Here is a 144,179-nt window from a genome sequence, read left to right as displayed (position 1 = left end):
TGCTATTCTTATTTTCGTGATCCATTTAAGCTCTAGCACAATTGTCTTTGTCTTTCAAAACCATAATACTTTTCTTCCATGAAAGGCTTAAGATTTTCACTATCTACTTTTCATTCCTATTCACTCCATGGTTGCTTAAAAACTTAACCCCCCTTCACACCCTACCTACTAATTATGCTATTTCTTGTAAAAGACCACGCCAAAGGTCTCTCTCTTTTTTTGAAACAAAGACTGCTTAACCACCATGTCATACGTGACAGGTTAATTCTACAGACAGGAACTCATGGTAGAAAACTCACCACTAGAAAAAGTTGTCATCTTTTAGCCCACTGATGCCATCATACCACAGAATCAATTAGATTGGAAAAGACCTGCGAGATCATAGAGTCCAACCTTTGACATCTTTTGAAAATTCTTTTGGGGTTGAGATTTCTTTTTCTGGGTTAAGAAGGTTTTGGTGGTTTTATGGGTTTTATTTTCTTTTTTTTTTAATTATTTGTCAACTTCTTTCAGCAAGTAAAGTCAGTGTTTAAAACCCCCATGTTTTATTACCAAAGACACTACTGGCAGCTCTCTTCTCATTGCTGGAGTAGTTCTTCATAAACTTCTATATTTAATTTAGAAATGAACTTGTTTTTATAAAATACTTTCCGCACACCCATTAAAAGTATACTAGACACCAGCATCACGATATGATAAGTGAACTACATGGAAGATATGATAAAATGCTATTTTTTTTTTTTTTTTTTTTTTTATTGACTAGACCTGAACAAGGACAGAGTTTGAGCTCTGTTATACAGGCAGTTCACAGGAGGTCACCTTATCTCTGCAGTGTTATTTTGCTTTGGCTTGGTTGAACTTTCCCAACATCTTTATGATAAACAAAACAATTTTTCCATTACTGAAGGCCATTCACCCACTCACCTGATGGCTCAGGGTCTCAGGACTTGTCTTCACTTGAGCTGATTTTAGCCTAAAAAAAAAAAAAAAATAGTATTTGTGATAGCGATTGCCTGGTGGTCAGCTAAGTACCAACTACGTTTTTTTCAGATTTCCTTTGGTTTACAATGATAACCAGCAGCTATTCATGTTTCTAGAATAAAATGAAGTGCAAAAGGGTGCACCTGTGCAGAACAGTACCAGAGGTGTAGGGGTTCTGACAGAAACTATAGCTGTAATTCAGAGGTCACTATGGGATTTCAGCCTTCCATTGTTCAGGTAAACCCAGCTTGAGAACAAAAAGTGAATGGTTAGGAACTAAGGACAAAAGTGAGCACCTAAGCTGTGTTGAAAAAAACTTCCAAAAATAAAGTCTGTGGAGGACAGGACTATCATCTGTCTTCTCCCAGTAAATGGAAGAAACTCCCTAAGACAAGACTATATGCCTCCCAGTTATGACTTCAGGATGTTGATAGCTCATTCTGAGTCCATCTCTTTCTTTCAGGAAGGCTGAAGCTACCAGTCTTTGAACCCAGAAGGTTTCTAGGAAGGATTTTTTATTTCCCCTAAGAAGCAATATAACTGCATTATGATTTTTTTCCTATCTTAATTTGAATTACTAATACATACTATTGTAACAAATAAATCAGACTATTATACTGTTAAATCATGAACTGGAATAACAATAATTCCCAGCTTCAGCTGTGACTGTGTTCCTCTTTTCCCAAGCAAGATTTTTGTATAATAAACACAAAGCATGATGGCTCTATATGTATGTACAGACACAAAATAAAAAAAAAAACACCACCAAACAGAGCTCACCATGTATGTAAAAGATGCACATCATTCTAATTGACAAAGGATATTAGAAATTTAAGAGATGTGTGAACACCTATGGTTCTTCAATCACAGGTGTATTTACCCTGTCAAAACTTTACAGAAATAGTTTTGCTCATTTCAGCTGTAACTTGGGAGGTTATTTCATCTGTAAACAACAGCAAAAAGAAGACATAAAAAAATAGCAGCATCATAAACTTGCTGTAATCTGTCCTAGAAGGATCAAATGAGTTTTCATCATCAAATCTTTTCGACCAGAAAGTGATTTGTGTTTTGTACAAAGTATTTAACTGAATACAGTGAAACTGTGATGAATTTTCAAAGATATGCAGTAGTCATTTAATAGAAGTGCACTTTAAGAAGTAATTTTGTGGAAATACACATATTCCATCTATGCTTCAGAAAAAGTAAAACTTTGTAAGGACTTTTTCTTTCCTTTTTTGTTGCACTTACTGGGTGTAACAGACAAGGTTTTGGGGTGCACAAGTCTTTGTTTAGGCCTAAAATAAAACCAATAAACTCAAAGCTGAGATTTATTATGATAATAATTTAACCAATTCAAAAGAAAATGGTGGTTAGTACCAGCAAAGCAGAGGGAAACATCAGCCAGCAAAGCAATAATAAGTTCAGAAAGTCTGATGAGACAGAGAAGTCAGGCACAGGTTCTAGCTGGAGAGCCAGTATCTCAATGGTTTTTAATGTCAAGTACAGCTCTGAATGTTAGCTATGAATATACTTTTTTTTGGTAGTTACTCCTTAAGAATCAGGGCTGAAAGATAAGAAATGTAGTCTTCCTTTTCTGAGATATCGTTCTTCCGGAAAGTGTACACATTTTACCTTCATAAATTAATTGTCGAAGGCCATGCTAATGGCTATCTGATTTTTCCCATGGAGTATCCACAGGGGCTTTTGGTACAGTGATGCCTTGTGAAGGCTGACCTAGAACAGAGGCTAGATGGAGTTAAAGAATAAAGTACGTATTTATTAGAAGGCCTCAATGGACACACCTTGAGCAGCACAAGAGACCAGCTGGGGCTACACCCCAGGTGAACCCAAAATGGTCACAAAATGGATGACCGGTCATGGGGTCTCACACTTTTATAGGTTTTGGTCCGTTTGCATATTGGAGTTAATTGTCTAATTATAGCTCTAGCTTATGAAGTGCAATCTTTCTTGTTTTTCTCTCTTCAGTCCATGTTGTTTATGGTTGGACCTGAGATTTGGATCAGTTGTCCTTAGTCCCCAGCTAGAGAAGGAATTGTTTTGTCTATCTACTCTGTGAAGAGAGCTCACCATCCCCTAATATGGACTTCAGCAGTACAGAATCTGAAAAATATAAAAGCTAAAACCTGAGGCATCAACAGATAGGAAAATTAATTTCTGATAGATATGCTCTGAAAGACATGTAATGCTTGGAAAATATGCCCAAAGTTTTGTGTATTCTCAGGTTTTTCAGGCTGGTATCACTTGGTGGACATTCACCTCTGATACACTTCTCTACACAAGGTTAGTAAGCCACTTCAGTACCAGAAGAAAGGCTGGAATCATGCCAAGGATACTTGGTATACTTCAAATAACTTCCTGGTTTTTTTGAGGTAAATATACTGGTCTTATTTAAAGTAGATGGTGTCTTTCTGCCTTATGAGATTCACCAATATCACCGTCGTGAAGACTTTGCAGAGCCAGTTGAAGGTGGTACAGTTGCTAAGTTGATGCTCTTGATTGTTCTAGAATTAAAATCACAAATCTATTTTAGAATATGATGATTTCATTAATGATTTTAAAAGGAAATAGATCAAAAAAAACCCCACACCCCACCCTGCCTTACTCTGGATTAAATATATTCAAAATGAAAAGCATTTTGAATAAGGATACAGTCCATTTGAAAATTGTTTTAAATATTCTATGCCGTTAGTGATTTTATTTTTTAATTCAGACGATTCAAAACTTACATTTTTGTGTCTGCATCAAAAGCTTTATCACAAATTCTCCTAACAACCCTATTAGTAGCACATATGCAATCATCACCACACTGTATTTAATTGGGACAGATAACAAGAGGCATAGATGTTTCCATGAGAGTTTCAAGCTAAATTACATTTTTGATTGACTTACTTGAGTGGCAAATCTCCATTAGTCAATCATATACTACATGCTGTGCTAACACTCTCAGGAAAGCAAAAACTCCATTAAGCATTACTAAAGCTCTCTATCAAACAGGTTTTCTCATATGCATTCATTGCATAATTTCTATTTGAATATTCCCCCATAAAAACCTCAAACCAACCAAACAAAAAACCCACCACAACTGAACAGTCTCTACTATTTAAAGTATTATAGTAAATGTCACTCTTTTTAATAAATAGTTTGCTCAAGTACTTTTCAAGTGTTACACAAATAAATAGTCTTCTTTTAATACTTGCAACTAATCTATGTTAGTTTATAAGTAATAATTCTGGTAAAATGAGAAGAAAGAAGATTGAATTACAAGTCCCTTTCCAAAAGAGCCAAATGTGTATATATGGAAAATCATTAAAAAGATGAACTTTATATTAAAGTAAGCAGTATCAGTACATTTACCATATAAATACACTCCTAAGTCCATTCTTTGGTGAATGGTTACTGAAAAGACTGAAAAAGATCCATATCAAGTTAATGAATTCCACTCTGCTGACTTACGGAAAAGAATATAAAATAGAAAAATCTACATATATTATTCCCAACTGCTTATTAGATAGACTTATCTATAATATATATGTTAGGCACAAATTACATTAAAATAACATTTACAGAATTGCAAAGGAAAAGTTTCACAAGTGAGACAATGGGAGAGGGGAATGAAAAAAATCAAGGTTGGCTGAGTAACCTCAGCTCACCCCTTTTGCTTAGGCAGTATTTTCTGATCTTTATTTAAAGCACATGACATAGCAAACGTTTATTATGACATAGCAAATGTTGGAAGCCAATGCAGAGGAGCAATGGTAGGAAACTAGGAGACATGGAGCAAGGGTAGATCACTGACATTCCCCCTTAAGGCATTACAAGCCCGATGCCACAGTACAGTCCTGAAGCCAGCAGAAAATACTGCTGGCTTCATTAAACACCAGACCTAGAAATCCATCAGAGGAATTTGTGGTTTGTAATTCCCAAAGTACAACATAATCAGGTTCAGTCTAATATGCTTAATGTCATAGGTGATTCACTGCCACTGTCAAGGTTAAATAAACCCCAAAACTCTCAGAATGGTGGTAGTAAATCAGAGCCTAGAAGGTGGGGAGCTTACAAACACAAAGCAGAGGCTTCAAAGCATTGATAAATTTTTCTGAGGACCGTGGTCACCAATTTGCTGAGAGAGAAAACTAATGGGTCGGGGCAAAAGAACTTTAAATTGGCAAGAAAGAATAAAGTCCTCAGTAAGGGGACAGGAAGAAACAGGAAAAAAAAAATCAAACAAGCAGCCAGTACACAAGAAAATCTGTAAGAAAGATGCATCAATCAAAGAAAGAACAGAGGGCACCAAACTGGGATTCAGCAGGTAGGTAATTTAAGAGTGCTTCTAGAAAGTGGCAAGAAAGATAAAAACAAAACTCAGCAAAATGAAATAATGAGAAATAATGAGAAGCAGATGAGGCCACATGATATTCCCGTTCCAGTGAATTAAAATGTTCTGTTTGGGACAATAACAGGAAAACTCAGAAAACCTTACTGTGGGTTAAAACTAAATAGTTGAAATGTTAGCAGAGGAAAGCCCATGAGACAGAGGAGTGACTACTACATATGTACACACAAGAGGCATCCCCTAATCCAAGGTAACCATCAATGTAGGAAGGAAAATAATGTCTTTAAATCTCTGGGTGAAAATAAAAGCAGAGAGACAAAGAAAGCTTTCTCTAAAGATTATCAGCAAAACACATGAGATGAAGTCCAGAAAGTGACAACACATACCGAAATTAGTTGAAGAATCATTAAAAGCAATATTAATTGTAATACAGAAATTATTTTAGTAATAAGATTATACAGAGTAGAATCAATGATTCTCACATTCATTCAGCAGACATGAATGTGACATGCACATTCCTATGCACAGTGCAGGGAACATCAGGATCCTGGAAAAGGAAAACTCAAGGAAAAATGCTTTTAAATGCCCTGCCCCCTGGAGTATCTGTAGGTGAAATTGTAGCTACAATGGCCCACAAATACTTCCTAATGTCATAAATTCTGCTCTTTCTAAGGCAGAAGTCTCTTGAAGGATCAAATATTCATCTTGTTTTGTTGCCAAATCTACACAACATCTTCATACAGCTGGACTTTCTTCCATGTAAAAGCATTTCCCACTAGAAATTAATATTTTTTCCCCAAAAGTTTATACTTATGCTAGGCTATGAAGTTTTCTAAAAACATTGAAGAATTCTTTGGCTGTGTTTGCATTGTGCTAATTTTTCTCTGCAATCAGACATATTCTTAATTTTCAAGTTAATAGCATCAATCAATGGTTTTGCATTAGACCTCATTTTTGTGACAGAATTCTACTTTAAAATGGCCCTGCACAGTGACCTGGCCACAGCCCTCTGTGAATTCAGCAAAGATCATGACCCCTTGCACTTGTCCCTTATTGTGACCTCCTTAATTGCACATGTTAGAAGCAAGTCAATAACCATCAATCTCTTTACTCCATTCAGCTTTTAAGGCCATATTTCAGACTGCACAAAACACCAGATAGTTGATTCTTACTCCTAAATCAATGGCACTTAGGCATATTAAATATCTTCATAAACACAGAGCTTCATAAACAGCACTCTGATACAGAATAAATATTATTTTCTGCTGTGCTTCCTCTTGTATGCAATGTCTGTGTAGAACAACTATATGTATTCTTGCTAGATGATCCTCAGCAAAGTCTTAGAGAAGATCAATGTTATCCCTCTTTAGGAGTCACACTCTGATAACACTTTTGATAAAATAAGTTAAATAGATGAGCTGCAGGTTGCTCCACAGGATTCATGGCTCTGTCTCTACTAGAATTTTGACCAAAACCCAAGCATGGGCAGACAGCATTTCATCTTTTCCTACTCTATCAGATCTCCTTACTGCTGTCTATTTTTTTGCATATTTATTAGGCTAAGTTCTCTCAAGAACAGACTGTTATAGAGCAGAATACTTAATGTACTGGTTTTTTTTTTTTTAATCCCTCTATTGGGGAGAGTCATACACCAGAAGATTTAAAATTGGTGAAAATGACCTTGCACAAATCAGTCTAAGGTGTAGCTAGCTTTTCTGGAGCAATACTGTGTGAAGAAGTGTAGCAACTTACCTGAATAGCTCAAAATAATTTTATTTTGCTTTTTTTTTGAGGGAATGAGCTGCTGCATCTATGGAGAGATTCAATTATTATTTCTCCTTATCAGACCTGAAGTTCTGCTACCTAATACATCATGTTTTCCTGCATCTTTTTCATGGAACTGCAGATCTCATAATGTTTCTTGACTCAGAGGATTTTTCATTTTGCTTTGGTGGCAGTTTTTTACACAGAACTTGCCTCTTTAAATTGGGATGCATTTTCTGGCTTGTGGAGCTCTGGTGTTGTCATGTGGTTTTACAAAAATGGTAATGTCTCAGTTCCTAGATAGCCTTACATAAGTGTTCTAATATATATATATATATATATATAATAACTATATAACTATATATATATAGTTGATGACCCATCACCATTTACTATATGCATAAATATGCAAAGAGCATTTGTAAACATTGAACTCAACAACACTTTCTTGTAATGCATTTCTTTCTCCTTAAGATTTCTACCTAATCTATTGTATTTCCTTAATCTGGACTGAGGACATGACTACCTTCAATGAAGAATGAAGAATATTTTGGTTTGCACTGCATTTTTTAACTAGTAAGATGTATATGGAAGAAGCATTCTAATATTTTTAGCAACTTTTACTTAAAGTTGTGTTTTTCTGCTCCTGTTTGACCACAGCATTAATCCAAAGGCTAAGGATACTCGCCAGTGTAAAGCAGTAAGTCCAAATCACAAATTTATGCTTGATATTTTAAAATGGGTAGCATAAGAATTATTTGATTACTATTACAGATTTTAAGAGACGTTGAAGATTATAAAAATAAGTGTTTGACCTTTAAGTCAATTTGATGCTTAATAGGAAAAAGTCATTTTTGTAGTAGTAAGAAAAGGACATCCTTTCTTCTGGTGCATCACTTTTGTTCATCCTGCTCTTTGTGTCCACAGGTTTCACTTCAAACTGTTCTTCTAGGCAATCAGGAAAAAAAAATAGGATTTTTAATCAGTGATGAACAGAATTTAGCTCAGTATATACAAGGGTTTAGATATATTTTCAGTCTTTTAAGGAAAACCTTGAAACCAGCTAAAGAGGTCATTGAGCTCAATGTTTACACATGCTCTCTGTATATTTATGCATATAAGAAATGGTGCTAGGTTATTAAGAAGAGCTGTTCTTGGAGGCAATTGTTAAGCTAAACTGTCCTGCACTTCACTTTGCTTGGAAAACATCAGCTTTCACCTCTCTTCTCTCTTTCAAATGTGTGTTGGGAGTTGTATGGTATAGTACTCACTAAATTATTTCATGACATAATAATAGCAATTTAAAAGCTTTTAAAAAATAATTGATAAAAATGTGTCTCTTTCTTAAATTCTTACTTTTTTCACAATAATTCTGAAAACCAAATATTTTATTTCAATTTCCTCTGCAGAGAAATTTCATAGGAATTGGGTTCATCTTTTTGGCAGTGATTTTTTTTTTTTTTTTTTGATAGAGTTTGCATATGCATTCAGTCCACTGCAACTTAAATTTTCCTTTGAGTTTATAAATAGGAGATTGGGAATCAAGTGTCTTGATGCAGCAATTTGGAGCAAGTTAAATCTTTATCCCAGAGTGGATAATATATATTATCCTACATGAATTCTCTGTGAAGACAAAAAAAGGAGCAAAGGTCCCGTCACCAGTAAGAAAACACCATATTTTTGTCTAAAGGCAGATTTCAGACATACTTTCTACCTATCAAAAACTAAAACTACTTCTGTTTATATGTGCCCCTGGTCCTGCTTTTGACTCTGGATGAAACACCATGACTGAGAGCTGTTATGCAAAGTTTCAATGAAAAACAAAGTCTCAGAAAGGGGATTGCTTTGCATCATCCCTCTACTATCCCATCATCCTGCTGCTCCAGACACCCCTTGGCTATCCTGCAACCCCTGAAGGAGAAGACTCATGGATCTATAGTGGAGAAAGCTTTATTGTAACTGTCTAATGCGTGCAATGAGGGCCATGGGGTAGATGACTCACTCATCTCTTAACAAAAGATTTATGTCTCAAACACAGCCACAACCACAAGCAATATATTTGAAGTGATTTGCTAGCAGTGTGAAAAATTACAGCAACTAATTAAAATGAGAAGTACAATCCTGAAAGTGTTCCAATGGTTTTTGCGAACATATATCTGGTATACAATCACAGGTAGCCAAAGGGAATACGCAGAGCAAGCACACCAAGACACAGCCACGTGTGGAAAATGGAAAACATTCCTGCCTCCACACAGGCAATCGGAGTCTAACCAAGTTTTTTAAGTTGAGCACAAAATATACCTCTCATCAAGGGATTTAGTACAGGAAACCTCCACATACTAACCTCCTGTTAGTATGTCTTTGCTCAGTTCTCCTCCAAACACAGAGCAAAGTAACATGAGGTGATGATAACCTGTTGTAGAGTTTGGCTTCACTTCATAACAAACCTGTTCATAAGCTGCCTGATTGTACTGTAGTACAAAATGAGGTATTATCTCAGTGATATGACTCAGAGCACTTAAATAGATAATAATTTCTTTGTGACAGAATCTCACCTACACTAATGTAGAGGTTAACTCCACGAGCCATAGCATAAAGAATCCTGTCATTAACCGCAATAATTACAAACCGCAGATCAAGCCAGACCCTGAAAGCAACTGCGAACACCTTCACAGTCAGTTCTCTTACAAAGGACAGAGAAACAGGAACCACCAGATGAAAACTGTTGGAACAGCTATGTCAACCCGTATAACACAAAGTTCAAATCATGCAGAACAATTATTGTGTTATCAGACACAATATTGTGTTATCAGAGTTGTTGAAATGCTTTAAATTCTGTCACCAAAAATTTGTTTCACCACAGGTTTACCTGCATACAGAATGATTTGGTTTAAGATGTTTCTTGAGTTGCATGGACCTGTAACCTACCTTTAAGTATTCAGCATAGCTATATCAATAGAGGGACATAAAGCTCAGGCCAAAAATAGCAATGCTGATAAGAAAAAAATATATGGGTTTTTTTAAAATTATGTTTCCCTTTCCAAACACAGTCTGTAAAGGCACATATTTGTCCTTCATAAATAATTTGGGAGACTGAAACATGAGAAGGAAGAAATACTTCTGAAATCAGAAAAAAATCACCATATGGAAAAAAAAAAAAAAAAGATAATTGCTTGTAAGAGGAATGTCTTTAATTTCTGTAGCAGTGAAGTTCCTCAACAGGATGGAATAATAGTCAGAGGATCTTTGACCTGTTTATAAAAAGGATGGGGTGATATTTCTGAGACCAGAACAGAGAGCTTGATGACACCTAGCAGGTCGGTCCAGCTGATGTTAAAATAAACCAACTTAAAAAAAAATACACACTGCTCTTTTAAAATGACCAGAAAGAAAATAACATACTAAACAAATTGTTCATGAATAAATAAAACATTGTGCAGAGCAGTAATTTAAATTCTGTATAATCCAGGCTGAGCTAGCACTTTCATTTTGAAATGTCTGTGCTCAGCTTTAGAAGGAAAACCTTCAGCACATTTTGGGCCAAACACAAATTTCTTGTTGTTTTTTTTTTTTTTTTTTTTTTTGTAACACTGATCCTTGGTGTTTTAAGGATATGCTGGTACCATATTTTCCACAGTTCATTTTGGTTTATGTTCACATTATCAAATACCTGTCCTTCAGATAAAATCTTGTCACTGGTTATTTTATTCATGACAAAGTCTTTTCATCTGCCCAGAACCACTGAAGTCACACTGATGTGCAGTAAAATTGGTGGATGTGTCTGCTATGTTGACACCTCTCTACACTGACTAAATTATTTCAGTATTCTACATAATAGTTGCAAACATGAGGTCCCTTGAAAACTATCTGAAAGGAATGTTCATTTATTTAGGTGGGTCTTTTCACAGTGCATTAACTTGCAGGGGTTATTGAGGGTGTGATGCTTAAAGATAAGAGTAACTGCATGAAAATATCAACTGTTGACTAATCATTAACACCTTTTCAGCCCAAACTTCATGCCAACAGTAAACTGGGGTCATAATCATGTGCTCAAACACATCTTCATAATATATTACATGTTTCAGCAGAACCTAAGGAAGTAATAAAGTACCTAAAAGTGGTTGCATTCTATTTCATTGGCTCAAAACCACTGCCTAGTATTGAATTTTCTGCTATGCACTTTCTTCTCTTCTTCTCCTTCTCAGTCTCAGGAAAAGAAAAACCAAAAAAAAAAAAAAAAAAAAAAAAAAAAAAAACCCCACACAAAAAAACCCTCACCAATAAAAACAACAAAACCACCAACTGAACAAAAATCCCAAAAACTGTAATTTCTGGACTGAAAATAGCTTTATTTTCCAAACTTCAAGCTTCTCAAATTTGTCCATGAGCCACAAGTGCTCAATTTTATGTTAAATACCAACCTATGTGCTTAAAATAAAATATTGCTTAAGGTCAACAAGGTGTCATTCAGATGTATTCCAATATCTTTCAGTATAGCAGAGGTTCAACCTATTTAAGCTAAAAGTGGATTTGTTTGAATAGCTAAAAATTATCAGCATCACAGCATTACTCACCAGTGCCTGAAAAGTACAATTCTTTTTCCTTCAGAGAGTTCACAGCTTGTTGCTGTCATTGAAGCCTAAGTTTCAGTAAAGAGTGGTCTTAGTTTCCAGGTGTTTTTAAAAATAGTGCTCACAACATTTGCATTCGAAAAGTTCCTACTAAATTGAGTCATCTCATACTTGGGCCCTCTGGCCCCCATTTGGTAATATTTTAAACCAAATATGTGTTGAAGAAAAGGTTCACTAAGTCATTTCCTCGGTAACATAATTTCTAATGATTCATATAATCACGCATATCTTTTTAAATATATTCTGAGCAATAAACCATGATTGAAATTAAGTAAAATACACTCTTAAGGTTGATTTAATTGCTTTTACTAAATAACCATTAAAAATAAAATTCTCTCCCAGGATGCTCAAGTCAAAATGACAAACATGATAATAAACATTTGGTAATAAAAATAAATTAAAAATCAAAGCTTTATGATATATTTTCCTATCAAAATGAAAGTGGCAAATTGAAAACAATAATGATGCTCATCCACAGTTACAGTTCCAACAGAACACTTCAGAGTTTGATTTACAATTAGTAGCAGCTTGAAAATGAGACGTAATTTTACATTTTAAACTGCTACTGCTCAATCCTTCAAGTATTAAAATCTTGATGTTGATTGATGGCATTCTCTCATGCTGTTTCTCTTGATGAAGCTACACAGAAACTGAAGCAGCAATATTCACCATGTTATGAGTTTGCACACATCCTCCATGCCCAGTTCAGTTGCTACCACTGAATTCATATGCACCAAATATATTTTCGGTTGTTTGAGAAATTTTAGTATCTTCACCAGGATACAAGTATAGGACACACACTTCAGTGGCTTTCAAACTGATATTGGTACAGGTTTCCAGCAGCTGGAAGAAGTGGGCTGAATACAATCACTAATCAGTTTTCCAGCTGCCATGCTGCTTCCTAAGAAACTGCAGTGACCAAGAGATACAACTTGTTTTTCTTATGGAAGTTTCACTGCTAAGAAAGGGCTCAGGGACTAAGATACCTTGGAGTTTTTATCCCTGGTGCAAGGTGAAAGGATAAGACCAGCAGAATACTGGCTGGTCCAAGCAATTTCCCTAGTGGCATTTCAGGTTTGCTCCTCCTGCTCAGTTTGTCTCAGGTTTTGAGGTTTCACATCCCATCCAAACTGCTGTTGCAGTGGATTATACAAACCCTGCATGTTTTATTCACACTGACCCACTTGCTCTTAGTATCATATCTTTTAATGGCCACAGGACTGGAAGCGTCTAAACTGCCTTTCCTTCTTTTTTCACTTATTGTTATTAGCTCCCATCTGGGTTTGTAGAGTGGCAAAAAGAAACTAGAAATTAGAAAATATGCATATCCTGAAAATAGTACCTGCAACATCAGTTCAGACTATAAGCAATGCGGTTTCCTTTAATTTGCAGAAAAACAGTGAACCATAAACTGTTTTACTGCTATTTCTCTTAAATGTGGGTATCACTGAGAACATTTGCAGCTTGGATATTCCAAAAAAAACCCCAGGCCAGTTCATAAACTTTTGACCCGTGGGATGACTAGGACTAAAAACTTTCTTCCATGAATACTTTCAGGAATTTTTAATGCATAAGAATAACAAGCACAGACACTCCAAGTTAAATAACAAGAATACAAATTTAAAAAAAAGAAAAGAGAACTTATATCACCATAGTTGTGGGCTATTTCATACCTTCATTCTTTAATCCTAAACAACATCTAGGTGCTAGTCTCTCCTAAAAAAGACACAGTTATTTGAATTGGAAAAAACACATGATTTTTGCCATATGTAATATTATATAAAACCAAACTTCATGTCGAATATTTAATTATAATATTTTATAGTTTTAATAAAATTTTAAAGGCATTTAATGGTAGGCAAAAATTCTATTCCATCTTAAATATTATTTACTCATTTGAAGTGGCATTCCTAGACTATAAAAAATAATTAAATTATAAACCCAAATTAGTAAATATTATACAGGCTATTATACAAGCTGACAAATTGATTTTGTGCATTATATTGTGACTGGATTAATTAGTATAAAATAAACAATGAAACTGTCTGTTAATGGCTCTGGAAAGAAACTGATTTTATTTTATTTTGAGCCAGTTCCAAATGTTCAAGAAATGTGAACATCACCTTCAGTGGATGGATGATAAGATCTTTAGTGCTTTGAAAATGGCTCTTGTAAAAACTTTCAAAGGAATGAGCCAGGTCTTAAAGAGGGAATATGGAATGGCTGTGACTAAACAAGCAAGAAAACACCTTCAGGGCTTAAATTGGCTACACCCTTTTGTTTGAAGTGACAAGGCCTATCATTAAGAAGAAAAATTTTGCTTCTCCAGCACAACAGAGACACCAACAATGCGTTCTCACTTTTTCTTCCCTCCTGTTATTACCTTTTCAAGTATAATTGATTTCACACATTTCTGAGGAGCCTGAGTTGAAAGTCGTTTGTTTCCCCAATAACACGCCCAGCCCTGTGCACCTCTGATGAAAGTATTCCACATCCCCAACTTCTGCTTTATCTCTAGCAAGTTTTTCCTTCAGTATCATGCTTCCTAATATAAAGATTTCTTTATGCTGTCTCAGGGTAGATATCTATCCATAGACATATATTGTTTTCTTCCTTTAATTTATCAATATTTCTTAATCTTCCTCAAAGAAACAAAATGAAAATGGCTGTTAATTGCTGGGAGAAAATCCGATTTGCAGCATGCACACAGAAGTTTCATAGAGTCCTGCAAGGCCCCAGAACTTGCATTATGAGACTTTTCAAAGGCTTTTCAATTGTTCATGTCCTCCAAGCTAGAGGCATGGAAGAAATAATGACAAACTATTCTCAAGAGGTCAAAACAACTATAAGAACTTTAGTGGCAACTGTAGAAAATCAGAAAACTTTGGCAAAAAGTTGCTCTAAAAGAGCAGCATTCAATCTACATAAAATATTTCTCAAAGCATTAACTTGACTCATTCAACTTGGCAAATTCTAAGCCTATTTTATTTTGAGTTACCTCAAAATTCTGAGGAGAAAGAATTAGAAGAAGAAGAAAGAAAGAAGTACAGGAAAGATATAGAAAAGAACAAATATAGCTACCACTCCTGGTTGCAGTGGTGTTCAGCTGATAGAAACTCCAAGAGGAGGTAGGGTCAAGACATCTAATCCTTACTTTCTATTTCTAATATTCCATATATACTGCAAGAATTCCATAAAAAAAAAAAAGGGGGGGGGGTGAGGGGAGAAAGTAGTTTCAAAAATTAGACAAAAATGGAAAGAAAACATACAGAACTAAAAATCCTCCAAGGAGAAAAATATGCAATCAGAGCTGCACATGGGTATGGATGATTGCCTGGAAAACCCTGGTGGCAGTAGAGAGGACACTGTAGCACAAGTCACCCGTGTAAGGAATCAGAATGCTCTTATGAAGTATTAGACGTGGCCTGAAATCAACATGTGAACAGCCTGACAGGATCTAATGCTAAATTTCCCTTTATTTGCAGCATATCTGGATGTACAATTAGGGTTATATCCATCAGCAGGGCAATAATTCATACAGGGAGTAACGCATGCATGTAGTATCATATGCTAAAACCACATGCTGCCTCAAAACACAATAACTAGATGGACTTTGGTGTTCTAAAAATGCCTAAATTTGTGTCTCCACATGCATATAGTGATGCCTTGTGAAGGCTGACCTAGAACAAAGACTAGATGGAGCTAAAGAATAAAGTAGGGATTTATTAGGAGGCTTCAAAAGATCCACCTTGGGCAGCACAACCCAAGATGGCCACCAAAAAATGGACTAGTGGTCACGGGGTCTCAGACTTTTACAAGTTCTGGTCCATTTGCATATTGGAGTTAATTGTCCAGTTATAGCTTTAGCCTGTGAAGTCCCATCCTTCTTGTTTTTCTTTCTTCAGCCCATGATGTTTATGCTCTTGGGCCTGAGATCTGGATCATTTGTCCTTGGTCCCCAGCTAGAGAAGGAATTGTTTTGTCTCCCTACTCTGTGAAGAGAGCTTACCATCCCCTCATAAGAAGCCCAGACCTACACACTTAAGCAGAACAGAATCTGAAAAATATAAAAGCTAAAACCTGAGGCATCAACAGAAACTCTGTACTCTGGGCTGTGTGTTCAAGATGATGCTGTTGAGCTGCAAGTCCCGGGCTAAGACAGCCAGACATCTGCCAGCCATGGAACAAGGGACAAAAGGTGATTCTGACAGGAAGAATGCGGGACCTGCATTCATTCCCTCTCACTATCCACAGAAACAAGAGTGAAACAGCTAGCTAGACCCCGAGGGAGCAGAATGAAGCAAGAAATGTGACAAAACCACAAGACATGAGAAAGAAAAGCCGGGGCTGTCAAGAATATGACAGAGCCTGCAACTGGACTGAGAAAGCTCCAGAGAAATTACAAATCTAAACACTACGCGGCAAACAAAGCAAAGAAGGGCTTGTTCAGTGCTTCCAAAATGCAGATGAGCTCAAGAAATCCCCAAGGAACAGCAGGTGCTTTTACAAAAAGCAGAAGCTTTTCCTAAAAAAAAAAAAAAAAAAAAAAAAAATTCTAAATTAATAATGTCCATGTAACTGATGAGAAAAAAATAGGATTGATATGAAGCATTATGATTTTAAATTTGTGAAATAAGCATTTTATCCCTACCCACAAATTCCTCTGAGACAAAAACTTATTCTTTAAATTATATACTGATGACACTGGGATTGAAAGCCATCCAATCATCCTTGCTCCCCTGTCATGAGAGGAACAACCTCCTATATGACATATACAGCCATATAATCAAGATATCTATCAAGAACTTTAATAAAGTAAAATATTAAATGCTATTTTGTAATCAAAAGATTAGTGTTTCTGCTTGTCTACCCATTTCTCAATGTGCACTTTCATTTACTCTTTTTTTCCTCTCTAGCATCTATTTTCTTTCATTCCTCTTCTTAGCTGCTTCATTTCACTGAATATAAGGATTATTCCTGTTAAAAAAAAAAAAAAAAAAAAAAAAAAAAAAAAAAAAAAACCAAGCAACCATTTTCTGCTCTTTATATTTTGTTAAACCTCATAATCCTTTTCCCTGTGTCAACCACTTTGTCACCAAAATGACTTTGTCTGATATTCTTCCTTTACAAGTAATAGTTCAAATCTGATGATCTTTTGGAAAACATTACCTCTCATAATGGTATGTATGAGTTCATTACCTCATCTCTCCCAGTTATATTATCCTGCCACAAGAAACACAGTGACTTTTGAACTTTGAGACTTTTCCAGCCCTACAGGAGCAGATGATCAAGGGATTTTTGCTTTGTCTTCCTTTGCATTGAATCAGAAAAGATTTAGCATCATCTTGACCTCAGATTGAATTGAACCATTAGCTGAAATTGAATGCTTCTAGAAAATATGTAAAATAGTGTAGTGATATATAATGTAATGCACTCTTTTGAAAGCTCTTCCATATAATTGTGCAGATGTTAAGGAGGTTGTTTACTGTGCTTCAGACTTTCATTCTATTTGTTCTTTATGAAAGCTTCCAGATAAATTCATACAAATTGTAGGGAATTATTTTTTTAAAAAAACAAAATTTGCAATCAGCATTGCCAATTACAGTTCGGCATAGTTAAAAAAATGAAATAGCTCATTTTCTTTCTAAAATCCATTGATTTCCAAGAATTATTTTTTACCTCAATCAATATTGATAAAAGTTTACCTTCTCCCTACATATATTTTTACTTTCATAGACTTCTCAAGCAGTACTTTAAAAAATATTACTAAGAAAAAAGCATAAAGTATGTTTCATTCTGTATAAGATACCATTTTACATGTCTGACCTATGATTAAGCATTTCATTAGTGTCTCACTCCTCACTCATGGGAGGAAGCTTTTTTTTTTCTTTTTTTTTTTTGCTAGTAGTTGTGATCAGGTGAAAATGGTTCTTGTACAAATCATGAACACCATTAAACTAAACTGCCAGTTCCTGGGAAAACGTGTGCAAAGAAAGTTTTTCTTTAAATTTGTTCCATAAAACTGAAACAGGACTGGCCTACCTGTTACTTGTCATAAGGATATATAAGTTGAATTAAAGTCTCTTGCTTTTAGTTACATTATTTTCATCTCTGATTCTTCTCTAATTCAGTTGTGTTTTCTGGCAGGTATAAATAGCTTTTCCCCTCTGAAGTGGTTTATACTTAAGTATAAAAAATGATAGTTCATTTGATTTGAAAATGAGATCATTGTCTCCATGTCCTGATAATAGAATAACTTGTGCAAATAACATTTTTTTGAGCTACAGAAATTAATCAGATGGACTCTTGAAGTACTTCTGGACTATTACAGTTTGAGTCCTGTGTCCTGTTTCCCACCTCCTCCTCTCGGCAAAGAAGAATTTGGTTCTTCCCCTTAGCATAAGTAAGACTCCCCCTTCCACCAGGATCTCTTGTTCCCCCTACATTTCCTGATGTGAAAATGCTGCAAGTACACCAATAGAAACAAAAACAGTTAAAAAAAAACAAAACTCACTAAAAAAATGTTTGTAAAAAAGACTAGTAAATTTGGTATTACAAAGAAAGCCTATTTTACTTACCAGCTGCTAAATAACTGGAAATACCTACAAAGCCACTCTACAGCTTATATTTTTATGTGTCCTGTTGGAAATTGCTGGCATTTTTCCAGAGCTTTCTGACATTTTAACGGCAGACACCTTTTCATATCCATTTGCATGTTCTAAGTCAAACCAAAGGCTGAAGGTGTATTCAAAAGATCTCTTTTCAGCTGTTTGAAATTACTACTCTGAGCTAAAATCAATGTTCTATCAACAACCTGTTTTTTAAAAGTAATTTCAAAATATAATTTAAGCTATTAACTTCAGCCTGTCCTTTTTTCTTTCTCTGTACCCTGTTCTTTCTTTAAATCTGCCACCCATTTTATCTCAAAAGCTGAAAATTAACTGAGAGACTATTGCTTAAAAACAGTAATAATTGTATAGTTTACATTTAGCAGTGATTGCCTATTGCCTTCTCACAGTCAAATCAGACTGGAGTTGGTTTCTTGTCAATGCTTGCTCCTTCCGAAAACCTGCATTTCCAGCTGTGAAATAACAAATAACCAATCTTCACCTTCTCTATCTCCTGAATTTTCCAGGACTTTCAGATGTGAAAATTAAATACTGTGTGTCTGCAGACTCTCATTAAAGGGTTTTTTTTTTTGTTTGTTTTTTTGGTTTTTTTTTTTTAGTGACTAGTTGTGGAGAACTTAATGTCAACAAAGTATGGAGGGGAGAGGAAGGGAGCAGAAAAAGTGTGGAAAGAGATCAGTTCTGAACAACTCTAATATTCAATAATCTTCTAGTTTTGTAGGTAATATTCAAATCTTCAATACCTAGATTAACATGAAAAACCTCTGATTAGCTTGAAAATTACATTGATCTGATTTTTAACACATTCTTACCTTCCCTTACGTATTCATTCAGGGTTGGTGTTGAAAGATGTCTGCTGCAATCACCTGTAAGTGTGTTGTCCCATAGACTGTCCTCATATCCATCGCTCCCAAAAGACACACATCCTCTTACTTTTCATCCCCTTTAAGTTTCTACATATTTTTTTTTTTAAGAAGGTCCAGGTGAGAGTATTTAGCTGTGAAAGCTGCTGCATTTTAACACACAAAAATCAGCCTCTAAGACCAGGCAATGATGTTTCTGTAACTATCTTTATAGAAAGAAGTATTTTAATACCCAGCTTAGAAATGCAACGAGATTTCTGATTCTTTAGCTTTAAAACTTTTTGTTTGGTTGGTTGGTTTTGGTTTATTTTTGTTTCCCCCATCCCCCAGTATTTCCTAACTGTACATATTGTAATAATGTACGGTGTTTCCTAACTGGCAAAATGAAGCTTGATTTAGGAAAGTGCTTTCAGGAGGTGATCCTCAAATAATTAAAATCCTTACGGGCCTTATCCTGTCCCTACATTTATAAAAGAAATATATGTATTTATAAAAAATACATATATTTTTACCTGCTTTTTAGGTACATTTTTTAGCAAATAAAACTTCCTAAAAAGTAAGCAAACTCCCTGTAAATTTTCATCATCACTCATGTTAGCTGTTGCTTAAGGTATCTTAGAAGAATTAATAGGAACTGCTGTCAGTAACAGAAATATTGGTTGTATAAATGAAATTCAATTTTACTTCCAGGAGTTGAAAATGAAAATAAAACCTGTTCCTTTCAAAGAAATTATTTTTTTTACTGTGCTAAGACGTAACCTCCAGAGCCACTGCTGTGAATCTTGTTTTGTCCAAAAAGGAGCTAATCAGATTTACATAGCGAGTGACAGCAAGTGACAGTGTGGTGTGATGATGAAATTCTAACTTTGTCTTACACTGTTCCATCAGAGCACCTGCCCACACAGGTACAGGGGCAGACCAGCTGCATTTCCAAATCCATCACCACATGTTGGTACATAATCACCCTCCAGCCCTTGTAGCTCCAACATAACATTAATTTTGCAACATTAATTACATAATGTGAGAAAAATGCTTGAATGCAATAGTTATTGGCGGATGTTAACTTCTATCTGAAATCAGCACATATTTTCATATTTATAAAAATCAAGATGTAATAATTGAATATATTTTTAATGGTGTTTGGGAGAAAAATGTGTCATTTTTCTTTACCATTTTACTTATTTCACACATAAAGTTAAATATAAAATGAAGCATCAAGAATCATTGACTTAAAAACACTAAGCACCCAAAAAGAATCTTTTACTAAGAAGAAATTTTGAGTTGTGACTTGAGTAGGACTCGAGTGGGAAGAGGTTATTTATTTCAATACCTAGAGAATATCCATAAGGCTCTAAGGAAGTTAATAAGGATTATAACAGTTCTTCACTGTTTCTTCACACCACTTCAAAAATCTGCAAATAAAAATGAGGATAAGATATTTGCTGTTAGGAATCTGGAATTCAAATAGACCAGAAGAGGCATCGATACTATTCCATTAGCATTAATACTTGTACAGCAGCTATGATCTTGGTTTTTTTAAATGGGAGACACCTCCAGGCAGATTTTACAAAGAATTCTGAAACCAGAAGAGCAATTAGCCCAGGGTCAACAGCCTGAATTATGACTCAGTCCAGGGACACCAGATCATTGATCAATATCTCTGATAAAAAGAACAAAAGCAGAATTAAGCAGGTTGCATACAGGCAAAGACATAATGAGTAGCAATATTGTCTTAGCCTGAGTTTGAAGAGGAAAATAAATGAAGAACTATGATATAACAGCCCTGTGCTGATAATATTGCTATATCCTTCTGGGGAAAAAATATTTTAAAAATTAACCTAGGACTGTGGTGTTTAATGCCTAGTAACTGTGAACCTTAGAGATCTAATTCCATGTTCAGAGTCTATATCTACAGACTCACACAGATAACTTTACCCATATGAACAGTCTCAAAGATTTCAACAGGATGAAACATATACCAAACATACAATATTCATCTGAAGGGAATAAGTGCACTGTAGCATGAATAAATAATGCTTAGTGAAAGGTTGGGTTTGAGACAACCTTAATCAAAGAATCATAGAAAGGCTTGGATTGGAAGAGACCTCAAACATCATCTTAGTTTCAATCTCCCCTCCATGGGCAGGGATGTCACCCAGTAGATCAGGTTGCTCAGGGCCCCATCCAACCTGGCTTTGGGATGGGGATGAGGAAACTTTATTTGCTTTTTTAAAAAAGGACTACTGGGTCATTTTAAAGGCAAGTGTGTCCAAATGTGAACACACACAATTTGGTGCAATGATTTCATTCTGCCTCCATCACCTGAGCTACCACCTCTGAAGGAAGGGAAACTGCAGAGCCTTGTCTCCCTAGGACACAGCTCTTGAGTATCAGGTATCACCTGCCAGCCAGACACCACGCTTCTCCCACTCCAAGTCCTCTCCTAGGCTAAGACACCACGGGAGCAGTAGGCATTGCAAAACCAAGAGAATTTCCTTTTTCACTCCACAGAAATATGACAGCCTTCCACATTAAATAAGTGCTGTGGTTACCAATTTCCTTCATTTTTGAACTTGCCTTAAGCTGTTATTAGAGAATTATTTCCTTTGACAATTTGCTGACATCTTGCTAGCATGGGTGAAGTCATCACTAAATTCCCCTCTCAAGACTGACTGTAAACTCGATGGGAAAGTAAACACTTTGCACAATGGGTTTTTTGCTTGTGCATTCCTCTAGTTGCTTTTGCAACACAAGCAGCTTTGCTCAGCAGCAAATCCTATTCAAGTAGTTATTGTGATTGCCTGCACTAACATGAGACACTCATTTAAGAAGATTACAAAATAATGATGAAATTGCAGCATTACTACATTGCAAATCTCATCAGTGAGGATAGAGAGAAGCTCTCAGAAAGTAACAGATTGTTATTTCAAGTTTCTCCATTTCCATTATCTGACTTCTCTGAACATTAGGAAACTAAAGACATTGATATTTTGAACTTAATTAAATATTTCAGAGGTAGTTGTATGTAATGCCTATATTGTAGTTTAGCTTCGCCCCAGAGTTAACAAATGAATAGCAGGTAATTAAAATGCTGTTTATTGTACCAATAACTTATTTCATAAGGGTCTATGTTGGCACTTTAAACCACCTTGTGAAAGCAGGGCAGCATCAGCTTGTGCACTGGGCATTTTTGCACCATGTGAACTATTTAAAGTGCTTAAAGCTCTGATGCACCTATCTGCTGAAAGACTCAGTAAGATATCCACTTTAAAATTATATTGTTAACAAATATTCAGCTAAACAAAGCCAAGAGTTCAGACCAATTACTATAACCAGGCTGGGGAGGCATCAAATCTATAAAATTTAAATGCTGGATTGTTTTTACTGCTTATCTGAGAGGCTCAGTTTCAGGCAAAATTGAAGACTGGAATTATCTAAAACTTCAGTCCCATCTTCAAAACAAACTGGTTGATCTTGTTGTAGGACACATCACTCCCTGCAGATAATCTCAGAAAAATATTTCCCTTTTGTTCCCCCTAATTGCACACCTTGAGGGGTTTGTACCTTTCTGTGCCGTACTGCGGTCACGTGCTCTGCTGTGAAAGTGGGAATGCTGGCTGCCTCCAGGACAGAGCAGTGCATCATTAAAAAATGAGCAGCTGCTCTTCTCAGCTTGGATGTATTGGCACTTTTTACATTTCTGGCATCCTAACAGTGTTGTGAGTTACTGAGAGTAGTCAGTGCTCTCACTTGGCCTGAACACCTTTTTTGAAGCAGTTTATATAATTCATGCCCATATTCACAAGTGGTTCACACAGCCAGGCTCTCACTCAAAGTATTTTAAAGCACATTACCATATGTGTAGGGTTTTATGTACAGATATTCTATATACATTCATACCTAGATTTGTCTTAATTTAACATGCTTTCTAGAAAGGGCAAATATATATCTTATATAGAGAGTCAAGCACAGATATGTTTTAATATAAAACACTTTCTGAAAAGGACAAACCTGAGCAAGTGAAATCTTTCTCCTATTGAAAATAGTAAATAACCTCAAAAGTACATCAAGCTTGGGACAGAACAAGAAAGATAATTTTCACAATTAAACTTAGGTAAGGAGCTTTTGGGGATGACATTTCTGGTGAAGCTAGTGGATAACAAAGGGTAGTTGAACAGCTATAATCCACTACCTTTGGCTCTGCTTTGGCCTTTAAAGCAAAGTAGGTACTCCAAGGACAGAGGTATGCAAGAAAAACTTCATGTCTTACATGCAGAGAGATGAATAAAATGTTAAAAAAAAAAAAAAATCTAGCTCTCACCTATCAAGAATACCCTAGCCACAAATAAAGCTCCACTTGAGCTACCTGTTCAGGTGAGTTATCTTGAAAGGATTTTTATATTATACAGTTACCTGAGAGCTCTGTTGCATCTCTCTTGTGGGTAAGGCAGCTGGCAGGAGCAAATCTTCTTTGTACTCCCACTGCACTGCAGGTATCTCTGCTGCAAGATATTCTGGGCTTGCAAAATACACAAATGTTATTAACAACTATTGATTCCATTTGTTAAATGTTTTAGGAAAGATTCAGTTTGCAGAAGGTGCATTTTCATGCTCCTCACTGCAGCTTGCCCACACAGAAGTTCATCTTATTTCCATCCAGAAAGGAAAGAGTAATTTTGATGTGATCATCAGAGGCAGAAGAGATCTTAAAGACTACCTTGTTCCGACCCTCCCCCTTGCCATGGACAGGGACACCTTCCACCAGACCAGGTTTCTGACGGCCCCATCCAACCCAGCCTTGGACACGTCCGGGAATGGGGCATCCACAGCTTCCCTGGGCAACCTGTGCCAGGGCTTCTCTATCCTCACAGCAAAAAATTCCCAATACCTAATCTAAACATATTCTCTTTCCTCTTAAAGCCATTCCTCCTCTTTCTATTCTATTCCGCCTTGTCCTATCATGGACATAAGATAGTTGCTGGGATCAGCAGAAAACCCTGCTAAGAATTTGCTTTTATTGTCAGGCACAAACACTTCTCAAATTCTTGGTCTGGTGATCCTATTCTAGTCATTCTAGTTTTAAGTAATTTGAGAAATCTCTATTGCTTGAAAATATGCCTTTGTTATAGATTTTATAGCCAAATGTTAAAACATCTGAACTTCTTTGGGAAAAAAAAAAACAACTTAGTGTTATAGTTAGAGTATGCTGTATTTAAAAGGAGCATTTTCCCCTAAATGTAAATGTTTACTTTTGAAAAACAAAATAAAGATAAACATTATTGTTCTTTCAGATTTCAAATGGCTTTTGGCAGATGACATATGTTCCCCAAAAGCATACTTTGGGGACTTGGGCCTTGACAGAACAAAAGTACTAAAAGGATGAGCAGCCAAGTGATATATTCCATCTCTGTTTTCAGTAATGGTATCATTTGTAGCATTTACAACAAAAACAACAACAGAGTACTCACAAAGCAACAGCTGTCCTTCTCTTCAAACTACTCTTAAAGATTATCTCTGTCATGATATTTACAAAACTTGACAATGGTTAGGCAGATGATATTTTCCAATTGCTTATTACTTGTGCCAAAGATAAGAATAATTGCATTCCTAAAAAGAGTCTATTCTATCTCCTTTTTGTATTTGTCTTGATGAATAAGGGTTATATTTTCCTCTATGTTCCAAACATAGGTAATAATGATAGAGATCCTAGATGTCATCAATATCAAAGAAAAATGAAAGAAAATCACATTTATTTTTCTACTGGAGCCCAAGTTCTCAGTTACAGACTATTATGGACAGCAAATTACTCCTGTATTTTTGCTAAGTAATAATTTACTTCAATAAGTTATGAAATTACATCTAATCATTTCTCTTAGGTAACTATATCATTTTAAAAAATCTGATGTGTGAAATCAGATTTAAATGTCAAGCCGAAGAAGTCCACCAAATATATCTCTCAAGGCTAACATTAAACTGCAGGTAGGAGCACAATTAATTAAAAAAAAAAAAACCAAAAAACCGAACTCAAACCAAAAAAGTATATCCAGCATAAACCCAGAGGTAATTTTTGGGATACATCACGAGAGATTTTCAGTCAAATAAAGAACTCTTTAGGAGTACTGCTGAGATTCAAGAATATCAAAACAGGTAGTTTTCATGAGCTGCCTTAAAATTCCTTAGCTATTGCTGTTTCTAGCACAAGTGATATAAAACCACACTTGATATCAAGGCTAGTATGATTGCAGCTCCAGGGGTACAGGCAGCAAGATTCATCTGTCACCTTGCCTCCACCTAGTACAGATCTATGTGATAGGTGATCTCAAAATATCTTATCACACTGGATTTCTCAACACACAAATCGGGAGGAAATGTGGAGTTGAAAAAAGCTGTCCTAAAACTCCAGTGCTTCAAGAACCTTTTGAATACTAAAGAATCAGCTTTTAATTCTGCTGAAACTGTGAATCCCTGTCTCTGGGACAGTGATTTCTAACTCCCAGGAAAACAGCCCAACCCTCAGGCTGTGGGCATTCTCTGAGAAAACTGGATTTCTCCAATTCTGAATGTCTGGGGAGAGGGAATGAGGGAAAAGAAATGGAAATACATTCTCCATTCACCTAAAAACAATCCAATGATCAGATGATTCATATCAGTCAAGTGTTAGAGAGCTATATAGAATATTCTAAAGATAAAAAAATCTCCTCTGAATATGTATATATTGAATGATTTTTTGAGTACTTCAACAACTTCAGCAGTAACCCAAGAAGCACAAGACTGGAATTGTTCAAACAGTAGCTAATATTCAAATAACCCATCAAAACTGTATTTCCAACAGACTGGCATCATGAAAAGAATTTTGGATAAAGGGGAACAGATGAAGAGAAATAGCAAAAAGAACTCAGAGGAGCTGTCAAAGTCCCCCAGGACAGTTTTAGACAGAATTAGGACACCATTTGCAGGGAAAGTTGTTGTTATGGACACTGAAAGCTCAGCCCCAGCTCTGCGTGAAGAAAGCAGTCAGAGAGGAACCTGAATGTTCAGCTCCAATCAGAATTAAATTTACATTTATTTAGTCTCATAACTTGTGGATTCTAAATTTTAAAGTAGCAGTTCAGCCTCAGACTGGACTTTAATATTGGATACATGTCCAGGTGAAAGGGAAAAGACCTGAGGAGCCCTCTCCCTGGGAAATCAGAACAAAATTGGGATATGGAGGCATATTCAGGATTCTGATATATCCTTCAGAGATGCAAGAGTTAAGGAACAACCCTCCAAGTTAAATACTGGCAGGCAGCATTGGGTAGCTGCAAGAACAGGTAGAGAGACGCCATCTGGGAGGTGTTAAGTGATACTTTGGAAAAGTACTTCCCCTCTGCAAAGAGGTGGTGGCACACAGCAGGTTCACAGCCTCAGCATGGCATTTCAGGGCTTATCTCATCATCCCTGGCTGCTGAATCCCAACTATGAATCACAGCACCAACTTGTACCTCACTTTCCCATGTATTTGGTGAATGCTGTAGGCACTTTCTTTTTCTCTCTTCCACAGTCTTCATGGCCCAAAGCTTGGCCTTATTAATCTTTGATTAGAGATTAAAAACAGCTTTAGAAGAAGGCAGATGGTTCCCAGAACAACACAGATTGTGGGGTTTTGGTATTCTGTGAAAGCAAAAAAATTCTAAATTCTGCACCAAATAAGACTGACATTTATAAAAATTCCACTGGGACATTAGGCCACAGATGCAGATGATTCCTTTTGTCACAAAAGAGCAATAATCTGGCATAGAGTCCAAGGGTCACTTTCTTCTTAGGAACCTCCAGTTCATCTGGGCACAGTATTCTGAGAAGTTGGACCCTGTCTTCTCACCCCAGCGTTTCCTAATGGCTAGCTTTAGACATTTCCCCTCCCTGCTGTTGCCTGCTATTGCCCCTGCTGCTGCCTCTGTGTCACACTCTTAGCACTCCCTGTGCACAGTGTGAGGTTACTCAGCAACTTTGAGTTACCTAAATTTCGATAGACAATGCAGTTTCCATGAGTTAGGGGACACAGTAACTACAGTATCCAGAGCTCTTTTCCAGTATTCAGTCACTGATTTATAATGTAGTGATGCAACAAATGTTTTGAACAATTTGCAGAGTAGGTCTTATTGTCTAAGCAGTCAATTTATCAAATTACTGTGTTCCAGACTGTGGAATATACCCTGGCTTTCTGATGGAGTGGAAGTAGGAGGAGGAGAGTAAATATATCCCTTAGTAAATACTAAGAGACTGGAGAGATATATTATAAATACACATTGAAATACGGAACACTAGAAAGTAGCAACCAATTAAAGCCTTTACATCTCTCTTTTTCTTATCTCTATCTCAATTCTTATCTTATAAAACCTTTGAATAGAAAAGACCATTCTGAAGGCAGTAAGTGGAGTCCAAGGTAGATAAGCGATTATAAAGTCTATGAGAGGCACACAGGGTCTTTAGAAGTAAGAATAAAATTTAGAAATTGATACTACCTCTGTATGTTTAGCCACAAGACTCTCCACACTGCTTTAGGTGATCTAGACATAGACAGCAAGAGTCACCTTGGTTGAGAGCTGTGCAAAATTGCCATCTTCCTTCCAGAGAAGGGAGTCTTGCAGTGGCAACATTCCGCAGGGCACAGAGCTGTACAAAGACACTTGGTCTTTCAGAAGCAGCTAACACCTTAGGCCAGTCAGCCAAGAGTACTCACTCAGATTTGACAAAATGAAGTGATGGTGCAAAGCCTACTTTGAACAAAAGAAAGTACTTTAGGCCAGTAATTACTATATTAATTTCTAACAGAGGTTCACTGACTAAGGGCCAGGTAGATACTGCAAGCACATGCACAAAACATAACTGTACCGAAACCCTCTTTTCTTTAAATCCATCTAAATTTACTGTGTAAAACTTGGCACAATGATGAGTTGAACTATAATTATTTCCCTAAAACCAGAGCTGGCAAAATGCTCTACATTACTGGCTTACATAAATACCTCTTCTTCAGGTGGTTAAATGCACCATTCAACAAGTCATCACAGGCTGCTGTAAATTATTTGTGCATATTTCAGGAAGCAGCTGTTAGGAAACCTCACAGGTCTAGATGTAAACCACATGGCTACAGACTTCCTGCGGGAGGTAAGCACAGCTCATGCCAAGATACTTCTTGTATTAAAGAAAGGAAAGGAAATGTTAAAATAATGCTCTAGATTTGGAGCATTTTCTTTCACTGATGAGTTGGAAGTTAAGAGACCAGCTCCAACTAAAGAAACTGACTGGAAATCATGGCGGTCATTTTATTCTTTTTTTAAACATGCAGCCTCAGGATGTGATAAAAATGTTTTATTCAGAACTAATTTTAACTAAAACAAGATAAAGTAGAAGGTAGTGTCATGTATAAATAAAAATGTTAAAGACAGAAATTCACCTGTCTGATCCAAATCCCAATTAGATGGGCTAACTTTGAATTTGAAAGCTGGATTTGGGTTAAAGCACAAAGGTTTTAAACCTCTTTCAAACTCATGCAAAGTAAGTCAGCTCAAGAAACAAGTTTTACCTGTTCTCCAAAGCCTTCTGGCTTTCTGGCTGAAAATCTAAACGGCCACTCTGAAAAAAAAGAAATATGTCATGGAATTGAGCCAAAAAACTTAATGCAAGTTCAGGCATTTAAATATACTAAGGCTGAAAAGCCACGCAATACTGGTCATGAAATTCTAGCAATCTTTCACTATCTGCTTGTTCACAGCAATAAAAAAAATAGTTATGAGTTTCCCAGAATAAATAATTTAAGTATTAAGAAAACTAATGAGCCAGAATACTGTTGAAAAAGAAGAATGTGCATTTCAGAGAATTTGTGTATGCAAAAACTTTTTAACTTGCATTTACAAACTTTAAATAGATTTTAAAAATCTAATTTTTTTATGGAGACCTAAAAAAAAGGTCTCTACTGCCCTATTCCCTTTCTCCCTATCATATTGCCTATGTCTTCTGAGCACACCACCCAGACCTTTTCTCAGTTTAGCTTTAATGAACATTAAAATAAACCAATTCTTCTGTGTAAAGCCAAAATACAGTGTTTTAGATTGAGACTGGAACTCATTGAAACTTGAATTCAGCTGCATACATCCACCTTTAATTAAGATTGCTGCAAATACAGGTATTCCCAAGCTGTCCAAAGCATGACCTGCTGAGGAAATCAAGCAATCAGGGTCAGAGATTCTACCTGGAAATTATTTTGTCCATTAGGAAGACATGAGAGAAGACAAATGGCTCAGAGAGAAAAGCATTACTCAGGCAAACTCTGATAGGACAGTGCTGCAGGGGATTCCCCCTTGGGAAATGTGGGAGAAGAAAGAGCTGCAGCTGTGACCAAGAATCTTCTCTCCTCCTGTGTTCAAGCAGACACCTTTCTGTATGTGTCTGAGAATGAATAAGAGAGCACCAAAGGTTAATCTGGTATCACAACATGGTACACAGTGCCTTGGCTGCTGCTCACCTCTGCAGGCTGGGTGGGTTGACAAGGAAGAGCCTGTCAAAAGCCTGGGCACTTCCAGTTATTCACATCCCCTTTTCTTGAGTACATACATACTGAAGAAAAGGCAAGTATGTTTTTAGTCATCTTCACACTGCATGCACATACATATATAAAAATACACACACAGACACACACACACAGTGTCTCTTTGGAAGCCATAAAAACAGATAAGCCATTCTTAGCACAGCTCCAGAGCTTTCTGGAATTACACTGCTCCTAACACAGGCACTCAGACAGGACCTCTCATCACTGTGGGGACCAGTCCACTTTGCAGCACACCACTAGCCAAGCAAGGTACAAGCAGGAAACAAAACTGGCTCCTTGCTTCAGAAAGCCTATAACCAAAATACAGGATGGTGTCGAGTTGTGCCAAGGGAGGTTTTGATTGGACATTATGAAAAGCTTCTTCATGGAAAGGGTTGTCGAGCACTGCCAAAGGCTGCCCAGGGAAGGGGTGGATTCACCATTCTTAAAAATGTTCAAAAAATGCTTGGATATGGCACTTGAGGACTCTGTTTAGTGGTTAACATAGTGGTGGTGCTGGGTTGATGGTTGGACTTGATGATCTTAAAGGTCTTTTCTAATCTTAACGATTCTGTGATTCTCAGGACTAATGGAAAAATAAAGCCATGCAGGTGCTGAAAAAAAATATAAACAGGTGTCCTGTTTCAAAACTTCTGCTTTAATCTAAAATATGGAAACTTTTGATGGACATCAGGTTGTGTGTCCCTGAAATGAAATATGGACCTCTAGCTTTTATGAAAGTAAAGTATTTCAAAGAAGGCATAGAGGAGAAAAGACATCTCATATAATGCCTTTCTTCAGGAAAGAATCTTTCTCAGAATCAGTTCATGACACTGCAGACTTTGATGCTGCTTTGACAAATATTTTCTCTGAGGTGAACTTTAAGTTCCTTTAGTTTAGTTTTACTATTTTATTTTTTCCACTTTTAGTTTATGTAGGAATTGCATTGAAATGATAACCTCTATTCCCTCCAAACAGACAGACTGGAGAATAAAGACCATTTATTTCTATTAAACTGTACCACTTCTTATTAAGGTTATCCAGGCCACTAACTCATGACAAAATATCTTGTTCAACATAATTTCAATTTTGATCTACAAGAAAAAGCAGAAGATACACTTGAAAGAGCAGAGCAAGGTTTATTTTTTTTAATTTCCTTAAAGAAAAAGGAAAAATATGATAAAAATGTTATTTGTAACTCTGAAAAACTAATAAAAAATTACACTGATATTTTTCTTTTTTTCTTCCAATTTTGAAATGGCCTGCAATTTTCAAGATGTTGTTTTAAAATTTTTTCTCATGTTCTTGCCTTAAATTTTTTTGTGAAAGGCAAGTTATCTCCTCATTCCACATTGCTTTGCAATCTCAAAATAGTCGTCTAACATGAGAACACAGTCAGAGCTGTAACAAGCAGAGCTGCCAAGATAACAGCAAGAAATTCCATCCTTTGCTTTCACCTTAGTCTAAAATGTAAAGTAGAGCATTTTAAAATGTTTCATTTTGAACTGTTATTTGAAGTCTAGATTGAAAAAAAGGTAAAACGGGCTATGCCATGTGAAAAAGCTTCAGTTGAGTTTCAATGCAGATTTTCTTTTTCTCTTTTAATGCATGAGCTTAGAGAAGAAATTATTTCCCTGTTAACTCAGTTACTCCATTTTCCCTTGCACAATTTTTATGGACTGCCATCTCTGGCTCTTCCAATTTTTTCCTTCCATTCATCTGCTGTCATTTCTTGAAGCATAATGTAATGGCATCTTACACAGTGGCACAAGATAATGGTTTATTTCTTTGCTCTTGCTGTGTTTAACAAGGAATACTTTTCTATGCATATGTTGAGCCTTTTCTGTAAAAGGACTGCAACTTTTCAAGTCTCCATTTGAGCTTTGAAATTTTCTTCAAAAAGCCCCCTAAAATCTTTTAAGTGTAATTGTACCTTCCACTATTTTAACATTTTCCAAGAATCAAAAGCACATGTTTTCAGTTTTGCTGGAAAACTTTTTCCTTTATAATATAAGACTATGGTTTCTGGTCCCTGTATTTCAGGAATTTACAGTCATGAAGTTATACCTACATGAAAAGTTGTCAGCAGTCAAGGCTGAAAGTTACTTATTTACACCTCAAACAGCAGCTGATGCATAGGAAGGAAAGATCTCTCCGTTGTGGACTCAAAATGCTTTGAGCATTCTTAAAGCACTAGTGTAGAGCAGAAACAGAATGAAACAGTTCCAGTAAAAAAAATGAAAAAAAAAAAAAGAAAAACACCTTTGAGACATTTCTCCAAGCTAGTCTATTAAATGTGACCTAGTGGAAGGTGTCCCTGCCTAAGGCAGAGGGGTTGGAACTGGATGATCCTTAGGGTCCCTTCCAACTCAAACCATCCCATGATTCTATGATATGCTCTGATTTGTCATAAGTGGCGGTTTGTATCTTCTTCTCTAAATTCACAAGGAAAGGCAGAAGAATACAAACACAGCTAAGAAAAGCAAAAAAGTCAAAAAGTAAAAGCAAACTACTCTTTCCAGCACCATATAAGGAAGTCCTGATTCAGAATAGCATTATTTCACAAAAACAGTGTTTGCAGGTTAATTTCTTTGCCAAACTCCTGTTTGGCACAGGACCATGGAGAAGCATTTCAGCTCCAGCCTTGCCTCCTCAGAGGCAATTGTGTATTCAATTTGAGAGCCAAGAATTTGGTATCCACCAAATTCTCCAAAGAAAGCAAGAATAGAAATAAAACATCTAAAGCAAGGTCTACCTTTGTACTCCTCATGCAGCGTCACTTTGTATCAAAGCAGGAGGCATTAATGAGGCAGTAGCTGATGGTAATCTGTGTTGTGATGTTTGAACACTAAGAACCAAACCAAAGTAGAAAGCCATATACTTAAGGCTGCTGAGGACAAAACTGATATCCCAGACCACTTGCAGAGTAGTTATCACAGTAATATGGCTCAAAATAAATGAACAAACTTTAGTATTCAGTTTTGGTTTTGTTACAGAAGTTAGATGAAGCTTGACACTAATTTTCTTAAACATGATTAATTTTTTTTAAACTGGTTTGTTTGTTGAAAGGGCACATTTGATGCGATTATGTTCAAACTGTCTTCTTGGCATGTAAAGCTTACCAGTTGTTTCACTTGAGGAAGGAAACAGATGTAGGGATAAAGAGTGGTTGGTAAACCTTGAACTTATTCCTTATGAAAAAAACATCCCAAAATGAAAATAATAAATGGAATACAATGCTACTGTCAGGATAACTGGGAAAGGGAGGACAAAATAAGCTTAAAAGCTAAAAGAACACTTGAATATTTTCAAAATAATCCACAAAACCCTGTATTTCAAGTAAAAAAAAAAAAAAAGAAAAAAAGAAAAAAGAAGATTTCTTAGCTAATATTAAGATAATCAAAATTAAAGATTGTAAGAAAAAATATTTCTGTTTCCTACATGGGAATATATTTGATTCGGGGTTTCAGATCAGGGTGGATCTTTTCTTACTCCTTCTTCCCAAACTCAGGGAAAACACTGTGCTAGGAAATGAATTATTATCTTTTATGGGTCCATCTAAGTGAACAGTATTGTGTTCATATAATGAACAGCACAGAGGAAACGAGAGCCAAATCTTTTATTGGCTCAGCAGTTCAGCTGGGAGATGGATTTCCTAGCAGAACTTGTTTAGACTGCCTATCTCCACAAGATTAGATAGGAGGCTGCGGGTGGCAAATTGAAACATTCAAATGTCTATTGAAAGGAAGGGGGGGCCGGAAGGAGAGGGGCAGCATCCACCAGACAATGGCAGATGATGGGGAAATAAATGATGCTGTAATTTCAACACCTGGACATCCCCAGGGATCCCAGATAGTTACCATACAGCACAGACAGTAACTCCAGTCTTATCCCTTCATTGTAAACTCCTCTGATCCAGTTCCCTGCCCTTCGGCCACATCCCAGTAAGTAGCACTGGCTGGCATGCCATAGATTTCCCTTTCTATTGCCTTGGAAAAGCTGTGCTTTTGGACTATGCTCAGTTTGAGCCAGCAAGGAACTGTGCACTATACACTGTGCTTCACTACAAAAGCAAGAGCTAAGATTTAAGCCTATGATGTTTTGGCTTCTACATCAGCCACATGAAAATAGAAACACCTTATAAATATATATATATATATATAACTGAAGTTAATAATGCTCTCATTTTTGAATCTCACTCTTACTCACTCCTTCTTGAATTTTTAAATGCCTTTTGAGTGACTCCTGACCTCAAGTTAATAATCAGTGCTCCTCCTAAATCACAAGTCTTAAGTACTATAGTCCTCAAACCTTGTCCTTTCTCCTCTGAGAAATATTTTATCATTGGGTTGTTTTAAATGAAAATTTGTAACATTTATGAAACAGGAAGGAAATTGAAAAAGACACCAAAACAGAAAGATATTTTAATTAAATAATACAGCTACTTTTAAAATTTCAACTAATGGCTGTATGATTTCTTTATATTTTGCTTAAAAGTAATTTTATTTGGAACAGAGAAGCATTCAGATCATCAAAACATAGAATGAAAGATTAATTCACAGTCCTAAAGTAGTCTATCACATGTAGTTATGAACTTTTATGCACATCTTGGATCTGCGGTCAAACTAGGTCCAAATAATTATCCTAAGCCAACCAAGGGAGACTGAATGGTAGGTTCAGTTACATCAAAAACATGCCAGACCTTCCTTACACTGATTCACTTTTTTTTTACAAGCAGGATTTTAAAGGCAGAACCCTAAATCTGCTCTAAAATAATTTGAACAATATTAATGCAATTATGAAATAACTGGCAATCAAAATGTATTCAATAATGCTGACCAAGCATTTTTTTTTCATTCTAATAGACAGCTAGAGAAATTTTCTTTAAAATACTCAAAGCTTTAGACAACAGCAAAATAAATTTTCACCTCAAGACTATTAGTTAGTGATACATCAAACCTTATTATGCTGTGAAGGACAAAGGTAACTATTGCCAAAGAACAACCTCTGTTATTCATTGGTATAAAAAATGGTGGCCTGAAACATTTAAAAACTCAAATTATCAGCTTATCCATAAGAAACTCACCACAGGGACAGGAGAAATATAAAAATACAGATCTCTTCACAATCATTATGACTAATTCTGATGAAGGATTATCTTCTGCTTACATTTCTGGAAGTCTGTGATATGCAGATTTTCACCCCCAAAAAAACCTAAACTGTAAATATTGCATTTACAGCTGATCCTGTTAGATGTCTAGTTATAAATTTATTTAGGAATGGGAGCATGATAGATACACCCACTTCCATGGATATAAACAATGATACATAATGACTAACACCAGCTTAATTTGTTCTTTGAAGAACTCATTGAACCTTTACACATCAGTTTCCCCATTTTCAAATGCATGTTTTTACAGTTATTGGCACTCAGAAAAGCCTGTTACTCTTTCAAGTCCATCATTTCTTCAAGAATCGGAGTACGCAAGATACAGTCATTGAGGAAAGGATGGGTAGAAGAGAAGGAAAAGGAGGATTATGATAGTACTTCTCTCTAAGGACTTCTGCAGTTTAAATATTTTGTTATGCATTTTTAATGTTAATCTAACTTTTCAGCAATTTTATTTTAAATTAAATCAAATTACATTTAATAAAATTTCACTAATGTATCATTTTAATTTTAAATTACATTTATTTTTGATAAAAAGGGCAAAACAGTGAAGAGGGGCACTTAGAAACATCAATATGCAGCATCCTCTCTCCCTAGATTCAAGATCATAATAAGCTACATTTTCATGACAGGAAGGATATATTCAGAGCTACCCAAGAAAACTCTGGAAATAAAGAGTTGTTTACGTGCCTTCTGTCATCATACAATTCAAATCACTGCCACGTCCTCCTCCTTTCTCTCATGGACAAATGGCCTCTGGGCAACTGCCAGGGAAGAACAAAGGATATGCCCATGTCACTGTCTGAAGCATTTGATAGTAATTCCACATCACTGCACTGGTATCTACTGGTGACAGCAGAGGAGCCCAATAGCTGCTGGCTCTGATGCTGAAGCAGACCCAGCACTGCAGACAAACAGCCAGCACTGGCAAGACCTGAGATGAGTATATAAAGCTCGTGTGCTAGCCCAGCTTCTGGAGATGCTCTTGCTCAGTCTGCATAAAAACTGGCCCAGGAAGAGTAGATCACCTGTGAAAAGTTTCTTGCTGCATGAACTTTGAGTGCATTGAGCAATTAAAAAAATCCCATTTTAAAGGTTGCAGTGACCCTTTGATTTTAAAATTTCCTTGCATACAAATGGGAAATCTTCCCACCTTCCTCCACCAGCTGTCTTACCCCATCCCTTCCTCTAATGAAATTTCCTCTTTTTCTATCTCTTCTCAGTTCTGTGGCAGTTGACACCATAAAAGATAGATGTAGAACCCTGCAGAACACTACACTAACCTTTCATGCTGATAGAGGAGACCTTTAAAGGGTTTGGCTGCAGCCTGTAGACTCTAGCAATAGTGATTTGTGCTGTCACCTTTACAGATGCATAATGAATTTCAATTATCTGAACATCTATACTGGACATATCTTGTTTGGTTGTCAAAAGAGACACCAGGGACCTCCTTTGACTCCCATTTTACAGATCCTCCACCTGAGGAATTCACAAGGATCTGCAGAAACCATATCGAATTACAAGAACCGGAAAGCTTGGGCATTTTTCTTCTTAAATTATTTCAACAGTGTCAGATGCAAACTGAAAGTTCTTTAAAACACTTCTGACACACCAAGTAGCTTCAACAAAATCATGTTTCTGACTTCATTTAATGCATTTTACACTACTTCACCACCTTAGTGTCATGCACTCGGGTAATTGAAGTACTTCTGATTTCTTTCCTGTTCTACTTCATTTTGCAGCATCTCCTCATCTGTGCAGGCTTTGGTGGCACGCAGCTGAAACACATATCTTGAGCTGGTTAGGAGTCTCCTATGACAAAATCAGAGGCAAGGTTCATTATTTTTATGCTACTGTATGCAAGCACATTTCCACATCACAAGCTATTGAAGTGAATTTCCATGTTGATCCAAGCAACATCATACCAAAGTTAATATATCTTATGGAAGTAGAAAAAATCTGTTTGAGAGGACTACAGGTCTCAGAGTGAAACTGGTGAGAAAGTCATGCAGCATCACAACTTGCAATGCAGCTGCTGTGTTTAAGTTTCACTTTTCGGTAGAAAAAGGAGTTAATGCCAGCTGAGAAGTTCCAAGGATTGGCTCTGCAGACAGGAACTACTGAAGAGTTTATCATCATTGCTTTTCTAATATTACATTCACACAGGAGAAGAGACAGGATTTCTTTGTAAAAAATTAGTATACAGCAACACACATAGAGTTTGAGGATAGAATTTTTTAGAGATTAGATCAAAGACACTGATCTATATCTTTTTATGACAGCATTAAAATAAAATCCATTTAAGATCCTACCAGTACATACTACCAAATTAAGTTTCCTGTAGTAATCAGTATATTCATCTGATATTAAGCATTTCAGTATCAATACTATAATTCTGCATTTGCAGTGTTTTAGTTGTATAAAAGACACAAGCTTATCAAATGTCTTTCAAGGGGAAAAAAGCAGTTCTATAACATAACAGCCTGGGTAGGTTTTCTAATAGTGTCTTTTCTTGTTATCTCTTCATTTGGTACAATAATTTAATAGTTTCTCCCCATCTTTCCCTAATAACAAAAATGTCCTTGCTATAATTACAGGTTTATTGTGTCCTTAAACCATGGAAAAAAAAAAAAAAAAAAACAAAGCTGAATTAGACATTGCATAGTGATTTCCAGCCTAACCATTTCAAACTAAGCCCAAGCAGACAGCAAATCCAATGTTTATGAAATCTGGGATGCATCAGAGAAATACGTGCCATTAAAAAAGAGTTCTCTGCAGCACTTTATCTCGGTATTGCTTAGAAATATCACACGTGAAGCACAAAGTTGAGCTCCATCCCTCTGCTGCCAATTCCCCCTGACTGGAATGGGGAAAAAATGGAAGTAGCAACATCTACAAGAGTGTGCTCCTGCCACTTTTATCTCTGAATCACCACTTTCTTCCTTCGGTTCAACTACCCAATTATAGCAGAATAATTTTGTACACTTTGTGCAATACTGAAAAGATTTTCTGTCTCTCATTTGCATGTCTTTTGGCCACTTTTTTAAGCTCATAAAGTTAGAACAGTATCATAGTTTTGAGCTTCTCAGCAGTAAGGAAAAAGAGCATAATATGGTCTCTGTTGGGAGAGCAAGGATGTAGAGGGAATAGAAGCAGCAAAATGTACAATAATTGCTTTAGGGCTTTATCTTTCTGGCTTTGCTGTGAAAAGACCTCATACAAACAAAGTGATTAGCTCATGTTACAGATCATTTTTAAAAAAAAACCCAGAACTTCTCCAGCAGCAGCTCACTTGAGATAGGGCTGCTTTTGGAGACATTTATTGTTCATGCATCACAAGTCCTCCACAAGTAGCAAAAGCAAAAAAAGAAAGAACATGCAAGCACTTCTTGTCCTTTCACAGAAATACTGAACTGATGGTTTGCACTGAGCTCTACATAAGCCAGCTACAGGACATCCACAGCTGCAGCAACAACAGAAAGATATGTTGCAAGCTGGTAACAGCTGTGGGAAAATCCATCTAGCAGAGGCTGAAATTTCATTCTTGCACAGCAAATGAAGGCAAAGGAAAAGCTCCAGTCAACTGTCACTTCTAAGCCAATACAGAGGCAACTGTTCTTACCAGATGCATATTTAGAGCAGATGTTGAAGACAAAGCTCATATATCAGCATGGATAACAGGTCAATTTTATCTTCAATTTTAAAGCATCTTGATTTTGATTTTATGTATTAGTGACAAGAGTACCATGAGCTGTAGAGCAGAAAAGGCTGAAATGTTTCTCATAAAAATGTCAAACAAATAGAAATTGTTCAAGTGGCATTTGGTTTACATTTTACTGGGTCTATAAAAACACAGGTTACTTGCAGGATTAATCACCATGAGAAAAAATTTGGGTTTTTTATTGCTGGCTGGTATATTTCTCTACCCTATTTCTACATACCTATGTAGTTACATCCTGAAATTCAAATTTATATGTTCCTTAAATCAAGATTTTGTTGCTCAGATTTTTTAAAGCAGGAATATATTGCTTTTTAATATAGTGTGGGGCAATGTGTTCTGCTAAGTCTTTTCCAGGACTGTGCCCAGTGCATTTTCTGAAGAGATTGATCTGCTAAGAGTGTTCTCAGGTGTTGGATCAGCGTAGCCTTATGAACCTTAGGAGTACAACTTACATCCAAGAGAAGTGAACACATCACCTCCACAACCCCTATAGTCCATTCTGTGCAGTAAAAAGCCCTGAAGAAATAGTTAGGACAGCAATTGGTTATGCTGCAAAATTTCATTTTGTCTAATTTAAATACAGCTAGAGAAATTAAATACTTCCAAAGCTGGTTCATCACAAGTTTCTTCTTTATTTGGTGGTTTAGGAGCTCTGAGGCATAAAAGTACCCTCTGTGAATCCATGAGAAACAACTTTCCACTGCCACCTCCTCAAAACAAAACAGCAGAAGCCAGAAAGACTCGGTAACACCCAGAGGAAATCCTTACTTGGAACCACTTCCTTTTCAAACAGTATTTGTTGTGGATTACTGGCCATTTTCTAGACCTTCATAACAGAACATGAGGTGTTTGGTAAATAAATCTTGCTTACTTTGAAGTACACTCCCTTTATTGTGACTAGTACTTTGAAACCACATTGTAATTAAATATTTTAAAGGATATGTTGCAAAATTTTAAAATGTATTTTAATACAGTGTACTTATAAGCATTAGCAATTACAAAAGAAATGTAAACTATTCTGCATATGTTACAATGATGGAGAAATTATTTTGCTCACTAAAAAAGAAACGAAGAAAAAACACTTTTGCCTTTTTCCTTTTAAACTTTTTTCTCTGCTAGAACAAGCAGTATCACAACAGAAGCATTTAATGGCATTATTAACTCAACCACCTAAAACCAGAACATATATTAATTACTTTCATTATGCTTAATTGAACATAATCATCTAACTTAACAATTCCTTGTACACTAATTAATAAAACAGCATGTCTCCTGGATCAGAAATGCATTAATTGATATCTTTCGAAAGTAAGATATTTAGGGAACGAGATTCATAACTTCCACCATTATTATGTTTGGACAGACTTAACTTTTGTAATCACAGTGACTCTTAAGGGCAATGGATCTCATTGGTGGAATTGAAATTTCATGCACATTTTCATAGGGGATTTTCTGTCTCCTTGGCGACATTTGAAGAGAAAGATATGACTCAGCAAGGTCATTTCCATAAAATACTACAAGAAGTTGTATTATAAGTAACCTTCTATAATGATACATTTTAATGTAATGGTGTTCAAGTATATAATGTCATCTCCTTAAGGAGGTAAAGAGAAAAGCATTTATTTGATAAGCCTGATCAGATGAAACATTCCCAAAAAAAAGCCATAAATTGTTTTTTCTTGCAACAGGAAGCTCATGTTTTCTCATTAATTGCTCTGAGCTCTCATCTCTTCCTCTGCTAAGCATAAGCCTAATTTCTCCACCTTGCTCTTGAGAAACCTGATTATTGTCAACAGATACTTTGCCCACTGTTTCCTTTTGTGAAGGACACAGCTGAACAAAAGCAAGAAACCCTTTCATCCTGATATTGTACAGTCAGGATTATCTTCTGCTAGAGGAAACCAGTATAAAGATGACCCTCAGCCTAGGAAGTCATCCTAAAAACTAAACAATGGACATCTCTAAGGCTGAATTATTGCCTAACCCTATTATTAAAACCATTATAATGTCTAATAACTAAAGAAGCAATAGGCCAGAGGGAGAAAGCTCTAACCACTTTGTCATTTGGTAGCTATGTAGGTTTGCATCCTAAAGCATGCATTTCATTTCATATTGAATAAATAATTTCAGTCATATTAATAAGTAATCCTTGAAGAACAAAATTAAGGAAACAGACTAATACTTCATAATCAAGACACTTCCCTGGGAAGGGAGAGCAATGTGTGTTTGGCCCAATTAATCTTTGATGTTGCTCTGCTGCTCATAACAAAATTAAATTAAAGAGCTAGGAAATACCACAGACTAACTCAGCAAAATAGTTTAGAATGAAAAAAATTAAAAACAAACAAACAAACAATGGCAAATTCCCTTTCTGAAGAAACTAGCATCTTGATTTCACGTCCTGCAAAAGCATACTAACCAGTGAGCTGCATTTGGTGAATTGAGCAGGTGAAAGGTGGAAAAGAGGAAGGGGGGAGCACACGCTTGCATTCCTAAATCTCTCAATCTACTAAAGACACAAAACAAAGTGAGAAAAAAACAGACTATACATCAATATCCAGAAAATAACTCTGTTTTTTCAGTCACAAGATGAAAGTGCATCCCTCAGAGGAATGAAGAAAGGGATCTAAATTTTAGCATTACAGGAGTTTAAAGGCCCATTCCCACAGTTAGCATTTCCCTCTGGTTCAGCAACAGCTGGTCAGCATGACATGAATTGACCCAGCACTGCAAGCAGAGATGTCCAATTCCCCACCTACATCATACTGGAAGTTTAGATACAATTCCAGATCTCCCACTGGAAACTGACTGCCTAAACCAGCAGCTATTCACCATGGATTGGAGCAACCTTTCCACAGCTACTATCATCCCTTGAAATTATTATTGTCCCTTGAAATTTTTCAGTAGCTTTGTGAACAGGATTTGGTGTTAAGGGTCTGGTTTGAGGGATACTTTTCTGCACATAATAATTGAACACCCTTTTGTTTCAGTACATTCACTGTATGATACACATTCTTTCCCTGGAAAGTTAGACAAGCTACACATTTGAAAGGACAAATAAATCTAACTGGTTTCATAGAAACATATTAGTAGAAAATGGTAGAGGTATGGCAGAGGCAGAGTGGTTGTTCTTCCCAGCTCTCAATTAATTTAACCAAATTACACATCCTTTGAGGACTTTCTTTTTAACTTCCTTCCTTAATAAAAGGGACTGAGAAAAAGTTGCATTTTATTCACATCCAGATAAAAACTTTTGGTATTGGAATATTTTTTTAAAAACTCATCTGTTCCAACATCATTTGAGTTCCAACAACACATTTTAATTGAACATACTTCTGAGTTGCTACAGTAATATGCTACATCCTACTTGAGGAAGAAAAAAAAAAGTTTTTCTCATTAATCTCCCTTCATTCTCCTTCTCCTTTTCTCCCTAAACCGGTTTCATTAAAAAATATTTCAGGTCTCTCTCTTTGCAACCTTTGCCTCTTTGAACAAGTAAGTTGTGTGGATCATCTTCTCAAACTTCACCTAGGCTGTCCACAAGAATCCTTGAACTGTGTACTAAACACCTGCTCTTAAACACAGTAGAAACAGATAAAATACAACACAACTTTCATTCCCTCACCTGAATTCACAGAGAGCATACTCATGTGAACAGCCATGCTCACCTCTTGTGAATTCATCTGCATAAAATTGATTTCAGACCAGCTACACATGACCTTCCTTCCCCTCCTCCCACCCCTCAACACACGGTGTTTGCGAGTTTCTCACCAAGACACAACTTGAATTCCCTACTCTTTGAGCTAAAAGACTTACAGAGACAGCATATCAATTTTCAGGCTATACCAGATCCAAATTAACTATTCTAAACTCTGATCCCTATTTTGGATTCTAATCCCATTTTCTTAGTCTCTAATTAGCAATATTACTTTAGTGCCTTATAAAGAACTAATGCCACAACCTAAATTATCATCATTTCAATAAAACAATCTTTGAAATCCAATAACACAAACAGTGTAAAACATTTCCTAGCTGCAGACAGGTATGCCATAGGATGCAATTTTCAATTTCATAGGCATAAACAGATCAAGTTTCACTACCCTATTATTAAGTCAGCGATTATAGTAATTAATGAATTAAGCAATATTAAAAAAAAAAATAGTTTATAAGTAGTATACATGAATCACTGGTTCCAGAGCTCCCAGCCTTTCCCAGGGAGCATGCTGCAAGTCACACCCAGACCCAGGTCTGTTCTGTCTTGCTTTTGCATCTCAAGCCCTCGGGGCTGTTATCATTTGACACTCGTAACTGCACAACATTGCACGATCTGCAGCATTACACACCATGAATAGAACAAATTTTTTCTGCAAGGGATTTCAATGTAATTTTGGTTTCGTTAAAAGCATAAAATCCTGTTAACAAGCCTCACCTGATGCACTGAGTCTCAATGGTGCAACAGGATTTCTTTATAAGGACTTTTAGGAGGAATCCAAGGCTGGAGAAACATTCCTGTCCCAAAAATATTGAACATCTTTGCAATTCCAGCAGGTCTATGTCTATGGGAATTACTTATTTTCAAGCAAAGCATTATCTTCCTTCAAAAGAAGTTAGAACAGAAAAAAAAACCCCAGACTTTTAAATTTCAATTTATTTAGAAATGTCTGTGGAAATCAAAGCTACCAGACAGATTTGAGAATAGCGTGGGTTGCATTTGTGGTGGCGATGAACAGAATTGGGATATGTTGAAACTAGCTTAGTTGGTTCCAAGTGTAAACACAAGATATGCTTATTGTATGCACTCTGAAACTAAAGAAAAGTTTCACCTAGTGCTGAGAAGCTGAGGTTGGAAAAACTACTTTCCTAGAATTGTTCCTTAGAAATCCAGAGGAAAATTTTTAAATATAACCCAAATCAGAGTTGATTCCTGCCCCCACATTCCCCCTTCCCCAAACAAATCAATCTCAAGGCATGACTTGTCTTATTTAACAGCCCTATTTAGAAGACAATTGCTGTAAGAGTTTGGCATCATTAATTTTTCCAGAGCAGTCTGTCAGCATGTGAGCCAGTACAAATGTGCAACTCATGCATGTGTGTTACACGATACAGAGCTTGCCTTTAGCAGTTCTCCATTTCTGACAAGCAGGAAAATAATTATCAAACCACTTGATGCACCAGCCTGAGGCTATAGCAACTAGCTACCCAATTTAAATTTTGCTGGTTTTGCCAATATGTAATTGGTTAGTATTTTTATTTTTAAATTGCCAGTTTTTTTCTGTTCTATCAGACTTCCCTTTATGTAACAAAACATCCTCAAAGGAACAAAAAATAATCATTGAGAGTTCCAGATTTTTTTCTCTCTAGAAAAAAAATAAAAATTATAGAATCATGGAATAGTTTGGGTTGAAAGGGACCTTAAAGATCCTCTAGTTCCAACCCTGCCATCATAGACAGGTACACATTCCACTAGACCAGGTTGCTCAAAGTCCTGTCCAACTAGCCCTTGAATATTTACAGGGATAAGACTTTTCTGGGTCACCTGTGCCAGTGCCTTACTATCTTCATAGTAAGGAATTTCTTCATTATGTGAAAAAATATTATTCTTTAATGAACTTCAATTAAAGGAAAAAGATGCCTGTGGATTCAAAAATATAGCCTGAACCCATATGTAATTTTTGTCTACCATCTCTCTCCAACTGTGAAACTGTTTTTCCACATTTAGTTGTTTCTTAAACAGAAATTAGATCATAGCTTTACATTTCATTGCTGTCCCTCTCTGAACCTATTGCTGATGTACTATATCCTTTTCAAATCAGCAGGAACCAGTGCTACATATGGTATCCAATGAAATGCAGACAAATCTGGGATTAATACATTGGGTTTTTTTTCTTGTTTTGGTTTTTTTTGGTTTTTTTTTTTTGTTTGTTTGGTTTTTTTGTTTGTTTGTTTGTTTGTTTGTTGTTTGTTTCCCAACAACCCCTAAAATTCTGCTTTCTTTTTTGTTTTTTGCCGGCCTGAGGTTTCCACAAAATTATTTATCATAAACTCTGAGATTCACTCCTTAGTGATAATGAGGCTTCAACCTTACCAACAGAATAAACATCAGAGCAAGGACAGCAGAAGGGCAGCAGGAGAGAAATCTTTAAAGATACTTTGAGAGCTGTATCCCAGGACTGGCTTTTTAGTTTAGGAAAGCTTACATTAAGAATTCAGAATTTATTTTCATTTTCCATGAATGAAAGCATCTTTAAACAACTGGCAGTGAAAAAATACAAGAGTAATGAAGCAAGTTAACAAAGATAAAAAAGAAAACATCAAGAATGACTAGTGAAGGGTAGAATGGTTCAGAAACCACTGAAAGCTACTGGTTCCTGTGTTTCCCACGTCCCAAGCAAGTGTTGCTTCTCACCTCTGCAAATAGCACCTGATCCTGAGGAGCTACTGCTGAACCAGAGCTACTTCCAAAAAGCCCCTGCAACAGCTCTCTTATACAAGAAAACCTGAAACCATGCCTCTAATACACTCCCTCTGTCCATGCTCTGGGCTGCAATGCAAGCCAGCAAGATTCCCAAATTCTGGATAGTGCTAGCGAGTGAATTGCTTCACCTGAGCTTTGAAGGCTCCTCTCAGCAGGATTTATGATCTCAGCACACCACCATGCCAAAAGCAATGACATATCTGCCTACACAGCTCCCCAGAGGGCAAGAAATGTGCTGAAGTCTGGTACGAGAAGACCATAAAGACTGACCAGGAGGACATGTACATCTTTTTTTTAAATGGAGACTGCTTGTTAGTGGACTGAACGACTCCAGATGCTAGGCCTTGCTTGCCTTTTGCCTTTGGGCAAATAAGCAAACATCTTTCCTGGATTAAGTTAAATTATCTATAAACACAGGGATGAGATAAAGAGTGACTCGTCTCCTCTCCTTCAATGGTGGCTTAGCTACCAAAGAACTGTCTAACATGGGAGAAGCAGCAAACATACCAGAACAAGCTGTTTGTTATAAGATGCTGTTAACACTCCAGAAAGTCTTACTTGGTGATAAACCACTTATAAGAGTGCAGGGAAATTGGCAATCTAACTGTTACTGTTTGAAAAAGATTACATACATCCACAGGAGGAGGCATCTTGCAGTCAGTGTTGAACAGCCAAATAATATCACCAAGAAAAAAACACACATTTGATACTTGTAAAGCTTTCTTCTGTGAAAGGCAGATAATCTTCTTCCAGTCTTTTCCAGGGGCACAGAGTAACAGGAGTACTGTTGAAGAAATTACATAGCTAAAAGCATTAAGAGACTACACTTGCTCTTTTGGTGGCACACAATGCAAGACTGTTCATGGGTCAGAGTCTATTCTGGTGCAGCATCATTCATCTTTACAGTAGATACTGTTGAGTCAGGAGGATGAGGTATGAAGAGAGATCTCATAAATCCACTGAGCAACAAACAGAACCAATAAGGCTTTTGGGAGAATGCTCCAATGGAAGACTATATTTTTTTTCCTATAAACAAAAGACAGGCTGTACTTCCCATCAGATCAACTACCTGCATCAAAATCTGAATGATCAAAATTGACAACAGTGACTAAATACTCTGTTCAAGTGTTATCTGTGCAAGAGTTGGCTTGATTTGTCACTTTATTAAGTCTGGAAAGCATTGAAGCCAGTTGATAAATGGTTGCCAACCAATAAAGATCATCACTTGATTTCTAGGCTTGCCCCAGTAAATGCCAACTTTTTCTTAATCTCTGATGCACTTTATCAAAATGCAAAGTATGCTAATGAATTCAGGACTTTGAAAATTACCATTTTATCTTAATTCACTATATAAGACACTTGTCAGGTGTTTGGAAGAAAAATTGACACAAACAAATCTTGAGAGGTGGAAGAGTGGGCAGCATAAGCAGGACAAGAAGACCTGAAAACTATCTTACCAATGAACCCTCAGCTGAATATTGCCAGAAAATGGCATGGGTGTATCCAAAATTTGACACAAAACAATCATGTAAGACATGAGCTTTATCTGATGTGTTCATTTCTCTTGGACTTTCGAGAGAAGATGACAGACAAGATTATCCTCCTTTCAGGTCATTGACAGATTCTAGGATAAACAATACAGGAAGCTGCAAATCCTTATCTGAAAAGAAACGAGTATTATTATTAATAAAGAAGAACTTAAAGCAGCATGCAAGTCTTGATATTGTATTTCACGATCATTTAGCCAGGTGGAAATCCATGCTCAATTAATGGAACTACAAATCCTTTTGTGCTAAGGAAGCATAAAACATGAGGCAGTTTCATGTTTTCTGGAGCATGGGGTAATTTAGCTCACATACTTTGCTATTGCTTTGTCACCGAACCAGTACAAAAACTGGTTATTTCCACTGTGACAAACGATCAAGCACAGATACTGACTCAGTCCCACATCACACTTGGTAAGGCTGACAGCTTCAGAAGGGGGAAAATCTGTAACTGCTTATTTGGCCAGATTGTCATGAAATGATGTGGGCATTTGCTGCACAGCGGGGGATGGCTTTTACTAGACAGGAGCTCAGTAGACAGGAAAGCTGTGTTTTGAAACTTGCAGACCTTGAGTTTCAATCCTGTTTTCTAGTGCAGGTCATATTGAGACAGACCTCTCTTTGTAACTTGTTCCACACTGTTGGAACTGCTACTGCAAGTCTATTTGCTCACATACATTATTAATATCAGCTTCTTGTGTCATCGCCCTTCTAACCTTCAGTCCAGCTATTTGAATTTCATTAGGCTATAACTAGAGCCAGTTGAAATTTGGGGCTGAAAACAGACATATTGCAAAAATTCTCTTACCTCATTATTAAAGATTTATATTACAGCAGAAAAGATAAAGTTTACAAACTTCGTGATTTTAAATGGGGAAGAAAATGTTCTTCTGTGGTGAGGATAAAATGAAGCAGTACTAAAATACCATTTTCTTCTTAATATTATTTTGGAAGACTGCAAAACTCAGTCCATTCCCTGAGAAGGTTACAGTTGCAAAGAAATGTAGTTTTCCCAATGCAAAAGCATTTCTTTTGGGTCCCCTTCCAAAAGCAAGAATCCACAGTAACATAAGGATTTTTAAGAAATACATGAGAGGAAGTGTATATGGATTTCCGATCTTGGCAACTATTCCTCATACTCTTCTTCTTCTAAGAAGCCTGAGAAATGAGAGATCAGAGATACTCTACCATGGGCAGTAGCAGAATATACAGCATTTCCTCCAAAGAAGAAAAGCAATGACTATTGTTTTGTGAGGGTTTTCTTTACATTTTAAAACAGTGCCTCAGCCATTGGCCAAAAAAATAATAAAAAAAAAACTTAATTAACTAGGCTTACCTTAAGGTTAGCATTTGAGAACTTTTCTGTCACATTAAATAGTTTTGCACACAGGTTGGGTGGTTCCATACCCACATCCACACAAGCAACCAAGGTTCACGAATGATTTTTTCTTTTTCCATACTTTCACCATCTGAAAGGTCCTTGTTTTGGACAGTAGAGAATTGCAACATATAAGTTTTTTGACAAACATCTCTGAATATTGCAAAACCAAGAGCTGTTGGTCTTTCTATTAATCCTAAATTCTCTTTATATACAGTTATAATGATTACTACAGTAATTCTCCTGTAGTTTTCTTAGTTGGCTTTTCCTTTTCTTCCATTCCCATTCATATACTCTCTGGTGCACTAGCTGTCCTTGACATTTCCTTATTAGGTTTAAAAATAATCATTAATTTGTTTTGTGTTCTGCCTCCTCTTTCAGTGATGTATAGGCATGTCACTACGTTTCTAAAGTGTATTCATTATTTTTCTTCAAAAACAGCTCACACAGGGTTCAAGGCAATTTGCATTGGTGTGTACTGATCATTGCACCTTCACTGAAGTGTGTGCTATCTATTCTTTAGCTTTCATAATTAATGAACTTGTGATCTGAAGTCTTTTTCACAGTTTGATTTTTCTTTCCCTTGGCCTGTTTGAAAGGCATAGTCCTGTAGGCAACAGAATACTAAACTGTGACTCAGGCTTGTTTGCTACTCCTCATTTTGTCCCAGGCCTTTTGATTGCACCTTCTCCATGGTCCTCCCACCACCGAGGAAGCAAGGCATACATAAAATATGGGTTGGTGCAAGGTGGGGCTTTTTGGTGTGGGGGATGTGAGTTAGTTTTCACCAGACTTGAGACTCTTGTGTGCCAGGAAGCTAGCCTGGGAAGGCTTGCTTAAAGTCTCAGCAATCTACTGTGGCTGACTTGATTGACATTTACTGGCAAATAATCTGAATTTGAAGACCTCAAAGAAAATAATTAATCTTTTTGTTACACTTTTTTTTTCCCCTAGCAGTTTTGGCCACCTATTTTATATAGTACTGTTTTTCCTACAGTTTTAAACTTGGTGAAAGTATACTTTTAATTTAAAAGTTAAAACCACACCATACCAGTTCAAAGTTTCACTCACATTTCTGATATTTAGATGCTATATTTTCAAAGTTAACAGAATTTTAATAGAAGAGATAGCTATGTTTTCTTTAAGGTATCTATAATGAAGAGAAACTGAGAGACAAAGATAGAAGGCAGTTCACCCTCTCAGTGATTTTAAAACATTTAAAACAGCAGAAGTCAGATGACCTCAAGAAAGGCATGTTAAAAAGAAAACAATTAGAGCAAGATTAATCTGATTTATAGTGGAGAACCAGTATGAATCCAGATCTCGTATGTCCTGACTTAAAAAAAAACTGTAACAAAAATCAGTTGTCATGTGGATTACATTTTTTCCTCATGCACACTAAACTAATATGGAAAAAGCGATGTGCTTTGTTATGTTATAAACTAAGTCAGACTTCATATTCAACCAAAGAAGTTACCTGCCATACACTCCTAGCTGCGCATTTACCTGATCCATGCTGAGTACCTTATTTCTCTTTATACTACTTTTCAAAACAGTATCCTTTATTTTGCTCTGGACCTTATGTCAACAGCTGCATATGTGCAAACCAAGTGTAAAACATAATCGTGTCATCAGTGATGGTATTTCCCACCCACTCTGTGAAAGGAATTATGCTGTGTTTAAGGCTGTTGGGCAATCTGCTCCAGAGTGTCTTGTAGCAGCCTTTTCCAACACAATCCAATTAAATTGAGCCCTGTGCTGTTCTCCATGTGGTGGTCTGAAACTATAATGTCAAAATTAGGCACCTTAGAGTTGAATGAGATTTATTTTTATGTGTGTTTCAATTGTTAACATAGTTGAGATGAATTAACTGCTATCTTAATTTCTTCCCAAGTGCTGAAAAATGTTAGTTATTGCAGTTTCTTGGAAGTAATATCTTGCAGTGACAGATTCCTTTTTCTGTATACTGTATTTTTACAAATAACAACAAGATCATGCAGCAGCATGTAGGATCTTCTCAGCATTTTACTAAATATATTTGCAATATGTTTGTCAGCATTTTCCTAACAGGTGTCTGTATTTAGGAGCCCATAACTCTACTGAAATTTCATTCTCAACTGTTACTTCACAAACAGATCCTCGACTCAACAAATCTTTCTCAAGTGAGCATCAAAAAAAAAAAGGCCATCAGATGGGAATGCGTATGCATACCTTATTACAGAAATGGCACTACAACTGAAAAGAAATAATACTTATTTTATTAGTTCATCCACCAATGGGAATTCTATAAGCTATAGAATTGGATATTGTTTCTCAAGAAAAAATAAAAACTACAAAGAAGGAATATTTCACCCTTCCTGAAAGAGGAAATTATTAGTGTAAGCTTTAAGAGAAGAATAGAACACTTTTTTGAAAGGTAAATTATCACATATCCATTCCTTTCTTTGAGTTAGCTGGCTCATAATTATCTGTACCTATGCTAATAGTGGGAATGTTTGAAATAAATTACATGCAAGTAAGATATAATCAAGAATTATGTAGGTATATTCAAAGAAAATTTGAACTAAAGTTTAAAAGTCAGACTCAACCCACAAAAGATTCATAATCAGAAAAAAATAGGTTTCTCTATAGATGCAAGAAAGTGATTTACAAATACAAAATACAGTAGTGCCATGCAGTAACAGAATTTAAACCTGTTGTTCATTAGGAGTAACACAAAAAAGGAAATAGCAGTCAACATATAACAAGTTTCAGCTGCTTTAATGCAGTAAAACTCGAGTGTCACAATGCAGTCAGTGTCAAAAACCAAATGACTGAGCTGCCCCACAGCATTTCCATGGAATCAAAGTCTATTAAATGCCTGCACATCAAAATTCCTTTTCAATGACCACTTTAAATCTCAAGGCTAGAGACACACTCTCAAATGAAGTACATCATCAAGTACCAAATAATTTAAAAGGTCATGAAGAAAGTTATGCTTGAGTAGTGTTGTAACAAATAAGCAAACCAAACAAGCAATAGCTCAACCCCTTCCAGTTTCTGCCTCACTTAGCACCATTCCTCCTTTCTTCACACTGCAGTTTGAAACCTCAGATAATAAAAGCTGTCATGTGTTTATTAAGGTCATGAACATACAACACCTGAATGATCTTAATATCCTTGCTACAACTCCTGAACCACATAAACCAGCCATATCTGGCATTTTAAGAGCATCAATAGTGCATATTTTATAACACATGTATAACTTTGACAGTGGCAATATTTGCACCCTTCCTAAATGTTTTAGAGTGGGGAAAAAAGTGGACTTCAAACCTCTTCCATATTAATTTACTTGCATCAGATCTCACTGAAGATGACCTCAAAGATTATACATGTATCAGAATTCTCTAAGCATAACCTATAGCAGCATTAAGAATCTAATTCAGACAGGCTTTCATGCATGACTAACATTAATCAACTTATAAATCTTGATGTAGAACTTTAGCTTAAGAAAAATACAGTAATTTAATCAGTGTTGTACACCATAGTTCTATTTTGCTCATCACTACTCATAATACTGTATCATTAAGCTCATTTAATTCCATATAAAGCAGCCAAGCAGTGAACGCTAAAGCCTTCCTCAGACATCATTTAACCCAGCAAGCCTCAGGCACCACTGGAAAAAGCCTGCAATTCAAGAACAGGGATAAATCAAATCATAACATGAGTTTGGAAATATTTTATGTCTCAATGACCAAATGTAACAAGACTGTATTAGTAACAAAATCCTGACACTGATAATACTAATTATTCATAGCAAGACATACTCCAAAAGAGGACTGTGATGTTCTGAGGTATATATTAGTGTGTTAAATACATAAATCCAAGATAAATACAGGCTAATTTACTACTCCATTACCCTCTTTAAGTTCCAGAGCAAAATGTGGATGCAAGACTTGAAAACTCCACCCCAACATGGGGAAGCCTCTCTCAATCACTCTTTTCTTCTGAAGTGATCAAAGAGGAATCTCTCAGTCTCAGTAGGTTGTATAAACAATGTTTACTGCTCTGTCCCTCACAAGTCCATCTTCTGTCCCCAGTCAAAAACAGTGCAATAGGGAGATTAAAAAAAAAAAAAAAAAAAAAACAAAAACCCTGTTACGGAACTACAATGAAAGTGAAATGAAAACTGTGCAGTATCCCCACTTTGTAGTCAGAAAACTGACCAGGAAATCCTTATTTTCCTTTTATGCTAAGAATTACAGATGACCATTCTCCCACAGCAACAGAATCCCACTAAAACCAAACCCTCCATTGTCTGGCAGTGACACAGGAGAGTGTAATTCTCCTCTGAAAGCAGAATATCAATTGTCACTGAGCAGTGACAGTGGATAAAATGCTGTCCTGTGGAGACCTGAGTCATCGGCCTGAATTTCTACAACATTCTTGCATTAGGCATTTGCCTGCTGAGCAGTTATTTGCCAACACAGCAAGAGATAAACATGTTAGCCATGAGAACAGAAGGGGAGGGGGGAATCAACAAAAAAGCTAAAAAAATGTGAGGAAACCATATAAAATTTTGTAAATATCTGAAACAAGAAGTAGAAATAATCCTCGCCTCAGTACTCATAAAACACAAAGAGTTTTGTAACATGCTCCTTCTAGGGACTTATCTGAGAACTGAGAAGTACTTGCTCACATACTTCAGAATTTATACCTCTATTTCCACATGCTTTTTTGAGCCAGCAAATTTCTGTTTGTTGTTTTCTTACATCTCCAAGTACTAGGCTATGAAACCCTGAATGAGCTGTTCAGACCACCAACTAAACTGAACAATTTCATATCAACTGAACTCAATTATTCTGTTTTAATTAACCACAAAAAGATCTAATCCCTTAGAAATTAACAGTTCTTTCATCTTCCAAGCAAGTAGCAGAGTACAAACATCAATAAATTCTAAAATGCCAGTTAAAACTGAAACTTCCCAGATGTTTTATTATTTCAATATATGTAGATGCCTGTTGGAATAATCAGCATTCAAGAACTGCCCCCCCCCAGCCACACCACTTCATTAATAGCAAAGCCATGGATGCAGCAAACAAAATGGGCCACAATGGCACAAAAAAGCCCACTTCCAAAACCCTGTGGATCAAGTGATATCAAAGAATAAGTGTCACAGAGAAAGGCAAAAGACCACATGGGAAGAAATTATTTGGGATAAAAATATGTGGATTATTTTGAATTTCAGAAAATTTTAAGAAGGAAAGGTACTACAAAAGCCTATACACTGGTTTGTCAAACCCTTTTTTCTATTTTTTCCCGTTTGTAGTAATTTTCTACAGTGCTGTCTCAGGTGTGACTGTTTAGACCATGTAGCCTGACCAAGCCAGCAGAGGCTGTGGGCATGTTAGCATTATATGACAGACTTCAGATTTTACACTAAATTATATATACAGTTATGCAATGGCCTGTTTAAGTCATGGAATGTAAAATATACCAAGGGAAATATAAGTTGGATATTAGGAAAAAGTTTTTTACGGAAAGAGTGATAAAGTTCTGGAATGGTCTGCCCGGGAGGTGGTGGAGTCACCATCCCTGGATGTGTTTAAAAAAAGATTGGATGTGGCATTCAGTGACATGGTTTAGTTGAGGTGTTGGGGCTGGGTTGGACTCGATGATCTTGAAGGTCTCTTCCAACCTTGTGATTCTCTGATATAGTTCCATGGAGAACCTACCATCAAGAAGTATAATCCAATTTTTCTTTTGTGAGAGAAATGTAATTATATGTTCAAATCTCCAAACATTTGAACTGCAATTTAAAAGAAAAATAGGTGAATTGAAAGCAAAGATAATAAAAATTAAACAGTTGTGAGTGCCTGTAATATGTCTAAGCAATGTCTGTTTTATTCAAATCATACACATTTTAAAAAATCTCTCTTCACAGATTAACGTTTTCCTTGCTCAACAAGAAGGAATGATCTAGTTCACTATGGCAATATCTAAAAGGGAGCTTAAAAAATATTATATCAACCTCCAACTTAATTGAAACTTGTATAATCATTGAAAGGTAGAGAGAGGAGATAGACACAATACTGAGGATGTCATTTTATTCAGTTTAATGCAATCAATGTGAGCCATCATTCAAAATGCATAAAGAGTCTTCATGGACTCAAAAGACAAATATTGAACCTGTGGGGAGATTAATACCATTCACAAAACTATACTCTTATCAGATAATAGAAGTGTCTTCAAATTCATTCTCCTCTAAAAAAAGCCCCAATTGCTATTTGCCATTGATGAAAAAAGAGCCGAAATTCATTCTTACTCTTAGAATAAATTCACCTCTACTTAGTGACTATATTTATTTGAAGTAGAGATGAACAAACACACCTATGGAAAACCACTGAAAAATGTAGATTTAAAGTCTAAATCCACTGTCAAAATTATAAACCTTCCAACTAAAAATGTCCTACACTGTGGTCTTTGCAGATATCTGCACTTTGTTTTCACGGCGTCTGTGTCAACCTCAGCTTTCATAAACTCTGCAAATTAATTCTGAATTGTTGTTGAAACAGCTCCACCACAATTTAGAACTTAGCAAGTCTCTTAAACAGCTTTCAAATATGCATAACTAATCTATAATTTTATATTCTGAATCTGTGATCTTGTTATGAGGACACACAACTGCATTGCAGAGAAATCATGATTCAGTTGACCACAACTCCTCCCACCTCTCTCCCATTATGTGAAGGATAAAAAACTATTTCATCTGCAAACCTTTCTTGAAATGTGAGGGTTTCTTTTTTTTTCTATTTTTTTTTTTTTATTTTTAAAAACTCAAAACTCAGTCTTTTAAGGCATGTTATCTGAAAAAAATGTTTCTGTGAAATTTCAAATGAGTTTCTAGTCTACTTTGTATGGGAATATACTTGATGATATCAGACATAAATTAAAAAGAAAAATACAGATGTTATATTTTTAAAAGTTGTACTTTAAAGCTTCTTCCCCTCTTTACTACTTTTCATAGAGCAGTTTCATCTCATTACATGCCTAATAAGGAAGGACTAATGTGATGCCTTTCAGTAATTCCTGCTCTTCTTTTTATTTTTTCAAGAGCATTTGACAGCACATGTTCCTTCCTTGTGTGACTTAATGACAGACTAGCCTAATGAAGTGGGAATGAAGATCCTGTCCTTTTTGCCAAGACCAAACTCGAGGCCTTGAGTGAAGAAACCTGTTCATACAATGATTCCTGATGAGCAAGTAGGGACTGAAGGATTTTAGGCTTTCAGAGAAAATACTCTTTGCAGATTAATTCTGATTCCCTAACAGCTTAAAAGGACTGAAATACAAGCAAAATAGTTTGAATTTTACTCCTGAAAAAATACATTTGCTACTTTTATGTCATATGACAACACAGTAATTAACACATCTAATTTAGGGACATAACTGGTCATCATCCAGTCATGAAATGGGTTTTCAGAATTAAGAACTGTTTAAAAGGATAACTTTTTTTGTTGAAAAATGCTAACAAGTTGATTGCACTAAAGGCATTATTAAGAATGCCACTGACTTTGAGAGAATGAATGCAGAAGTGCAGGCACCTCTAGAAGAAAAATAATATAATGTGCTGATGAATCACATATGCAGTACCTAAGTCTTAGTGTCATTCTAGGTCAGTTTTCCTCATTAGAAATTGCATCTCTACTCTTTCTAAACTTCGTACAAAAATCCCCAAAACAAGATAACCTAATGAAGACTTGATTAGTAACTTGCTGATCTTTCAAGTGTAGGGAATTTCAGTCATAGCCAGTGGGAAAAAAAAACAAACAAAAAACAAAGACAAACAAACAAACAAACAACAAAAAACCAAACAAAAACAAAAACAACAAAAAAAAACCAAAAAAAACCAGAACAAAATAAAAATTATGACATGACTTGAAAAAACCTTAAAACCCAAAGCTAAAGCCCAAAAACTCCAACATACTTATATTAACCTTAAGCAATCAATTAGTGGAAGACACAAACAAAATCTACTACAAATATACCCCCAGCAAGATTACTGGACCAGAAAGCTAAAACATAAGGTGCATAGCAGTAACTCAACAACAGAAATGTGTTTGATGCTGGTAGTGAGTGCCTTCACCATATCAAACTGAGCACATAAGACAGGTTGTATATTGGGATTATGGAGAAAACACAGCTGTGAAACTCCTTAAACTAAAATCCATGATTTCTACTTCTCAAAAATTTGATATCAAATTGAACATAGTAAGCATCTTCTCCCTTTAGTAAGGCTTCATAAAACATTTTCAATATCTAGGTTCTTGAATAATCACATCAGGGTACACAAAGAACATTATGAACTGTGCTGCATCATTCAAACTATTTTCATGTAACATAAAATGTGTGAGTGAGAGAGGTACTCAAAGAGTTAAGTCAAACAAATTTAAAATGTATAAGTTGAGCTTCAAAGCACTCACATCAGAAAAAAATGGGTTTAACAAGATTGAAACACATCAGGTTTAGGGTCTGTGCAGCAGAGTGTTTTTAAGTTGCAGTTATTTCCAAGTCAAAATCACCTCCATCTACATTTATTTCAGAAAAAGGAAAATATGTTTTGATTACTTGTTTTTACTCCAGCTGTAACCCTAAGCAACACATTTTCTGACTTCTTGAGAGGGCAGCCATTTACAGGAAAGCAAGAGATTTTGCTTCTTTAATTCATGTTTTCAGTTTGTGTACATTTATGAATTGCTTTTTATGCCCATTTGAAACACTACAAACTGCTTCAAAAGTTTTACAGATTCATGTATGAAACAAGCATTAATGCAAGATGATTTCTCCAAAGAGAACTCTGTAAAAACAGGCCATTCACTTAAAACCAAAATGTGTAAATTGTATATCTGTCTACTCCTTTCTGGTGGAGTTCATAATAGAGCATGGATACAGGAAAAAGCATATGCACAGTTTAATATACAAACAAATGTATTTTTTCTTAATGATAAATTTTAGTAGCTCCTCATTTCAGCCACATGTACATTCCACTTGCTCATCTGATCCTGTAGTGATTATTTTCTGGGATTTTACATTTTGTCTTTGAACAAGCTGAAAAATTTCAAAACCTGGGAGGCAACAATATCACACAACTTGCCACAAACTTTAAAGTTTGTGAGCAAATGAGTTCTACATCTGCAGTAGTACTATATAATGGATTACATAAGAAGGGTTCATTAGATCTCTATCATGTGAAGACCTAATATTGAATCAGTAAGCACCTAGCTGGGAAGCAAAAGCTATACAGTAATTAATGTACTATAGTATGCATGCATTGATTTTTACATGGACTATATTTTAGCAGTAATAATGTCTGGCACCAGACTACAAATCAATAGGAGCCACTATTGTGCTGTTGGTTAAAAAAAAAAAAAAAAAAAAAAAAAAAAAAGGATAGCAACCTTTTGTTTAACTGGTTTAATCAGAGTTCCACACCTCAATTTTGCTATTATAGTACCTGACATTATTTTAAATAAGATTTTCATCCCAAATTTATTTGAAATACATATAAATACACAGTCTTTGTACTCATTCTGATCTTTTCATAAGCAACACAATGTCAAATTAAGAAAAAAAGCAAAATATAAACATCAAATGGAAAAGAGACTAAGTATCCTTCACGTGAATCTTCATAGAGATTTGTGTTTGCCATCACAATTCAAACACCATGTTATGCTTGGCTTCCCTTCACTGTTTTCTCTTAGAATTGTTAAGCAAGTTTCAGACTAATATGTGAACACAAGGTGGGAAAGTAACTGCATGTATTTTCTGAAAAGGTGATATTAAGAGTATATTAAGAATCAAAGAAAAAGAAAAATTAACTCTGAAATTTCAGTATCTTGTTTCACTCTTGGAAGATCTCAAGGGAACAGGGTGTGTAGCATCAGAGCCCAAATTCCATCTTCACTAGCTGTTTGGTGTAGACCCATAACATTGCACAAACGATTTACCAATTCGCCCACAATATGGAGGATTAAGTTAAGGACCAGCTCCTAAAAAAGCTTTACTAGAGAAAGTGGCAGGCAAGTGATTCAGGATGGAGGCTACAAGGACCAAACATGAAAGGCCTGTGTGTCTGGACCTCTGCAGTCATTTCATGAGCTTTCTTTCACAGACTTAAAAAAGAAAAAAATCAGTTTGTAAATTGTAACTTGACAGAACCCCATGAAAATGACAGATGGAAAGAAAATCTTACTCTAGTGAGAGTTTTAAGGTGTATAGAAATCCAAGGACAATTATGGTACATGTGAAGGTTATCTTGCCCTCCATAAGAAGTTCTTTTACTTAGGACTTGAAGTCAGAACAACCTTCAGAACAGTATAGCCAATATTACAGCATGCTAAAAATTATCATGGCAGACAAAAGAATACTCAATTAAGATTCACATTACAGATAACACAGCTCATTTTTAAAAGGAAAGCCTAATAAAAGAAAAATAATATTAATTTAAGGGAAAAAAAAAAAGTCTATGCAATGTTTCTTTCTCCCTAGCACCTACAGTTCTTTTACTTCCAAGGCAATACCAATCCTGCTTCAACTGCCTTTTTCTATTAGCAGTTTCCAGCCAAGAAAAGTTGGCATGGTTAACTTGAAATTCATTGTCATTAGCACACAAAATGAAGCTGATGGAAGCAATGTATTTTCCACTTTTTATACTGTGGTTAGCATTTCAGTATTTTTTAAATAAACAAAATAAATGGGATTATTATGTGTGTTTATAGTATGACGAAAATAATGTAAAAATTAAATTAGCATAATAACCTTGACGAGAAAGTATGCGTGCAACCTCTATAAAGGTTGTTGCTAATCCACAGGAGAAAAAGCATTATTTATTCTAGAATGTCTTTAGATTAGCCAGGTGGTTCTCTTACATACCAAAAGGTTGGAGTTTAAAGGCTATTACAGACCTAGAGATCCTGTTTTGCTCAGCAGGTGTTACAAAAACACAGTTCTGGGGGACAGAAAAAACCAGAAAGAACAGCACCTGTGATCTTAGCTTATAATTCTTTTCTAAAATACACTGCTAATTTCAGAAATATTCAGCTGGTATTTCCAGAGGCTTGTAATTTAATTATTTTATCATATAACAAAAGACTTAAGCCCAGAAAGTAGTAGATTGTTAAATCTAAATTAGGAAAAACTCCTAATTTGCAATTTTACCTTAGAGTGAAGATTGAAAGCATTCAGCAACTCCCAGCATTTTATTTGCTATTTTTAGCCATGAAAGTGTGTGATCAAGTGCAGCACCATTTGCTTTTTTAAATTGATTGTGCTGTCTTTTCGCTGGAAATAAATATACTATCCTAACACCATTTACATAAAAAATCTGGAACCCACACAGTGTCAAGCTGAAATGCAGAACAGCAAATCTGTGTTTGAGTGACCTTTATGTATAGTGTGCCCACAAAAACCTACTAAAAAAATAAAGCTTTTTCGGGACTGTCAGGTTTCACCAACACAAGGTTGGAAAGGATAAATCAAGATACAGCAGAAAGAGTAGTATATGGTGAGGAAAATAAAACAAAACAGCACTCTTCAGAAGACAGGTTACTTAAAGAGAATCCAGCATTACACTCATTTGATCTGCAGGGTTTAGTATTCAGGTGGTTGAGACACTGATGATTTACATTTCAAAGAAAAGAAAGAAGCTGCTGATGATCTTCCACAGAGTGTGGGTGAGACTGCCTAATTCCTCATGACCCATATCTATGGAGGCAATGCAAGCACCTTCAGAGCCCACCCTTCCCAGCGCTGTTCATGAAACTTGTCTCTCCCACCCCAAACACCCACATTTATCCATACATAACTTGACTCAAGCATAAAGGTAAACTGTTACAAGATGACAAGGTTTCTAGTATACCCCTTTGTGAGAGTATCAATAAATCTAAGGCAACTGCATCTAGGAATAACAGCACGTTGTTCACCTGCAGATGAATAAACAAAGAAATGAAGTGCTTCAACTAGCATCCATTTTGATTTCATTGATTTTTTTTTTCTTCTAGTGCTATTAATACAATGAAATCAACAGTCTCGTTGATTTCTGTCCATGTTCTTTTGAATTTGAATATATCTACAACACCAGATGTCAACATATCCCTTAACACTGTGTATCACTAAATTTCTCAGAGGAAAATTTTAGTGCCTAACTGCCAAATTTCACTATCTTGAACTCTTTTTAGGGACACCCACTGCCCCCCCCCCCCAGATAAGCTTAAGACTTTTCTAATGGGCTCAAATAGTTGTTGCTTAAAGAAGTGATATACACAAGAACAGCATTTGGCCATTCTCTTGTTAAATTTGAACTTCATTGCAAAGTTGAGAAAGAAATTTGCTTTGGTTGAGTTTTCCTGGCACATTTCTCCCTTGTTCACTCATAAAAAGCAGATTACAAGAAATTAGGTTCAAAAGGGATTTTTAGGAGAATAAACATATGTGAGATATTCTCTATAGAACCATGGTTACTATCTGAACCATGGTCAGATATCATTGAACAGTTTGGGTTGGAAGGGACCTTAAAGATCATCTTGTCCCAAAACCCCTGATATGGGCAGGCACACCTCATACACCTATATGGGGAAAAAGGATGGCATTAATTTATTTTCTCTCTCTGCAAGGCATCAATTTATAATCAACAATTCTTATCTGAAAAATAAGTAAACCAAAAGGACAACCAAGTTTTATTTCCTCCTTGGAAACTTAATACTTTCCAAAGAACATTTTTGATATTTTTTCCTGCCACGGACAGCAAAAGACCAGACTTCTACAACTTCACAGTCCTATTAAAGTAAATTGGGCACAACAGTTATATCTGTTTTCTCCACTGCAATTTTAAGTTCTAGTCCTAAAACAGAGTACAAGTGGGGTGTCTTATCTTCTTCAATTCAAGAAGTTCCTCACAGTCAAAAATAGCCTTAGTGAACTTCATATCAACTTGATAGATAAAACAAGAGCATTTACATTCATCCTGCCTCTTTCTCGAAACTCAGCTAAAAAAAACTGCAGCTAAAAAAACCCCACTTGTGTCTGTCTGGGGGATTGCTTGAACACTGTGTTTGGTCATTATAGGTTAAAAAATAAAATTAAAAGTTAATTTCTAAATGTTTTGATTCTTTGCGAGGACAACAGAAACAATGTTCACTTCCCCACACACACATCTCTCCTCTTTTCTTTCACAAGAATATCCTATTTGCTTCTACAGTCTAAAAATGACCTTTCATTTCAACAGCTCTGTGGACTCCACTATTTGCCGAAACAAATAATTTCTTCCTGGCACAATAGCAAGTATTTTAATATTCTCTTCAGACTTTCTCTTCATTGCAATCCTAATAAATGCATTCAGGTTTACAATGAAGAGAGATCCTACCAGACAAATGGCAGCAAGGTTACAAGCACAAGCTGATGACCTTCTGAAAGCTTGTTTTCCAGAGCTGCCTGATGGGGTGAACATTCCAGTGATGTTATTCATTGAAATAGGAACTCCAAATATTCCCCTTTTCTGAGCAAAGTCATTTTACCTTGACAATCAGTGGCTCTCTTCTGTACATCTTCTAGGACAAGAAAGAAAGGTGAACAATTTATCAATCATGGATCCATGATTTTAATGCAGATATTAACTGAAATTCAATTTTTATTGAACACATATTTTGAATATTATATACACATACATAATACACTAGCATTAAGGCACAAAGGCTAAATGTATCTGTCATCTGATCTGAACTAGGATAGAGATATAGTATTTTTTAACTACAGTATAAAACACTGGGGACTTGTACTTCACAAATTCCTGATTTCTCTAAAACCTTTAAGACATTTAACCATTAGAAAGCAAACAGCTTAACAGGATTTCCAGTTTTATAATTAATTTGACTTCAGCTTGCAAGAGTAAAAAAAGTGTTAGGTCACCCAGTTTCAGTTATTCTGATTACCAAACCTGTAATGATTTCTCTGCTTTCTTTCCAGGAAGAGCATTTTTAAGTTGGATTACGCCCCACAGAGCTGTACACAAAAGTGTGTTTCCATGTCCTAATCTCCTTCTTTTAGCAGAGAGATTTCATCTCTAAGATGTTCCCTGTGTGACAGAGAGGGGCCCACCACTGTTATGTCCCACACTGAGAAATCTGAGGCCATCTCTTCAGGTGAATATGGGGTTTTCATTTGGGTAATGCTGCAACTCAAAAGCTACCTCATGAAACTTATTGTCTTTCTCTTTTCTGCCTGAAAAGCAGACAGGGTCAGTCCTTACCTTACATCCTGAAAGGGCACTTTCAATTTGCTGGGAAAGAGTCAGAAATTCAGCTTGCTTCAGCAGAGAGAATTACAGGGTACAATCCCAAGCAAATTAATAACACACCAGGGCTACGGAAATAAGGTCACAGTGTCTTTGGCAGGTTTTTGAATAGGACACTCACAGTCGGTCTAGATTCTTGTGCTAATACCCTCTTTGAAGGTACACTTTTTTCCACTGCAGTTAGTTAAAGTGGGTAAGAGCGGTGTGGAGAGCAAGCCTCATGTTTCTTTACCCATTTTAAGCTAGAGGAGTTTGGTTTTATAGTGTTCTTTTGATACGGTTCCTTCCAGATCCTTGAAGGAAGCTCAGCCTTGAGTGGAGTCAGAGTTTGGTCCCTTGCTGAGGTGAACTGCTCTGGGACAGGGCTGTCCCACAGTAGGGCAGGGATGGGGGCACACAGGGGCTTCACTGAGCAGGGGGAACACCAATTCCAGACCAGCCCACCCAGAGTGGCTGAAGCAGTGGGGAAATGTGCACCATGTACCCTTCCTGTGGTCAATGCCTGCACCCAGAGAGAGCTGTAGAGAAGAAAGGCTACAGAGCAGACCTCACTGAGACCCTTTTCCTGGGGCAGGGAGAGGCAGCAAACCTGACTGCAAAGTTGGGCCCAGGTGGAGAACCTGTAGGTGGCTGAGATGCATAGGGCAGTGAGAAGGCAGTGGAACCTCAGGGAGACTGAGAAAGAATTAGATGGTTCAAAGCACAGTCTGCAGCTGGACCTACAGCCAAACGGGCATAAACTCCTCCCAAGCACATACATCAGGGAATGGGAGACAATAATGCAGAATGGAAGTTTGCAACAGCAAGATGCTCACAAGGCCAGAGCACCTCTCCAATGAAGTCAGAGAGTTGTGAGTTTTCAGCCTGGAGAAGAGAAGGCTCTGGGGAGATCTTAGAGCACCTTCCAGTACCTAAAGAGGCTAAGAGAGCTGGAGGGACTTTTTGCAAGGGTGTGCAGTGGCAGGACAAGGGGGAATGGCTTTAAACTGGAAAAGGGTAGGTTAAGATTAATTATTAGGAAGAAATTCGTCGCTTGTGAGGTTGGTGAGGCTCTTAACATGTTGTCCAGAAAAGATGTGGGTGTCCCATCTCTAGAAGTGTTCAAGGACATGTTGGATAGGGCTCTGAGAAATCTGGTCTAGTGCAAGGTGTCCCTGCCCATGGCAGGGGGTTGGAACTACAAGATACTTAAGACCCTTCCCAACACAAACCATTCTACCATATGATTCTGTGATTACAGAAGCAGTATCTCCATCTATAGAGATGTGCATGGTTTTCTATAGCTCTTCACTAAGTACATCAGCTATCACCCAAACGAGCTGCCAAGCTTATCCTGCAATGTAGGGGACTATAAAATAACAGAAAAACAGGACACTGACCTACTTTGTCTTTCTCAAGATCATCCCAAAGGTTTTACAGACCCATTCCATATTCAGGTCTATACTTGTGTATCTCCTGTTACATTCTGGTAAGTAACTGTACACATTCTAAATGGTGCCTTACAATACCAGGCATTCATGTTATTCGTATTTTTCTCAAAAAGAAGTTTTTGTCCCCCTGCAGTGTTAAAATAATCTTTTGTTGCCATCTTTTAAACTAACCAGCTGCTTCCTGCCAAGATCTACAGTTCAGCTGTTACCACTATAAAGGTGTTTCTTCAAAACATTAAAATTTATTGTAGCTTTATTTGTTGACCCAGCTGTAATCTTAAAACTACTTTTGTCAGTGTGCATTGCTCTACCAATGTGCTGTTCTCACTGCATCAGTTCTAAACAATGCAGCACCTTTGCCTGCAGTTACACTTTGTATAAAGGAGCCTGTAACTGGGAAATGGGAATAAATTATATCCCGTCAATTCCAACAATGCTGAGAAACTCCTGAGATTGAAAATGTCAGAAAGTTCAGTGTCAGTTTTTCAGAGGGTAAAGCAGAACAGGAAGTTAGCAAAAAAAGATCCTGCAAAGTAAGCACTAGGGCATACATGCACAGATATTTGTCAAGCAAACAGGATTAGGTGAGGTGCCTTAGAGCTGAACTCTTTCCATCCAGATATATTCTCCAAATCACAATCACTAAAAGATGCTTGGACTTTTAAGTCCACTAATATTTTTAAAAGGTAGTTTTCTTCCTCTATTAAAGATAAGAGGATTTAGTTGTCCAAAACATCACCACTTAAGACACTTATCTGCATATGACTAAGGATCACCCTTTATAAAACAAACCTTTAACTTCAAAATTAAGCTAGAGGTATGTAGTTTAGTTCCAAGCAAGCAACTCTTGCCAAGTGGGTGTCAGATCAGAATGCTGTGCAGTGTATTTGACAGAAAAGCTACTGCAGTAACAAGAAACAAGCCCAAGATTTAGTAGTGGAAGAATTCAAACACTGCCAAAAGAATCACACAATAAGTGCTGTCTGTAACAGCTTTTGGGATTCTTACTAATGCATACCTATACTCTTGCATTTAGGACCAGGCATCTGATTGTTTCAGGGCTCCTCAAATTTAGACTTAAGAGATATTCTTAGGCTACTCTTAATAAAAAAAAAAAAAAAAGAAAAAAAAAGAAAAAAAAACACACCCCAAAAAAAAAAAAAAAAAAAAAAAAAAACCAAAAGACAAACAAAGATGTATTTTAAAGGAGTGGAGAAATAACTAAAGATATGAGAAAAAAACCCATCACCCTCAAATGCTTGGTACAAGAGGGCTGTAATCATACAGCACAACTACTCTAATCTGCATGATTTGAACATTTTTACAGATCCAAGTACTATTTCCATTTATAACTCGAGGGCTATCTACATCATATTTAATGACCTTTTTCACTTGGCCTCTACCCACCAAACTTCTGAACTAAAATATAGGCACACCTTACTGGTGTGAACCCATTTAAGTTACCAGGATTAGTCATCCTGATGCATATTGCCTTTTGCAGTGCATCTGTATTAGGCAAATGCCTTTATATTGATGCAAATGTCTTAGTTGAGACACACTACAAACTGAAAGGAAGACATAAACATTGCAACGAGTAGAATAACAAAACATCTAAAAGTGGGGCATTAAAAATAAAAGGACTGAGCCAGAAGTCAAATTAGGTCAAGGGCTTAACTACACCCCTTGATGAAGTGGTACTACTACCCCACAATGCAGTGGTAGTCATTGTAAGAAATACAAAGCAGACTCTGACAAGTCTAATTAACAAATAATCAAATAGAATTCCAGTACAATTCTTTTACAATAGACCTTCAAACCATTCCTACTCATCAGGCTCAAAATTGTTTCACTGGGGCTCTCAGGGGCTATTGAGGTTAAATAGCAGCTGTTTTGTTCAGTTCATCTCACATCATATCAGACTCCCTGGAAGCTTTGCACTGTATGCTAGCATACCCCTCACCCCACCCCACCAAAATGTAAACCGGGTCATAATATCCAAGTGAAAAAATCTGGAAACAGTTCACATTGCTGTTTAACAAACCTTTGAACCTAATAAAACAGGTTTCAGGTTTTACCTTTCCTTCCTTATCTTGCCCAGGCACACCTCAGGGAAGCGCAACCTTTGCAGTCACAAATTCCCATATCTGTAACTCCCAAAACAGAGGTCTGTAAGGTAGGCGGTTTCATTTTTAGGTTTCCATGCACCTATCAAATATTTTCTGAGCCCTGTAAAGAGTGCTAAAGTAAGACAGGTCATCTAAAGTTTATTAAAGCATCTGTGCCTTGCAGCATGGAGTTCACATATTGTGAATGCAACATTACTCAGCCAATTTAACAAGATTAGCCAGTCTGTTTTTTCCACTTTCTGTCATTTCTTCATCCATAACAAGCCAGCTTGTAGCTAAGGGCAGCCAAGCTCTTTTAAAGCTTTATTCTTTCACAGCTAGAAAAGTACAGCATTTACAATTGGGAGCTATCATGACAGAAGCACAGTAGCAGTAGCTTCTCACAGGTCATTCAAAGTGTGCTACACAAACCAAAACCAGGAAAATAGAAAGGAGACTAGAAAGAAAGCAGACTAATTAACAGTTCTAAATTTTAGTTAAACTCTGCTCAACCTTCTGCCTCTCAGATCCAGCTAGACAGCTAATAAGCCTTATGGAATCCTGGCTCTTAATTAACACACAATTATTTCCCCAGAAGGATTAGAAGTTTCACCAGTTGTTCAAGAAGTCAGTTTTTACAGCTCCGGTTAGATTACTGTCTATGTTTAGGAGCAAGGGTTACTGCTCCATATTCTATTGGTAATGAACTACTTTTTTTTTTCTAATGCAATCACCTCTTGAAAGAATGCCTGCCTTTTAACTGTACAAGGCTTCTGTTTAGGTGAGCACGTAACATTCTCAGGCAATAATTCAGTCACTTGACATGAAAAGCCGACAGCTAATAATGTAAGCATGCTAATTGTACATTAGCTGTTTGAAAGCAGAATAATATATGAACATGCACCTTTCTGAAAGGCCAGTCCAACATTTTATTGGCCAAGGTCTGAGACTCTGTGCTCCCTAGCAAGGAGCTGATCATCAGAAGCAAAATGCTAATCAAAGCAAAACCAGTTTCACCAGCAACTTGCTACACTAAATTCCACCAAAGTGAGAGTTGTACCTTCCCAAGGCATTCTAAAGGCTATTAGTCCTTCTTGGACTTTTGGCTAAACACACAGCTCACTTTAAAGCCCTGCCTCAGTTTTGTGAGAGCAGGTATCAATTTTAAACCACAATGCTGAAGTATTTGCCCTTAATTCGACAGTCAATTATCAGACCTTTATCTTACTTTAAATCATCCACAGCATCTTCAAGCAAAAGCTGGCTAAGATATGGTCCTACAGATTTCTTTTTCAAGATACAAGAGTGAAAATAACTCTAAATACACTAGCTTTCTTCTGCTCCTTCTGGCTGCTCCTCTGTGCTGAAAATTAACACATATCACATATACACAATACATATCAACATATCACTTGAGGAATTTGGGTTCACTATGCTAAAAAGGTTTAGAAAACTGACAAATCTGGCCATCTTTACACTTTAAAACTCTACAAAGCATACTTACTGATAGCAGCAGGCAAATGGCCAGCCCTTACACCTCGTCCATCATTTTAGCTGAACACAAACCTGTTAATCTTTCACACCACTATTGTAAATCAGCTGTGACTGGCACACAAGACCACATAGCTGATGGAGGTTCATGAATGGGATCTGGTCTGACTGAAGTCTCCTTCCTCAGCTAGAAAAGGTGGGTCTGAGGAGCTGCTGTTGCTAGTACTCTTTTACAGGTCTTCTTCCCGCCCTGGTGGCTTGCACACCCAAAGGACAGGGAAGAGCAGGGAAGGGCAGGAAGCCACCTCCCTCCAGTGTCAGTGCATCCTTCCCGGGGGCCAAGCCTCCTCTGCAAGGCAGGGCAGATTTAGGAAAATGCTCCCACCTCCCCAGTCCCACTGCTTTGCTTCTGAGCTTGTTTGCTGAAGCAGTTCACCTCTGCCCAATACCTCCTGCTCCCCTCAGACTCTCAACAAAAATGGTGCCCCAGGTAATTAAAAAAAAAAAAAAAAAAAGATGAAAAATGACACACATAACCAATTAATCACCTATGTTTGCAATCAAAATGCAATGTGACTTCAAACACCTAAGCCTGCCCTCACAACCCTGTGTCACCTCTCTCCCTGTCAAGCCAGCTGCTAATGCCACCGGAGACTGCTGGCTACAGACCAGCTACTGTGGATATGCTGCCAGACAGTAGCAGAGTCAGGGAATTATGTTTTGGGAGGCCTGGGAACCTGGAGAGGAAGCCAAAAAGGTTTTCTGTCTGCTCTGTGCCTGGATAAGTCCTGTAATAAAGTCCGCAGAGTGAAGATCTACCTCCAAAACTGCCAGCCTGGCTCCTGCTCCCAAGAGACCTGCAAATGTGCTGAGGCTGCACTTAATCTCACTAGCTATGGCATTAAGGAAGATGATATTCAGCAGTAGCAGTCCCAGTGGAGACCCCAGGGTCTGACAGGGTCTGGCATAGTTGTATATGCTGCTGCTAGTGCTCTTTTACCTTTCCAGGTTGCAGCTTCCTTCTTCATTCCTTGCCAAAAAAAAAGGAGTTTCCCACTTTCAAAAGTTTCTGTCTTCCTGAAAATAATAAGCTTTCTCCTAAGAAGGCCACTGTATGGTTCCTGAGGGTCAGCCATGGACTACACAAAGGAGTGTCTTCACTGAAGCATATTTCTCTGTGCACGTGTAGCTCTTCAAGTAGCATCAAGCCCACTGTTTGCTTTTGCCAGATCAAACTTGCCCTGGCAGTCCCATGACCAGCCACAAGCCTCTGCAGCCCCCATGCTCTTTACCCTGGAAAGGACACCACTTTTCCAGTCCCACGGCCTGTCATGACTGCTTGGCAGGGCCAGGTACCTCCAGCTCATTTGCTCTTTGACCACGGGTCTGCAGAGGGCTCTCCCAGCCCCTTGGCTGCAAAGAAAGGCAATGAAGGCATCAGCACGGTCACTCCAGTGTAGCTCAGGTGCCAGCAACCTTTATTTGGCAAACGCTCCTTAGCTAAGGCAGCTCTTGCCCCTGCCACCCATTCCTGGCAGCTCTCCTGTTGGAAAAGATGAATGCTGCGACAACAGCCTCTGCAGGGCTGCTTGCAGCTTCTTGGCAGGGCTGGCAGTCGCTGGTCCTTCTCCTCAGCGTTCCAACAGACCCGTCTGCACACCCTTGCTGAAGGAAACAGAAGAAAGTCCCTCAGCTCTGTGGCTGGGCAGAAGGGCTCCCAGTGCCCCTAAGCCTGGCTCAGGCTGGTAGTCGCTGGCGGTGCTGCCGAGGCCATCCCGCTGCTCTAGAGGGCCTGTTGTGGGCCCTCGCTCCACCTCACTTACTCTTCCAGTACTTTCCTGGAGAGCTGAGACTCTGCCTGCCCCTCCAAGGTGCTCTGCCCCATCTCCTTCAGCTTCTCGGCGTAGGCCTTTCTCAAGAGGTGGGAAGGGCGATAGGGATCCTCAAACACATAGGGGCAGGAGGTCTGCAAAGGAAGATGAGGCTCCCCTAAAGCACTGCCACCAATAGCTGGGGCTCCTCTCAAAGCTTCAGCCAAAGTGCATGCCTTGCAAGGCCTGGCTCAGGGCTCACGAGGCAGAGAGGGCACAAAGCAAACAGCCCGTGCCACAGCCGGCTGCACGCTCCAGTGTGGAGCCTCAGGGCCAATTCGTCCCGCAGGGTAGCAGGCAGGCAGAAGACCCCTGTCCGGCCCCCAGCCACGGCACCACTGCTGTGCTAGGACACTTTCCCTGCTCCCCTGCCACCGAGCAGAAAGGCAAAATGTCTTTTTCCTGAGGGCTGTGCAGGGCATGCCATACCTGTCCTCGCTCAGCGATCGCTCGGTTGCCAAAGTATTTGCGATACACTTCTGCTTCCACCTCATGGCGCTTGGATGCCAGCAGCAGCTGGAGCTCTCTTTCTTCCTTCTCAGTGTAGAGGGGGTGCATCCTCTGAAGGCCATGCCACACATGCAGCGTTAGCCACCTTGAGCTTGGCCAGGGCAGGAGGGCTGGGACCATGTGCAGCTCTTGCTGCCTCTCCTGCCCTGGCCCAGAGCCCAAACCGTGACACAGGACCGGCAAAACCCTAGGATATACCTACCGCTTTTGAGGGTCGGGAAGTACTTGCAGAGACCTTCAACCCCTCCTGAACTGGAGATGTGGGGTGCTTCAGCATTGTCTGGGTCTTCTCCTGGATTACGGGCAGGTACCTATAAAGGACAGCCAGCAGTCTGAGCTTGTGGGAGCCAAGTGTGAGCTTGTATCTGTGGGATTGCAGCCTGTCCTCTGGCACCACTCAGCAGTTCAGTAGAAGGACCATGTGTCCAGCAGGACAGTGTCTCCAGGGTTGTTTGGCATCAGCACATGCACTCCAGACAAAGGAATCATCACCCATCATCACAAGTGATAACTAGGATGTGCCCTCAGCCACACCACTCCTCTACAAGGCTCACCCATCGTGGCCAACTTCCTTGTCTCTAGCGTGATCCATGTCCATTGACTGCTGACTGGCCTGAGAAACCCTCCGCCGAGCCAGGAACACTGGATCCAGCACACTTACTGCAAACAGGAGGCAAGAGAAGAGCACACAATCTTTGAGATCATGTGGGACAGCATGCATGGCAGAGCTGCATAGTCACACTATACAAGGCTTGCTGACAATCCTTGCCACTCCTAGGAGGCACAGTTCCAGGCAGGCCCTGTTCTTTTGTCCACACTGTATTTGCTCCAGAGCTGAATTCCCACCAAGCCACCCACTGCCCCTGGGCATGGTTTTTCTCATCTCCCTCTTATACCTTGCCAGCAGAAGGGACCCACAAGTGGGAAGACCTGGGAGGTACTGCGGAATCCCAGGGGCCTGCTGGGGAAATTGGGTTGTAGGGGCTCCTCACAGCTCAAAGCCTCTTCCAGAAAAGGTTCCCCCACAGTGACCTCAGACCACACACGGTCCCTGCCAGCACTCAGCTGGGACATACCTCTGCGACAACCCCCACCCCAAGGCGCCGACTCTCTTCTGGGCTTCAGGGAAACCAGCGGGGCCAATGGCTGGTGCGGGGTCTCGGCTACAAAACTGGAAACAAGAAGGCACCAGCTGGGCAAAGCTAGGGCAGCAGGCTTTCTTGGAGGCTGACACACATTTTGTGGGGCACTGCCTAGTCCTTGGAGGACAGATTGCACATTATGTCCTTGCTACCTGCACAGACCCTCTTGCCTCTCTTGGGGCACACTGAAAGCAGAATGGCCACTTCATCTGCAACCTCCAAAGCCAGGGAGGAGTGAGCAGTGGAGAGGGAAGCTCTCCTGTGAAATGGCTGCCCTTGCCCAAGTTTGGCTGGAAAGGAGCCTCGGCAGGAGGGTACCCCCAAAATAGTGTCTGAGCAGGGGCTTGATGAGCTGAGGGTTGTAGCAGCCATCCTGCTCACCTTGGCAGCATGACAACCTCATCTTGACTGACCCGACTAAAATTGTTTTGGCCCGGAAAGGCAACAATGGTCATCATGTTGGGGTCCTGGAAGGGAACAGCAGTACATCAGCAGAAATCCAGAACATGTACTGGTTGCTCAGAATGGCAGCAAACAACCTGGGTGCTCAAAGACACAAAAGCTGCTTCTCAGAAAACCTCACACGCTTTCTCCCTTGATGTCATTGGCCCCTCCCTCAAAAGGGCTGAGGCACTCCTGAGACTTGGACTAGCTCATTGGGAGTGTGCCTAGGCTGGGTGGCAAGGCAGGTGACAGCAGCCCAGACAAGGCAGCTGGAACGTTTTGACAGTGCATTGCCACAAAGCCGTGAGGAGGAATCCCACAGAAATGACAAGCTCACCTCGAGAAGGGCTTTCAGCATGTTTCCTGTTGTATCCATCTCCAGCAGGCAGCTATCGAAGAAGGTCATGCTGACCACTTTTGTTCGCACAGCAAGGATACCGATGCCCCTGAATGTGAATTCCACCTCTTTGTTGTCTCGGAGGGCCCCAGCAAAGCAAAGCAGGGTCTCCTGTACACACTGCTCCACAATTTCCTGGCGAAAGTGAGTGTTTGCAGCGATCTCTTCAAAGTCTGGCTGAACAACAGGTGTCTCATCTAGCGAACAAGCACAAAGTAACGGCATCTCTCTCACCACCAGTTCAGCCAACTGAGAAACTAGAGGTCATCAGCACCCAGCTCTCAGGCAACACTGCCAGACAGTGCCCCCCCTTTCAGCATCATCCGCATCTCCAGAATGGACACAGTGGACAGGAGGAAAGGCCAAGCAAAGCTCTGCCTCCTGCTGTGAACAACCAGATGGAGCACGCAGGAGCTGAGCAGATGAGGCTGGCTCCTCAGGGAGGAGCAGGGTGCTGGGCTATCACATCTGTGCCCACACTCAGTACTTTGCAGGTTGGAAGAGTCTTTGTTTGCTATGTTAGAGGTGTTGGCACTGAGCCAAAATGCAAGGTCTGTGTAAGGAAAGGATCCCATCTTCTCACCAGGAATTTTGGTCTCATCACTCTCAAGGTTGTAAAACATCTTCAGAGTCTTGCTCAGAATGAACATAGGTCTCTCAACAGGCAAAACTTTGCCCTCTGCCACACTGGCGTGTGATGGGACAACAGCAAAACTCCCAACTCCAATCTCCACTGCCTGAAAACACAAGCAAGAGCAAGTGTTGGCAGGGCTGCCCAAAGGTAAGGAGGCTGCCAGATGACTTGCATGGCCCTGAGGATGGCACTTTGAGCCTTGCTCCGGAGCCCCAGAGGGGCAGGATGAGGCACATGCAGGAGGCAAGACTCACCTTCTTCTTCAAGAGCTGTCTGTAGATGTGCCGAGACATTCCAGACCAGACTTTGCAGATTTCTGGAAAGCAAATGAAAGCCATACCATGCTCTGAAGTCAGCATAGGCCACCATCCCCCATGCTCCTACCCATGCAGGTGACAGTGGAGTGCTCTCAAGCTCTCCCTTGCTGTGAATAAGCATTCTCACTGACTGGAGCTGCCCAGCTGTGTTCTTGACTGCCCCCAGGCTCAAAGCCTGCCCTATGTCCAAAACAGGCCTGGAGAGGAAAGGGAGGCTGAATTTGCAAAGGTGATTTCCACTTTTAGACACTGCCCGTGCCTGGAGGTCTGGACTAGTGTAGATGGATATAATGTGTATGTCTAAATACATACATATTATGTACTTATATAATACATATTATTTATTTACATAATAAATAAATAAATAGCCGGATGGCTGTGGAGCTAACCAAGGTTTGTTGGTATCAACACTGTGCGAAAGGACAAAAAGGGGGCTGGAGGAAGGGGGCCATGTGGAAGCAGAGCATCACTTTTCTGGGACAAACATCCTTGTTCTAGATCCTGGAGATAAGCACAACACAGTACAGCACAAGAACAGGAAAGAGGTCAAGAAATGGGCATGGATTATAGGGGGAATAAAGACCACCAAGATCACCCAAAGTCCTCTGACCCATTTCCCAAAAAGTGTGAAAGAACAGACTGCAAATGTTCTTTCAACTAATTTGTGTAGAAAGCAAGAAACCTATCTATAAAAAGATACCCCTACCAAGCCTGGTCAGAGCCTCCAGGACCCTGGACTTATATCCATGTGCTTATATAGCAGTAAGTCAGGGACTAACATAGAGATTTCCATGCCAACTGTGTAATTTTTTAAATACAACTTGGTGAGCTTTTGTGGATCCTCTGATTTTTGTTGTTCCCTGCTGTTGTCTGATATTATAAGAGAAAAACCTATGCAACACTGTTAAAATAGCTAAATAAAAAGCAGGCCTTTATTTGGAGGCTTCCAGGTGTCCCAGTGGTCACAGACACATCTGGCATCAGATTTCTACCATTTTATAAGTTTAGCAAATCATCATATCTAACAAACTTTGTCCAATTAGAAGAGCAGTTGGTTATCTAATTTTTCCTTGGACACTGCCTCATCGGAGTTGGTCCAGGGCTTCTTTGCTCCACTCCTTGTTGTGTCTTCTCGGATTCTGATTGGAAAACAAAATGTACTTCTAGGTTCTCTTCTTGAAAATAAGACTAAACAGCATTTCAGGAATCTGTTATGTGGTTAATTTATTACTCTAAAATCTAAGAGAAAGGGAGCTATATAGCTGTGTAATAGTAATCTATAGACCTACCTATATATGAAAAATATATAAAAGGCAAGTGATCTTTAGACGTCACTTCTACTACACACATCTATGAATCTTAGGTGTTGCCTTCTCCTTAAGGGTGGGACATCACAGCTACCAAAGGCACCTTTGAGCTCCAAGGCACAACAAAGCAGGGCTCTCCTTGCAGCAGTCTGCATCCTCCAGAAGAGTCCCACCTATGGCCCCAGCCTCAGGCTTTCCACAGCTTGTCTCCATGTGATGCTGGCACTGACAGTGCTCCTGCAAGTGACCCCTGGGGCCTTACCTATGGTGCTGAGCTCCTTGAGAATTGGGAGCTCCTCTGGCTCCACAGCGTTATAGAGCAGGTACTTCTGCATCTTTGCCCTGCTGCACTGCAACAGTTGGGGAAGAGCTGCTTTTCCTTCAACAAAACCCCTCTGCTCCTCTTCTTCTCCTCAACACTTCTCAAGCAGTGTCTCCTATGCTCTGCTACAGCCTCCTTTCACCTCCTGGCAGCAAGACAGCACCTGCACGGCAGAATGCTGGTGACAGCAGTCCTGGTGTCACCCAGGCTTCTCCAGAGATAGTGCTCCAGGGACTCTGTATGGAGCAGGAGCTGTCGCTGTGGGTGTGCCGCTGTGACATCATGCCATGGGACACAGGCCTGCATGGAACCTGCCACCACACAGCCTCACCCACATTTAGCTTCAGCATTAGCAGGGCAGCCCCACTGGGCACCCTGGGCTGCTGCACTGATGGTCCTGCCTGTACATCTCAACTCATCCTCCCTGGCTGGCTACACAGAAGGTGCTGAAATTAGTGCTGAAAGGCTTTGAGCATGCAGAATAGGGTTGGAGAGGTCCACCACAGGTCACAAGAGAAATTAACCCTGCTCAAAGGACAACATTCATCCCCTCCTATTCTCTAGGGCCACTGGAAGGTACCTCTTTCACTACACCAGGATCCACAAAGGACTGCAACTGCACATAGGCTGTGGCAAAGATACTGTGGGCCTTGCTGCTGCATCCTCCAATGCACAGTCACTCTCCTGAAGACTCCCTTGGCCATGACTATTGGCTTCCCAAGCTTCCCACTGAATTTGCAGAGTTTCTTTGCACCTGGCTACATGCACCCCAATTAACCATTGCAGACAGGGAATGATAACCATCTACAGGTGGTGTAAGAAATCACCTTCTCTGAGACAGGAATTTTGTTTGGCCATCAGATTGTCATTTTCTGCTACTCACTCTAGTGACATTATCCCAATTCACTGTTCAGGTAAACAAGGCACAAGTGAAACCCTGGTGGGTAATTTTCACCTAGCCATAAGGCAGGCCCAAGAACATTTGTCCCCACATTGCTTCCCATGTGAAAGCTGAGTGCCAGGCTTCTTCATGGCTCAAGTGATTGCCCACCCACTGATTCTGCTCCAACACTGGCCAGACACAAAAATAAATGAAAACCCATGTATGGGCATGTATAACTCAGCCACTGAGTATGGTGTACCAGGTCTGAAGGAACATGGAGATTGTGGCTGTTTTTATCAGGTAGAATGTAAATAACTACCATGAGCTGATGGCCGCTCCAGAATTATTCCTTTTAATATAGGCAAACCAACCTTAACTTCTGGTTCTTTATTTTTAAACTTTGACCAGCTCCTTTATTTAATGATACATGATTTTAAAATACTGTTCATGAAAACTTCTCAAGTTTCCATAATACCTTGAGGGTGCCTTCTCAATAACATTTCTTAAACTTGGCATAAAGGTGTGATTTATGGCTTTATTTCACAACTACTCATTGGACAGATTTTGAATTTACCTAGACAATCTCTGTGAGTAAATGTTATTCATGTACATTAGTGGTTTCCAAGTCAGGCAATTAACTTACAAATATTTGCAGGCTCCTTCATTTTTTTTCACAACATCATCAGGCACAGTATTAATATACAGTACTGATATAGTATACGCTAATAAAATTTCCATTGCCTTCTGGGGTTAATAATGAACACAGCAGGGACAAAATCAGTATCACTGTATTAACTATCATTAAATAAGGTATCTAAGCATCAGCATCATAGCAAGTAAAAAATTTGGTGTATATAAAAAAATTTGTATTTGTCTATTTAGGTCATTCAAATTCTAACTTTAACATTAAGCCTTGGATTTTGAAATTAGCAACGTGCAAACACATTGTGCATGATCAATTAAACTGAACTCCACTATTTCACATAACTGCAGGAACTATGAAACCCAGAACTAAACCTCATTTCAGTCAGTTTCAAATAGGTATTTTAGATTTTTTTGCCTTAATGAAAATAGTTGTCTGGATCAATTGACTTTAAATATGAAATTCTCTTAAGAATTTGATCCCACAGCATATATCTATATATCAAAATACTTAGAGTCATCAAACCTGAGGCATGTATTATGTCTGGTCTAGCACCTGGAAGTCTGTGGTAGAGGATTCAAGGCCTATTCCCCACTGGCTAACCTAGGGCACTTGATTTAAGCATTTTTGTGGACAAGTGGGTTCCATATAACCTGTCAAGCCAGCAAAGAGAGGAGGACACAAACCACGTAAGTCTGAAGTCACCTCTGGACACAATAAAATGATGGCACAAACACATTTGGAAAGCTGGAAGGAAAAAGAAAATGCCTTAGAAGGACATCAGTAAAACAGAAGGGGAGAAACAAGGGATGGCAGATCCCCACATACTCAGAGCAGGGAACTCACCTGAGCACACCCATAATCCCATCTAAATTATGCTGGGGAAAAGGAAAAAGGGCATTATTAATGCTTCTTGCAGTCTTCTCCCACTATGGACTCTGGATATAAATAGAAGCATGAGTCCATAGGTTGGACAGGGTAAACACAGCCAAAACTTAGATGATGCCTATGCATGGTTTTTCCTGCATCCTTTTCTGTTAGAAGATTGATGATGGGAGGAGAGGCTCCATGTGAGCACTGATTAACCTCAAAATGCACAAGTCTGCATGGTTCTTGTCTGAGAAATTTTATTTATAGATGACCTCTACTTGGGAAGACCCACTACCTGCTCATACTGCTGCAACAGACTACATCCACTCTGGTTCTAAGAGTAATCCTGCTGTTCCCAATGTGAACCACACACCAACACCATCATTAATATTAGTTGGCTTTATTAGCAGTTTGAGCTAATAAGTCTATGGGCTTAGAAAGCATGGCCTCCTAAGGCAGGCCTCTTCAGTAAAAACAGAGGTGAGACAGCAGAGAAATACAGTGAGACTTTGTTAGCAGCTTCATCATATGTGTGTTATATAGATTGGAAGTACAGGTGAAATACACAGAGCAATAAAATAAAACTTCCAAGGACTAAATCTAACCATCCTGTATGCTTAACATATTTTAACATACATAATTAAAATGAAATAGTTTCATAAGCATCACAATTTATCTTCTCACACAAATGAGAACAAAATTAGTTTTAAATGTGTCAGAAGCAAATTTTTTCCTCCTTCAGACTGAAAGAGGGCTGGGGACTTTTGAACAAAGGCACTTACAGTGAATACCTGCAAGCATCTGTAAGCACTTGCATTTCTCATTTCCATCTTTATTTTTCTCCTTCTTCCTCAAAGCAATTAAAATAATCCTTTTGCTGGAAGGCCTGTGGGGAATAGTCAGAGGGAGTTCTGAGAGACGACGAGGTCCAGAGGTGAACTAGTTTCCCCTGGGTCCTTGGTCAGCATCTTCATGGTACTCCTGGTGGTGCTGTGCTTCTGGTAAAACTTTTTTGGTTTCAGCAAGTACTGCTGGCACATAGTAATGCTGTTTCCATTGCTCAGCAATGGAAGCAAGTGACAGAGCGAGAGGACACAGTCTTAAGCTGCGCCAAGGGAAATATAAGTTGGATATTAGGAAAAAGTTTTTTACAGAAAGAGTGATAAAGTACTGGAATGGTCTGCCCGGGGATGTGGTGGAGTCACCATCCCTGGATGTGTTTAAAAAGAGACTGGATGTGGCACTCAGTGCCGTGGTTTAGTTGTGGTGGTTTTAGGGCATGGGTTAGACTCGATGATCTTGAAGCTCTCTTCCAACCTTGTGATTCTGTGATTCTGTGTGTGAATCCAGGTTTGTGCCTCTGTCCAAGGGCTGACTCACTCCGCTCACTTTCACCTTGACTGACCTAGCCCCATTTCGTCTGGAAGAGTCAAGCTGCACTTTAGGTAAGTGCAGCTAAATTGGGGAGAGGATAACTCTATTTCTGCATGTTCACTCAATTAATCTGTTCCTGGACTGTCAGTGATAATAATTCTCCAAGAATTACCGATTAAGTCATACACTTAAAATTATTTTCTAAAGCCTCCTATTGTCATCTGAGAACTTTGATGTTGACTTTTGCTATTACAGATCATTACTGTTCAGCATCATCACATCCAAAATATGGATTTTGGTTTTGCTTGTTCATTCACAGGACTATAAATGTAGCAAAGGAATTACTACTTCATATTCTACTTCTTATTTGCTAGAACTTCCTTTACCTAATTTTCCCTCTGAAACTTTTGCAAACTTCTGTTTCTTTATTCTTTCATGGTATTTTCTGCAATTTTTTCCCATCTTCATCATTACTACTGAAACTATTAATTGTCTTTCCCTTTCCATTTTGTAAAAAACCTGAAATTCCCTCTCCCCATCTCCCAAACTGTTTAAGGGCTTTCACTTCTGGTTTGTATCAGATGGGCTAAAGCTCTAATGTTTTGTTTTGCTAAATCCTAATTAAATTTCTGGCCCACATACAAATGATGCATATTACCTCTGTGGCAGCTTTTTCTTTTGAGTAATCTAGACATACTCATTTTCCTATATATTTTGTACTAAAGGAAATTGTCTTTAGAGATGAGAAACTTTGCTCTTCAAACAATTAATCAGTGAATATCACGCAGAGATGTAATCTGCTTTCATACAGCCCTCCCAGCATCAATCCCAGATGAGGAATTTTCTGATGTGTACCAATCAGAAGACTATTTAAGACCATTTGACCAAGATAGGACATAAATATTCAGATTAAAAAATAAATAAATGAATAGACAAAATAAAACAAAACAAAATAAAACAAACAAAAACCAAAACAAGAAACAAAAACAAAAACAAAAAACCAAGGGGAAAACTAATGCTGATGTAAAGCCAGCTAGTTAAACTGTATTCTTGCTATACAGCCACCATAGGCCAATCCCTGCAGTTTCCAGATGTTTATTACAGGATATGCCTGGACAAATCTTCTTTCATAAAAGCTCTTTGACACAAAGACATTAAACTTTAAGTACCTTAACACAATAGTGAACCTTTAAAAAGGGATTTACTTTAACTTTTTATATACAAAAACAGCTGGAAAGGGAACAGAATGACAATGAAGTAAAACAGTACTTACAGACAACCACTTAGTAAATCTCCACCTTCTTCTCCTTTAGGCACAAAAGAGAATTCCATCAGCACCATTTATACAATAGTCCTGTTAAGCTTAACATTTTCTAAAAGATTAAGGGCCTGATCAAAAGAACACTGAAATCACTGGAAATCTTGCTATTTTACTTGAACAGCTTTGGATCTGGTCCATACTGACTCCATAAGAGTAACTGCTTATAAGAACTCAGATTAAATCTGGAGGAAAATAACTCTGGCTATAACCTCCATAAAAATACAATAAAAAGTAACACATGCTTGCTTTCTATTTACTTTATTTCCCATATATTTTAAAAAAGGACATTTTCAGCATTTTGCTCCACAATACAATCAAATTAATTTGGTCTGAGGAAGTGAAATGAAGATAAAACAAGGCATAGAAGTTGTTTCCAATTCTGAGATTTATAATTATTCACAGTGAAAATAACTATTATTTTATCCCTCAGTTTCACACTGAAACAAAAATTATTTGCCAAAAATTGGGGTGAGAATGGGACACACTTTTTCTTTCCAGAAAATGCTCTCTGTGTTGCCAGTTCCAGAGTCCTGGTTCTGCATTTTGTCCATGTTCCAGTTACCTACAGGCTTTTCATCATCATTTCACATGTTCACAAAATGCAAGATCAGACTTCTGTAACTGAGAGTTTTACTCCCACTTGTACACGTGTGTGTGTGTGTGTTCATGTACCTATACTGTAGAAGAAGGCTAAAAAATGAATATAGCATCAAACATTAAAGCCAAGAAACATGATTCCAGAACATTTTAACTACAATGGATACTGTTTAGATACTGATCATTCCTAATTTCAGGCAAGGCTTCTATTGTTTCGCTGTGAGTGACAGAGAAAATACATTTTTTGTCCCTGTTTTTCATTTTTTCATGAGAAAAATGAAAAACAAAACCCAAAAAGTCATGATCAAAGAACGGTTGTCAACTGGCTGACAAACACACACAGATTTGTAGGACAAATGAAGCCATGGCTACAAGCAGGAGCTCATCATCCCCCCCCCAAAAAAAACAACAACAAAACAAAAAAAAACTATGTCAAAAACTCCAGTGATTTAAGTGAGACTAGAACCGATGCCAAAGTCTCAATGCTTTTATAGCCAAAAAGGTTAAACCACTTCGTAAATTTTTTTTACCACCCTCACAGACTGAAAGTTATTATTGCTTAATGCCACACTTGGCAACCAAATGGTACAAAGAAAACCTCTATTCTAACTTCACAAGTATTTCAATAAATTTATGCTAGGCTTTTTAGATGGCTAAGATATAATTAGCATCTTCTATACATGGATAGATAGATCATAGACATGCTATCTCAGCACCCAGCAATAACAAACTGGACAAGCTGCATCAGGTTCCAGATTATCAGACAGTCACAGTCTTAGCAGATTAGACAAATTAAGCAATATGGAACATCTACTGACTTCTTCCACCTCAAGACAGATGGCAGCTACAATCCAGTATACAGGGAATGAGCAGTGCAACTGCCACTACAAAAATGATTTCTCTTTGTATTCTGAAGATATTTGAAGAAGCCAAATGTGTTTATATCAGGTTGCATTTTGGCATGGCCACAAAATTTTTGATGCAGCACTGGAAGCTCTAACACTGCATTTTTCATGCTGCCAAACCACACCAAGTTACTGCAAAAATCTCCCAAACTTCTGCTGTTAGGATGCCCAAAGCACACATTTCTGCTTCTATCCCATTTCAGTAGGGAGGCTTAAAGAGAAACCTTCTCAGAGTAGGCTCATGTGCAATAATAAAGTCCAATTCCTGTATGGAATATTTTTTCTTATGGACTTAATTCATTTTTTTTTTTCATAGGGGAGAAATATTATGCCCATTTTACACATATAATGACCGAGGCAGTTCTTCTAAGTCACCACCACTAGCAAAGCAAGAGCACAATCCTGTCTTTTAGCACTGGTACTACATCAAATGACAATTTCTGTCATTCCCTAAAAGCACATAAGCTCTGGAAGCCATTTTATTATATCAAACACCTCTAGAAATTTGCAGTATCACTTTATTACCCAGAAAGCTCATTTTGGCAGGAAAAAAAAATACAGTTATATGCATTTTTTTCCTAGCCACATTTTTTGTGATTTCTCAGATTAGAGTGCCAATCAAATATTATTCTCCTTCTTCCTGGCAAGACCACAAAACAAGGTGGTTATTTATTACCTGCTGAAAATTCTAAAAAGGGGCACTAAAAATTACAGTTTTATACATTGCAGTTCTGTAGATAAAATACTTCTGATGATGCTATAATTTTCTGAATTCTCGTCAAGGATTTTCATTTAATATTCTTCAATACTATCCTGTAAACCCATATAGCTACATTGTTAAATCAATGTATACAATTATTATTTGGATTTTCTATCTTGACTTGCAATAAGAACTGCATTTTCAAAGCTATTTATCAGCACCTTGGTCATGCCATAAAGGCTATTTCTTCCTTCCTAATTGTGCTTTTGTTCTTTTCTGTGCTAAGCAAAATACAGCAAAGGGTCAAATGTCTATATGCTTTCTTTCCAGCAAATTGAATGCTATAACCTCATTTCCTGCTCAGCTCCAGGTTCTTGGAAACTACACAGTGATGGAAAGTGGGGGACACAAGTGCTCCCCAGATCCCTACTGCCCAGCATTACAGCAGCAAGGGAGAGCTGCAGACAACTTCCTAATACATCCTTCCAGGAGAAGCTTTTCCAATTAAAGCCAGCAGTATAGCCCAACCAGTAAAAGCAGTGATTTCTTCCAAAATATTCCCACTCTGCTCTTGGCACTGCCTTTTACAGGAAGCAATGATCCTCTTTCACCAAGTTTCCCCCAATTACAGGGGAAAGCTAGCAAACTCTCAAATGCTTTTCAGAGCTAAGAAAATCTAAGCCTTCCGACAACGTTTCTGACATCTTCCCACTCTACCCTAAATCACATCTACATGGCTCATTCTTCTATTTAACACTTCCCACAACTTGAGTCCTTCCTGTCTTCACTTCCTTTTCCCTCCCTTTCCTGCAAATCTCATTACTTTCGTGCTTAGCTCACACAGTTTTCACAGCGCCCATGTGATATTTTTTCCCAACTGATCACTTCTTTAAGTCCGCTCTCAGCCTTCTGGAGACAGACACTCCCCTCCTGACTGCACAGCAGCGCAGATTACTTCACGACAGCACGCTGCAACTCTACTTTGAAGTGTAATAAGGAAAGCTCCTTTTTTGAGTGGACATTACACGGCTTGTTTGCAATCCAGCTGCTGCCACCCACAGCTGCTGGATTTGCCGGACCATTCCTTCTTAAGCAGCAGCTGCTGCAGCTCGCAGCTTTCCGTGAGCGCAAAAGGCTGCTCTTGGGGAAATGATGCTCTCTCTGCCCACGGCAGCCGTGCCTTGCACCGCTCCCTGGCAGCCGGGAGGAGCAGCCACGATCCAGCTCTGTGCTGAGCAGGGTGACCCTGCCAGTCATGGGGGTAACATTTTGCTGTCTCGAGTGGCTGAGTTGATCAGCCTCTCCCGACAGCTCAGAAGCGCATTGAAAATACTTTCGCTAGAGGGAGGATCGGGTTTGTGCTGGCCATTGCTCCCGCTGAACTTCGTTGCAGCTACATTCCCCTCTCTCCCCGCTTGCACATCTTGCAGAACTATCATTCCTCTCCAAGCTCGACATCAAGGTTTATGTAATTACATGTAAGCATATGCATATGATTGTATATGCTTGTGTTATTTCAAAAAGATTTGCATAGTAAAGCCTGCAAAATGAGAAAACGCCAGTATTAAAGGAAGCAGGTGTGATTCAGCAGCTTGTTGTGGGCATGTGAGGAGACAGTCACATGTGGCTGCAGACTTCTTCAGAGCATATTGTGCCAACCCTCTACTTCCTTTAAAATCATAATCACCTCCAGAGCTCTTCTCACCATGCCCAAGTTCTTCCCAAGTATTCCTTCGCTCATGACAAAATACATTTGACAACAGTGTTACAATTTTCTTAAAACCAAGGAGGGAGGCATGTGTTACACACGGGAACACACATGTTAAGCACAGGGCATTCAACATCCTTAGCTGCAGGATCTTTCCTTTCCCTCCTTCTGCACTGGATACTGTACCACAGGCCAAAGTGCTGCAGGTATGAACCAGCTCTGATTCAGCACCACTGATCGTGGTGTGCACTGATCAAACTACAGAAGATTTCTTGGGAAAGATCTTGTCCCAGAATACAGTGTCCCATGGGTACCTTTTGAGTGCCTCATTCCAATGCACAAAGTACAGGACTGACAGGCATCAAAGAAGGATCTTTTAGTAACAGATCACTGTGATTTACAGACTCACTAGAAGCAACAACATCAGGAACTTTGAAATCCAACATTTCCCAAGTCTGCTTATGCAACTTGCATACTTTGCTAATCATGTTTCTAAAGTTTTGCTGAGTGAGGTGTATTGTCCCTGTGCCCTGTAGCTGTGAGATCCTGCTGATCAGAGCAACCTTGCAGCTCCTTGAGGCAGCAGCAACCAGGCTGGCTCAGCCTCTGGAGATCCTACTGCTGCACAGACTTCTGGTGAGGGAGACAATCTTCTGGTTTGATTTCTAATTGAAAAACTGTAATTGTAGCAACACCAGGCCCCAACTTGCATAATGAATAGAGTGTGGACCACTGAAATCTATAGCACAGACTACTCCTACTTCACCTAATTAAGTAACAGCTCACAGTTAGGAGCTTTTCCATATGCATATGTAAAGCCTGATAATAAAAAGGGAAAGGAAACTAACTTTTGTTGTTGTTAGGCTGCAAGAACTTAGGAAGCTGCTGAAAAGTCTGGTAGGGTATTTAGCTTTGTGGTTATAGACTGGTTGTTTTTGCTTTTAAGTCTAAATGTGGGTGTTTTTTTTGTTTTTTTTTTTTTTTTTTTTTTTTTGTTTGTTTGGGTTTTGTTTGTTTTTGTTTTATTTTTAAATTTTTCTCTCTTACCATTTGTTTTGCTGCAGTTATATTTTTATAGCTATTTCCCTAACCTTTAGTAATTGTGATCACCTTTTTCTGCTATTCTACGTTGTTCTATAAAGATGCTTTTCCTTTTCCACTTTCTCCTGCTTCCTTAACACCATTGAGAGTAGCAAATGTATGGATAAGTGTTCACATGCTTCAGATCTACATCCAGCTCTGCAGAACCCTGGAAATAATTATTCTGAGAAAAACTCTGTTCATCCTCCACAGGAATTGTGTGGAACATATGAACTTGCCCAGTTTCTGGCACACAGTCCAGCCACTAAGCAGTTATGAGAGGAGGTGTCTAGCACAGATTTTTCAAAGACCAACTTATAAATTTCTGAGAGTGTGGAAGTGTTTCAAGGAACAGCTTCTGGGGAAGAAGTTTTGAGGCCTTACCCCTTTGGTGTCTCTTCCTGAGAATGGCAACAAATACTCCTGAGACCTCTATCTGCTAAAGTCACTATTCCAAAATGTGGAGGTGGTAAGATTTTGAATTGAGTATTGCATTTTTTTTAGCATAGACAAAAAAAAAAAAAAAAAAAAAAAAAAAAAAAAAAAAAAAAAGTGATCATTGCCTCATAAGTGACTAACCTGCTTTTGAAGTGGAACTTCCTCAATACTGAAATTGAGGTGGACAAGACCTACGGAAAAGTTTTCCCTAGACAGATGCAATTTTAGGAGAAAAAGCAAGCACCTGAGCATATGATCTTACCAAGGGAAGACTCAAAAAATACAGTCTTGAATATTGGTAGTGTAAGTAGCTCCACCTAGAATAGGTACAAAAATACAGATGTGCATACTCTTCCTAAGTGACTACATAATTATAACATCACTTTTGTCATCTTGTTCCTTTTCCTTTCTAGTTGGTGCTATTGTTATCTGCTGCAGAGTTGGCAAGATGACTCAGATGATAGAATTATGCTGGAAATTATATATACATGGAACACTGAGGCCCAAGAATGCAAATTCTTCTGGGCAAACAATCTAGAGTTTAGGGCTTTTTTGTATTTATTCTGTCAAGCACTAGAGTGTTATGTCTAAGAATAGAAGTTTTGTATTTGAACTACTGCTTTTGAGCTGAACCTCAAAACAAATTGTGCTTTAGTTCAAGGTTTGAACTTGCTGCTGAAAAGAAAATCAACAGTGCAATTTTCTTTATCATGAACAACTACATCTACCTATGCCTTTGAGTGTATTATAAGAAGCTTAACAGAGTCTCAAACAACTGGAGTTTTCCACTGTAGTTTTTGTCCTCATTTGTTCTGGTAATCATTCAAGCTTAGCAACATTGGTTGAATTCAGATACAGGTCAACTGTATTTTGATGAAGTTCAAGGAAATGGGTGCAGCTGATTGAGCAATACCATAAAAAAAGAAATTTATAGAGAGAAAAAAATATGATGCCTCTCCTGATCAATGTGATCATATTTTGCTTTTCATCTGATTCAGTACCACATTTCTATATATGGATTAAACTATCTTTCTGAAAATTCTAGCTAGATGGTAAGTAATTTGCCTTATTGGAGAGTCTTTTGTTAAGAAATATCTTCTGTGATGTTAGATACATGTCACGTCTCTTCTGCAGGTAAACAGATAAAATTCAGTATTTTTGACTGATCACCTCATATAAAGTCATTTTCATTTGTTTATAATGTATCTGCAGTACGACAATAAAAGTGGAGTTTAAAATTGCCAAATTTGTGACTATTACATTAATAGTAACAGGACATGAGACAAGCTTATAGGAATCAGGCCAAATGTTAGTGTAAAGCCATGCATACAGAAACAACTGTTTTGAAGTGACCAAGACCTTGGCTGCTCTATCTGGACACTGAAAAAGGCCTGACTGATAGAAAACATTCAGAGCTTAACTGTGGAAAAAATAGTTTTATTTATTTCAATGCAGACTTGAATCAGCTAAAATCACAAGTCATTGAAACAGGCTGGGATATTTTTTTCTCTTTGTGATAAACATTATGATAGACTCTGAAAGCTAGAGAAGGCAGGATAATAGCAGCAGACTGTACCAATCTACTGTTTTGCACTGAACAGCTTCTTGCTGCTTGAGTAGTCTCCCTGAAATGTGTACTGAATGTTTGGGGGCAGGCAAAGAAAAGGAGGCAGAAGCTGGCCTTAAGAAACTCCTGTAGGATGCATCCCCTCTCATTCTGTTCTAGACTCCTGGCACCTCCGGGACAGGCTCCATCATATCTGATGACTGGTGAAGTACAGAGCATGTAATGAAGTCATACTTCATCATCGCTTATTAAAACATATGTCTGAGGTCATAAATACAACGAGCTGTTTTCATCACCAGGAGCACTCCCAGAAGTGTGAAGGTGATGATTAACATTGTATCTCTAGTTCTGCTTACATCTTCAACCTCGTGGCAGGTGCTTGTCTCTGGGGTTGTTTAAAAACCATCAGAAAATGTCTTAATCACTGGTGACCCCTGCAAGAACTTTGGTGGCTTCTACATCGATCTGACATACGGAGTGCTCCTGAGGCAAACATGAAGACAGGCTTCTTTTATTGATTAGCCAGATTGTCTAGCCTTCCTGTTTTGTCTCCTCATTGGCAATTAAGAGAGAAATCCATTGAGGGAGTGATGGCAGTGAACCTTCCCCTCTGATACTTTAACCAGGCCTCTTAGTTAATTTGAGAAATTGTTCTGTATCGACCTTGCTTTGAAGCAGGATTTCATCCTAAGGCCCCATCAGTAATACATATACATTTTCCTCTTAGGAAGCAAGCTTTTTCTAACCATAGCATCTTTTGTTTCTTGTTTACAATCCTAATCCTATCATTGATTCCAGTAATCTTTCCTGCACCATGAGCTGTCATTTCCTTGAGGGAAAACCTGGGTGGTTTTTTTGTTGTTGTTGTTTTTTTTTTTTTTTTTTTTTTTGAGGGGGGGTTTTGTTTTTTTGTTTTGTGGGTTTTTTTTTGTTTTGTTTTGTTTTGTTTTTTTTAACCAAGATAATTCGTATTAAAACAAGGAATAACAATCTAGGACCTTTGATGGACAAGAGAGGCCAATTTTTGATGTGTTTTTAACATCCAGATAGTAAAGATGCCACAGTGTTCCCCTTCCTGAAACTAAGATTGAACCTAAAATAGAGCCTGAACATCATTTTAGTGACTCAACTAAACTATGGGGATTAGCTTTCTACAACCTAAAACATGATCGTGCAGGTTAGGATAGTGATTGCTTATTCCAGAACACAGCATTTGGATGTTTCCTTACACATGTGACTCCTTTTGTGTCTAAGCAATGGAAAAGCTGTACTTGGCTAATGAGAAATGAAGCATTTCCTCACCTCTTCCCCAGTAATCACTTATCTAAGAGCCTACCCCAAATGAATGCATTAATCCTTTACCTCCATCTTCCCCGTCTCTGTTTTTTTTTTGCCTCATGGAAGGACAGGACTTGTTTGTCCTTCTTAATGCAAAAGTGATATTTTAGACTTGGAACCATTTAGGATAAATAACTGGGATTGTTCATAGCTTATGTCACCATGACTTCACTGCAACTCTGTGATTAAAAGAACTTGGCTAGGGCAGAGGGGATGCCCTGGCCTTGGGGCACCAGCACAGGCTGGACCTGGGGCTGAGCACCCTCCAGATCTGGCAGCTCTTCCCCCTCTTATGCACATGCATTCAGTTTGGTGTGTGGATGATTCACCTTCCTACTGTGTGTGAGTTAAAAGCAAAAAAATTGTCTTTAAAATAATCCTTGAGATTTGGTAAATGGAGGTGCCAGGGAAGCTCTGTGTGAGCAGAAGTATGATTTAGCATCTGTTCTCCTTGTTAGAAAGTGCCCCGTTGTACTCGGGGTGTCAAGGAGGATTTTGGCAGGGGGAAAAGGTTTGACTCACCCATGTGCCATTCCCATCAGCACGGAGGATTTACAAACCTGGCATCCTCTCCTTCCATCTCCAAATCACAGCACAGAGTGAAATGCAGTGATACGAAAGATTATTCTTCATTCGGCAAAGTAATTGCCAAATTAAATGATACCAGATGGAAAAACTAAAGGCCACAGTGTCAGGGGTCTGTCCACAGCCTCGGGCTTTAGGAAGAGGCAAATACACAGATCTCAGCTGGTGCTGCAGGAGGTACGTGTCCGGCGGAAAGCCGGCGCTCGGACTGTGCCGAATCGATACCTGCTATCGAAGGGAGCAGCGCACAGCGTTAGGGCCAACCCAGTGTTATTAGAAAATGATATATTGCACATTAGGATGGATAATTCATGTCGCCTTCATCGGCTCAGACCGTCGTGAAAATCCATAAATCATTTTCTCGTTCATGTATCGCCTAAGTGCGATTTGTCACTCGGCATTAGCGGGAGGGCGGCCGCGGATCCCTGCCGCTTCCCAGGCAATGCTCGGAGACCCAAAATGGAGACCCGGCTGCGCTTGGAATCGCGGGGGCAGATCGGATCCCCGGGCTGCGGGCCCCCGGGAAGGGCGGGAGGCGGCTCCCCCCGCGCCTGTACACGTGTATGGATATAAATATGTGTATGTTCCCGCATGGCTGCTGCCCCCCGGATCACGCCGTCTCTGCAGGAGCCTCGCGTGGGTGTCGCGCCTCGAGCGCGCGTGGGGAGCGCCCCGAGCCCGGGGATGTGTCGTCCCCCCCCCCCCCCCACGCTACCTCCGGGACTCCCTCCGTCCCGCAGAGGCGGGCACGGACACGGGCACGGACACGGACACGGGCGGACTCGGTCTCCCGAGTTTCGCCCGCTGCGCCCGGGCCGTCTGCTTTTCTTGAAGGCAGGAGAGGTGGCTGCTCCGGGGGCTCCGGCGGCGGGGAGAGAAGGGCTAGAGCCGGGCTGCCCCGGGTCGCGTTCAGTGCCGGGCAGCGGCCGCTTCCCTGTGGGCATCCACCGGTCCCCCAGGCAGGAGAGGCACGATCTCCGCTGTCCGCGCCTGGAGCTGGCGGCAGCGGACGGGCAGGTGAGCGGCGGCGCTTCTGCATGGGAAGGGAAGGCAGCGAGGTCCCCGTCCGCATCCCCCCGCCGTCTGCCCGTTGGCAGCGGGAGCAGCCGGGGCATTCTGACGAAATTTTTCAATTTTTCTAGAAAACACCCACCGGAATAGTCCCGCCGACTGTGGGTAGGGAGCCCAGGGGCGGGTAGGGAGCCACCCTGTAGGGGAGAACAGAATGCAATTTGGGAGAGAGTGGGCATCTCCCTGCCCGCCGCGCCGGCTGCCGCTTCCCTGTGCCCCCCTCCCGCGGCGAGACAGCGCCGCTTGCCGCAGCCGCACAGCCGGCCGCGGGAGCGCAGGGCTCTGCGGAGAGGGGCGGCAGGCCCGGGGGCCGGGCGCGGGTCCCGGCGCGGAGCGGAGCGGAGCGGAGCGGAGCGCGCTGTGTCCCCCGCGGGGCGGAGGCGGCGGCGCTGCCGGGCGCAGTGCGGCGCTGGGGGCGCTGGGGGGCGCCCGCCGCCCGCGACAGCGGCCGGGCCGGGGGAGGGGCGGGGCGGGGGCGCGCCCGCGGCTCCGGGCGCTGGAGCTCGCGGGGGGGCCCGGCCTTGGACATCGCAGAATGGCTGGGATTGCAAGGGAGCCTGAAGGCCGTCGGGTTCCAGCCCCTCCTGCCATGGGCAGGGACGTCTTCCACTAGACCGGGTTGCTGCAAGCCCCGTGCAGGCTGGCCCTGAACACTTGCAAGGATGGGGCATTTACAGCTTCTCGGGGAAACCTGTGCCGGGGCCTCGCATCCTAATATGGATTTCTGCGTTTCCGCAGGAAGAACGCACCTGTAGTTCATTGAGATGTATGGACGGAGCCGCTGCTGAGTGATGGATTAGTGATAGGGTTAGAGCAGGAGCTGCACGTCCCTTGCTTCGTGCTGCTCTTCAAAAACAATAAAACTGGGGGGGGGGGGGAAACCCCCCCACAAGAATTATAAGTATTTTATTCTTTTACTCTTACTTTATTCATTCGGTAGCCTTACCGACATGGATCTCTCAGCCAGCACCGGCAGCCGGTACCGGAGCGTCTCCCTTGGATTCCTCCGGTTGTCCCTGAGAGACCCCCACTCCAGGGATATCCGCCCCACCACCCTGAATACCCAATGACAGGCAATATTCCTCGTTTTCCCTCTTCCACCGTGCCTGACGGTCTCCTGTTGCACTAGCGGAAATTCCAAAATGGAAATAGGAAAATACTGGCGCAGGCTCGTGGTACTTTAAATTGGCCGGAGCTGCAAACACTGCACGGATAAATGACGGAAAGTTGCGCTTCCTCCACTGTGGAACACACCAAGGGGCGGGGAAGGGGAAAGCAACAACAATAACAACCCCAAGTTTCCCTTTGTTTACGCTTTTATTCCAAAAGCTCCACTGGAAAGGAAAGTTGGCGGCGGCTGGGTGGAAACTCCCTCTCCAAGGAGCCGGGGCTTGTTGACGTTTACCCGAGTGCGTGTGCGTGTGTGTGTGCTGTGCGCGCCAGGGACAAGCGGCGATCTCCCCATCCAGCGGCCGCGGCGGGAGAGCCATCGCCCGGGGAGGGGAGCGAGGAGGCAGGGACTGAGGGAAGGAGGCAGGGATCGAGGCAGGGATCGAGGCAGGGATCCCCGGGCGCTCCACGGGAAGGGAGCGCTGAGGCGCCCGGTGCGCGCGCTGCCCGCCTTGCCCGCCCAGCCCGCGCGCGGCTCGGCTCGGCCGTGACGCAGCGCACTCGACGCGCGACGCGGCCAATAGGACGCCGCCCCTGGGGGCGGTGCTGGGCGCCGATTGGTTGGCAGGAGCCGGGCGCTGCGCAAAAACAGCGCAGCCGAGCGCTGCCCGCTCAGAAACTGCTGGCAGAGATCTGAGGAGCCGGGCTGGGAGCGGAGCCGGGACGGCAGCACAGCACAGCAGCAGCGGCGGCACGCACAGACACAGGGGCTAGACGAGAAAGCAGCAAGAGAGGGAAAAAAAACCCCACCGCGATCGGCACCGCCGTAAAAGCAGAGTGATGATGATGATGAACGTACTCATAGCAATTAGAGAAGAAAAGGAAAGACCTTTGACAGACGAGAGAAAAATTTAAAACCTTTAAATTAAAAAAGAAAAAAAAGGAAATACCAGGGACATCGGGGAATGAAAGTTTTGGGTAGCTAAGCTGTTCTCTCTGCTTTTTTTTTTTTTTTTTTTTAATATGAAATATTTCTGCGGGTAATTTTTTTTTTTTTTTTTTTTAATTTCGCGGTTTTCTGCCTTTTCCTTGCATCCAAAGAGGGCATGCCCACCGGCTCTTCCAGCAGCATCTACCCTCCAACTCCCACCAGGAAGACAAACCGAGGACAATCTTGAAATACAAAAATTTCCTCCTTGGAATTTGCTGCTGCTGCTGTCTCAGCCGCCACTGCTGCTGCCGCGGTGCAGTGCCAAGACTCTCGGAATAAATAAAAGAGGGCTACAGTGTGTCTCTAGCTACAGCCGGCTAATAGCTATTTTAGTTTGCCGTATATTTCGAAGATCACAGATGAAGTGGGGACGCCTGTCTTTTTCATTTGGTCAGCGTGTGAAACAATAATACCCGTAACAAAAAGGAGGGAGATGGGGGAGAAAAAGAATCCTAACATGAATGAGAAGAAATAGTATCTAGCACCCCCCCCCAGCCCCCCAAACCAACCTCTCCCCCCCTTCCCCCGATCCCTCTCTCTCTCTCTCCACACGCTTGCAGGCGCGGACACGCGCGCGCGCACACAGACACACACAGACGCGCACACACACGCACTCACACTCACACACACACTGTACTGTGTATTTTCGGAGGAGGAGGTGGCTTTTGGAAGAGGAGGCAGCGGTGGTGTCGGGGAGGGGGGAATCTCTTTCCCCGTCTGGAGATGGTTGTGCTATTCCTCTTTGCCTTGCTCTGGATGGTGGAGGGGGCTTTTTGCCAGCTCCATTATACGGTGCAAGAAGAGCAGGAGCATGGCACGTTCGTGGGGAATATCGCCGAGGACCTGGGCTTGGACATTACAAAACTTTCGGCTCGGCGCTTCCAGACGGCGCCCAACTCCCGCAGCCCTTACCTGGAGCTTAACCTAGAAACCGGGGTACTCTACGTGAACGAGAAGATCGACCGGGAGCAGATCTGTAAGCAGAGCCCCTCCTGCCTGCTGCACCTGGAGGTCTTCCTGGAGAACCCCCTCGAGCTGTTCCGGGTGGAGATCGAGGTGCTGGACATCAACGACAACCCGCCCTCCTTCCCGGAGCCCGACCTCACCGTGGAGATCTCGGAGAGCGCCACGCCGGGCACCCGCTTCCCGCTGGAGAGCGCCTTCGACCCCGACGTGGGCACCAACTCCCTGCGCACCTACGAGATCACCCCCAACAGCTACTTCTCCCTCGACGTGCAGACGCAGGGGGACGGGAACCGCTTCGCCGAGCTGGTGCTGGACCAGCCGCTGGACCGGGAGCAGCAGGCGGTGCACCGCTACGTGCTGACGGCGGTGGACGGCGGGCAGCCCCAGCAGCGCACCGGCACCGCCCTGCTCACCGTCAGGGTGCTGGACTCCAACGACAACGTCCCCGCCTTCGAGCAGCCCGTCTACACCGTGTCGCTGCCGGAGAACTCGCCGCCGGGCACCCTGGTGCTGCAGCTCAACGCCACGGACCCCGACGAGGGCCAGAACGGCGAGATCATCTACTCCTTCAGCAGCCACATCTCGGCCCGCGCCCGGGAGCTCTTCGGCATCGCGCCGCGCACCGGGCGCTTGGAGGTGAGCGGCGAGCTGGACTACGAGGAGAGCAGCGTGTACCAGGTGTACGTCCAAGCCAAGGACCTGGGGCCCAACGCCGTGCCCGCCCACTGCAAAGTGCTGGTGCGGGTGCTGGACGCCAACGACAACGCGCCCGAGATCAGCTTCTCCACTGTCAAGGAGGCGGTGAGCGAGGCGGCGGCGCCGGGCACCGTGGTGGCTCTTTTCAGCGTCTCGGACCGCGACTCGGAGGAGAACGGGCAGGTGCAGTGCGAGCTGCTGCAGGGCGACGCGCCCTTCCGCCTCAAGAGCTCCTTCAAGAACTACTACACCATCGTCACCGAGGGGCCGCTGGACCGCGAGCAGCCGGGCGGCGACGCCTACACGCTCACCGTGGTGGCCCGGGACCACGGCGAGCCGCCGCTCAGCACCAGCAAGTCCATCCAGGTGCGGGTGAGCGACGTGAACGACAACGCGCCGCGCTTCAGCCAGCCCGTGTACCAGGTGTATGTGAGCGAGAACAACGTGCCCGGCGCCTACATCTACGCCGTCAGCGCCACCGACCGCGACCAGGGCGCCAACGCCCGCCTCGCCTACTCCATCCTGGAGAGCCAGATCCAGGGCATGTCCGTCTTCACCTACGTCTCCATCAACTCCGAGAACGGGTTTCTCTACGCTCTCCGCTCCTTCGACTACGAGCAGCTCAAAGAGTTCAGCTTTCAGGTAGAGGCCCGCGACGCGGGCGAGGAGCCGCAGCCGCTGGCCGGCAACGCCACCGTCCACATCATCGTGGTGGACCAGAACGACAACGCCCCCGCCATCGTCAGCCCCTTGCCCGGCCGCAACGGCACCCCGGCGCGGGAGGCGCTGCCCCGCGGCGCCGAGCCGGGATACCTGGTGAGCCGGGTGGCGGCGGTGGACGCCGACGACGGGGAGAACGCCCGCCTCACCTACAGCATCGCGCGGGGCAACGAGGCCGGGCTGTTCCGCATGGACTGGCGCTCCGGGGAGCTGCGGACGGCCCGCAGGGTGCCGGCCAAGCGCGACCCGCAGCGCCCCTACGAGCTGGTCATCGAGGTGCGCGACCACGGGCAGCCGCCGCTCTCCTCCACCGCCGCCGTGCAGGTGGTGCTGGTGGACGGCGCGGGCGAGCGGTCCGGCGGCGGCGGCGGCCCGGCCGCGGGCACCGGGGCGGGGGGCGGCGGCGGCGGCTCCGGCGAGCATCGCCCCAGCCGCTCCGGGGGGGATAACTCGCTTGACCTCACCCTCATCCTCATCATCGCCCTGGGCTCCGTCTCCTTCATCTTTCTGCTGGCCATGATCGTCCTGGCAGTGCGCTGCCAGAAGGAGAAGAAACTCAATATCTACACCTGCCTGGCCAGCGACTGCTGCCTGGGCTGCTGCTGCTGCTGCCCTTGCTGCAGCCGGCAGGCGCGGGCGCGCAAGAAGAAGCTCAGCAAGTCGGACATCATGCTGGTGCAGAGCTCCAACGTGCCGAGCAACCCCGCGCAGGTGCCGGTGGAGGAGTCGGGCAGCTTCGGCTCCCACCACCACAACCAGAACTACTGCTACCAAGTCTGCCTCACCCCCGAGTCCGCCAAGACCGACCTGATGTTCCTCAAGCCCTGTAGCCCCTCTCGCAGCACCGACGCCGAGCACAACCCCTGCGGGGCCATCGTCACCGGCTACGCCGACCAGCAGCCCGACATCATCTCCAACGGCAGCATTTTGTCCAGCGAGGTAAGGACCGGCACTCCCCGGCATCCCACAGCCCCCCAGCCCCCGCAGACTTCATCTCCAAGTCATCCCCAAGCATCCTTCCCGAAGCTCCCGCTCCTCCTCCTCTCCTGTCGAGAAAGGCGTTTTGCATTCCCAATCCTGCTTCTTTCCCCTCTAATCCATCCTCTTTGCCCTCGCCGCTTTGGGAGGCTTTAGCGACAGGCGAGGGTCTCAGAGGCGCACACACACACAGGCACGCACACCGCTGGCTTCCTCCCACTCGGGCTGAGCAGCTGTTGCAGCCAAGCGTGTTCCCCCGAGTCCCCCTCCCATCCCCGCCCCTGGTGCCTCTGAAGGAATCTGGCCCCGGCTGGGCAGCATCGGGGCGCAGAGATCTCCCCGAGGCAGCGGTAGCTGCGAGTGGATTGCCTGTGGGTTGAGAGAATGGGGGGAGGGGGGTTACAGCTCTTTGCAGAATCTCTCCACTTGACAAGGCTGAAGTGACGTGGGGTGTAATCACAGGGTGTTTTGAAGCAACATTTTAAACCTGTGTCTTTTTCCGTCCTGGAATCTTTGCATGTGCAAGTAAGGCTTTGGGGGAAACCCCCTTTGGGACTGTGACAATCACTGTAGTTAGCAGGAGCTTTAATTAATCTGTGAATTAGGGTTTAACAATTGACTTTTCTTTGTTCTGTGCGCACAGCTCTTTATAACCCCAAAGTTTGCAAAGGAGCAGCAAGAAAAAGTTTCTGTAAAATTGTGTGCTGACTTAATGTCCCCTGCAATCTTGCCTATGTTGTGTTACCTGGTGTGTAGAGAATTTTTACTAAACCATTTACCATGCCATATTACTCCCTCATTAAACATTTTGTGCTGGATTAGCTCATATATGTTGTCAGCACCACTCTGCTTGTGCACTAGTGAAAACCTCACATTCTCTCTTACCCTACCGAAACATGAATGTTGTCCAGTCTGACAAAGGTAGTTTGAATGGTATGTTCTAAGGCATTAAGTTTTGCAGTGACATTTCTAATATTGATTTGTAGTACTGGCATTGCCTCAAAATGTCTACAAAACTTTTGGCTTCTGCTGCCTTTTTAAGGACTTGAGGGTATCTCAATATATTTTTTTTTCCTTGTGGTGCAAGACCAGTACCATCTAAGTAGTCCACAACTCTAGAAATAGTTGTGCTAATTTTTTGTGGGAGTCCTTGTGATGCTCAACAATGTGCACAGTGAGAAAACATCAGAGTCTTGTCTCATTCCTTGTGCCTTCCCATCTGTGTGATTAAGAGCTAATTTCCCCCCCCCCTTACATTCTAGAAACAGATTTTGCAGGCCTACTTGCAGCTAAGCATTGCCATTTATAGTGAATATGGTGAGCTGCTCCCTTGTATATTTTCTGCTGCTCGTTATAGAAATATCAAGAGTTTATATATCTCCCAATAATTTCTTTTCTCCTAGACAAAGCATCAGCGTGCTGAGCTCAGTTATCTAGTTGACAGACCCCGACGAGTAAACAGGTAGGAGCTCCATAGCCTTGGTTTCCTCATGTATGCTTTAGCAAATCTGAGGTGGTGTGCAGAAATGTATTTACTACAGGTGTGACAGGGTAGTAAAGCAGTGGGAAGCCAAACATATGTAGATGCACTAAATAAGTTTGAATTATGGCTTTTCTAAACTGGTTTCAAAACTGACTGAAAAAAGAACAAAATTTCAGTTTATATTAGTCTAAAACGTGCTTCAAATACTTAATAATATGCTCCTGTAGGGTCTCCCAGAAAACATTGTATCACTGAGTTCAAGTTCAGATAACCAGCTTAAGGAAATGCTATCAAATTACTTTACCGACTACATGAAAGCCAGGAGTAATAACCCTTGCTGTCCCTTGCAAGGTCTGAAAACTCCTCCTCGTTTTGTTCGTGGTGGGCAGGGCACCTCGGTGGAATCCGTGCAGCAGGCAGGAGTGGGGTGGGGGGGGGGGGGAATGCAGCACCGTGTTTGGCCATGTGATGGCGGAAGAATGTTTTCCGAGTTCCTCTTTCATGTTTATTCTAATGTAAAGATGTTTCTGTGTCTAGTTCTGCATTCCAGGAAGCAGACATAGTAAGCTCTAAGGACAGTGGTCATGGAGACAGTGAGCAAGGAGACAGTGATCATGATGCCACTAATCGAGGTCAATCCTCTGGTAAGTCTGATAAGAGAATGGAAATATTGGATCTTTAAGTTGGGAGACTAGAAGGAACAGTTACTTATAGGAATATAATACAAGAGAGACATAAATAAGGTGAGCATATTTATTTTTTGGGAGGCTGGGTTTACATTAGCTTGCTGCCACAGTTGCCTGGACAAGGAGGCAATTTTGAACCTCTTTTGGTCACAGGGCAGAATTTATTTTATTCATTTGTTTGGGGATGGGAATTGGTGTATTATACCGCATCATTCACTGTAGCAAAACTTCCTTCACATTAAAACAAAGTTATTGGTACATTTCTTTTATAGTGCATTTTCTCCTGTGGCAGATTTAGAGAATTTCAAAGCATTAAGCAATTCTGTTTAGTAGGCACTTCAGCTGGCACAGCAATGAGAAGTGAAGGAGGAGTTCCCAAGGGAAAGAATGAATCCAATGACTGAATGACAGCCAGACTGTGAGGGTTTTTTTTTTTGCCGGGGATCAGTGGAGACACATTGGGTGCTCTGAATGTGTAATACCTTAGAATTTTCTGAGGATTGTCTGTTAATTCAAATTGAGGCACTATATAGTGCAAGTGGTCTCCATGTTAATAAGGTATTATTAAATACATTTTCTTGACAGAGGAAAGAAAGGCTTTAAAAGACTATGAATCACTTAGGAAATACACACATTGCAGTGTTATGCCCATATGTAGGACTTGCTGTCTTGGTTCTCATACTGTCAGTTTGCTTCTGAAAGGAACATTTGTTCATAGCCTGTGCATTAGAATTCATGCTCACCCTCACACTGCATTTTAGCTACAAATGCTGTGCTTTCTTTCCTATCACAGCCTCCACAGGTCTGGTACATCTTTGTGCAACACAGTGCTGTCTTTCCTCTTGTTTCCTTTGTGCTCTGTCACGTATAAAGATTTGCTACAATCATGTCATACAAAATACTGTCAGTTCTCTTTTTCTTTTTCCCCTGACCCCCACCTTAGGAGACACCAAGGCAGGGGACCCAGTGCTGTCACAGCAGTGCTGCCTCACCTGCCTGCTCTGTTAATGTCCCCTATTTTCTTGCTGCTGTAGTCACTGTGCCCTTAACGATGGGAAACCCAGGCACCAGGGGAAGAGGAGGCTGCCACAGGGCCTCTTTCTATTGCTGCAAGTCATTAATATGCAGACCTAATGAGACTTGAGAAGAGCCAAGAGTCTCTGGAGCTCCCTGCTTCTTGCAGGGCTTCATGCTAAGTGAACAGAGTGTCTATTTTGTGTCTGGGAACCTGACAACAAACCAGGTCTTGCCAGAAGTTTACATCTGAACACAGAGCCTCTTTTATTTTTGGCCTATATATGGCGTATGATTTATTATTGTTCAAAAAAGCCATGTATTTAGCCTCCCCCACCCTTTTTTTGCACTGTTTCTGATGCAGCAGTCAGGGCTACTGAGTTATAAAAAGCTCTCTCTCCTCCTGCCCTCCCTGCATTCATGTTTTTTTTTTTTTCTTTTTTACGCATTTTACTGCAGCAGTCATCTCCATGAACATTTCAATCAGCTTAGTCCCTCAACATAATGCACCATAATAACCAAACAGGAGAGAAAGGAATAAACATCTGCAGAAGGGGCTGGATTTGACTGATGGTGGGAATATAATCATATAGTTGTACATCAACTGAAAGCTGTTTTCTTTTAGATGCATTCTGTGCTGTTATTGTTGTGCCTCTGTTCTTTATGCTTTCCCTCCATTTTAGAAGTAGACTATGAATACTTGTCATATTTGGCCTTGATCCTTAGTAGGGCAAATTCTTCTTCATTTCTAATTTATCAAATAGTGGAGAAAAAATATTCTGTGCTTTTAAATTATTTCAAGTGATTTAAGAATCTGATGTGATTTGTGAACTTTTCTATCTTCAGTGGTGATCACACTGTCAGTAATGAAAGCTGACAATTAAGCTTGGTCTACTCACAATTAATAGTTTGAAATGAAAACTCAGAATTCTCACAATTTCACAAATCACACCAGATTCTTAAATGATTTGAAATTATTTAAAAATGATACGATTTGTGAACTTCTTTATCTTCAGTGGTGATCACGTAATAAGTAATGAAAGCTGACAATTAGGCTTAGTCTACTCACAATTAGTAGTTTAAACTGAAAACTCAGAATACACCAATTTCATGTATTGGTACAGAGATTTGAGAATAATTTGCATGCATCATTTTTTTTTTTAATGCTAGTCCCAAATAAATAATTCAATACAAATCTCTGTAGAAACTGCTTTAATCTTCTTCATACATATTATCTATTTTTCCTGTAAGTTTTGGGCTGAATCATGCTGTCTTAATGCAAAGAATGTGCCCTTTTACCTCAGCGATGACAAGATATTTTGACATAAATCTTCACTCTTGCTATGAGCTTTTGGGGATGAATTTTATGGGAAAAAATCTTGTTTGCTGTCAAATGGCTAGAGGAACTATAGAGGGAATGCTTTCTCAATTGCTTTGGTCATTCTGATGCTCTATAATCAATTATTTCTAAATTACTGAAGGAAAACACACTGATTGATAACACATCAGCTGTTTGGGCTGGTTTATATTCCAAGATGTTACCTGTTACTATGCAGCATCATATTTGTTTTCAAAAGCATCTGAAAATATTTTGTAGGTAATTCACATTGGCAGACAAAACTCTTCCCACCGATTTTAGTCAGCAGCATGTTCTGCTGGTAAAACATCCTTTTGCTGTTCAGCACGGGACCTCTGTCTCTAGTTAACAGTCCTGTGGCACACAAGTAGCTATTCTGTAGTAGTCCATTGCTATCCAAACTGTGATGTCATGGTCAGTTATCAGTTGGGAAGGAAAACATGTAGGATGAATATCCATCACATTGCCACAGCTTTATCTTGTACAGTAATTTAGTGAAAAATCTGAACTATGCTGCTCTACATGTCATAAAATGTTTTCTTGGGTTTTGAATTTAGATCATAGTTCACCTTTTCACAAAATATTTTTTCTTAAAAGTGATTTAATCATGTTTTAAATGTGTTGAAATGCATGTAAGGGATTCATATTTTTCCTGTTAAAGTAACACCTAAATATCTCAAGGTTATCCACATTCTTACCTGCCTTAACACTGATGAAGTACTAAAGTACTGTCATCTGCTTTTGGCAGGGAATGGCAAGGAGTGAGATACTAAGATCCTAATTTTTTGTGGATTGAATACTTATTTCATTGACTGGGTTAGTAATTCGAGCTTTTTGAAAAAATTACTTTATGAGTTGAAGGAGTGCAGGAGGCTTTTGGCAAACAGAGGAGGGGATTCTCAAACCCTGGGATCTAATGACCTGAGCTCTTCTTTGAAAGTGTTTGAGGGAAAAGCTGCTACTGGTAGAACAAACACAACTCACACAACACTTCTGCCTCTTACTAACTCGCTGTATTTCAGCCGTGTTCTGTAGGAGTAATTCTCAAGCATGAAGTTAGTTTATTTCCCATGGTTGATTAATTTCTTGGCCTCCCTTGCGAAACTGCCAGCTTGGGTGCCAATTAATACTCTGCATGTGTGTACATTTAAATTGTATGATTAGACACCTGTCCTCTAAGATTTGGACTTGTGCCATCAATTTATTTCGTATGGTTGCTCACTAGCTACTTGGCTTTCCCAAGTAGAGTCCTTCACAGTATTACCCTTTTCTTCATGGAATTGGCACAATATCTCAGGGGCACTTCAGGGAGGAATGCCCAAGATGAGGAGCCAAGTAGATGCACTGCCTCAAATATCCTGTAAAATGCATCAGCTTTTTTGATCTGTTTTTAGACAGTTTACATTGGTGACCCGCTGAAACCTGACATTAGGCTTTTCTTTTTGGATTTTATAAAGGGAACTGGTAAGGGTTTAATGCAAAGGCACAGGGTGAAACATTGGCTCACACCTCTTCGGTACAGATTAGCTGAATGCCAAGGGGGTTCATTATGGCAGAAGAGCTGCAATATTTCAGTGTCCATAAGGAGAAGAATAAGAGAAGTCAGAAGAATTTCAGTGATAAAGGGACAGAGAAAAAACAGTGTTTCCTCTGAGCCTATGCAGACTGACAGCTAAATCCTGTTTTGAAGATCACTTGGGCAAAAGGTCTATCTCAGATAAAGTGAGAGTGAACATGAAAATGGCTTAGAAAAGTGCTTTGACTGAAGCAAAGTGCTACTTCTATTTTTTTTTTTTTTTTTTTTTTTTTTTGTTGTTGTTGTTGGTTGTTTCTTTTTTCCCCTCTTCTTCCTTGGCCTGCATGCTTAATAATGTTCACATCTCGGTGGTCCAGATAGGCCTTTGAAGCTAAGATTTTGAGCAGCTGAATATTCAAGATATTTGAGTCCTTATCTGTATTCTGATGCAGATGAAGTCAGTTTTATCCAAGGCAGCACACCTTTTACTTAGCAAGAGTGATAATAACTCTTTTATAAAGTCCAATTCTTCAGTAGATAATACCAAGTGGGTTAACATCATTATCCTTATTTAACAATACTAAACATGAATCATGGGAAATGAGTAACTTGCTCATTGATAATCTAACCAAATGGATAGTTTTTCTGGGAATGGGAGCTCTGATGCCCTACATCACACCTATCTCGCATCTAACTACCACAGGAGAAACAGAAATGTCATTTATTTCCAAGTAAAAGGCAAGGTTCTGAAAAAAAAGTTGTACACATTGGGGAAAAACCCCTCTCAATAATGGTATTGCAAAAATACTTCATCAGCATTTAATTTGTATTTTTATTACATCTTTTACTGAATAATGAACGTGTTCACTTGTTGCTCTTGGTGTATAATTCTTCTCCCTTAATTAATTTGAGAAAGGACACATTATTTAAAATGGATTTAGGCCTAATTTTTTGCCTTGACAAAACAGTCTTTCAAACCAATTAAAACTCACAGAGAAATTTTGATTTTCTCCTTTTGAAATATGAAAAGGAAGCAAATTTGGAACATGCTTCCAAAATGCAGTGCTGCCAAGTACGTGATTCAAAGCACCTGAGTTAAGGTACTTCAGACATCAAACTTAATTAACACCTTTCCCAGTTCTTGGCAGCTTTTGAGGGACGGGCAGGGGTTTGTTTTCCTTTAAAATCTGCAAAGTTAAGGTTGTGGGAGGGCTCATATTACCCACTGGCCCCCCGGTAATAAAACAGGAGTAAGTTAGTGGTCTTTGCCATGTATGCTGCATTTGGAATAGTGCAATGCTGATCACTGTCAAAACTTCAGTGCACTCTACTGTCTGTGTGGATCCACAAAGGGCTTTTGGAATTCCTAATTTAGAGTCACCTTTAAAATTTCAATTTTTCTGTATGTGCAAGGTCTAACAGCATAACTAAGGGAAAAATAAAAATACAAAGCATTTTTCTCTAATGTGGACTTGTAATTATGATGGATAGTTTAGTTCAGAAGGATTATTTATATATATACATATAAAACTCAACTTACGAGGGAGATGAGATGGAAGTGAACATTTTGTTCTAACTACTGAACATTTTGTTATATGAACAAAATGATTCTTGGGGTATGAAGGAGTTCTGTGCTGAGTGTCTTACTTCTTTACCATGATACGTCCTTCCTTCTTGGAGAACAGCAAATAGCCCTTACTTTTAACCGTGTGTTAAATGTTTTTCAATTAGAGGCAGAAAAGTCTACACTATGACCCACAGGAAAAAGGTGGGGAAGAATAGCCGGCATTCACACCACAGGCAGTGTAAATTGCACGGCTGCCCAGGGATTTTGAAAATAAGCTGCTAATTTGAATTTCTTTTCTGTCAAAATACTAAACCCGAGGGTTTGGTTCTGCACCTGTTAAACTCTTAGAGACAGTTGTGACTGCTTCAAGCTGGAACAATTCCTAACCCTTGGCTCTCTGAACATTTTGTTCCCATTCTAAACAAGCATTTGCATTTAGCCATGTGTTCCAGCAGGGTATATTTAAATTCCGATGTATATACATTTTTTTTTTCTTTTTACAAGTTTTCAGAGAAGAAGTTAGCAGTACAAGCTTACATTTTATATCCCCTACATTCATTACTTTGTTTATTCAAAATCCTGATTTATAGTGGCTATAGCATCTCTTTTATAATAAGCTGTTATATAATACTGTTCAGAGCACTGCAGTAGACAAGCAGTATTCAAAAGGGAACAAAAAAATATTTGGATAGAGACATTTTGCAGTTTAGCAGCTGATGTGAGAACAAAATAGTAAAAATGGAGGGTAATTTTCTAGGTGAAATAAAGGCCTATGAAGGGAAGAAAAGGGTATATATTTGAATGCATATACTTAAAACAATATTTTTCTAATCTTTCCCTCCCCATAGACTAAAGAATAGAATTTAATATTTCCCCCTAAGTTTTTCCTTCTCCTTCTGTCTTTCAGGAAAGGCTGAATGAATATGGTCACTGATACATTATCAGCAAAATGGAACTGTGATAATTTTTTTTAATAAATGTAGGGCTATTTGTTTTTTACATATAGCTTTGCCAAGAAGTCTGCAAATTGAAATAACTATTTTGTGTTTATTGTCCCTTAAAGCTTTGGAAAGGCAAAAAATATTTTTCTTCAGCTACTTCAATACATTAAATGCACACACACACATATGGTTTTATAAACATTGTTAGATACTAATTTCTTTCTGGAAAGCCTGCATCTAAATATTTCTTTTCAGTCTTTGATAACTACTACCACTACAGAATTTATATTTGCACTATTTTTCTCCTTGCCTGATGATCTTCATCTGATTCCTTAAGCATATCTGCAGTTTCACATTTGCATTCTTCAACAGTTCACTGATCAGAAATAAATTTTCAGGCTTCTGCATGCCAATTATCCAGGCAAGCTTCTAATCGAAACTGGACCTGGCATTGTATATTGCTTAATTTAAAATTAAAAAGTCATTATAAAGTGAGATTAATCTGAGACAAAAGCTTTTATTTCTCATTTCCTCATGATTTCTTTTCTGTTGAAATGATTGCCTTTTGTACTCAAGAACTTGTTGATAGCTCATAATCTTTGCTCCTTTCTGAAGAGATTGTTTTTTTGTAGTATGAGAAATTACATAAATATTATTAATATAATTCAAATTATAGTTCAAAACTGTGGTAGAATTCTTACTACTAATCCTCACATTGAAGATTGAGCTAATCCAGTTCTTTACAATGTTGCCTGGTAAATGAGCTACATTACATGACTCTTATTACAGAATCACAGAATCAACTAGGTTGAAAAAGACCTTTGAAATCATTGAGTCCAACCTGTGCCCTAACACCACCTTGTGAACCAGACCATGGCACTGAGTGCCACATCCTTAAACTTCAAGGCACATCCTTGAGTCTTTCCTTAAACACCTCTGAGGGACAGTGGCTGCACCACCTCCCTGTTCTGACGCCCGGTCACCCTTTCTGTGAGGAAATTCCTCCTAATGTCCCACCCAAGCCTCCCCTGGCACAGCTTAAGACTGTGTTCTCTTCTCCTGTATTACAGCTCTTCATAATTCTTTTCGTGTTTCTGTTATGAATGGTGTTATTTTTTTGTAATTCTAATGAAGTGCTTGTAAATGCAGTGTTTATAACAGATTTAGTTCAGTTTTGACACACACCTAAGATGCTCAATTCTCTTTATAAATGCAAGTAAAGGAGGTTGGTTTTTTTTACTGTTCTACTTTTTAGTATGGTATTGAAGATTGTATTGTTTTAACCCAAGCAGCAGCTAAGCACGACACAGTTGCTTGCTCATTCTCCTAGGCCTAGTGGGATAGGAAGGAGAATCAGAAAAAATTAAAACTTGTGGGCTGAGATAAGAATAGTTTAATAATGGAAATAAATATTATAATAGCAATAATAACAAAATGGAGAAAGAGTGAGGAATTGAAATTGAAAAAAAAGACATTATGCACACTACACTTGCTCACCAGGCACTGATTGCTGCTCAGCCCAGCCCTGAGCAGTGATTGGCCCCTCCATGTCACCTCCCAGTTTATATACTGGGCATGATGCTCTCTGGTATGGAATAGCCCTTTGGCTAGCTCACATCAGCTGTCCTGGCCAAGCTCCCTCTCAGCTTCTTGTGCATTTCCTCACTGGTAGAGTATGGGACACTGAAATGTCCCTGATTTAGTGTAAGCACTACTGAGCAACTACCCAAACATTAATGTGTTACCAACATTGTTGTCATATTAAATCCAAAACATAGCACTGTCCCAGCTGTAAGGAAGAAAATTAACTTTATCCCACCCAAAAGCAGGACAAACCAACTTGGAGATGCTGGTGTTTATTTTACTCTGTCCCTGTGATTTCCTACACCATTCCTCTCAAGTATAATCCAATGATTTAGAGACTCTTAGCCAGGAAATACTCCTTTGGAAGGCTGATCTGAAAGTAGTCAAAAGCAGCATTGCTTGTCATTTGAGATCTTAATAGCATTAAAGGATTTGTAAGCAAACAGTTTTGTGTTGGCATGGATAATTGTTTGCTTATATAGGGGAAGCATTAACAAATTTTTCTATAGTATCCACAGCCACATCGCACTGGACTACAGTTGCCTTTGTACTGCTAATTGCAGTATTTTATTATAGGGTTCTGTCCTATTTCTTGGATGACTTGATAATAGCAAGGACTGCTGCAGCAGCAATGAGAACTGTCTCTGAAAGAGTGATGTAATGATTGAATAAGCTCTCATGGTCGCTTGAAAGCTCAGTTCCTACTTTGTAACATCTGCTTTTAATATCAATAGGCTCCATCTCTATACCAATGTATGCACAGATAGTTCTTTTATAGGACTCATTAATGTTTCATCTGTGTTAATTAATGTTTCAATCTGTGATTTCTAAATCCAGGCTTTTAATTTCTTTGGTCAGAGACACATTTATGTAGAAACAATTCCTTCATGTTCTCAAGCAGGTATTTTCATCCAGTGAACCACAGACATCAAACTACAAGCAGATTGAATCTTGTATGAATGGGTTCTAAACAGTGAGATCTGCAAGTGATTTTATGAGACAGAACCTCCGATGCTCTTCTTGTATTTTTCTCTGTGTGTGACATTCTGGAATTTAGTTAGGCGTGTTACAGGGTGTCTTTGACTTCTGAAGGCTGGACAGCCACATTTTTTTTTCATGTTGTTGTTGAGGAAATGAAACTAGTGGAAGAAGTTCTTACTGCATTTCTCTTTCCGCTTCTTTTCCTTGGCATAATCTTTCTTATCTGTCAACAGCTGTTCATGATACTGAAGCTTATATCTGTAGTTTCTTTTTCTTTCATGCTTGCAGGCATGGATCTCTTCTCCAACTGCACAGAGGAATGTAAAGCACTGGGCCACTCAGATCGGTGCTGGATGCCTTCCTTTGTTCCATCCGATGGACGCCAAGCTGCAGATTACCGCAGCAATCTGCACGTACCTGGCATGGACTCCGTTCCAGACACTGAAGTGTTTGAAACACCAGAAGCCCAGCCCGGGGCAGAAAGGTCCTTCTCCACCTTCGGCAAAGAGAAGGCCCTTCACAACAGTCTGGAAAGGAAGGAGTTCGATGGACTGCTGTCTAATACACGAGCGCCTTACAAACCACCATATTTGAGTAAGTACTGTTCAAATGGAAATGTTCCCTTTGTGGGAGCAAAAATTAGCTCTTTCTGCTTTTCATGCTAGGAATAACACAGGCACAATCTTAAGAATGGGGGGGAAATGGCTTCTCTTGGATTCAGGCACCAGTGAAGAAGGCATTGTTCAGTGCTTTTTTAAAAAAGACAAAATCTTGCTTGTTTTTAGTGTGACATCATTGTCAGCAACAAAAGTGTCAGCTAATGTTAGTGGGGGAGTTGCTCAGTTTTGTTTTCTGATGCTGGATTATTTTCAAAATTTTCTTCGGTAGATGGTTTAAACGTTGATGTTGCCAGGCTAGTGTTTTCTAAATCTAGAGTTAAATTGAGAGAGCAGATCTAGGAGCTTCTTTCCATAATTGAGAAGTATCTTGTGAATAAACAGCATGTATATTATTTTGAAGTAGCTGTTTGCATAGTTTGGAAGGAAGAAGCCTTTGGTCTGATCATCTTTCAGCCTACACAGTATTGACTCTTGTCAGGCTCCTCTGTGCCTCTGTCTCATTCCAAAATCTTGCCTCTTTCTTTAGACACCTTTTGACTATGGTTATGTGGCATGAAAGAGTGTGATAGATCTCAAAAAGACCTTCATAATTCTTTTTGGAGTCGAGCCAGCTGCAGAACCCTTGAATAGCACTTTGATGTAATATGTCTTTTTATTCTATTTGATGCATTCTGTATTTTATTAGAGACTGTAATTTCCTTGACTTCAAGAATTTATGATGTTTGTCTCATCCAAATAAGCCAGAGACATTAACACTGTAATATTGACCTTTTTTTAAAGCAACAGAGATCTTTTAGGACAGCAGATTGAGGGTAAAAGAGAAAATAATCTCTCTGAATGGTATTAATTTATTTTTTTTCCTAAAGCATTTAGTTGTTCTGAGGGGTGGTGTGCTGGCTGTCCTGATATGTGAATATCTTTGTTACAGATCATTATCAGCACAGACAGCTCAGTTCTTCCTTCTTATTTGGCTGTCCTGGCATTTTCATTCATTTAGGAGAGGTCTTTTTACCACTTTACTCTTTAGATTCACTTTACTGACAACTTTAAACTTGACTACCAGTTCTGATCTTTGAAAGCCCTTCCTAAAAACCTATCCTGAGGCAATCAGCTGATTTTTTTTGTGGGCTAAAATGTCATGTGCCAATCATCCAGTCATATTCTAAAGACTGGTGTGAAATTTCAGTATGGCCTAACAACTTTCAGTCTTTCCTGAACTGATCTTCCATCATTTATTTCTATAAAACATTCTTCAGCACTAAGGCACAATCTGGTAGTATTGATTTCATCACTGTCACCTCAGTTAAAAAATTAACTTTAATTTAACAAGTCTGGTAGCATCTTTAGATGGTCTCGCCCACAGCCAGGGTCTGGTGCAGTATGGATGTTGCAATGATGATTGTTATCAGGTGACACCACAATGGTAGTTCTGTTCTGATTTGTTCTAGGCCTGGGAGTTTAATTTCAAATAGCAATGACATACTTATTTTATTGATAGTTTAGGGATTTAAAATTTTGTAGCATTAACATACATAGTTTTGTTGAACAATATCTTTACATAGAGACATTGATCTACATTTTGCACTTTCCTGGTACAAGGGCATAAACAATTGGAAGTCAAATAGCAGAAGTAGCCAGTATAAAGTGAGTGTTATTACATAAACCACACTTGAGAATTCAGATTTAGTTTTGCTTTTTTTTCCTTGAACCTCAAAACTAAAATTTCTACAAAACAAGAGTAATGTGTCTCTGGTTTATTTTCCCTTATTTGGTGTGGTTTTTTTTTTTTTTTTTTTTTTTTTTTTTTTTTTTTTTTTAATTTTAGATAATAATTGTATAGCAAAGAACAGGAACAACAAAAAGTGAGCACTAGTTGTAGAAATGAGTAATTTATTATTAATAATGATTAAATGAATAAGGTAAGAAAAGTATATAAGAGGAAGTTGATTTAGGAAGGAACCTTAGTTGATTCACTGGGTAATTGCAATTAAAAATAAAATTAAATTCAACTTCTTAACACAGAAGGCCATGTCAAAATCAGTTTGTCAGCAGAATGACTTTTTAAAAGAAATGTGAAAAAGTTCTGTGAAACAGAACCCTCATATTAAGCAAGAACACTGTATAAAAAGTTGAAGCATGTTTGAAAATGGCCACATGAAAAATGAGTAGCAAAGAATAAAAAGTGTATTGCAGAATGCAAAAACGATTTGAATTTTAAAGGTGTCTTTAAAAAAAAAAAGATTCTAAACCAAATTATCAGAAAAGAGCAGAAATTCTAGATAGTGACTTTGAGGATAGTAATTAGTAAACATAAGAGGGATACCTTAGAGCAAATAACCAAAGGCATGCAAACAATATAGACAACTTCAAGATACCAGGTATAGTAAGGTAGGAGAGAATTGGTGAGTCTCTTGAGCTGCAGTTAGTGAGGACAAGGATGTGGTAGAGATTCTAAACTGCTTTTTTGCATTTGTATTTACCTGAGGAGGGACAGAGATAGGTAGGCATATATTGGAAGGCACCCTTCCCAGTTAACCATTTTAAATAAATGTGTGAAAAATGGAAGAAGATGTTTTTGAAAAAATTGACTAAAAGAAATAGAAAGGAATAAGTGAATTATGTGTTTCTTTAATTTTTGGCTTATACCAAGAGCTAGTGACCAAAGAATGTCAGGAGTTGTGTTTGTCACTTAAAAATGTACTAGAAAACATTGCAGATTAGAGACCAATGAGAAGCCTCAGCATAGGACATATATTTGTAATTTAGATGTTTTAGGAACTAGGTAGCTGGCATCTGGCCAGGAAAGTAATACAGCAAGATTGTCAATCTATTAGAATTTTGATAAAGTGAGAATTAATCAATAGAGTGTATTTGAACTATCAAAAAAACCCTTTAGCACAGCTTCTGTGTAGTAGAAGAAGCTCCTAAAATAATCAAGTGTTGTCATAGGGCAAAGCATTACCAGACTCTGTGCCTAAGAGGCAAAAATCATAAGGATAAATGGAACATTTCAGCAGAAATGGAGTCCCCCAAGTGTTTATGCAGAAATCCATGCAGTTTAAAAAAAAAATAATTATCTATTAATTAACAGCAATCAGGAAAAGGGGGGCAGTGTCTGCAGATGTCATGAAGGGGTTTGGGTGCACATACCCCTGATGCACAGTGAAGTGTGGGCAAACCTCGTCTGCTTCCCAGGTACCTGGCTCTGGAATGGAAAGCTGCAGAGCCCTATCAGCACACTGGGAATGCTGAGGAACTCATTCCCTGGAGCTGTGCCCTTAGGCAATGGCTCTAGAGGTTAGCTGGTAGCTCTAGGTGGAGCTTTCATCTGCTCTGGGATTCCTCCAGTGTGTGCATTCAGTGCAGAACCCTAAAAAAGATCAAGAAGGTGATGCATATTAGCATGAGAAGTTTGAATTAATCCTGAGAAAAAAAGACCGTGGAATAACTCCCTGAGAAGTTTCCCACAATGCACAAAGCCAGCAAGAGGGAAATAAAATACCAGTTTGTAAAAAGGAATTGAATTGAAAATACACTAAAAAAAGTGCTACAAAACCCCTACACAGATCGTGTCACTGTGTTCCTCTAGACAGTCTATTCATTCCATAGAAACACATGGAATAGCAGCAACAATACTGAAAATAACTCTGTGAAAAGTCATATCAAAAGCTTAGTACTAATTAATGTAGGCAAGCTGTGATAGGAAGTGAAGGAGGCTGCATGAGAACTGAGGAAGTAAACTGCATGCTTTTGTGTGCTGGGCTCAACAGCAAGAGAGCAGCAAGGCAGAGAAACAACTGCAGGGCAACAGGGTCATGAACTGATCATACACATTTATTTGATCATACACCATACACATTTGATGAAATACACATAGATCATACACATTTGATAAAATGATACCAATTTGACATAAATTGCAGTAACCTGTTGAACTTGTGCAGCATCATTGAAAATGAAGGTATAATGTAGCGGGAATTTGGGTATTTGGTTCTTTGTGTTTGGAGGTTTAGGTCATTGCTTGGTTAAGTGAAAACAGCAGCTGTATTACAAATTATTATGTAGAAAAGTATACAAAATCTCATACCTGACAGAGTTTTTTTTTCATCATCAAATTTTCACCTTGCTGGTCCAAGCCATTGGACTTACTCATACACCAATTTCCACATAAACATACATATTCTATGTATTATTCTGAACGAAATAAATGTAAGTAGATTTTTATGTACTTAAATAATGTATTTTGGAGAATATATTTATTTATGTAAGTTTTATGTAATTAATATGAGTAAAAATTATGAAGTTATGATGGGATCAGTAAATTGTAGGATTTTTGAAAATAGTTTTCTCATAGAGTGACTCCAGGATTCTCCTAACTTATATATTCTTCTTACTGTGCAACTAACACTTACTACTTATTCCTCATCCACATGGTTTGAGCACTGCATTTCTGCAGACAGTTTCATAATGACTTGAATATTCATAAAACTTGAAAGAAGTTCTGAACTTGACTGGAGAAAATAAGTGAAATAACACTGGTGAGGAAAATAAAATGTCGCTGTTAAAGAATTCCTATGTTTTCAATTCTAACCATTTCTAGCTAATTTTTCTTTCAATGGTGGTAATATTAGCCATTATTTTTATAAATAATATTACTCTAGTTACTGCAACCCCTTATCCAAGATCCAAACTCTGTGGGACCATATTCTGTAGGATATATAACAGAGACTGTCACCACAATGAATACCTGATCAGTCTGATTCTACTCTATTTCTAATGCTTTGAACAACGTCCTGAGATGGTAGCAGTGGAAACAGCACCATTAAATCTACCTCAGGAGTATTTTGGTCTATAATTAATAAGAAATAGCTTTCATTTTTTAAAATGTAATTTTTGGTTCACTCTAGATGGGCAATAATTTTATAATGCTTTAAAGCTTTCCTGAAGTTTCATACAGACATTAGTGACAGAAAATATTTTCTTCCTATTAAAAGGTTAGGATTTTTTCAATATACAAAACCAGTCAAAAATTGCCATAACACCTGAACTTTCTATGTAGAAGTGCTTATTTTGCTCTAAAGAAATTACTTCAGTAATGCTTAATCTCCTTTGAAAGTAGGTTAAAATAAACTACATAAGGGCACAATTTCCTGCATGAAATAACAGTGTTTATACAGGGAGACATTCTGGAATAATAATTGTGTTCTAAAGTAGCCCCCTCGTTAGCTCTGCAACATTTTCTTCATACACTCAGGCATTTTCATCTCATTGATGAAAAGGTGTCATTATCATAGAAAGTATTGCCACCACCATCAACATATTTTATGTATGAATCAGGATTTTATCATGTTAGATAGGACATAGAGGATAAAAAAGCTGGCCTCTTACCCAAAAGGCTGGTGTCTAAGCAAGGTGAATTGTAAAGGGGAAAAGAATCCCTTTCTTTGGACATTTTGATTTTTATGGCATGGTTTCCAAACAGCAGCACTCCCTTTGATAGGTGCACATAGTTCTGGACTTGCAGAGTCAGAGGATTTGGATGAAACTTCTTAGTGTCATCCAAAGAAATTAAAAATAACTTTGGCCTCATTCCATGCCTGTGCCACTGTCTCCCTCTGCAGCAGAGATGCCAGGAAGGTCTGAACACGATTTGGTCCCAGCACAAGTCCCTGTGTTTCTGTAAAAGTACACGTGAAATCTGATGGTTTCATTCTACAAAATTTTTTTCACCTGCTCAACTTGATCTATCCAACTTGAGTTAGTTTACAAATGAAATTTAAAAGTTTTCAAAAGCCTTTTAACAGTTGAATGTTTATGAATTGGACCATTAATTTATTTAAAATAATCTACCACAGAGCTGACACAAATCACAGTTTAACTTATAGTTATCCACATCCCTGAATTATATTAGAATAAATGACCTAGAGGAGAAAAATGTTCGTGTATTTATACCAGGATAAGAAGTGCCTCATAATCCTTTGATTATTTTTCAAAGGAATAAAAAAGTGCATGTAAATATTTATTGTGTATTTTGATCTAGTTGGGATCATAAAGGCCTGATTCTGTATGCCAGGATTTGTAGCACAACGTTTTCTGCTGATGTTTAACATAAATATTTGAAGAGATGTTTTAAGCAAGAAGTCTTCACTGTCTTGAAACAACTTTCAAAAAAAAAAAAAAAAATTGCAGTTTGGTACAGTCAATACAATGGAAGAAGAATTTTCTTTCATTATTTATTTGTTTAGTTACATCTCATTTCTGGAAATCCTGTGAGTAGTTTTATCACAGCTCTGATGGACATAATAGTATTCCATTTACATAAACATCAATAACAGCTTTTTTGAATGGGACACTTGATTAATTTTAAAAAATGAGGCCTGCCTGCATTTTTGCTTTTAAAATTATCCTACATGATTTCTAATACAGATCAGCTATAAATTTGTGACCTCTCTGATCCCTTCATTAATAGATTTTAATTCAGTTTGTGATTTTCGAACCCACTTGAAGTAAAAAGGCACAGAAGTAAAACCAAAGAAATTAGCTCAAGCAAATTGCATGTGCAAATTGCAGTTCTTGGTCTAAGAAGAAAACATCATAATGCTGGATTAAAAAAAAGGTATACTGAAACAAAATTTTTATTGGCATGAATAAACAAGTTATACGTGCACAGTCAAAAAGTTGTTCCTTTGTGAATAGTACAGTTTTGTGGTCAAAAAGAGAGTTGAAACTATGTGGATATCCTGCATATCCTGCCACAGTGAAGATCCTGACTTATATTCTGGGGTTTATCCCTGGGACAGGCCACAGCTCTGATTTCTGCACAGATGAGAATGGCTTTGCACGTGCAAAATTGCTCAGCAGAAACAGAGGATGAGTTGAAAGGCCACCATGTAATAATGCTAAGAAACCTAATGGGAAATTTGTTATTTTCTAAAAAGTCTAGTAGAGCATCCCCATATTTGCTGTATTTGAAATGCTGAGATTTATTTCCTCATATCTCAAGTTTGCCACTTCAGATACCTCATCACTGTTAGGTAAATAAATCTTACGAGAAACCTCCTACACCTGAGATAAAACTTAAATATGTATGCTAATTAATATATAATTGAAGGAGAGCAAGACTCTGATGTACTTTTACTCATTATAGTAGGTTCTTTATGATCTTGAGTAAACCACCTCTGATGATTCAACTGTTCACTGTTTATTGCATAACTTCTGAAAGGTATTTTTATCTTACATTCACGACTGGTTTACATTCTTCTTCGGAATGTATTCCTCTTGCAGCTCCTGCTCAAGGGGAAGAACACTTACAGAGCATTATTGCAGCAATAGAAAGGAAATGGATAGTTCAGAATGCCAGATTAGAAAGGAATATATAAATAAGCAAAGGTAACTTGGCTGGTAGCCCAATAAAGCCTATAAATTACATTATTTTAATCAATTTTTGTGGAAATAATGAATATAAGAAAGTGAAATATGTGTTCTTATTTTAAAGCACAGGTGATAGTTATTAAATAATATTTGCTCAATCTGTTTGTGTTAACTGTGGTCTTGGAAAAAACAGTACCCAGCTCTGTACAAAATACTGATTAAAAATTGTGCCCGTCTTTGAATTTACATAATATCTTTTATCTTAGAGAACTCTAGAGCTCTTTCCAGCTACCGTGCAGGAAAATAATTGAAAAAGTTAAAAAAAAAAATAGTGAGTTTTATTTGAAAGAAAATTATACTTTTAATTAGTCTTAAAAATACAGAATTTCAACTGCTATTTTTCCTCTAATGGCTGTAAAATCTGTATCTGCCAGTTCTGACTGGAATGCATAGAAGTCTCGTGTATCTTAGCTATCTCAGACTGCTGCTATATTTATTCATTTAGGTCAATTTTGGCAGTGCTTATGTGTGCTGTGCATATACCATCTGTGGAGATTTTTCTTTTTAAATTATGAGACACCATTTTCTGTGTTCTTACCAGGAGAGTATGAAGAAGACTGAAACACCTAGCAGAAAGATTGCTTGAAACTTTAGAGTAATTTTTAAGATTAGTATGCTATGCTGGTTTAAAATTCCAAAATGCCTCTTGTCCCATCAACTTAAATCCTCTGACAAAAGTCATTTAGCCACTTATGGATATGAGTCCCTCTGGGAAGCATGGAGGTGTTTGCAGTTAAAATTTCCAAAGGCACTGAAGTTATTTTTGATAGGCAAAATTCTATTCATTATAAATAAATGCTGTTTCTCAATGTACAAAACCTCCTTGGTGTGACAGTCAGGAGCTGGAGGATTGAATGTGTGCCTGATCCTGGGTCCATGTGCAGCAAATCTTTTCCTCTCTGCATGACTCTGCCCAAGGAACTCCTTGGCCTGCAGAGCAGAGGCAATTATACTTGCTTTGGGTCTTTTGCTGTACACAATAACTGTGATTTTCCATGGTCATTTCCACTGCTTTAATTTTTAGAGGGTTTCCTTTCCTTTTTCTTATATTTTCTTACCTTGACCTAAGTGGGAAAAATAGGGAAAACCATTTAAAAATGCAACAAATAAGCAGTGAGATAGAGAAGTGCATCTGTTTATCACGTTTGGACAAGCACGCTGTAGGGATCGGTGTTGCTGTTTGTCTGGCAAAGCCTGTAAACAGCTTTATTTGTGCATTAACCACTGAGAATCCACATTTCCATGCTAGTAGTCTGATGACTGCTGCTGGGAAGTAGCTGTGAATATATTTGTTTTAGAAACGTAGTATGCTGAGGTCAGAAAAGTGAAAAATTAGGTATTGGGTACCTTTTTGGAGAGGAAGTAGGAGATACAATAAGAATATTATTTTTAACTTTAATACCTAATACCTACCTTCAATACCTGTTGGAAGAACTAAATATGATGTGGATTCACTGAAAATCCAAACTCTTCTGAGGTAATTTGATTTCTTTCTTTGTTAAGATAATGGTCTTTATTGGTTGAAGAAGATACAGTGGACATGGAGAAGCAAATTTTCAGAACTTGGTTCCATTCCTAGATTCTGCCTGAAAATCACATGCTTGTATGAGTTGCAAGAGTAAATCTGCATTTTTTGCATACACATGAACCTATTTCATATGTGTAAAGGCTGTTATTCTACATGACATTTTCAAAGGTCATCAGAACTAGCGTGGCTTAGAAAGGAAAAATAAAGGATGCAGAGTAGATCCTCCCAAAGAAGTACAGGGATGACAGACTCTTGGTTTTGCAAGTGAGCTGAGTCTTCTGACTTTATCTTTTTCACCTTCAGCATCACAGCTGCATTCAGCCCTGGAAAAAGATCCATTATGAAACTGCTTGAACACAACCTTTCTTTATTCATAAGGAATTTTATAGATGCTGATAGTGTGAATTCATCTTTTGTCAGAGTAAAATTCTGTCACTTTGTGACTTTTTTAGTTGACTGTTTGGGTTTTAATTTAACATCCATCTCTGCTCAATTGGAGTTTAGATGACAATTGAATAGAGCTGCACACAGCTGTGCGTATTGATAGGAACTCAGATCTAAAGAAGTTCTACCTCACAAATGAGATGCAGCAATAACTTTTTTTCTGCTCCACTTGAGATAAAGGACTGAGTGCTTTGTACTTCCACGCTCCTTTATGGCTACTCCGATGAATTAAACAGGATCCTTTCCACCACTGGAATGTCATGGTCTGTACTCTCACACTCTCTGGCCTGCCTTTAGCCTGTGTCAAGTAGCTTTTTTCCCTAAAAAGTCTGGGACACGGTGCCAGGCACCATTCCTGAAAGCAGATTGAATATGTTCATATGCTGTGGCCCACATAGATTGCTTGCTATGGCTGAGGAATTTTAATAATGTAGGTATAAATCATTCCATTCTGGTAGTCTTAAGTGACAAAGAATGGTGATGGGCACACTTCATTTATGGATAGAAACAAGCCAACATGTGATTTTGAAAAAGAGAAGTTTTGAAAGGCTTGTGAGAAGCCTTTGATACCCTTAAGTGTGTTATCTTGGTAAACTGGGAAAGTCTCCCTGAAATCAGAGTGTGTGCTGCTCATGACAAGCAGTGCGCTTTAGAAACAGAGAATAAAACATTCAGAAAAAGAATGGGAACATACTTGTCAGGTCATAATGCCAGCTAATCCCTGCTAGGAGAGAGGAGCATTGGAAAAAACATCATGGCAAAGATAAATTGGATAAGAATTCATAGTGTGATGCTGATGTAATGCTGTAATGCATGTTACCTCATGTTAGAACAAGTAAATTTAATTATTTCAGGCCAAACCCTGCATGAATAATTTAGACACATCTGAAGGCCACCAAATGGTGATCTACATGTCTGCTTTTCCCTGGAATCTATAGGGAACTGAGGCACTTATGAGCAATTTAGGAGAAATGGTTCATATCCCTCCTCTTCTCCCCCGGGCTCTGAAAATTTTAAGTCACATTGTAGCTGGCTTTTAGTGTGTTCTGCATTGGTTTACCTTCAAACTGAAATGTTCATTTTCAGGCTTGTCAGCTGAAAGAAATGTGTACTGCAGATTTTGTAAGAATGCAATAAAAGTGGCGAATTTTGAAAAACAAAGAATAAAAGCAAATCAAGAAAAAAGGAAAGATTGAGGAGAGTAAATTACTGTTGCATACAAACACATAAACAATTTTTATTTAAAAAATTAACAAAAGGAATCAAATAGGAGTTTTACTAAGCATGATACCAGAATTATTAGCTTATATTGAGTTGCAAAGAACATGGATTGGTACTACAACATGTATGCAATTAAAATAAATTGTTGACAAAGAATTTGGAAATATTCTTAGGGAATATGCTCTGTGCTGTAAGTTTGACATACATCAGGAGTAATTTGGGAGTTATTTAATAGGCCTTAACACAGTACATATTTATAAGAACTCTTGCAAATTTAAATATTCTGTGGTTCTCTGACTTTAATGGTGATGTCATGTATTATCTTTAGTCTTTTCAGGTAGATAATGTGGTTATAATAGTACAGAAAGACAAAGAAGCTTTATTCTCACTTGTATCTTGTGGAAAAAATGGTCTTTTTTGTTTTTATAGTACATTATAGAATACAGCTTAGTACTTTTCTCTGCTGAGTTGTAGTAACTAAAAAGCATTGTTTCAGTAGTAAATAATCAGAACCAGAGATAAATCAAATCTGACATCTACTATGCCACTGGCTTTTGCTGGGGGTGGAAAAGAAAAATTCTCTGCATTTAGAACAGAAAATCAAATGCACATGAAAGTATCTTGTGTGCAACAGAACATTGATGACAAAATCCAGGGCTTGATTCAAAAGTCAATCCTTCTTAGTCACGTGCTTGATGTAAAGCACATGTTGATTAAGGTCACTGCTTAAATGAACTGGGAATTGAGTAATTGTTCTTAAGAACAGAAAAGCTTTTTTTTTTTCTTTTTTTTTCCTTCTTTTTTTTTTTTTTTTCTTTTCCAGAGGATTAGCGAAGTCCAGGTAGCAAATAAATCTCAGAGCGCCCAGTAGCACCAGAGAAACATTATTTCAGTGGCTGTCATGTGTGTCAGCATTTGTATCAGTCATCTCACTTGCCATATCAAAATAGTTGCATGTTTCAAGCATTGAAAATATCTAAATACCCTCTAAGTATGTACTTTCCAATCTCAAAGCTATCAAAGCTAAAATAAGTGACAATATGTGTAAATCAGCAATTTGGTCAAAAATGTTTTTCTAAAAATAATGATAATCTGTTCTTGGTCTAGAACATGATGTTCAAATTTGAAAAGTGGCAGTTCTGTGCTTAAGTGCAAAGGATAAACCTTCCACCCCCTTTTCCTGGCGTAGGTAGCAGTACTTGTCAGGTTTAATGCATTGTGGTCAGTGCAGTATCCAGCACTGTCAAATTTTGGCATGGTTGAGAATCCTTTCTTGAACTGATTTAAATGAATATAGACATGGAAGTGTATGCACTCAATGAAAGGAGAAAGAAAAGCACAATATGCATGGTTACATAGTTTTCTTTAAACAAAGAAACAGGGTTTTTTTACATAATCATATTTGTTCCTGAAGTAAATATATACTCTCAAATGAAGGAAAGGTTTTAATGGCCTGTGGAGATTTTTTATTTAGCTAAAATCAAGTTTCCAGAAAACTTTCTGTGCAGGAATAAAAACTTTTGCATTTTGGCCTACTCTAATTTATTCACAGCCTGAAGACCCAGTGCTCACAATTGGTTTTCTTGTTTCACATGAAATCTGGGTAATTGTACCCATCACTCCAAATGCTGTCGGTTTATTTTAGAAACAATATTTATATCTTGGATTTTGCAGATGCCAGAAGGAACATTTCAGCCATACTGAGTGCCATATTCTTATTAGGGGAAAATTCTACGCTGGGGCAACTGACAGGTTCACGTGCAGGAGCTTCTCCTGCCTTGCCTGTCTTGTCACATTCCAGCATCCGACAGGCAGAACGTGGTTTCATTGTCACCTAACACCTTTAGTGTCCTTCAGGACCCTTCTGACACACTCCTAAAGCACACAGGGATCACCAAAGCCAGCAGACTCACTGGCATTAGGGAGATTTGATCTTATTTCATTATTTAACTATATTTTCAAGTGCAAAAGTATGTTCCATCTTCCTTGCCCCCCCCCCCAAACTATTTGATATAATGCAGAGTTAAAAAACCCCATTAATTGTGTAAAATTAAACATGGGCATCTGGAATGCAAGGTGTTTTATCCAAGAGTTCTCTACAGAATATATAGATTTGAAGAATAAAGCACTAAACCTTGAAAGAAAAGGAAAAGAGTTCCCCTTAAACTAATTCATGAGGAAAAGATATATGAATAAAATGCTATTTTTATATTTGTGTATCAAAGTTTATTGGCCTAGATAAGACACTCTCTTTTTATAATGCCATTAATGGAATAGTAATAAAAGATTATTAGCAATGCTTTAGCAAACTTCTTTAAGTAATAGATCACTTTTAAATGGAAAAACAAAAAGACTTTATGGATTGCAAAATATACTGAATTGACACTTGCAGTGACTGGAATGCTTTTTTATCCACAGAACATGGGTGGCAGCAGAGTAATCCCCATCCTACATCCCCCAGCCCCAGCCCCAGCCGTGTGTCTCACCCTTTACCTGGATGCACCACTACGAAGGGTGAGGGAGCTATGGTAGTTTACTCTGCATTCCCATTCACTTGTTGACCTCTTTCCAGAAAACATAGTCTTGATATCTGAGCTGCAGAACTCTGAGCTGACTGGAACAGCCAGGTTATTTCTGACAGAATACATTCTACCACTTCTTAGGTCTTGTTCTCTATTTGCTTGGGCAGAGTTAGAGCAGAAGTGCTGAACTTGCAGACTGGTTGGTTGGTTGGTCACCAGAATTATAATTTTCTGGCTCTGGTTAAGCTGATGGGACTTAGTGAAAGAGCCATGTTTCATATGCTACAGTTAACATGTAGACTGTAAGGCAAACCATCAAAATATAAAGGACAGTTAAAATTAACAATGCAGATTTAAAACCAACCTTGCCGTAATGCATATGAAATAATTCACTCCTTTTTAAGTTATTGCTCACTGCAAGTGAAGCTAGAATAGCTGGGCTGTTTCTGAATGAAATGCAGGAAGTTACAGCATCCTGTGTTCCTTCATCATTTGCTGTGCTCTGTGGGGAAGGCTTGATCTGGGTGGCGTGGTGAGGCACGCAGTTTGTATAGGGGACCCACAAGAGAAGACAGTGAGTTGAGTGCTTGCACAGAAGCCCGTATGTGAAAGCCTGTGTGAGGGCAAATATTGCTTGGATATTGTCTGAACTTATGGAATGTAGATCTGACACAAGATAAGAGTTTACACAGTGGCTTTACCCCTGTTCTACTGTTGCAGGGGTTTTTTTTTTTTGTGTTTTTTTTTGGGTTTGTTTTTTTTTTGTTGTTTTTTTTTTTTTTTTGTTTTATTTAAAAGAAAGGGGTTTAGGTCATCTTTCTCCTAAGTGAAGGGGGATCAGGAGTATATCTGTAACAGCAACAGCATGCCTGGTATTTTATATTCTTTGGAAATTTTATCATCTAGCAGTTCCTTTGGATCTTCAGGCTGTTGGCACTTCTAGGGGGACTCAGCAGTTGTTCTGTTAAGAGGAGAAGTAATGCTACAGGAGCTTATGGAGCTCTTAAATATAGTCCAGAGGGAAAGTGACAATGGTTATAAAAGGTATAGGATGGGTTTATAGTATGGGTTTTCTTTTGCTGCTTGGGTTGCCAGCTGTGGAGAGAAGCTCTGAGCCCTTTCTCTGTCTGCTTTAGATTAGCTACCACTGCTAAGCAGGAGCAAAATTTGATTCAGAGAGTTTGAAGGTGTTTCAAGCACAGACAATCCCTTCTAGGTTTTTCCATAAGAGGAAATGCTCCTGCCTGTACTCACAGTTATAAAGTAAAAATCCAGCATCAAGTTTGGATGCAATAGGATGATTTGCAACTGTGTGAAAGGAAGATTTATTAAAGAGACAAGGGCTTTACAGTATTTTCTGTTCATTTCTGATCCATGAATTCTTTCCTGTTTATTGTGTTAGTGCTTTTAATTTCTTTTTCTGTTCAACTACCACTGGTGTCTTTACATGTCTTCTCTTATCAGTCTACACAGAATTAGCTCACTGTGGATGGGAGGCTTATTAGGGTGTATTGAGCAACAAATGAATCTTAATATATTTTTGCCAGTTCTTATTTTATTACTTCATTTTGTTTTATTTTATTTTATTTATTTATTTTATTCCATATAAATTGTATGCATTATATACTCTTACTGTAACACTCAAAATCTTTGTTGTTCCGGGAAGGATCAATACAGCACAAATCTTGTACCCTAAGAATTTTAATTGTAATGCTTGTGAATCTTTAATCATCTTATTCATGTCAGATAATATTAGAATATATGTACAATTAGTATAGTTACATTATCAGAATTATAGAACTGCTTGTGATTAAAGCTTTTTTTCTGACTACTCATATTCACACAGACTTGAAGGTTCCCTGTGTACTAGTTTGAGAGTTTGGAACAGATGATAAAATAGGGATGAAAGAGAGAGCTGTTATCTCAGAGGAGATATTAGGCACCAGAAATTATGGTGTTCTTGTTCCAGCTCTTACACTGACTGTGATACTTCCATTTCTATAGCACTTGCCATCTCTGGATCTCAAAGTGGATTATAAAGAATAGTGATTTAAACCTTCCTGCACCTCTAGGAGATAGGTAAGCAATATTATTCCCATTTTACAGATGGAGAAATTGTGATACAGAGAGGCTTAGTGTTTGTTATTTAAAAGTTTATTTATGAACACACATGCATGCACACACAGAGAACTGGAAACAGATGTCCGAACTTTCATTGCTCTCTTTTTTAAGTTGAGTCCATCCTCCTTTCCATTTAACCTCTCTGATTTATATTCCCCATCTGTAAAAAGACGGAAACTGGTATAGACATGGAGAGATCTGCTTGCACATAAATTTCTGTGCAGAACCAGAAAAAAAGCTAAACAAACACAGAGCACAAAAGTTGCTTTTAAAATCCAATGCTTTTTATGTGTTGGCAGAGGATATTTTAAGATTTGGTACAACAATTTTTGTAGGTGGGGAGAGTTGCAGTAGTTCTGCAACTTTAATGCATAATATTTAGTTATTGCTATAAAAGGGCTTGATTGTTTTGTAATATAAACATGTTAACTGGAGATTAAAAATTTCAAAATCCATCAATTTGCATGGCAAAAGGCCAGACACAGCCAGTAACTCAGTGTCTGCATTATCTGGAAGATGACGCCACATCAGTACCACCAAGGCACTGTGTCAGACAGGAGTGGGACAGTGGTGCTGCGTAAAACAGTGATTGCCCCAGCTGCATCCCTTTTTATCTTTCTCCCAGCAAAGTCCTACTGTGTCTGTAGTGCAGCATGAGTTCCTCAGTGGCAGACACCAATCTAGACAACTATGCCTAAATATTTACAAGAGAACTGAAATTATGACTGAACTTCGGGAAAAAAAATTAAAGATCAAATAAAAGTCTTGTTATTTTTACTACTATTATTGGAATGATTTTTTTTTCGTAATGTTAAAAAATATACTTTAAAAGATATCTAGATACTGGATTAATCTGATCATGCACTGCATCAAAACATCATGTAGGTTCTGATCTCATTATTTTTAAAAACATTGTTTAATAAACATCTTGCAGAAGATTTTAAAAATTCTTTCTAATTCTGCTACTAATTTGCTGCAGAACTGAAACATTGAAAGCCTCATCTATTAGATGTTTTATTTTTAACAACACATCTGGCAATTTTCTCTATATTGAACAGATAGCTTATACAGAAATGTTTTTCACATTTTTCTGTGTGCACCCTGTAGCATAGACAGGCTAGATTAGACAAACATCCAACACCCACAGTAACATTTTCCTGTAAGTAATCTAACTTCCTTGTGACACAGTACCCAGATTTCATACCTTTACTAGTGAATATATATCTAGGAAATAAGTATGGCTAATGTATATATTTATGTTAAATGGAATGGAGACTGGATGTGTTTATGTGTCACCACGCAAGCATCAACCTGTACATGATTCAAAGATTCATTCAGAAGTTAAGATTCTTTTTTTTGTTTCACTTGTAAAACTCCGTGCAGAGAAGCAGACTGAATTGCAGGTAGGGATTAAGTTGATTTGGATATAAGGTAACACCTGATTATATCATGATAAGTTTTACCAGATAAGAATGGTGCTGATGCTAATTATAATACTTGAGCAAGTAAGTTCCTTGTTATATGTGTGATTGAGATCAGAATTTAACCTGGGGTCTTCCTGAATGCTGGTACAAATAATTTGTTACTTTTGCTCCCAATTACAGTTAAATTAGCCAGAGTCTTGAGGTAATACAGCTACTGCAGCTGGTGGATTAGGATATGGCTTTGCTAACGCATTGACCTTCTTCATCTGTGTAACATGAGTTAATTTTCAGCCTGACAGTAAATGCTGAAATTTGAATTGTAGCACTAATGCACCGTTTTTTTTTTTTTTTTTCATCTGTCAAACCAGACTGAAGGGTCATTTAGTGATGAGGATAATGGTTCACTTTGAAAGAGAAGGAAAATCAGCTTCTGAATTTTAGGGGGAATTCTAGATCTTGCTTCAAAAAACAAGCTGAACTAGGAAAAAATTAGCCCGTGAAATTTCAGTAATATTTCACCAGTAAGTCTGAATATTTGCCTTAGCCTTATACTGGTTCTGTACAGGCGCATTGGAATATTTACCATGACATGTTAGACAGAATATTAAAACAGCCTATGAAATTTGGTATTCAGGCTATCAAGCCTCAAAAAGAGGCTTTCTCTGGAAAGTGAATCAACATTAAACTGTTTGCTATAATAAGAATTTCCAGCATCAGTTTGTGACAAGTTTTGATTGTGTCTCTACACCCTAAGAAATCCTAAACCTAAGAACTGTTGGAGACTGATTTTTTTTATTTTTGTTCCTCTCAGAAGTGTCTTTCTTTCTTTCCTGCAGCACGGAAAAGGATATGCTAGTCACTTCTACAGGACTTACCTGAAGCAGCATGATTTGCACAAAAGAAAGTCGACCAACAAAAAGCATCAGCTTTCAACTTCATTATCTTGGCCATCCAGTTCTGTGTAACTGAAGGATTTGTGTGCTGTTGGAGACATCCTGGCCAACAATAGGACCTAATTGCTCTCAGCAGGCCTGAGAAATGAGTTGAAATGTGTAGAACTGTAGAAACTTCAGAGGCAACTGATCTTGCCTCTCTGATCAGTGTGTGCCTGTTTACAGCACTATATATCTTTCTCTCTCCAAAATGTCACTGAGCCCTTTAGATGTTTATATTCACCACAAAAAGCCAATCGTACAGATAAAAGAGATGTGCATTATAAATGCAATATCACTGTTTTAAACTTGACTGTTTTATATTATTTTTGTGTGATCAAGTGTTCCCCAAACTATTCCAACTTTACAAGAGAGATTGTGATCATGTTCTTTTCACCTGTGGGTCGTAAAAATGTTGTTAATCTGAAGACCCACAAAATTATCAAAGACATTTCTGTAGTTTATACACCGTGTTGCAAAGTGTTTACTGTACTATTTCAAAGCTTCTAAATAAATATAAAATATATATATATTATATTATATATAATTTTCCGAAAAACGTGGTACAACTTAGTTGATTTTTAAATGGATTCATACAGTCTACACCATACACTAAAGCGAGAAGATAATTCAGGGTTCCTAAACTATCCTTGCTAAAAACAAAAATAAAATAAACCTTTAATAGTACTTCCCCAAAATTGGTATTTTGGTCAATCCTGTTTTTCTTGTTTAAAAAAAAAAAAGCTGTAAGCAACAACATTTTGTCTAAAAAGTTGTAAGGAATTTTCAATGCCAAAGATGCAGCTGTCAATATGACCCGAATGAGCGCTATGTACTATCAGAGGTATAAACCACTCTCCATTATTTTGATTATGTTTCTATGGTTTTTAATTTGGAATCACAAAATCTTTTATAAGGCTCTATAAATTCACCTGTATATGTTGTTAAAAAGAACACTGGGTGTCTGTACATTTTGCAATGTAAGATATAATGTAAGTGAAGTTAAGTATTTTAAGAAAATCATCCCAAGCTCATAAATATGTATACATACATACATAAATACATACACACACACACAAACACCCACACATCTCTCTTTAACATAGTTTTGTGAAACTATACAAATATATTGCCTAAAAATATTTCTCTTGTGGCTAGGAATAGTTGTTGATAGAATTCAAATTACAAAGGCAAAGTATATGCCAGACTCTTTTATTACAAAGGAGATTTCCAATTAGGAACATGGCACATTCTCAGCTGACCCCTGTCCCATTGGAGTTAAAATGGTGTTGGCCACCATCTTTGTTGGGAAAAGGATTAAGCCCTTGCATATAATCTTTATGTTCTGTAATAATTCTGTGGTCTGAAACAGTATCTTAGAGCGTTTCTTTTCTATGAAATATTGAAAAAAGTAAAATTTCAAAGGTAAAGTTTAAAACTACTTTCATGTCCATGGAGTTTAAGTACCATTTACTAAATGTAAAAATCTAGTAAAATTTTTTCTTTTTTTTTTTTTGTGTTGTGATTTTTTTCCCCCCACTGTACCTTAATACATCAAATAATGAAAGCAAATGAGAGTACACCTTGTTGTCAGCCAATGCCTAGCTAAATTCAGACCAGTTCCTACTGATGATTCAATATTAAGTAAAACAAGAGAAAAAGTTCAGTTGATTGCAGTGGGATTTGGATCATGCCATTATATAGGAATTCTGTGGTCCCCACCAATGCTGTCGTGGGATGAATGTGTGAGAGGTCACTGCTATGTCATAGTAGAATTTGGGTTTCTTATTTTTGTTTGTTGGTTCTGGGTTTTTTTGTTCTCTGTAATGGCAGTTTCTGTTAGATAGGAGTATATAAATCATCTGTATGAAAACCATCTTGCTGCGGATTCAAATGTACACAGGGAATCCAGCATTCCTGATCAAATTCCACAAGTTCTTTGTAGAACTAGTGGACAGGGCCCTGCTGTTGTTAATTTAATATTCCAAACAAAATTATATGCTCATTAAACACTTTAATGTGCACATCCAGCACATTTGTATAACGACAAATTGTTTCATGAGGTCCTTTTAAAAATGTGTGATATACAAAACCTAATTCAAAAATCCCCCAAACAACTTCAATAGCTATTGATTTAAGCAAATACAACAGTGAAATGTTCCTCCTGCTCTAGGTAGCAGACCGTTTTGTTGCCTACAGGCTTCATTTATTTTATGAAGAAAAGAAATGGAATTTGTGACAAATATTTCATTTAAAGGAGATTGTTAGATTCTTGTTTCTGCTTTTAAAGCAAGAAAGTCCTTGCCATTCTGAAACCTGTTTCTAAGTAAGTTTTTAATACAGACATATATTGTAATTTATGGTAGTTTTTTTTTGTATTTGGGAGGAAAAGGAAATGGTTTTACTTTCTATTTCATGGGCAGCCAAAGTGTTTCTATTTAATGGAACTCTTGTCACATTTTGCATGCCATTTTTTTTTCTGAAAAAATTATTAACCATATCATGTCCTGTCATTAATTTCCAAAACTGAACTCTTCCCATCAAGTATGATATACATACAGATTTATTAATCTTTTTTTATTTTTATTAAATGTTACATATCATTGGCATTGGTCTGTATATACACAAAAATCCTTCTGAGTTCTCTGGAGAGTCCTAGAGGGAGTTATGATAGGATGCAGAAGCGACAAGGAAAAGGAAGAACTGAAGTACTACAGCCTGAGCTCTCAAGATGATGCTGTAGCTTTTGCTGATTTCCCTTGCTCAGTGTGAGTTTTGGTGCCCTAACATTTGCTGGCACAAGCCTTGGGACACATTAAAACCCAGCACATAGCTGCTCTCCCAAGAGCAGGGCAAACTGGGCAGTGCCAAGGCTCAATTTGTCCCGTTTCTTTTGTTTTAGTGGGCAGCTGGCCACCTCCCTTTGAAATTGCCTTGTTCAGCATCTCCCATGTATTCCGTCGTGCTGCTGGTTGCAGGGACAGGTCTGTAAATGCCTTCAGACCTCAGCTTGTGTGTGTGCCTCTTCCTCTGAGCAGAGGTGATGCAAATATTGAAGGACTCTCATCTGCCTGTTGGACCCAACAGTGAACTGAAAGTAATCAGGAAATGTTTAGGTTGGATATTAAGGGGAAAGATTGATGCCCATAAAACTGAGATGAGGAAGGTTTTGGAATCTCCTTCATTGTAGGTTTTCAAGGACAGTGCAAAAAAATACCTGTAAGGGATTATATAAGTGTACTTAAACTTGCCTCAGAGAAAAAGCACAGAGAAGGCTCTCAGTCCTGTTGTTCTGTAATGTTCCTACTGGGGCATGCTGAGCTTTGGAGGAGTTAATCCGTGCACAGCTGTAGGGATAAGAATGTTCTATCCTTCAATTAGTTATTTGAAGCAATATTTAATGTTTCAATTTACCATTTATGAGCATAATAGAACAAGCTGCCTGTGAGAGTAACTGTCTTTGGAGTAAATGAGAGTTCAAGCAGAGAAGACAGGGTCTTATAAAAGATAACAGTATGAAATCAGTTCTGTGAATCTTTTTCTTTTTTTTGTTTTACATTTCTGATTTAGATATGTAGCAATAGTTTTCTAAGCAGCTTGCCTATTAAAATTCTTAAAAATCAGACTTTAGTTTCTTCCAAAACTTAGAAATACTAAAACATTTGAACATATTCTTAAATTACTGGAACAAGGTGTAGTAATTAGTGTTGTTGCAAAATTAAGTGAAATGAAAATACACAGATAAATGCATTTGTAAAGATTCCTGCATTATAGCCTCTATATAGCTGTGGGGGAGATATGTGTGTGTGTGTGTAACTATAGTTCAAATTCTGGGAAGTTGCCATGGGATTTTTTCTTACAGCTCTTACCAATAAATGTAAACAAAAGGGTAGAAACACATGTTAGGGTAATACAAAACTAGACTTGTTCCTTAGTGTAGAATGGAGTTTTGCATTCAAGAATTAAATTCAGCCCCTTCTTCATGTTTACACCCACAATCAAGCACGCAACTCTTTTTTTTTTTTTTTTTCCAAAATGTTACCTGCTTATAGAAGGGTTTTCTTTTTCATTTTCATTCTTTTTTAAAGTACTATCATTCCTCAGGGTAAAGGGTGGATAAATAGATAGTCTTCCTAGGCTGATAAATTGCAATTGCAATTTTGGAAAGCTGTTAAATATTTGTATGTCTTACCTGGAGAAAGCTGATCATATCCTGCCACTGTTTCATGTTCTAGTCTTGAGTTTTATGGCATTTGGACTTGTGAATTAAAACCTATACAAAGGTGTAGGGGCCAAAATAAGCATCTTTGATATACATTTAATTATTGCAATTTGATTGCAAAAAATCGGCATCATATGTCTATAAAGGGTAGAAAGTTGTTTATTCTATTCTGTTTGCAGTAACGTAAAAGACAGCCAGTAGGACTTTATTATAATACTGTGCTATGACAAATTCTGAAACTGTGAGTCAAATCCTTTGCACTGATCCCTACAATCATAGATCAAATTCTTCTTAAAGACTTCCTTTATTTTATTTTGTCTCTAAGAAATGGATACATATATATATATATAAACAAATATACACAGACATTACAACCCATTGTTGAGCATCTGTGTTTTTGTAGATATCCTCATGTGTAAGAAATAAGCAAGAACTAACTTGGACAGATTTCTTGAACTGAAATTGTTTTTGAATTTGAATTTGTTAATAAAGTTCATGATATTGACAGTCATCAAGAAAAATGAAATCTCTGTGGGTGTAGCTCTCCAGAAGGCAAACACTTCACTTAGGAAGAATCCTGTCAAAAAACTGTATAAATGCAACTGCTGGAAATCTTGCTGAGTCAAGATGAAAGATGCTGTGCTAAAGCTTTCTTGTTCACTGTGTCAGCACTGATTAAAGTGTCCTCTGGATGGTAACCACTTTAGGCAAGCAGAAGATAGCAGAAATTGCAAGCAGGATTGAGATAATGTTTACCATTCCTGCAGAAGAGAGACTTAGACAAATAGCTGAATACATACTGAAATACTGATCTATATCATATATTATGGAAAAATAGTTAAACATTTAAGCAAAGAGAATGCTTTCAAATACATGCACTTCAAAGTTTAAAGTTCATCTGATGCTCAACTTAGAATCATATTTTGGGTAACTCATCTTTGATTTGCACTAACCCTGGAGAGCAATGTATTGTATGACAAAGTCTTACCACTACGTGATAAAGGGAATGTAACCAAACCAACCTTAAGTTTTAGCAATCTTGGATCCAAACATTCAGGTTGCAAAACTGAGCTGTATTTTATATGCATCAGAGCCTAATTCCATTAAAGGCAGTGGCTCAAGTTGCAGTGATCTGAAGGAGAGAAAAAGGAAGTTTTCGTTTCTTTCTTTATGCATTTTTTAAGCCAGAGCAGCCTGCAACAAAATTATTTGACATCAGAAAACGGGAAACTTCACTGGCTGCAAAATCCAGTTTGGAAATTTGAAACTTTTGACGTGGCTACGTGTCAGTGTAAAACAGACATTTCTGATAATTTTATCTCAAAGCAAAATAACACAAGATGTTAAGTGATATAAATGTTTAGGTTTTCTATTAAGATAAAGTCAGAAATGCAGTCCTTAAAAGATAGATTCATGTTTTTATTATGCAGAAGTTCAGACAACTGAAAATTCATTGGAACAGAGTATTCTTACACTGCCCTAGTTGTTGGTTGAAAATGTGAGCAAAACAAGCAAAAAAAAAAATCAAACTCAACCTCATGTATGCTTCAGAAAGTTTTGCTCTGGAAGGTAACAAACAGATCCTAAGAACATTATCTCCTTTCAGATTTGGCTGAAAGATGTTTTCTATCATCTTTGCTGGTGTAACATACTTGGAGTGTAAAAGCAGTCCTCTGAATGGTTTGCACATTCACCTCAGTGAAGGAGGGTATTCTTATTTGCTGAGAATAATCTGAAGCCTGATATCAAAATTGCCTGGTAATTCCATGTCCATCACTACAGCTTTTCTAACCAGGTATCAGAATAATTTAGGGCTGAAATGTTATGGGATGCTGCTGGAAAAGCAGTGGTGTGTCACTGTTCCTATGTGAAAATAAAGAGGAAGACTGCAAGAGAGAGAATATTCTCTTCTCTTCCTAGTCTCACAGACAACATTAATTGATACTTTAAATAGTGTTTTTTTCAGGAACATAAATATCATGAAAGGAGAAGGATTTCACCATGACAGCAATATATTTGTTGTGGCTTATGCTATAGTAAAGAAAAAAAAAAAAGAAAAAAAAAAGAAAAAAGAAAAAAAGAGAATGCAAGCAGCCATTCTCATTCTCAACCCCCTGAAGATGAGGCTAAATGATGCCCTTGGAGCTCACAGCCATTCAGTTTTTGAGAGAGGCTCTGTTTGATTTATATTCTGGCTGTCAACAAAGAAAGAAAAGAGAGACTGTGCTGGAAGTTAAAGATAGGTAATTAATATAATCTAGGGGGAAAATGCAATATACCTTGTAATAACATCTTTAAATCTCACTGAGCTGCCTGAAATGATCTGTTGAAAATTGAACAAACAAGCAAACAAAACCCCCAACACAAAAAAAAAATCTCAAATTCTTGGCGCTCCAGGTACACTTTTATATTAGAGCAATCAGAGCTAAGTTGAAATAAAATGGCTGAGGTATATATGTGAGGTATCACACTTTTCTTACACCTGTTTCCAGGGGATGGGAAAGGGGGCAGTCCTGGCATCCGGCACTTCCTTGGGGATAGGAACATTCTGGAACATTCCTTATCTTATTGTGAAAATTTAAGAATTTACGGACTTACTTCCAGATGTATTATTATATATTCTTCTTCAAATACAACTTTTTAAAGGATGATATTTCACTGTGCTTTTGACCATTTATGTCAGTTATTTTTGAGGGCTCCCTGACATTATGAATGGTTAAGTAATTGACTTACCAGTCTAACTTAAATTTTCCTTTATAATTATAGATGGAGTTGAAGCAGCCCTTATCATATAGAAACTGTGATTAAGGCTCCCAGGTTTAATTTTGCTACTTTGATTCCTGTTGTGACTTCCTATGTTACAACATAGGGAATTAATTTAATTTTATTATTAAAGAAATACAATTTTGCTCTATTTAGTGAGTCTGATCGAAGAAGTACCCCTTAATTAGGAAAAGATGGAGGCAAAATCAAGTAGCTTACTTTTTTCAGACCTACCACTGCTCAGCAAGAAGGAAATACAGTAACAGAAAATATTTGAAGTCTGCACTTTGATTCACAGAACTAGAGAAATTGCTTTCCTCTTTCCTTTCTATCTGGAGTAAACTGGAAACCACTATTTGCATGCAAACTTTTTAGGTGTTTACTTCTTCATTCACAGACTTAAATCTGCTTTACTGAACACGTTGCTAATATTCATAGATCTAAAGCTTCAGTGGGAAAAAAACCAAACTCAAAACATCTTATGTTCTCATCCCAAATATAACTTTCAGCACTGGAAAATATATGGAAATTGAAAAAAAAATATTTTAAAGATGGATTTTTTTTTTAATAGATTTTTTTAAAGATAGATTTAAAAAGATAGATTTATTGGCTGCTGTTCTGTATATTTTTATATCCTTTATTAGTAACCAAATATACTCCAGTGTTACAACAGATGTCTGCATCACTACCCTTATTTTCCTGAGGCACAACTGAGAAAGTTCATACTGCAGAGGTGGGAACAGAACCTAGTTCCAAAATCAAAATAATAAGAGAAAAAACACCACAACAATCATTATGCAAGAAAATAATGTAAAATCACATGGGTGCTACCATACTGAGCTCTCCCCACATCCAGGTTAATGAGCTAACTAGAAATCTAGAGAGCAATATGCAATTTGGTGCCCTTGGTCTCTCTGTCAAAAGAATATATAATTTTTCTTTTCAAAATGGGACAGCTTCAAAGAGAAAAATGAAGAGCTCTTCATCTTTCCACTCAGAGCCTAAATCCTTTTGGATTTGATGATTAGGGAGGGTTGGGAAAAGGAAATTGGGTTTAGAGCCCATCATATTAAAGAAGCATTTGTCCTCAGCAGCCAAGATTATGAGAAAATACTATGATCATATGGCATAAAAAGGGCATTTCTGTCAGCATTTCTTTGTCTGGTAGTTTTCTGCTCAATACTTTTTTCTGCAAACACCTAAAAAAAGGATCCTGTTTTGTTAAGATGTTTGTTAAGATGTTAAAGACTAGATACCTAAGATTTCCTGGGCAGATGCTATGACTTCTGGAATATTTTATCAGGAGGTGAGAAATATCTATATATTCAGTCTATATCTATTCAGTTCTTTCCACCTCATGTAATTTCTGCATCCACACTCAGCTTAGAAGAATTTCTAAACAGCAAGTTGGAGGATTATCTCTTTTTCTACTGTTGCAGTCTGCAAGAGCATTTAAACATCTCTTGCTTCAGGAGCTAGGCACACTTGTCACCTCCCATGGCTTACCACTGATTAAATACAGACTCATTTGCTTGCTCTCCAGTGAGTGTTTGATACTGTGCAAAAAGTTTTCCTCAGTAGGTATTTGTAGATGACACAGAGAGTGGCAGAGGACTATAACAGAGAGCTTTCTCTTCTTCCAAAGGGAGAGATCAAGAATAAACCACCCCTGAAATGCTGGTCATGTAGATGAATATCTTACCAGAAAACATTTGGACATAACGGTGGCAAGGGCAATCTAAAAATCCTACACTAAGAGAATGCATTGCTGGGAGGGACTTACCTGGTATTTACTCAGCAAATGTTGAAACATTCAGAGATTCTGGAAAATTGAATACATTTTCTGCAAGGTCTGTCCCAAGTCATTCTGTTGATGACAACAAAACTACCATACCAGTTGAGTTGTTTCCCTGGAACAAGTGCCTGTACACCAGCATCATAAACTGCAAAGGCACAGACAAGACATAAAGTAAGAATGTGGCTTACAGAACTGCTGGTAGAAAGAGATTTGCCCACCCCTCAGATTCCCATGGACTACATTGATGGCCTCAGAATTCCCAAAACTGCCTCTCGCCCTGGTTCCCATCACCAGGCCTGATGCTGACCTCTACCATGGGCCAGTGCTTCAGCCCTTCCTTGGCCCAGTCCTGTCCCCAGGGAGGTGCTCAGTGCCCAGGGTTGGGGCTGTCTCCAGCTGCTCTCTGCTTGGGTGAGTGGGATAGACCTTGTCCTGCTACCCCTGGGGAGGCCCCCATCCCCTAAGCCTCCTGACATGAGACAGTCATGGCTCCCAATTCTCTTTCCTTGCTGCAGGATCAGCACTTCGAAAGCCATTACCAGTACAGGTTGACCTAACCTGTTGCTAGAGACTGTAATAAAGCAGGCACGATATGCCTCCATTGTGAAAGGGAGATTCCACATGTGGTGGAAAAAGAATATTTCATTTTGAGACGAAGCTTTGTTTTGACAATTTTATTTCCTTGGTATTATGTTATTGTGAAATACTAGAGTATTTTGATTGAAAAATACTAGCTGTTTCAAATAAATCAAACAAGAACGTTTCCTGTCCATATGTTGTCACTAATATTACTTGAGGTCTTCACTTTACTTCCTTGGTCCTGGCTTGCTCTTACAAAGGAAATTCTTGCAGACATGTAACAGATCTCTGTCTTCCTCTTTCCCCAATTCCCTCCCCCCTTCTGAGACATTTAAATTGGTCTGATCAAGTACTTTGAACAAGTAAGAATGAGAGACATATGAAAAGAATTTCATTTAATGAATTTTGTGCACTTGCTGGCATGCAGGTAAAATCCTACTTGAATTCCAGTTTCATCTAAATAAACCAAGGAGCATAAAAGTAGATTCTTAGCTCACTACAGGTCAGCATCTTGCCCTGACAGGTCCATTGTAAAAAGGGTAAACTGACACATTAATCAACATACCAAATATCTATGTAGAACTACAATTTTATAGTTGAATGAATAAATGTAACTAATCAATGAATGCAAACTGAATTAAAAGTGAGGTATGGGTTTGTTCCTCTCAAAGGCGTAGCACAGAGCTCATAATTTAGGGAAGAAGAAATGAGCTAATATAAAAAGGTATCTGAATGAATCACTCTGCATTCTTGAGATAGGCTGATTATACTAGATTATTCTATCAGCCATTCAGACTACACTAGATTATATTATTTCAGATTATATTACTAGAAGTAGAGATCTCTCTCTGCTCCCATCCTATTCCCAGGATTTGTGTTCCCTTAGGGCTTCCAAAGAAGAAAGAGGAGAGCAACAGACCCTGTTCTGTCTTGATGCTGGTGAGAATATCTCTCTGGACTGATCTTGTATTTTAACACCCTGTTGTATTCCCCCTGCATTTTTTTCAACACACAGGAGCTAAATTGGGAGAAAATGTCTTTCTTAAAAGATCAAAACCTTAGAAGGCTTTGAACCTTTAAATAATATGGAAGATCACAAGAGGCCTGTTCAAGTCAGAAGGATCTGCTTATCACCCTGAATTATATCAGCACCATCTTTCTCTTTATTGCCCTGAGAATGGGCAGAATCAAAGATAAAATAGCATTAAAAATGACACCCTGTGGCCTGCTCATTTCTGGCTGCCATTTGTATGTTAGATCACCAGCAGCTGTCATGATCAAAAAGTGTGGGAGTCTGTGTTGGAGGGGATAAACATACACAGACAAAAATTAGGGCTTACTTCCTTAAGGGAATGCAAAACAAAGTAGAAATGGAGTGGTATGGACAGTACAGGTGGTGAATACTCATTCAACTAACAACGTTGTTTGAGGAATGTGGGGCAAATTCTTTGTTCATATCTTGGTAATTCTGTCTGCATTGCTACAGTCTATTGCCTCTCAAAAACTGAATGGAAAATGCTTTTAAATGTCATTTTATTAGGCATTGAACAAATTAGGTTTGTTTATGCATGCTTATGTCATACAATAGCTACAAGAATAAAGAGAAGTTTGGAGTTTCAGAAGGTTGCAGCTGTTTGGGGGATAACACCATCCACTTCTTTACACAGTGAGATCACTTTGCTGGGACTTCAGCATGGAGCCTGCCTTTGGTTACTTTCTTTGAATGAACTAGGGAGCAGGCCATTCCTGTGGAACTGTGTGGGAAATGGATTTGTAGAAAATTCTCAGGGCCTGACAGAAGGCTCACATAGTATGCATCTGTATGCAAACCTTGAGATAAGAAATGCTAAGTTAGAAATGCCATGGAATAGGACAGACATTGTTGAGAGAGAAATGGAGCTAGAAACAAGTTTCAAAGGATGGCCTTGCAAATAAAACTAGATACTTTGGACAAATAGAACTACGAAAGATGCATTGTAGTAGGACTCATGAGGGGTAATTTTTGATGATTGGCTTTAAAGCACTTACAGCACAGTGTGGCTAAAGCTGATAGACCAAGAAACACTTACAGTGTATTGCAATTAGGAAATAGTCGGCTTCTGATTGTGATGGCATGGATTATAACATCTGTATTGTCTCACTCTTCTCATGAGACTGAAAATGGAATAAAAGTTTTTAAAACGCCTCTCAGTTGCCCCATCTCTGGGTCAGGAAAAGGGCTTAATCTGACAAAACTATCCCTTGGTCTGCATTCAGGCTGAAAAGTGGATCCTTCACAATTCACAGCCAAAAAGAAATCAGCTGTTGGTAGTAATTTTTATCAAAAAGTGCTTCATGGCTGTCACGGTTTAAGGGTGGGATCCTCCAGTTTAGCGTTCCCACTGAAACCACTCTGAGTCATGCGCTGCTCACTCCTGCTCCCTCTCACTTGGCCCTCCCTCTCACTCTCCCCCTGCAGCAGGATGGACAGGAGAGCTGGAGGCACAAAAGGAATAGATCATGTGTTGAGATAAGAACAGCTTACTGGAAGCAGCGATGAAATAAGGAAATAAACAGCAAGAATATTAATAACAAAAGTGTGAGAGGGGGGAGAGGGGGTGAAAGAATCACATGCAAATGCTCACCACTGTAGCATGTGGAGCCTGACAATACCCAACCACAGCTCTCTACACCAAACTGTAAGGGAGCTCTTCCCCTGTTCCCCCTGAAAATGATGCCAGGTGGCATAGAATACCCTCTGGGTGCTGGCCATGCCCCACTCCTGGATACTGCAGAAATTAACCCTGTCCTGGCTGGAACCAGGGCATTGTCTCTGAACAATGATTTAAAAAAAATTCTGAGCAATCACAGGTCAAAGGATGCTGGGAATATTCAAAAATTTCTCAAAGCAAGTCACAACATTAAGTAAGACCCCAGCTTCCTTTCTCCCACAATTATGGATGCAGCATTTCCATCATCTTTATTTCAACATGAAGCTTTCTTTGTTCAACAAACACAAGACACATTTACAGAGGTCTGCTGGGAGGGTCCCGTGAATTTTTCTGTCTCCCTTAGCTGCATATTTATGCAACCCATGCTGAGCACTATTTTGCAGGTAGGAACTTATGCACGAAACAATGTTGAATTCCACTCGTTTGTAGATTGTGTAACTTTCAACTGATAAGAGTCTCATCTGTTACATCTGTTAGCACTTCACTGGGAAGTATCTTTCCTTGATGGCCTGCCACTCTTCAAGAAGGATCCTTCCCTTTTGTTCCTAATCTCTGCACAGCATTGCTTTCTCTTTGTTAGATGGATCACTTTTCCAGAATTCACAATCTTTAATAAACACATCATCACACAAAATGCTTTCATCTATTCTTTAGATTTTTTAATATCTCTAGAAATTATTTTGTTCCTTCTACATATTTTGCATAAAGTTGTCAGCAAATCTATTTACTTCACTCTTGGAGAACTAAAGTTTTTACTTTCCCTTTGTTCTTCTCCCAGTTCAGTAACTCTTCATCAGATGGCTTGCACTCTTTGGTGGTGTTTTTTTAACCATTCACTGCAACAACTGAATCAATCATACACAAGCCCAGGGTTCAGATATTCCACTGATGTTAGTGTAAAAGAAAGATCTAAGATGCAGATTTTTATTATATGCAAAATACTTACAGCACAGTCTTGAATTTTTACATTTCACCATGTGATCCAAATTGACACCATCCAATTTCCCCATAAAAATACATTTGGCATTCTGTAGTATATATGAAAAGGTTACTCACATGTATAATAAAAACTCTGACTCATATTGTGTGATTTGCTGATTAATGAAATGCATGCAATGAATCAATACAAAGACAAAATATCCTTTCTTACCCATACTTGGGTGTGGACATCAGATTTTTGTTTATCAATATTTGTGAAAAAATAGCACACAGGATACCCACTTGTAAAAGTTTAATTATTAAAGGCAGTAGCAGGATTTAGACAACCAAAAAAAAAAAAAAAAGACCACAAGGGAAAATATCCAACAATGATAAATGGGAACCCATTCTATGTGGTACTGAAATTCAGTTGTACTTCATAAAAGATGTGTAGAAAAATGGCCTGGTGACAGAGAGAAAGCAGGGATGAAAAAAGTTTGAAAATTTGTGCTTTTATCCACCAAAATATAAATTCTTGAATTTCACTACTTGTGTAAGGACAAAGATCCATCTAGGGACTCTTAGTCTTCAGAACTAATGAAGACAAAATACTCAAGTTTAGATGTGTCTGACCTCTTGGAACTTTGCAAGTTTGAATTGTTGCATGTCGTAGCCTAGATTGATCCCATTCAAGTTTAGACATCAACATTAGATGACCCCATTAGGATATGGCAGTAAGCTGCTAAATAATACAGGGAAAGAGAAAATTGTATCAGGGAAAGCTAAAATTGAAGAAGCACTGAAATGGCTAGTAGTGCTGCTTGGTACCTGGCCAAGAAGCAGGTCAAGATTACATAGACTTCAAATGCTGATGGCTTCATTTAGGCACAAAAACTTCAATACAATAAACTCAGTCTTCAAATCCTCATCTTCCTAAGTCCAGAGAGTTCTCTGAAGAGTTCAGAAGCTCTGTATTAGCCAGAGAAAGCTTTATTATTTAAATCTTGGCTAAATGAGTAATAGCATTCTTACAAATCAATCAGATCACAGAATCACAGAATATCCTGAGTTGGGAGTGATGTACAAAGATCATCTAAATCCAGTTCCTGGCCCTGCACAGGACACCCCAAGAATCACACATGTGCCTGAGAGCATTGTTCAACTGCTTTTTGAACCCTGTCAGGCTTGGTGCTGTGATCTCTGCCCTGGGGTGTCTCTTCCAGGGCCCCACCACCTCTGGGTGAAGAAACAGCTTAAACCTCCTCTGACAGCTTCATGCCATTCCCTTGTGTCCTTGTAGTAAACCTTTTGGACCTGATGGCTAAACTTTGCTTTAAACAAGCTGGTTTTGAAACTGTCATTAAGAAACAGATCCTGAAGAGTAGCAGTGTTTGCATGTCAGTCTCTTTCCCACACCTTGATCCCACACTGTGCAGCCTCAAAACTCTGGAAGTTTATTCAGGAACTTTGTTCAGAAGCTTTGTCCAGGCACACTAGGACACACAGACCCCCCCCCCCATCCCCTCCAAGCCACCAGACTTCCAGAATCTCCCAAGAAGATGCATGCCCAGAACTGCTTCCAGGGTAGGTATTGGGGTGTCTACTGGAAAAAATACAAGGTTATAAAACCCCCAATTTTTGATGTGTACATTGATCTCCACCCCAAATAGACCTGGATTGTGTGTCACAACCTCAGACAACAATCACCCACACTTGCTGGTGCCACGGGTAGAGATATCCCTCTAGCTCTTCTTCTACATCTCTTTCCTTACTTCTCCCTTTATAATTTCCTCTCTTAGGGTGACCATACATCCCATGATGGCTATACACCCCTTTTCCAATCCATTACTTTTTTTTTTCCCAGTTACGGTTTCAAAGCAGTTGTTCTAATAAAACCTATTGCTTGGTTATTTAGCATCATTTCACTTTAATCCATCCCAGGGATCGTTTAACAATGAACCTGGCTCCCCTGCCTCAGAGGTGGCTTACAACAGTCCTGCCACTGGTCACCAGAAAGCAGAGATCTATGCCTGCCCCTCCTCTTTCCCTTGTTAGGAAGCTGTAGACAGCTATGAGGCCCCCTCTTCTGCAGACTCCTCAGCCTCCTCTCCTCCAGGCTGAATAAGCCCAGTGAATTCAGCTGCTCCACATACAGCTTCTCCTTGAGACTCTTCACCATCTCCATAGCCCTGCTTTGGACATTTTCTCATAGCTGATCGTGGTTTAGCAATGGTATTCCCCAATGCAGTGTTCCCACTGAAACACTCCAAACCACATGCTGCTCGCCAACTCCCCACTTCCCCTTCCCTTCCCCTATGGAGGGATGGAGAGAAGAAGTGGAGATACAAAAGGTAAAGATCATGGATCGAAGTGAGAGCAGTTGCTGGAAACAGCAATGAATTAAAACCAAACATAACAGAAACAATAATGATACCAGAGTGTAGAAGGGAGGTGAATGATTCACATGTGATTTTTCACCACGCAGAACCCAGGGCTAACCTTGCTGCTTTTTTTCACCACTGGCAGGACTGAAAGGGCCCTTTTTCCTCTGCCTCCCCACCCCCTGTACAGGATGTGGGGTAGTGTAGAATAAACTCAGTCTCCTAGCCATGGCTCCTCCTGGATACTGCAAAAATTAACCCTGTCCTGGCCAGAAGCAGGACAAAGCTTTTTATATTTCTTACATTGTAGTGCCTAAAACTGAACACAATACTCAAGGTGAAGTCACATGCAGATGCTGATGCCCTTACCAGGGGAAGTGACATATCCATCTCTGTAAGCATTGCTCAGTAGTAACAAAAGCATTACTGAATGATCAACACTGTTCACAGCAGAAATCCAAAAACACAGCCCCTTACCAGCTACTATGAAGAAAATTAACTCTACCTCAACCAAAAGCAGCAGAAAATTTAATTTCTTTTTTAACATTTTAGTTACTTCTAACCATTATTTTAAAACGGAAAATAGCAGCTATAGTTTTAAATCAACAATAGCAACTCAAGTAGTTACTGCAGTTCCTTATTAGCTTGGAAGAAAACAGAGCAGCGACTATTTCCCTAATTGTCCTTAAAGTCATTATTACATATGCAAGTACAATTTGGTACTCTCCAGAGTCTTTCCCTCATTACACTCTGTGATTCACTAAATTACACGATTGTGATTAGTGCGGCAATGGGTGTCCAAGTGGTACCAGGCAACTACAGGGCTCCTTTTGCGGAGGTCAATTTAATTACATTGTGCATGACAGAAACCAGGCCAACTGAGTACTGCCTTTGCCATCAGCAATTGACACCTGAGTGTTAATGAGCTGGTAATTAAGACTTGGCACAGACAGGCACATTTTAGTGTTTGGGACTGGGATTACCATATGCTTCAATGTCTCCGTGCTAAAAGCCTGAAGTTATTAATTTTTTTTTAAATATACGGGATTCTAAAATAAAGGGAAATTATGGCATTTGCAAATAACAAGCAAGAAAACAGTTTTAATCAGGACTGAATGCTGCCTGTCATAATCTTCTGAGAAATCCTCTCCTCCAACTTGTAATCACTTTACCTGCATTTTATTTTTTGTAATACATGTTGTATTGGGTTAGTGTGGCCAGGTTTTGATAGTGGGGTGGAGGGAGGAGGGGACACTACAGATGTGGCTTCTGGAAGCTTCTTCCATGACCAGCAGAGCCAATGCCAGCTGGCTCCAAACAGATGTGCCGCTGGCCAAGGCCAGGCCAATTAGAAATGGTGGTAACACCTCTGTGATAACAGGTTTAAGAAGAAAGGGGAAAAAAATGTTATTGTGCAGTTGTAATTGTGGCCAGAGAAGAGCGGCGTGAAAACATGTGAGAGGAACAACTCTGCAGACACCGAGGTCAGTGCAGAAGGAGGAGCAGGAGATGCTTCAGGCACCAGAGCTGGGTTTCCCCTGCAGGCCATGATGGTGACCATGGTAAGGCAGCTGTGTCCCTGCAGCCCATGGAGGATCACAGGGATGCAGAGATCCACCTGCAGCCTCTGGAGACCCCTGAGGACCCCTGCTAGAGCAGGTTTCTTGGTAGGACTTGTGACCCTGTGGGGGATCCACACTGGAGAAGGCCATGCCTGAAGGACAGTACCGTGGGGAGGAGTGACTCATGTGGCAGCAGTTTGCAGAGAGCTGTTGCTTGTGGGATGGATTCACATTGGAGAAGTTCATGGAGAATTGTCTTCCGTGCGAGAGACCCCATTCTGGAGTACAGGAAGGATTCCTCTCCTTGAGCAGCAACAGAAACAATATGACGATCTGACCTTAAACTCCCTCCTCCTTCTCTCTGCTCAGCTGCAGGGGAGGAGGTAGAGTGGGGAAGGAGGGAGGGGTAATGGGAAGGTGTTTTTAAGATTTTCCTTTTCCTTATGCTGCTCTGATTTAGTTATTAATAAATTCAATTGATATTCCCAATTAGAGTCTGTTTTCCCTGGGACAGTATTTGGTGCGTGATCTCTCCCAGTCCTTGTCTCAAACCATGAACCTTCAGATAGTCTTTCTCCCCTGTCCATTTGCAGAGAGGAGTGATGGGCTGGCTCTGGTGGGTTCCTGACATCGAGCCAGGGTCAGCCCACTACACATATTTACAAATACATACTCACACTGGAACTGCCTATAATCGGAGGCCTGTTTTAAAGTTTGTTTATAAGTAAAGCAGCATTGTTATTAATTTCACTACTGCTGTTTGGCCTAGAAAAAATTAATCAGAGCTGAACCTGTATTGAATAATCTTTGTTACAATTTAGAAATCAATGCAATATCTTTCTCAAAGAACAGAAAAATGAGAATTGATAAACATTAACAGACATGTTTTTTTATTTCTAAGAAGCTATAAATACAAAAATGTTAGTTGTACTGTTCCTGGTTTTGGTTTTTTTTTTTTTTTTTTTTTAACTAATTGCCCTAAGTTTTTATGATATCTTTTCCATTTTTAGAATGAAATCTTGTGTCCCAGTCTCTTCACAACAAAGCTTTATAGAAAAATCATAAATCTCTGCACTTCTAAATATCTGGGATGCAAGTTATTGAATTTCTGGTATCATTCATAATATTGGTTTTAACTTGTTGCGATGCTTTTCTCAGCCAATCATTGATTACCAGGCTCTTCCTAGAACAAAAGAAAGGCTCGGGTTTGCCTGCAATGTTTCACTCAGGGAGGATGGACTGGCTGGCTGCTTTTGCAGAAGGCAGTGTGAGAGACACAAGGCAGTTGTGCTGGAGCTGCCTTCCCACTGCCTTTACTCTCCTTTGCAAACAGCCTCTACAGACTGTCCAAACTTATGAAGAAGAGAGAAGGTGATGAAGGAATGTGATCCTAAGGAGAACTGAAAAGTGACTGGCATGAAGGAGAGTTTGATGACAGTTTGGTAGGGGGTAGGTGGGGAAGGACACTGGAAAATTAGACAGAAAAAAAAGGTATGTGGTAGGAAAACACTTCTGAAACATAATCCCAGAAACATAGTTCCCAAGAAGCATAACCCCAGAAAAGTTAGAGAAAGTTCGAAGGGCAAGCTGTGTGGTAGGTAAGCCACCTCTAGCAAATAATCCCAGAAAGTTGGTACTACCAGAACTCATGGTTATGTTGAAAATATTTCAATTTTAATTGATGATCATGTTCCTCAAGTCCTGTGACCCTTTGCAGCTCAACTTTAAACTTAAAATAATAAATATTCCTAACTATCACAGAGATTTTAAGACGAGTATGTAAACCAAGTAAGGTAAACCAAAAACACTCAAACAACTTGCAGCGTTATTATAAGTTTCATGAGGTTAACTCTGCATGTTCAGTGCAAGGAATATGATGAAAAAAGTGATTTCTGTGATGCAGCATGTATAGCATTTGTGGCTATAATTCCTGTATCTCAATTTTGTTAAATAGTAGTGTGATATGATGCTGTCAGGCCATTCATTATTGGGTTTTACCTGGGACCCTAGCTGAGCACGCAAGCCTGCAGCAAGCTTTAAAGCCATGGTTCCCTTGTAGCAGCTACAATTTCTTTATGTACTCAGACTGACTTAATGCAGTGGCTTAGACAATTTTTGATGACTTTATGCATCCATAGGCTGTTCACATCAGGTGAAAAATATAGTAACTTTACTGAATCTTACTTGTGGGATTAACTCCTGATTTTTTCTTCAATGGAAGAGGTTGGTTTTTTTTTTTAATGCAGCTGAACCCTCTGTAGGACCTACAGCCTTTTATATGCAGATTGCTATAATTATGCTTTGAAATAGCTTTGAATTCCCAGTGGCTTAAAGGAGAATATGAAAGGACAAATGGTAGTCTGAGCTGAAGGAAATAAAAGCTGCACATATGTCCATCTAAAATTAGATGCAGGGATGAGCGGCTCTTTACACAGCCACACCATCTCTTGGCAAGTTATAGAAGGATCTTTGCAGCCACAGAGGACAACTTGGGTGGCACAGGAACATTGCCTGGGGACAGCTTATCAACTTATATTTTCCTTTTTTAATAGCAAAAGGCGAGCAGGTGCAGAGTAAGGCAGGAGAAGGAGACCTCCAGGGAAGCTGCAATCCACCACTAATCCACATGTCCCAGAGTACCACATACACACATTTTTGAGCACTTCCAGGGGTGGTCATTCCACCACTTCCCCGGGCAGACTGTTCAGATGTCTGACCACCATTTCAGTGAAGAACTTTTTCCTAATACCCAATCTAAACCTCTCCTGGAGCAACTGGAGGTCATTTCCTCTTGCCCTATAAGCCCTTGTTAAGGTGGAGGTTTTTTCCTCAATTCATGATAGGCTGAGAGAGATGGAACTTTTCCACATGGAGAAGGAAAGGCTCTGGGGGGACCTTCCAGTACCTAAAGGAACTGCAAGTGATGTGGAGATGGATTTTTAACAAGGGGAAATGGCTT

The 144,179-nt window shown here is 39.1% G+C and overlaps 3 protein-coding genes and 1 long non-coding RNA gene across 9 annotated transcripts; 3 read left to right on the top strand and 1 right to left on the bottom strand.

Moving 5' to 3' along the window:
• Nucleotides 1-68,890: 68,890 nt before the first annotated feature.
• LOC128806328 (uncharacterized) lies at nucleotides 68,891-74,630 on the bottom strand. The gene is made up of 11 exons (XM_053975783.1): nucleotides 74,314-74,630; nucleotides 72,682-72,743; nucleotides 72,377-72,530; nucleotides 71,734-71,990; nucleotides 71,334-71,419; nucleotides 70,887-70,981; nucleotides 70,365-70,470; nucleotides 70,013-70,121; nucleotides 69,730-69,861; nucleotides 69,253-69,395; nucleotides 68,891-69,094 (listed from the first exon to the last, which is right to left on the bottom strand). Exons 1-11 carry the CDS (start codon nucleotides 74,384-74,386, stop codon nucleotides 69,061-69,063), a joined length of 1,251 nt encoding a protein of 416 aa, XP_053831758.1. The 5' UTR covers nucleotides 74,387-74,630; the 3' UTR covers nucleotides 68,891-69,060.
• A 91-nt stretch (nucleotides 74,631-74,721) lies between these two features.
• Nucleotides 74,722-82,202, top strand: LOC128806320 (uncharacterized). Of its 2 annotated transcripts, none has more exons than XR_008436783.1 (3): nucleotides 74,722-74,816; nucleotides 78,120-78,214; nucleotides 82,031-82,202. It is a non-coding gene; the product is annotated as an uncharacterized LOC128806320 (long non-coding RNA). The 2 variants fall into 2 exon arrangements; XR_008436784.1 differs by lacking the exon at nucleotides 74,722-74,816 and adding an exon at nucleotides 77,509-77,572.
• Nucleotides 82,203-88,973: 6,771 nt separating this feature from the next.
• On the top strand, nucleotides 88,974-90,309 carry LOC128806218 (translation initiation factor IF-2-like). The gene is made up of 2 exons (XM_053975627.1): nucleotides 88,974-89,399; nucleotides 90,192-90,309. The coding sequence occupies exons 1-2, from the start codon at nucleotides 88,974-88,976 to the stop codon at nucleotides 90,243-90,245; spliced, it is 480 nt and encodes a 159-aa protein (XP_053831602.1). The 3' UTR covers nucleotides 90,246-90,309.
• Nucleotides 90,310-91,588: 1,279 nt separating this feature from the next.
• On the top strand, nucleotides 91,589-129,016 carry PCDH10 (protocadherin 10). Of its 5 annotated transcripts, XM_053976066.1 has the most exons (7): nucleotides 91,589-94,875; nucleotides 96,318-96,376; nucleotides 96,935-97,041; nucleotides 106,332-106,637; nucleotides 119,706-119,801; nucleotides 121,814-121,888; nucleotides 124,191-129,016. In XM_053976066.1, the coding sequence occupies exons 1-6, from the start codon at nucleotides 92,278-92,280 to the stop codon at nucleotides 121,846-121,848; spliced, it is 3,201 nt and encodes a 1,066-aa protein (XP_053832041.1). In that variant the 5' UTR covers nucleotides 91,589-92,277; the 3' UTR covers nucleotides 121,849-121,888; nucleotides 124,191-129,016. The 5 variants fall into 5 exon arrangements, with proteins under 5 accessions (XP_053832041.1, XP_053832043.1, XP_053832042.1 ...); XM_053976068.1 differs by lacking the exon at nucleotides 119,706-119,801; XM_053976067.1 differs by lacking the exon at nucleotides 121,814-121,888.
• Nucleotides 129,017-144,179: the final 15,163 nt, after the last annotated feature.

The sequence above is a fragment of the Vidua macroura genome, chromosome 4 (genome assembly GCF_024509145.1).
Source record: "Vidua macroura isolate BioBank_ID:100142 chromosome 4, ASM2450914v1, whole genome shotgun sequence".
NCBI classification, from domain to species: domain Eukaryota; kingdom Metazoa; phylum Chordata; class Aves; order Passeriformes; family Viduidae; genus Vidua; species Vidua macroura.
This window is presented reverse-complemented; position numbering and strand designations above follow the sequence as displayed.

Excerpts from the sequence above, each read along its gene's own strand:
- LOC128806328 (XM_053975783.1), bottom strand. The coding sequence starts at position 74,386 with ATGCAGAAGTACCTGCTCTATAACGCTGTGGAGCCAGAGGAGCTCCCA. Across the intron at positions 70,982-71,333 it reads GAGGTTGTCATGCTGCCAAG|TTTTGTAGCCGAGACCCCGC; the intron begins GTGAGCAGGATG and ends TCTTGTTTCCAG. Across the intron at positions 69,862-70,012 it reads CTTCCCGACCCTCAAAAGCG|AGGATGCACCCCCTCTACAC; the intron begins GTAGGTATATCC and ends CATGGCCTTCAG.
- LOC128806218 (XM_053975627.1), top strand. The coding sequence starts at position 88,974 with ATGGCTGCTGCCCCCCGGATCACGCCGTCTCTGCAGGAGCCTCGCGTG. Across the intron at positions 89,400-90,191 it reads TGGCGGCAGCGGACGGGCAG|GAAGAACGCACCTGTAGTTC; the intron begins GTGAGCGGCGGC and ends GCGTTTCCGCAG.
- PCDH10 (XM_053976066.1), top strand. The coding sequence starts at position 92,278 with ATGGTTGTGCTATTCCTCTTTGCCTTGCTCTGGATGGTGGAGGGGGCT. Across the intron at positions 96,377-96,934 it reads AGACCCCGACGAGTAAACAG|TTCTGCATTCCAGGAAGCAG; the intron begins GTAGGAGCTCCA and ends TTCTGTGTCTAG. Across the intron at positions 106,638-119,705 it reads TTACAAACCACCATATTTGA|AACATGGGTGGCAGCAGAGT; the intron begins GTAAGTACTGTT and ends TTTTATCCACAG.